The sequence below is a fragment of the Lepidochelys kempii genome, chromosome 1 (genome assembly GCF_965140285.1).
Source record: "Lepidochelys kempii isolate rLepKem1 chromosome 1, rLepKem1.hap1, whole genome shotgun sequence".
NCBI lineage: Eukaryota > Metazoa > Chordata > Testudines > Cheloniidae > Lepidochelys > Lepidochelys kempii.
In genome coordinates this window covers 218,426,118-218,527,583 of record NC_136380.1, presented here as the reverse complement: position 1 = coordinate 218,527,583, position 101,466 = coordinate 218,426,118, and the positions used below count along the sequence as shown (strand labels likewise).

Here is a 101,466-nt window from a genome sequence, read left to right as displayed (position 1 = left end):
CAGAGTGGGGGAGGAACCTTGACAGCATCTGTGCAAGAAATTCTCCTTTTTCTGCACTCAGGGCCTTCCTCTCCCAGCTCGGCCCAAATCCCAGCTGTATCTCACCCCCATAGAGATTTTGCTTTCTTTATATTCAGGGTCTTCCTTCCTTCTCTTGCCATCCCTTGCTGGTGTGAGAATGATCACGGAGCTAAAATCACCCCTCCAGTGTCCCTTTGAGCCCCTGACCTTTACAACATTTACCAAACAACATAATTACAGGCTCCCAGGGTCCACTAGGCTCTCTCACTCCGGTAGCCAGTACAACAGATTCACCGGCAAAAAGGGATTGTTAAACACAAAATGAGGGAGGCAGAGAAAGATGCTCTTGAGGTTTCGGCCTTCTGAGGTCTTGTCATGGCATCAGGGAGCCATCTCTCTACCCTCCGCCCCACGCAGGGCACCACGCAATGTGGGGGAGCCGATCTGATGTGTCCGAGGCCAGTGGGGGAGAGCCGTGCTTGATTACTGATGATAATAATAATAATAATAATAATTAATAATAATGAAGAAAAGAAAAAAAGAAGGTAAAACAGGACGCAAGGAAGGATTATCTTCGGCAGCATCTTGCGGTGGCTTCTCTAGCGCAGAGAGAGAATATATATCTATATACAGGCAAGGCAGGGAGGCCAGGGCAGCTGGACCTGCGACCTTTCACCCCATGCCCCCCTTCCCTCCCAGGTCCCTCACAAGGGACAGGCTCTCGAGTCTGTAACGCGCTAGGTGATCAAGTCCCAGTCAAAATCGTCGGGGATTTCCTCATTGGCGCCTGGAGGAGGGACTGGAGGTCGGGGGACCAGATGGTGAGCTGAGTGGAGGGGGAAGAGGGAGAAAAAGGGAAAGAGATGGTTAGCGGAGAAGTCAAGCTCTGTCCTAGTGGGTTCTTGGGAACAATAAAAGGGGAAGGACTCAGCTGGCGTGAACTTCCCCAGAGCAGTGACCTGCCAGGACACATTCCCCCCCCCCGGCAGCACATGTTTCCACCCCAAGACAGTGTCCTATCAGTGTCCAGATTGGGAGCAGGGGCTCAGGTGATCTAAGGGTAACTGCAGCAATGGGAGATTCCCCATGAGCTGCCCTCAACAGTGTTCAGTCAGCATCTAACTAAGGCCTAAGGAGTCTGGCAGCATGAGCTCCCTCACAGCAGTGCCCAGTGAGCACCCAGCTGTGGGAAAGTGGTGTGACGGGGCAACGAGATGGGGCGGGGGCGGTGAGAGGAGTCGGGCAACTGAGCTTGCTCTCACCAGTGCCGTGGCAGTGTCCTGCTGCGGGACCTCCTGCAGTCTAGGCTCCCTCAGCCCTACTCCAGCTCTCTAACAGCAGTCCTGGACTCCCTCCACCCAGCTCTGCCAATGCCCCTCAATCCTGCCCTGCAGACCCTCTGGTTCTTTACCACTGGCCCCCTCAGATATAAGGAAATAAAATGTTCATATCAGAAAATACCAAGGTTGGAAGGGACCTCAGGAGGTCATCTAGTCCAACCCCTGCTCAAAGTAGGTCCAATCCCCAATTTTTGCCCCAGATTCCTAAATGGCCCCTCAAGGATTGAACTCACAACCCTGGGTTCAGGAGGCTAATGCTCAAACCACTGAGCTATCCCTCCTCCTGAAATTATGCTTAAGGCATCAAGATCAAGTGCCCAATGTGGGGCTCGAACCCACAGCCCTGAAATTAAGAGTCTCATGCTCTACCAGCTGAACTAGTCAGGCTGTCTGCCTCATTCGATTTTCTCTGCTTGTTTCAGAACAGGAAACAACATCACTAAAAAGAGATGCAAATTCATTTCCTTCCACTTCTGCTGGGGAAAGGGTACAGAGCTTTGCAAAGCTCATCATATTTTTCTTTACTCTTTTATGTAATTTATTTATGGTGATGGGGAGGGAGCTGTTAGGAAACAACATGTTTATATCCACAAAGGGGAAAATGAGGGTGCAGTGTGTTGATATGGAGAGACCTCCTCATTTTTCCCAAGATATGCGCTAAGACATGCACTTCACTTCCCCTTGGCTGCAAATCAAGGATGTGGTCTGGCTTGAGTGAAAGTCACTGGAAGGTAGTAAAGGTATTTTTCATGTGCTGGTCATTCTCATTAGAACCTCATATGCCATCAAGTTACAGACAGGCAGACAAACAAACAGAAATGGCACTGAAGTGAGTGTAAGGTTTTGCACAGACAAACAGAAATACTGTCGAATTGAATGTAAGGCCCCACTGTGCTTGGCCAAGTAGTCTGTAACTTCTCACTGCATGATATTACTGAGGTAAAAAGCAGATTAACAGTAACAAGATTTGACACCTACATGAATCAGAAAGCTGTACTATCTTCAGTGATGCTACTTACAGTAAAAATGGCTAAGGCTATCAGTCCTATGATTCTATGATTCCTCATGCTTCAGAGTGAAATCTTATCATCAGTTGGTGGTTGGGAAGAAATTTCCTTGCGTTGAGGTGCATTATGGGGTTTTGTGTCTTCTTTTTGAGTTTTGTGTCTTCTGTGACACATGGTATTCCAAATTAGATGGTCCAGGTTAATGGGAGTTGGGATATAAGATTAGATGGATCCAATACGCAGGAGACAGTATACACAACCAGGTGGATCAATGTTCTGATCTGCTACACCAGACAAAATAGACCAGTAATGTGATGTGGTCGAGCAGGCTATGGGATACTGAACTAGATGGAGCAATGATCTGTATTATCATGGCAAGAGGCAAGAGACAAAATCTACTGCTTTGATCTCACGCGGTGAGTCCAATTTCCTTATGAAAACTTCTTGTAAGCACCATATTTGTCCACATGCCACTATTGCTTTATCTCAGCAGCATTAGGCCAGATGTTTTGCAGCTCAAGTCATCTGATTACAGAAGTGACTCATTCTTGTCCTTCCGCTTGGGTGCGAAAAATCTTCAAATAATGGATTTAAAGTCAGTTCCTAAACTGACCATATAAGTTTTTCTCTGATGACTCCAGAGCCAGTGCTTAAGACAAGACCTATGATCAAGGTGGTTCTTGCTCCCCAGTCCACTGAGGAATCTGCTGTACCAGGGTATGTACAGAAGGCAGACAGCATTCTATCTCTGTGTTCTGCAATTTCTCTCGGTTGCTCTTTCCCTCCATCTGTTGCTCTTAAAGTGTCTCTCTCTCTCTCCCTATCTTTGTAGTCATTTGTTACTGCCTCCATGCCTTCTTAAAGCATCTCTCTCTCCCTGTGCCTCTCTCTTTTAGGGATCTAGAAAACCTTGGGTGGGAGAGTGTGACAGGACCCTCTAGACGGATTCATCCAGCTCCCTGTCTTGGAGCAGGATTGATTTCAGTGTATATAAAGCATCTTCTTTTGACTATCCACTGTGTAGATTCTAAGAGGCAGCTTGGTCCAGTGGCCAGGGCAGCGTTCTGTCTTGGCTCTGTGTGTGTATCAGCGAAGGAGGTTGCTCCATAGCAGCATTCCCCTCCCCCGCAGGAAGGATAAGGGACCTGCTAGTACAATAAGCAGGACAAGGGTGATCTTTAGCTGGAATAATAATGGCCTGTGATTTGGAGTTGAAGGAGCAGGCTTTTAGCCTCAGCCCTCCAAGGGGTGTGTGGTTTATACAGTAACTTTGCCTTCTGCCTGCACAACTGGGATTTATTACAACTTGACAAGGAATAGTGAGACCTGGGTTCTATTCCCTCTGTGTCACTGACTCCATGAGGGACCCTGGGGATGTCATTTAAAGTGCATTTCTGCTCTGAAAAGCGGCATTGTGAGTCCCACATTGACCGTCTCTCTCAAGGATTTATGTATGTATCAAATGCACTGTGGTGACAAGGAAAACAATGGCCTTTTTTTCTAACTCCCAGCCCAACAAACCTGGGGCTTGTCTTCACGTACAGCGCTACAGGGACACAGCAGCACCGGTGCAGCTGCCCCACTGGAGTGCTCCTTGAGGAGGCTCCTATGCCAATGGGAGAGCTTCTCCCACCTGCATAGTTAATCCATCTCCCCATGAGACAGCAGGTGTGTTGGTGGGAGAAGCTCTCCTATCAATGTAGCGCAGTCTCCACTCGGGGGACTAGGTCGATGTAACTCTGTCGCTCAGGCCTGTGGATTTTTCACAGCCCATTGCGATGCAGTTATACAGATACAGATATAGGTCTGTAGTGTAGACCTTGCCTTCTTCTGGGATCTTGCAATGCACACCTCAAATCTATTCAAAATGCTACTCTTCCTGAGTAGTCTCTCTGACCACGTCACCCCCACACCCACCAGCCCTTTGTTTCCCTCCACTGGCTCTCTCTTCTTCACTGTATCAAATACAAACTACTAGTCTTACTTTGAAGGCAGCTTAGCCCTCCCTTACCAAGCCTTTATTGGCCATTTTCCGCAAGCACCTTCATGCTTTCAGCTATGCTGCCCCTTATCTTGGGAGCAGCTCCCCCATCACAATTCATAGTGTCCCTTCTTAAAACTCACCCCTGCTGTGATGCCTACAGATCTCTTGACAATGGGTAGGCAGTTGATGTGGTAAGACTTCTGCTTATTATGTTAACCATTATTGTTTCTCTTGTCCTCCCCTCCTTTGTGTTTCATCCATCTTTTGTTTCAGCGTATGTTACAGACTGTAAACCTTTGGGGCAGGGCCTGTTTGATTTTTATTGTGTGTGTTCAGTACCTGATTGGAGCCTAGTTGCTAGTGTAACAGAAATGCATATGATGATGATAATAACAACAACAGAATCACACTGGGTTCTCTCCTTCTCTTGCTTCACCAGCAATAATAAAGATGTTGCATGCTGAATTAGACCCTTGGTAACCCCTGTGCAACTTCACTCTCTTCCGATCATGCCCTCAGTGATACTTCTGCAACCTGATGCTTTGGGTTTGGCATCGGTCTAACTGCCTGGAACTTGTAAACAATTCTGTTAATGCACAGGAAGAAATAGAATCAAGCTCCCTTTCACTGAGCTATCTTGACTCTGCTCGGGGAACATGAGTAAAAAGCTGTCAAAACTGTTTTAGTCATTCAAGTGAGTAAATCTCGCTCTGAACACATCCAAGGGTTGAGGGAGAGGTGTTGTTTTTACATTGCCGCTTTTCAGAGTAAAACTGTACTTTAATCTCTCTGTGCCTCTTTCTTCATCTAGAGAGAATCATAGAATCACAGGACTGGAAGGGACCTCGAGAGGTCATCTAGTCCAATCCCCTGCACTCATGGCAGGACTAAGTACTATCGAATGACACTTTTTCACTCATGTAGAGGTCTTTGAGATCTATGGACAAGAAGTACCAAGTACTGTTATTACTCCATATTCCAATTTCTCTCCTTCTCTCAATATCCCTCTTTATTTACCTGTCTTTTTCTATCCATCAATTTCTTACTCTTCATCCTGTGTCTCTCCTTCCTTGGAATAGTGGGGGTTGGGAGATGCTCAGGATTAAGCTGCTAGGAAAGCAGGGGAGAAGGAAGGTTTACACAAGACTTTTGCTGGAAATCTCCCCTTCTGTATGGAATCGCTGACTCCACTGTTCTAGTTGTAACATCATGGAAACAGTTGCAAACCAGAGGCTCATGGGAATACAAAAATTGCTTTCAAGGCATAAACCTCACCACCTGAGAGAGGGAACCACTTCTATTTTAAAGGAAAGAGGAACTAAGACTAAGTTTTTGCAGTAAAGGAGAGAATTATTTATATTTTATAGAGAGTTAAAAGGAGATGAGGAGGGACAGCTGGAATTAGGGTGACCAGGAATGTAAATAAAGGATAATCTCTGCTAAGGATAGTGCTGGCATTAAAGGCTATTTTGGACATAGGAGAATCTGAGTACACCAACATTTACACTGTGGCACTATGACCCCTTCTCGTGGCTAGACCACATAGAGATGTATGATTTGGCTACAGCCTTTGCACTAATACAGCCAGGTCTTCCTGCTCAGGCAGTAGGGGGGACTTGTGCTGTCATATTTATAGCTTCTAGGTTCAACCTCTACTCCTGACAAGCCACACAAAGATGTTTTGATACATACAGAAAGCATAATCTTGGGGTTGGGCACATACAGCTGGCAATGGGGTGTGTTAATGGTATAGCAAATGATCTTCTATTTTTTTGCCACCAGTATCTAAAGACTATGTCTCTGCTCCTGAGGAGTAACAGCACCTACAAGCCAGATGATGGTGCCACGCTACAGTACGCACCAGAAATAATTTGTTCCTTAATTATCTTCATTGTCACCTTTATCCTGGGTCTCCTGGGCAATGGCTTGGTGATCTGGGTGGCTGGCCTGAAAATGAAGCGGACCGTGAACACTGTGTGGTTCCTGCACCTTGCCATGGCTGACTTCCTGTGCTGCATGTCTCTGCCATTCTCCATCATTCACCTGATCCTCCATGAGTACTGGCCATATGGCCACTTCCTCTGCAAGGTTATCCCATCAGCCATCATCCTCAACATGTTTGCCAGTGTCTTTCTCCTCACTGTCATCAGCATTGACCGGTGCTTGATGGTAATGAAACCAGTTTGGTGTCAGAACCACCGTACTGTGAGGCTTGCATCAGTGATGTGTGGTTGTATCTGGCTCCTGGCCTTTCTTATGTGCTGTCCTGCCTTCCTCTACCGTGAGACCTTCACAGATGAATTCGGCAAAACTGTGTGTCATTATCAATTTGGAGATGGTAGGGATTATGGAGATTATATGGATTACGGGAACGGGAATGATTCAGCGTTGAGCTCTGGCATATCCCTAGATGAAAATCCTGTTGGTTTCTCCAGTGCTGATATTTCTAGCAGCCTTTACAATGATACTGACTTACTGGGGAACTTGAATGATTACTTCTCCTACAGCAGTCGGCCAGCCACCCTACTGACCATCAGTATTACCAGGATTGTTTTTGGCTTCCTCCTTCCCTTTAGCATAATTGCAGCTTGCTACATCCTTATTGCCGTCAAGATGCATGGAGCCCGATTTACCAAACCCCGTGGTAAGACCCTGCGAGTGATCCTGGTTGTGGTAGTAGCATTCTTTGTCTGCTGGGCTCCATTTCACACAGTTGAGGCACTGTCTCTCCTAGCTATGCCAGGCACCAGATTTAGGGAGACAGTGGCACTGTGGGACCACCTCTCTACAGCACTAGCCTATGCCAACAGCTGCATCAACCCTTTGCTCTACGTATTTGTGGGGCGGGACTTCAGGCGGAAGGCACGCCGATCAGTGCAGGGCATCTTGGAGGTCGCCTTCAACGAGGAAGTTACACGCTCCACTTCCTACTCACGGGACAGGACCAAGACTTCAGCAGACAGGGATATCAGCAGCAACACCCTCTAAAATGGGGATTCCAGACAGCACTGCCAGGGCAGGAGGAAGACATTTGCCCCTTCCATGGCTGTGACTTTTTGCTTGAGGACAGCAGAGCCAGAACAATGAGTTTGACAATAATCTGTATGGGATGCCCCTGGGGACTGGGGCAGTTCAGAACAGGCCTACCTCCCCTTTAATAGCCTCCTAAAGAGAGGGGAGATTGGCCTATTCTGAACTGAATCTTCTGATGGGACACACAAGGGAAGCAGAGAGCCCCCTATCTGAGAGAGAGAAGTGCACTTGTGAGAAGATGTGTGGTGGAATTATGCAGTTACTCCTTGACATTACTAAATAAGAATGTGGTTGCAGAATATCTATGTACCACATTTATTAAGCATGTATCACATCATCTGTGTCTGCTAAATTACAGGGAGAAGATACTTTGACATTTCTCCTTGGAATTTGTCATCATACCTTTCCCTACCCTTAACTCTTCTTCAGCTGGGACACTGAACTTTTTCACAGCAGTGCCCAGCAGGAGTGCACTCTGGGAGTGCTAGTTTTCCTCACAACAGTGCATTGTAGCAGACATCCCCTACCTGCTCACCAGCAATGGAAGCTGCCTTTCATGGCAATATTCTTAGGGTCTTTCAGTTTCAGTTAGTCATGGCCTTTCTCCTGTCCTCCTACTATTCCTCCTACTATTCCTGTCTCCAAAGGGCCACTTCTCTTATTTTCCATGCCAGCTCAAGGAGAGTTTCTACATCTCAGCTAATACATCACTGCACAAAATCAGTAACTGGGGCATAAGGGGCAATTTTCAGAAAAACGAACCTCATGCTGTGGACATGGGTTCATTAGAAATAGGACCCTCCTTTATGGCTTTAGAAGGTCCCCTTGATATTACAGCCTGTGATACAGTGATAAGGTAGGTCCCACTAGTCATGGAGATGTCCCTACTACATCTAAAGCTGCTGGATACCCAAGCAATCAGAGCAGAGGTTGCCATCCAGCATGTAACCCTGAGCAGGCTGGAGCTGGGTCACCCCTTCTGTAAAATTTCAGAAGGGAGATGGCTCTGAAAGTGCTGTGTCTGAATTCAAACTGTATGCTTCCATTAGACACAAGAAAGGACTGAGAGATATGGAAGGAAGTGGCCACACAAATACACACAGTGCTAGAAATAGTCATGCACACAAAGAGCCATAGATTCACAGATTCATAGATATTTAGGTCAGAAGGGACCATTATGATCATCTAGTCTGACCTCCTGCACAACGCAGGCCACAGAATTTCACCCACCACTCCTACAAAAAAAACTTCACACCTATATCTGTGCTATTGAAGTCCTCAAATCATAGTTTAAAGACTTCAAGGAGCAGAGAATCCTCCAGCAAGTGACCTGTGCCCCATGCTACAGAGGAAGGCAAAAAACCTCCAGGGCCTTCCAATCTGCCCTGGAGGAAAATTCCTTCCCGACCCCAAATATGGCGATCAGCTAAACCCAAGAGCCAGTTGTTTTCTTCAGTGCAAAATCTTAGAGAGAGACCAAAGCCACAGTTCTGATCAGATATAAACTTCTCCAGTGCTCAGACGTGCAAAGTAAAAGATGCATATGGAAAAGATTTAAAGCAAGGGAGCACTGTCTATACACGTGGACACTATCATGACTCCCAAGTCTCTGAGTGAAGATAAATGCTGCACCAAACAGTGGTGACATCATGATAGGGGTCTACTATACACCACAAAGCAGGAAGTGGGATGGATGAGGCATTTTTAGAACCATTAACAGAAATATCCAAAACATGAGACTTGGTAACAATGGGTGATTTTAACTACCCAGATATTTGTTGGGAAAGTGACCCAGCAAACCACAAAATTCCCTAAGTCTTGGAATGTATTGGGACATCTTTTTGTTTCAGAAGGTGGAACAAGTAACAAGTGGGGCAGCTATTTTAGCCTTGATTCTGACTAACAGGGAGGAAATTGTTGCAATCTGAAGGTAGAAGGCAAACTGGGTGAAAGTGATCATGATATTCGAGATTTCCTGATTCGAAGGAAAGGAAGGAGTGAAGCAATGGACTTCCAAAAAGCAGCCTTTAACTAACTCAGAGAACTGGTAGGCAGGGTCCCCTGGGAAGAAAATCTAAGGGAAAAGGAATGCAGCAGAGTTGGCAATTTCTTAGAGAGACAATATTAAAGGTACAACTGCAAATGATCCTGATGGAAGGAAATACAGGAAGAATAGTAAGAGGCCAATATAGCTCCATCAGGAGCTCTTTAATGACCTGAGAACCAAAAAAGTGGAAACATGGATAAATTGCTACGGATGAATGCAAAAGAATAGCACAAGCATGTAGGAGCCAAATCAAAAAAGCTAAGGCACAAAATTAATTACACCCAGCAAGAGACATAAAAGGCAATAAGAACAGGTACTACAAATGTATTAGGAGCAAGGGAAAGGTGAAGGAAAGTGTAAATCCACTACTTAGTGGAGAAGGAGAGCTAATAACTGAGACATCAAAAAGGCAGAGGTGTTCACTGCCTATTTTACTTCAGTCTTCACTAATGAGGTTAATTGTAAGCCAATATTTAGGAAGGGGCAAGGAACTCAAGCTAGAATAGGGAAAGAACACATTAAAGATTATTTAGGTAAGTTGGCTGTCTTCAAGTCAGAAGGGCCTCACAAAATTCAAGTTAGGATATTTAAGAAACTAGTTGAAGCAATCTTTGAACTGCTAGCAATTATCTTTGAGAACTCATGGAGGGCAGGTGAGGTCCCAGAGAGCTGGAGAAGGGCAAACATAGTACTTATATTTAAAAAGGGGAACAACAAGGACTCAGGGGATTATACACCAGTTAACCTAACTTCAATATCTGGAAAGACACTGGAACAGATTATTAAACAATAAATTTGTGAGCACCTAATGGATAGTAGGGTGGTAAGTAACAGCCAACATGGATTTGCCAAGAACAAATGATGCCAAACTAACCTAATTTCCTTCGTTGACATTGTTACTAGCCTAACGAATGGGGGGCAAGGGAGGGATAGCAGTAGACGTGATATATCTTGATTTTAGTAAGGTTTTGACACAGCCCCACATGACATTCTCATAAGCAAACTAGGGAAATATGGTCTAGATTAAGTTACAATACAATGGATGCACAAGTGGTTGAAAGACTGTACTCACTCAAGGAGTTATCAATGGTTTGCTGTCAAAATGGTGTAGGGAATGGAAAATATCTCATGGGTAAACACTGGGGGTCAGTCCTGGGTCCGGTGCTATTCAATATTTTCATTAATGGCTGGGATAAGTGTGCTTATGAATTTTGCAGATGATATCAAGCTGGGAGGGTTGCAAAGACTTTGGAGAACAGGATTAGAATCCAAAATGACCTTAACAAATTGTAGAATTGGTCTGAATTCAACAAAATGAAATTCAATCAGGCAAATGCTTCATTTAAGTAAGAAAAAAAAAAGTACTTCATTTAAGAAAGAAAACCCCAATGCACGCCTATAAAAATGAGAATAACTGCCTACATGGTAGTACTGTTGAAAAGGATCTGGGGTTATAGTGGATCACAAATTGAATACGAGCCAACAATGTGAAGGCTAATATTCTAGCATGTATGAACATGAGTGTCGTATTTAAGACACAGGAGGTAACTGTCCCATTCTACTCCGCCCTAGTAAGGTCTCAAGTGGAGTACTGTGTTCAGTTTTGGCCACCACAGTTTAACTACTTACTGTGGTACGTAACCTATTGCTTAAATCAGCCTCTGTACCAGTTGACTGGAGGAAACCTAATGTGATGCCAATTTTTAAAAAGGGTTTAAGAAGTGATCCTGGACATTACAGGCCAGTAAGCCTAACTTTAGTACCAGGCAATTAAAGAACAGAATTAGCAAACACACAGATGAACATATGTTGGGGAAGAACCAACATGGCATTTGGAAAGAGAAATCATGCCTCACCAATCTACTGGAATTCTTGAAGGCATCAACAAGCACATGGACCTGGGTGATCCAGTGGCTACAGTTTACTTGGACTTTCAGAAAGCCTTTGATAAAGTCCCACACCAAAGTCTCTTAAGCAAAGTAAGTTGTCATGGGATAAGAGGGAAGGCCCTCTCATGGATCAGTAACTGGTTAAAAGACAGGAAACAGTGTAGGGAATAAATGATCAGCTTTCACAGTGGAGACAGGTAAATACTGGGGTCCCCCCAGCATCTCTGGTGGGACCAGTGCTGTTCAACATATTCTTAAATGATCTGGAAAAAAGGAATAAACAGTGAGATGGCAAGGTTTTCAGGCAATACAAAAATCACTCAAGATAGTTCATTCCAAAGCTGAATGCAAAGGGTTACAAACTGGGTGACTGGGCAACAAAATGGCAGATGAAATTCAATGTTAATAAATGCAAAGTTATGCAGTGCAGTGACAGGCAGATAATTAAAAATACAAACATTTCCCATTACATTTTGGGTAGATCCATGCTGCCTTTCTGCTGTGCATCATGCAATGGACAGAATGAACAGGCTGAGACTGACTGATCTACATGAAGTGTAAAGATTCAACAGTGCAGCTCTTTCACTGTCTTCCCTACAGAGGGTCTTGATTTCATATCTGACTTTGGTGCAGGCATCTACAATAGCTCCTCCTCTCTCTCCAGGCTATGCAGGTAGGAGCCAAACCCTAACAATAAAGTTGATAAATCTTGTGTTTCGCCCGACCAGCCGCCACTGAAAAATAATTCAACACCAGCACCAAAAGGGTTAAACCATAAACATTCACTTTTTCTTTTTATTAAGAAAGCATGCACAAAAATAAACTCGTGAGGCCACACCCCTTCTCCTCTCTCCTTGACACAAAGCATCATGGGCCACACCAAAGTGCAAGGGGGTGCAAGGGACTCCTCTCACTTGCAGGCTGATCTCCTTTGACTGCATCCCTTCACTCCTGACAGGCTATGTCACCAGCTTGCAGTGCAGTTCCAGTGCGAAGCCCTTTGACTCCACGAGTCCAATCCGATGCCATCTTGCCCACAAATGATGCACGATATTTCAGGGGTGGGGGCAAGGCTAATTTGCACACTGACCGGCATATATTTACATATGCAAATGATGCACAACTGAATATGCAAACAAGGCAAATGAATATGCAAGTGAGGAGCACTTGACTATGCAAAGGAGCCATCTTGGTTTGTTTTCAGGGTTCTCTGAAAGGCCAAACGGCCTTCTGAATGACTTCCATGGGCCCGGCTCTTGGGAACATCCCCTGCAAAGCACTGAGTGGCACCCGGAGGGAGGTCATCTCTGCTGCTCTGTGCCACAGAAACCCAACCGAACACGGCTTCCTGGTCATATCATTCCCATCCTGGGCAGCAGAGGGAACCGCTGGCTAACTCCATGCTGAAGCCGACTCTGGGATTCCCCACTCCTCTTGGGAATGCTCAATGATGACCACGCCCACTTAAAAAAAAACAACAAAAAACAGTACCCCCCCACCCGCCCCTCAAATCCAACGAGACTGTCCATCTTCCCGACAAAGATCCAATTGGTTTATCTCAACAGCAAATTATAAAGCGATGCAAAATTATTTCCCCCACCCTTGGCATGTTGAGTCCCCATGATGGTTTGCTTCCAACTTGGTTCCCCTCACCGATAAACAGGGGCTAGGGAGTTACAAAATAGAAAGAGGAAACAAGAGGTTTGACAGAACAGAGCCACGCTAGAAACAGGGGGACAGCCAGGGGACACAACTGGGGGGACGGCAGCTAAACACTCATTCCTGCTTCAACACGGCTTCCCCATCCTGCTTTGCAAGTGCTCACACAGAGACTGGATTTTGGGATGTGCTAACTCTTCACCCGCTCTCTCTCCAGCTGACCTATGAGTGGCCTGACCCATCCTCCCCATTCCTCCCTTTGGCTGTGCAGTTTAAATATCTGCCCCACACCTCCTGTCCTGTCATTTGTGCTTCTGAAACATAACAACTGTGAAGCCTCACACCTCTTCAACCGGGGGGGGGAACACGGACGGACGACACACTCCAATCTCTAACCCACAAGTCCCCAAATCTTCCTCAACACAGAGCAGTGGCTTCTTCTTTTTATCCTTGGTTCACTCCTGAAATGGAAATCACCCACTGTGTATATATAACTATGCAGACAAGACTCCCTTTGCTTGCATCCTTACACCACAGGCAAGGACAGCCTCCAAAGAAATTAAGGGGGGGAATAACTAACAGAACAAGAACTGAGGGGTAGGGGGAGTGATTCCTAATTTGTATGTGTCTTCTTTGGATATGCAAATAAAAGCTTCACTATATTTTTATGGAAGGTGATGGGGCTGCGGGAGGGGAAAGGTGACGTTAAAAGCCTTTGGGGAATTCTATTTGATGTGCTGTTCCCGATCCCCCCAGTGCTGGTGCAAAATACACCTGCTAAGCTTCCCCTACTTGACAGGTGGGCTTCACATTCCCAGGGACTGCAAAAGTCAGCATAGAAAACAGGTCAGGGTTCCCGCTGATCTCCTTACAAATGGCAATGGTCTCTGAATCCCAAATGCATCTGTGCTAGAAATTCTCCTTTTTCTGCACTCAGGGCCTTCCTCTCCCAGCTCGGCCCAAATCCCAGCTGTATCTCACCCCCATAGAGATTTTGCTTTCTTTATATTCAGGGTCTTCCTTCCTTCTCTTGCCATCCCTTGCTGGTGTGAGAATGATCACGGAGCTAAAATCACCCCTCCAGTGTCCCTTTGAGCCCCTGACCTTTACAACATTTACCAAACAACATAATTACAGGCTCCCAGGGTCCACTAGGCTCTCTCACTCCGGTAGCCAGTACAACAGATTCACCGGCAAAAAGGGATTGTTAAACACAAAATGAGGGAGGCAGAGAAAGATGCTCTTGAGGTTTCGGCCTTCTGAGGTCTTGTCATGGCATCAGGGAGCCATCTCTCCACCCTCCGCCCCACGCAGGGCACCACGCAATGTGGGGGAGCCGATCTGATGTGTCCGAGGCCAGTGGGGGAGAGCCGTGCTCGATTACTGATAATAATAATAATAATAATGAAGAAAAGAAAAAAAAGAAGGTAAAACAGGACGCAAGGAAGGATTATCTTCGGCAGCATCTTGCGGTGGCTTCTCTGGCGCAGAGAGAGAATATATATCTATATACAGGCAAGGCAGGGAGGCCAGGGCAGCTGGACCTGCGACCTTTCACCCCATGCCCCCCTTCCCTCCCAGGTCCCTCACAAGGGACAGGCTCTCGAGTCTGTAACGCGCTAGGTGATCAAGTCCCAGTCAAAATCGTCGGGGATTTCCTCATTGGCGCCTGGAGGAGGGACTGGAGGTCGGGGGACCAGATGGTGAGCTGAGTGGAGGGGGAAGAGGGAGAAAAAGGGAAAGAGATGGTTAGCGGAGAAGTCAAGCTCTGTCCTAGTGGGTTCTTGGGAACAATAAAAGGGGAAGGACTCAGCTGGCGTGAACTTCCCCAGAGCAGTGACCTGCCAGGACACATTCCCTCCCCCCGGCAGCACACGTTTCCACCCCAAGACAGTGTCCTATCAGTGTCCAGATTGGGAGCAGGGGCTCAGGTGATCTAAGGGTAACTGCAGCAATGGGAGATTCCCCATGAGCTGCCCTCAACAGTGTTCAGTCAGCATCTAACTAAAGCCTAAGGAGTCTGGCAGCATGAGCTCCCTCACAGCAGTGCCCAGTGAGCACCCAGCTGTGGGAAAGTGGTGTGACGGGGCAACGAGATGGGGTGGGGGCGGTGAGAGGAGTCGGGCAACTGAGCTTGCTCTCACCAGTGCCGTGGCAGTGTCCTGCTGCGGGACCTCCTGCAGTCTAGGCTCCCTCAGCCCTACTCCAGCTCTCTGACAGAGAGGGGAAAGGCCCTGCTAGAATGTGCTGCTGGACGGCTGAGACAGCTGGGGTGAGAGTTGTATTACATGTCATCATTTCACCACTTACCTGGGCGATTATACCCTGGATTGTCCTGGGTGGAAATCTGGTACATAGGAGATGGCCCGGAGAAGAGATGGGGAGGCTGTGGCTGACCATAAGAGTTCACTGCCAAAGGAAAGGGAAAAGAACCATCAGTGATCCCCTCAGCCAGCTCGCCTGGCACTGACTGGGCGTCGCAGCTCAGCCACAGAACAGACTGACTGACACGCTCCAGGGAGAATCAGGAAGTGTTCAGTGGACAGGCCCTGACAACGTGTTACAGCTCAGCCATGGTACCAAAACCATATTGTTATTCTACTGGGTTAAAGTGGGGAATTTTGGCCCATCACCCCCTTCCTAGACATGTCCCAAGTCGGGTCAAAATCAAGCTGCTGCAAGGCCATGATCTCTCCTCACTGCCCTTGTCCGCTCCTCATAGAGCATCATCCGACTCTCTCTCCTACCACAGGATCTTCAGTGCAGGGGAGACCATCTTCTTCTCTCTAGCTCCTACCATCTGGAACAGCCACTCTGGCACCTCTCCACAGACCATCGACAAAACACCTCTCACCTCCTCTTTTTGCCTGTGTGCTTTCTAATTGCTTTCTGTCTGGGTTATTGGCTGCTCAACCACACATACCAGATAATGCCTTCACACCACTATGCACTGTGTTATGAGCACATACATCCCCATCTCTCCTGTACTAAACTCTCTAGAGCCAGGTAGGACCAGTGCTTCATTTGTGCCAAGGCTGGTCAGGCCTGAGCCCCGGCATGTCTGGGCTTGCCACGTTAGTTATAAAAGTAAAAAAATTGCTTGAGTTCCGGCACCTCTTTCATTACAAATTAAGCACTGGGTGGGACACAGTCCGTATGAAAGACACTGACGAAGTCTAAGTGGTTTAGAGCAACATAGCATGGGGCTGTTCAGTGCCATGGTGCTTGGCATGGTGACAAGGTGTCCAGCACCTCTACACAACTGGGAATCCGTCTCACCCATTTGCATGGCATCTTGGGTCCCCCTCCTACCCACCCTGCTGTGTACCTTGGTTCATGGACTGTTCCTGCTTGCCACTATTCAGGGCGCAAGAATCAGAGATTCGGGGGGGCTGCTGAGGGCCCCCCAGGTGAGGGAGCTGACCAGTCTGGGTGAGAAAGTGATTGAGGGAGTCGCAGAGGTTGGCAATGTGGTGCTGATCCAGGGTCCAGTTCTTCCGCTCAGCCTGGCGCAGGCTCTCCATCAGCTCTGCAAGGGCAATGGGGGGGATGAAATCCAGTTACTGCATGCATCGTGCGCCCTCCCCTTGCCTAATCCCTAACCCTCTGGGTACTCCCCTGGGAATCCTCCTTTCCTCATACTCAAGGGCTCACCATTTCCTTTCTCACCGCTGTATCCCCTCAGAGAGTCCCTTTCTTCACACTCAGGGCTTCCCCACCCCATGCGCACCTCTAATCTCTGCTGTGCACTCTCTGGAGAGCTGCTTTTTTCTATTCGCAGCATGATGTCTCTGACACATGAGTGGGACAAGCAGCAGCAGGGACTGGGAAGCCATTCATCTATCTTCTAGCTGCCCCCATCACTGCTGTATCTGAGGGCCACAAAAATCTTGAGTGGATTTCTCCTCCCCACAATCCATGAGGCAGGGCAATGCTATTATCTCCATTGTACAGATGGGAACTGAGGCCCAGAGAGGCTGAGTGACTTCCCCCAGGTCACACAGGAAGTGTGTGGCAGAGCAGGGAATGGAACCTGGGTCTCCCACTGGGCCAAGCAAGAGGTGGGATCTCCTACTGACCTGAGAATTGGGAGTGTTCAATGCTAGACCAGTTCAGCCGGTTCACCATCTTGAAGCTTTCCTTCAGGGAGTCAATGTTGGAGCACCACTCAGGGGGGAATGCTGGAAAGCCAGGCAGACAAGTCAGTTACAAGGAAGTAACACCCCTCTTCTCCCACCGGTCCCGGGTTAACAATGGTGCCAGGGGCGTCAGGCCCACCCACAAAAAGTGGCCTTGGCCCAGCCCACTCCACTTGCGCTGCACCCTCAGCTGCTGGCTCCTCTCCACCTCTGGCCCCTCTTCCCCCCACCCTTCACCGCTAGCTCCTCTCTGCCAGCCAGCCCAGGGCTTCTCTCCACCCCTTGCCCTGCCCACCGGCTCCTCTTCATCCCAGCTCCTCCCCCCACCCACTGCTCACTTCTCTCGGCTGACCAACCGGCTGAGTGCCCCTCTCGGGCCCCGGTGGCTGCCTGCCAGTGACAGGGGCAGAGAGGAGCCCTCAGCCTCCACCACTGCAGGCACCAGTGCCAGGAAGGCAGGGCCGGGTGGGGCCCCGGGGGACAGGACCACTCTGTGCTCCCGAGCTTCAGCTGTCCTGCTCCCTAGCACTCTGTTGGGAGGGGGGAATCCCTGCTCTGCGCTGGCTCAGCAGGGCCAGTGAGTGCACCCAGGGGGCAGGGCGTGGGGGAGCGGGTCTGTGGGAGGGTGCTGGGCTATGAGGAGGTGGGGGCACTGGGCAGTGCGGGAGGCTTGTGTGTTTTGGAGTGCTAGGCAGTGGGGGGTCTGTTGGGGGGGCATTGGGCAGTGGGGGAGGTCTGTGTGTGTTGGGGTGCTGGGCAGTGTGCGGAGGCCTGTGGGGGGCACTGTGTAGTTGTGATGGTGGGGCAGAACACTGGGCAGTGGTGGGTGGCGGAGATCTGTGTGTGTTGGGGTGCTAGCAAGTGGGGGTTCTGTGTGGGGTGCTGGGCAGTTGTGGTGGGGCTGTGGGCTAGGGGGCGCTGGCAGGGGTGGTGGTGTGCAGGGCGCTGTGCATTTGTGGTGGGGGGTGGCGTTGGGCATAAGGACTCTGGGGGGTGCTGGGCATAGGGAGTCAAATGGGTGTTGGGTGGGTGGGCCTTGTGGCACGGCATGGGCCCGCCCCTGAGGGGAAGGGGCAGGCCAGTGTGCATCTGGCGACTGCTGGTTTGTAAACAGTGCCTTGCACCGGGATGGGCAGAGCAAGACCGCCCCTGCCATGCCATGACCCATTTCCCCTTGCCAGCCCTTTGCTCCGGGACCAACCTCCCCTTGCCATGATCCACTGCCTCCAAAGGGGTCCACACATATGTTTGGCACCGCGCCCACAAAAGGTTAATCCGGCCCTGTCTTCCACCCATGTAACACAAAATAAACAGAACCTGGCCCTGTCCATTACTTGCCAAAGACCCTAAATTTGCACTGGACAGAAATTCAGCTTCCCTGGTCATTCAGTGCTCAACCCCCCCCTTATTTCTGCACCCCATGCCTTGTGGGGCTGGGTCCCCCTCTGCTGGAGGTGAAAGGGGAATGCAGTTTCCAAGTTCACTCAGACCTGAGTTTCAGCCTCTCCCCACCCTTTGTATCTCATCTTCTGAAGTGCCTGGGTGCTGCTGTGAGGGAGCTCACCACAGGAGCCCTGGGCACCCTACCGGACCCCAACACTGTCCCAGCCCCCTGTGCCCCCAGCAGCTCCCTTCCTCCCCTGCAGCTCACCAAAGCCAGCGTTGTTGATTGAAGCCTGTGACGGCTGCTGCTGGTGCTGGTGCTGCTGTTGCTGTGGGTGGGTGTGCGCGTGATGTTGCTGGTGCTGGTGGTAACCTCCATGCTGCATCGGGGGTGGGTGCATGGACATCACAGGTGGGGGGCCATAGCCATCGCCACCCTGCTGCTTGCCCCCCTGGGGTGGACAGCCCTCTGGGCTCGGGGTGTGGAGGGGGGGAGCAGCCCCCACTGACGAGGGGCCCTGCGGCTGCTGGTACATGTAGTAGTTGTGATTGGAGGGCTGCATGTCGCCAAGGAGAGAAGAGAAACCTGCAAGGGGGGAGTAACAAAAGTTAAGAGACGTGGGTAAGGCGGCTGTCAAGCTCCAACACCTGCCTGTGTGCGACTTCGTCCCACTGACCCTAATAACGCACTCAGTCCTTCGCATGCCCTCTAGAGGCTCAAACAGATAGCACATGACCCGAGCCTTTCCAAGTCTAAGTAATGGCCACGTTTCTATTTAGAATCATAGAATATCAGGGTTGGAAGGGACCTCAGGAGGTCATCTAGTCCCACCCCCTGCTCAAAGCAGGACCAATCCCCAATTTTTGCCCCAAATGGCCCCCTCAAGGATTGAACTCACAACCCTGGGTTTAGCAGGCCAGTGCTCAAACCACTGAGCTCTCCCTCCCCAAGTTTTTCCAAAACTGAACTCATTCTCCTGAAATGTCACATACGTGGGGTTCTGCTGGAGGAGACTGTGTTGCACAAAGCTGAAGTTAGACAAGACATTTAGATGTTTTGTTAGATGTTAGTTTCCTTTTGCGGGTGTGGTATGGTTTTTGTTGTTGTTGTTGTTGCATTTGTAGCTCAAAAGCACTTGGTCTAGAAACTTTGCCGCTTCTCTAATGTAAATAACTAGAGGGTTGCACATTCTGTTGTTTTGGTTGGCTCAGTGCATTGCACACGTCAGAGGCTCCTTGCCTTCCTCCATGCCCTCCATAAACTCCCTGTGTGCCACTATCCCATCCCCTCTTTTTTTAGGACTCTGCAACCCTTCCACACCATTCCCCAAGCCAGGGGCCTCTGTGTACCCCCATGTCTCCTCTCCAAAATATCACTTTCCGCATCCCCTCCCCCCATGCTAGCAGCTCTGTATTTCTCCCGTGGCCCTCGGTTCTCCCACACACTAGAGTACCCCATTCCCCCCCCCACACACACACACCATGCCAAGAATTCTGTGTGAACCCTCATTCCTCCCCCACCCCCTTCTCATTTCTTTTATTTCTGTCTGGGACATGTCATTCAAGGTGTCAACATTTTAAAACTGTATTGGGAAGAAGGGCAAAGCTGAGATGGGGATATTGTTTTGCAGGAAGGTATTAATAACTGCCATCAACTTGTCCTTTGATCTCTAGACAATTACAGAGGTGGCTGAAACTGCTGGATTTGCTAATCAGATACCAGGGGCTCTATGTGCCAGCCATTTTCTCCTTTTCGTTTTCCAGTCATCACCAAAATCTACAGGGTTCTGCCCATTAATGCCTAGAACATTCCCTGAAATCTTGCAATTGATCAGATGCAGCATTCAAATATATTGTGCTACTGACAAACATCCTAACACAGAAATGCCTGCCATCAAGCTGAATGTGAGATCTTGATTTAGCTGGCCAACAAGCCAAACAACCCCAACCCCATCTCAATTTCTCAGGCTTCTTCAGGACACTGTAAAAGTAGCAATTAAAGGGCACATGCACACTTGGTTTTGCCTTCAGAGGTCACCTTTAAGTCACTGTTACGAATGAATAACCTCAATTTTTTTGGTCTGGGTTTTCTAATACTACTCTGGCAGCTTTCATCCTCAAGTGCTCTACAGAGTCTATATAAGGGTCACTCTCACACTGCTGAAATGCAGCTGCCTCTGGGGGGAAGGCAACAACTGTTTAACAGCCACACAACACAGAAGAAGAGACAAAAACTGCCTTCAGCTGAAGCTGTGAAAGGAGTTTAGGACAGCACAAATATTTACCAAGCAGTACTTTGGCATGGAGAATGGAGAGAACACTCCTAGTCAAGATTTTCAGAACTGGCTGCCAAAAGTTAGGCTATGCCCATAGCTTGCCACCTAAATAAGGGGCCTAATTTTCAGAAGAGCTGAGCACTCCGAAACTTCCACTGATTTCAAAAACCCTAACTTGACTGAAAGGGGAGCTTAGTCTCCCTGGCTGGTTCAATCCTTTGGCTCTCAGCTAAGATTGCCAAGGAGGGATTAGCTAGTTTTGGCGATGATGGGAACAGAACGGAGACCAGCCAGACAAGCCACCTGTACCACAATTGTTTTCAGGCAGTAGCAACATGAGCTGAACTTGAGCAATCTAAATGAAAGGCCAAGTATACCCCTGCCAAACCCCCGGAGCTATCCATTCCCTGCAATGGGGCTCCTGACTCAATCATCAGAAGTAGGCTTTGGTTGTACATCTTAACCAAGAGCTGCACCTCTATGGGCACAGCACCCCTGTCGCTGAGGTCAGTACAGACTCAGAGGGGAAAGCACGCCAGCTGAGTCACCAGCACAACTTCTTGCAGCACCATGAGTTTCCCTTTGGTGTCCAACTCTGGACAAAACCTGATGCTGCTTAGCTTATGAGAGCTGCTGGTCTCCCAACAGTTATGGGGTTGGACTTTTTGTACAGCACTGAGCACAATGGGGCCCTCCTCTATGACTAGGGCTTGTCGGCATTATGGTAATACAAACAATAAATCATTATTACTGTTGTCACAGAAGAGCTGTGACTGCACGGAGTCCTTCTGCTTGTAGGTTTGTTTGATTCTGCTAGAGTAGCAGGGTTTGTCTGCAGTGTGGAAAGACTGACTGAAAGTTGAGTGATTATTGATATATGGTAGGTCCTGGTTTCATAATATTGCCCTACCCATACCAGACTGATCTTTTCAAGGATGTCTCTCTTTAAATATAGGGACAGCAAGCTGAAATTGTTCAAGGTTTTCTGCATCCCCTATTCTTGTCGCAAGTGTGACACTGCCCTCTGGTGGCTGTTCCCTGAATCACAGAATCCAGAGGAATTCAAGATGAAAATGGATTAGTAGGTTATATCTTGTCCACTCCACCCTATCCCTTCCTCTACAGTTATTCTCTAGTGCTTTGTCCAGTCCTAATTTTAAGCGACACAAGTGATGGGAACTTGCACCCCTTCCTTTGAAGAGACCCTTCCACAGCCTAATATCATCCCACTACCTTTAGTTTATGCCAAATAATTGTCGGTCTCCTGCGATTTACAACTTGACAATACCTGCACCTTTAGATGGCAATTCATGACCTCAGACCGCCACATATTTATCTTTTCAAGCCTTTCTTCACAAGCTGATCCTTCCAGCCCTTTAGGAATTTTTCTTGCTCCTTCTGACTCAAGATCAGCTATTTTTAAAAATCATTGTTAGTTCTACAGAAAGAGAGAGAAGGGCTGACTCACTGAGAGAGCAGAATTTCTGGACTGCACATTGTGTGTGTGCTGGAAGGAGCTAGAGCATTTGAAAGCAGGGGAACCCTCTTTTCACATGCTGCTAGAAAGAGGATGTGACTGAGAGATGCCGGTAGGGGCATTACTAGGGGCTATCACAGGGGCACAGATACAATGCGCCATACATCTAAGCCAGGTACTCACCGTGCTGGGAAGAGGACGATTTCTCCAGCATGGATTTATAGAGGTTTCGGAAAGACCAGCTCAGGTCCTGGAAGTTGATCTCAGAGTAGGAGAACTTGAAGTCGTGGTTAGTACTGTAGAGCGGGGGTGGCACATCTGCCCCTTCACGTCCCTGCCCTCCTGCCACAGTGGCTGCCACATCCACGGGCCCTGTGCCCTGCTAAAGACCAGACAATGATATGGAAAAAAATATCTAAATAGATCGTTGGCTTTGTAACTTCAGGAATTTGAGGGGGAAGGTAGGGGCTTGCTCCCAGAAAAAGAACACCCAGCAAATCCCATATCACCTGTCTGTCTCCCCCTCAAAATCCTTGCAACTCTCCTACCAGAATGGGGGACTCCATCCTCCTCTCCCTCCCAGGGACATACTAGCTCCAGCTCATCCTCCAGCCACTTCACACCCTAATGGCTTTATCCCTGCCCAGTCTGCTCCTTTCCCCTGTTCCACTTCCTCCCTACTTCCCTCCTGGTCACTGATCTCCCCTCTTCAGCCCACTGTTTCCATTCTTCCCTATGGCCCTCTCCATCACTGATTTACTCTTCCATCTATGTCACCCTATCCCCCTTTCTCCCTTACCCTGTCTCTCACTTTGCCCATCTCCACCCCCTCCTCTGCCGCTCACCTGACTGTAGCTGGCAATGGGTGTGGTGCTCTGCAGCGATAGCTGAGGGGTAGCCTCAGGGGGCAGAGAGGCTTCTGTGCTGACTGGGAGAGCCCCCCGTGGGCTCTTATTCGCCTCTTGTTCTGGGGAGTCCTGTGATAACTGTGAGCAGGGGGACAAAAGAAGAGGCAAGGAAATCAGAAACAGACAGAGAAGGGAAGCAGCAGATGAGAAGCCAGCTCCCCATTGTACAAGCTTCTGCCCTAGGAAAGCAAGGTACTGGCTGTAGTGGAAGAACATTCAAGAGGACAAAGCCACTCTTCAGACAGGACTAGATGGCGCTCTTGGGTGACAGCAACAGAAGCCACATGGTGGGGACAAGAGGAGAATTCAGACTCCATGTTCACCTCCCCACAGACACGTCCTGTTTCCTCAATGGGACCCCAAGCAGGAAAGACTCCCTGCTGGAGTTAAGAGGGGAGTTCAGCCCTCCCCAGTCCCATCTGCTCCCGGAAAGAACCACACTCACATCATCGTCTGGAGGGTGCCGCCTCTTGCGGGAGATATCTGGGCAGGAATCTATTGTCCAATAAGAACCCTGGAAAGAAAATCCAGTGGTGAGAGGAACTCCCTGCTGCAGGATGTTACTGAGACCCACAGAGCAGAACATCAACTAATATATCAATGTCCATGCTACAGTGCATGAGCTAATGCCAGCTGGGCATCAGGAAGATGTTTTCCTCCTGTAGTATAGGACTGCACAGTGAAGTACATTGCTATTGTGGGAATTTCACGCCTTCCTCTGAAGCTCCAGGTGCCAGCTACCCTGAGAGACAGGTCAAGAGAAAACATAAACGAAGGGTCTGATCCAGCATGGCAGGAGATGGCCTAGCCTAGTGCATCCTTTATGCCTGCACACCCCATCAATGTCCTCTGCCTTTCATGGGATTTCTTTGTTAGTAATAAGAGTATAGACCAATTAAGCTATAATGATCAGAGTGGGCAAGATGACCTAAAAGCATGTTTGCTAGGAAATTTCTGAAGACCCAGTTCCAAACGGTGGTTTGGTGCTTGGCCGGCTGACTCTTGCTCGTGGTCTAACTAATAACATATGTGGGGTTGGGACTTCCCCCCGGTCAGATTGGGAGTCACCTTGGGGATTTTTCACCTTCCTCTGCAGCATGTGGGTACAGGTCACTTGCCAGGATTATCTGGGTATATCTCACTTACTCGTTTCAATGCCACTGCAGGGCCATGGGGCTCTTGTGCACCTCAGTCCCTTCTATTCTCTGCCTGTGGTGCAAACTGGTTTGGTCTCATTTTGATTGTTGGATTTAGCATGCAGGTGTTAGCGGCCTGTGACACACAAGTGGTCAGACTAGTTGGTCTGGAGGCCCCTTCTGGCCTTAAACTCTAGGACTGTTATTAACCTCCGATTGTGATTTAAATTGATCTTTACAACGGCAGGACACGATGGCCTTAGAAGTGAAGGCCAACCTCCATACTAGCATGCAGCCAGTTAGGGTTTACTGAAACAGGGCATTATCACTAACTGAGCCTCATGAGTTGTGATCCCCAAAATAATGATTACCTAGATACCCAGTCCCTTAACGGTGATCTGCAAAGAAAAAAAGAATCCGGGCTTGGGCCCTTTTCTGAAGCATTATGACATAGAAAAAAAGACTTATGAGGTTCCTGTCAATATATTTACATTAGTAATATCAGAATTTATTTTTTTCTTGGTAGTCTCCCTTGGGAACTCAGAGATGCAGCTTGGGCGTTTCGTCTTCAGCCCTTACTGAAGGTGCAGAGATGCTGAATTTTTAGCAAAGCGAGCTTTTCTTACAACTGTTTTGGGGTATTTGAGTTCAGTGGATGATAACAATATTTTTAAAACCCGAAGTTATAAAACAGCTTTAAACAAATATCAGTTCTGCTCTCAGGTGCTTGGATTTCATTTCCCTGGTATCCTTGATGTAATAATCCTTCCAGTTCTCTAGTCACCCATGATGTCTTTCAAGCAGAACAGGTAATACAAGATCTGCATTTCAAAGATTGGGGAAGAAAAAAAAAAAAAAAAGGGCAGAGAAAAAAATATTTCAATCTAAGTAAAGATCACAAGGCAGGGGGGAAAAGGTGGGCTGACAGCCATTTTCATTTCTTTGCAGGTCCTTTTAGTGTATGTTTCTGGAGTCTTCAAACACAGCAGTACATCTCATTGGTTTAACATATATACTACATATTTAAAAGTTTTAACCACCTGGGCAGAAAGGGCAACACTGACTTATTCCCTGTGGTGTAAGTGACTCACCCGGGAACATGTCAATTTCTTACCTTCCCAGGATCATCCCTCGGTCGAGGCACCTTTCGAAAACATTTATTCAGAGACAGGTTGTGGCGAATGGAGTTCTGCAGAGGGACGGAGAGAAGTAAATAAATGCTATGTAGGAAGGATAAGGACTGCAGAGGAAACTGAAGACTTCTGTGTATGCCCAGGATGGGGTGAGAGATCACTCAAGGCCAAAGCTGTCTATGTACATGCAGGATGTGCCAGGACAGAGACTAAGAAAAGGAGAGGGATGGATAGTTCTGGAGACCAAGGCCTTCTGTGTATGCCCACAGAAGGTACAGTGAGGATGGTATTTGGGCCAGGAAGGGATTGGCAGAGAGTACATTTGTGGGCCCTTCTTAATAGGGAGGGGGACCTCCACATGTATAAATCAATCAATTCTAGGGAAATTAAGGGTCATTTGGCTCTGCACTTCCTCCAGCTGGTAACTAGAGCTTTGCCTTTACACCTGGCTCTTTTCTTTGCTTAGTGGGAACGTTTTGTACTGAGAAAAGAAAGTGCGCTCTCTTAAGGTGGTGCAGACTTTGCACTAGCCACAGTGTTCCTCACCTTCCATCCGATGCCAGCATTCTTGTAGTAGGGGAAGTTGTCGCAGATCCAACGGTAGATCTCGCTAAGTGTCATCTTCTTGGCAGGTGATGAGTTGATGGCATAGGTAATCAGAGTGGCATAGCTGTAGCGCGGTTTCCCATCCTGGTGCACTGCAGCCTCATCCTTACTCAGGGTGGCATTGGGGTCAGTGGGAGAGCCTGGGGGGCACTTCCGGGCAGCCCCTGGGGGCCCCGCCTGCGAGGAACCCCCTAGTTTCTCAATAGTAGCTCGCAGGGTGAGCTGGGGGAGCCAGTCTATGGAAGTGAGGCTGCTTTCCAGGTCAGAGGCCATGATGCCAGAAGCCGGAGTGTCTGCTGGGGAGAGAGGAACAAACAGGACTGATGAAATACAAGCAAATTGTGCCTTGATAGTGGAGGGAAAGATGCACTCCCCCACATCAGCGTACCTTTCTGAAGAGCTTCTTGCTCACTGGTCACAGCCAGGGAAGGTTGTGTCACTACAGACCTGGGACTGTATCCCTGGGAGGACAACCCTGCTTGCTGATAAGCTTACACAGTTTGTCCTGGAGTAGTAACCTAGTCCTGCTCTGTGTATCCTAGTCAGACTCAGGTAAGGGAACGAGGAGAGGAGAGGGATCTATCCTGGGGAGTGGGGCCATTCCACCTGCTGTAGCACACCATGACACCATCCCCTTCATCATCTGCCAGCTGTAGCCTAATAAAGTCACCTCCTCATCTCAGGAGTGGGATCATAGCTAGGGAGGAATGTCCCTCATGTTGTATCCAAGTCACACCTAAATAAGATCACCTGTATGGGTCAGGACTGGCAATATATTCATTGGGGGTGGGGGGAGGAATTTCTTCTCCATGGCCTGAGGTAATCTCTCCCTACATCATATCACATTGTATCCAACCCAGTTTGTAAGCTTCTTGGGGCAGGGATCATAAAAAATCGCCGCCCCCCCACCTATAGTGGTATATACACATAATTATATCAACCACATCAAAGACGGACTGAGACTGGACTGAAAACAGAATCATTATAATTAAGACTTTGCTTTTCTTTAGCCCTTTTTTCCTAAGGATCTCAAAGAATTTTACTGAATTAAGTCTCATGAAATGCAGGTAAGTATTATATCCCCAAGTTGAGAAATCTGAGGCACATAGAGGAGAAGTGACATGACCAATGTTACACAGTGTCAGGGATGACCTAGATAAATTTAGTTCTGCCATGAGTTCAGGGGATTGGACTAGATGACCTCTCGAGGTCCCTTCCAGTCCTACGTACAGTGAGTCTGTAGTATGGTAGAGAACTGAACTAGGGTCTCTTGACTCTGATCTTTGCCTTAGTCACAAGACCATATTTCTCCTCATAAAAATAAAGCACCTCTGCCCAGTGTGAGCAGTAATTATACCCAAACGTTCAATTCAAGTGGACACATTTTAAAAATAAAACAATATATTTGGTAACCTGTGTGAAATGGGCAGGTACATCACCATCCAGGTTCTAGGGGTCAGGTCATCATTAAAAACCAACATCACAACTGGCACTAATTGGCTGCACCAAGGACTGAATTCCCCTCTCATCCCTGCCAGTGATGGTCCCTTTGAATTTGGGCTGAGATAGTTAGTTTGCATGACTGCAACCTGCACTGTACCTGTTCTGGAGATGAAGAGGGGAATTAAGTCTTTAGGGGCTGCAAGTTCTGCACCTTTCACCAGTATGAAACTCACTTTTAAAAAGATCGCTGTACATAGATGCATGTCAGCTCACATAAAGGTAACAGTCGAACACAAACACCACATTCTGGTAACAAATTAATCTCACACACACACACAGAGATAACAGACTAACATGAACACGCCCTACTCAGGAAAAAAACATCAGGTGGCGCCTCCTACTAAGTGCATCACCCACATTGACTGGATCAGCTGAGGCAGGGAGACACCCATCTGAGTGAGTGTCACCAGTAGATATCCTTTCTAAATATAGATCCAGACGTGCATGCATCCAGCACCTTTGTACACAGACACAATTCCCAGCTTCTTTCACACAACACCCTGCACTCACACACCACAGTGTTCTCCCAACACAAAAGCACACCCAGCCTTCACTCCCAACACACACACAACCCAGGGCTTTCAAATACATACACACACTCACACACAGGGTGAGAAAACCTGGATTTGTGCTGGAAATGGCCCAACCTGATGATCACTGTAGATAAGCTATTACCAGCAGGACAGTGGGGTGGGAGGGGGTATTGTTTCATATTCTCTGTGTGTATATAAAGTCTGCTGCAGTTTCCACGGTATGCATCCGATGAAGTGAGCTGTAGCTCACGAAAGCTCATGCTCAAATAAATTGGTTAGTCTCTAAGGTGCCACAAGTCCTCCTTTTCCATTTTCACACACACACACTCACTCACTACATAGAATATTCAGGGCTCAAACACCCATGCACCCAAACAATCAGACACTATCCAGTGCTCAAACACAACAACCAACACTGTCTCAAACATCCAGCACTCAGACAACATCTCTCTAATCACACAGCCAACATACACACACAAAAGTGAAACTATGCCATCACCACATCTGTAGCTAGTGGAAACATTATTCTGCTTCTGGAGCGGAGAGAATGAGGAAAGAAAAGGCCCAACTGCAACTTACTTATCTCCCCACCACCAGCCATTCCACCAGATACAATAGTGATGAGCTAGAGCAGGGGTGGGCAAACTTTTTGGCCTGATGGCCACATCTGGGTGGGGAAATTGCATGCAGGGCCATGAATGTAGGGCTGGGGCAGGGGTGCGGGAGGGAGTGTGGGAGGGGGTGTGGTGTGCAGGAAGGGCTCAGGGCAAGGGGTTGGGGTGCAGGAGGGGACTCAGGGCAGGGAGCTGGGGTGCGGGGTGCAGGAGGAGTTCGGGGTACAAGCTCCGGCCCAGCACCACTTACCTTGAGCGGCTGCAGGGTGGCAGCAGTGCGCAGCAGGACTAAGGCAGGCTCCCTGCCTGCCCTGGCCCTGCGCCACTCCCGGAAGTGGCCAGCATGTCTGGTAGTGGCTCTTGGAGGTGGCGTGGGGCAGGCAGCTCTGCCATGCACTGCCCTCGCCTGCAGGTACCACCCCTGAAACTCCCACTGGCCGCGGTTCCCCGTTCCTGGCCAATGGGAGCTGCAGGGGGCGGTGCCTGCAGGCAAGGGCAGCGCTTGGAGCCCTCTGCCCCCCCAGGGGCCGCAGGGACGTGGCGCTGGCTGATTCCGGGAGCGGTGCGGGGCTAAGGCAGGCAGGGAGCCTGCCTTAGCCCCGCTATGCCACGGGGCTGGCAATCCCCTGGGCCGGACTGAAAGCCCTGAAGGGCCGGATCCGGCCCGCGGGCTGTAGTTTGCCCTCCCCTGAGCTAGAGTAATACAGCAATCTTGACAGGTACGGTTGCATCAGGCCTTCCATTGCAAGCCCATTTTCAGTTGCACATAACTTATTGAAAATATCTCCTTTCAGGCTGAAGGCTGAAACTGGTCTCATCCCAAAGAATTTTTTTTTTTTTTTTAAAGCTTAAGCAGAATCCATCCACCCTTTTTTGGAATTATACAAGGGTGAAATAACTATAAATTTTCCCAGTGTAAAAAACCATGCAAACAAACAAAAAATGTTCTTAGTGTCTATATAACTTAAAAACAGCAGAATTTCAATACCATGCAACTTTCCACATAGTGTGGCCTCATTAAGGACTCATCTCAAGGCCAACTTGGGAGAAAAGAAATACAAAATAAATAGCAACTAAATATTCCATTTTGTAAGTGTGCATTACAAAACTTCTATCATTTAATATGTACAGGACTATAGAATAACAAAACTAATATGGAGCTGTGATTTCATGCTGCTATTTCATTATGGAAATGAATATTTGTGTAAGATTTTAACTATGCAACCCTGGAATTATGAAGTAAAATAAAACAGAGCTAAAAAATTCTCTCTCTTTTTCAATGTTATGCTACTTTAAGATTCAAATTTGAAACATCCGAAATTCAGCAAATGCAAAAGTTACAGTTTTCACAGGACTTTTATCAAGCTTAATTTAGGAGTCACTAATGCATCTCCATAATTAATGCAAGTTTTGAATTTATACATACACATGGATCACCCACTGCTTAAACACAGCTGTTTCTGGGGTGAAACACAGCAACTGTTTTAAGAGTACCCAGCCACACTAAATAACAGGTTAGGATGGGACGTGAAGAAGAATCCTGTAGCCAATAGAAATTGGACGGAAAGTTTTGGGGAAAGAGTATAATTTCCAAAGGCGAAGTTTGGCCACAATTTTGGATTTATTGTTCTGTCTCTTATTAGAGGTGCTATGGGATATTTAATGACCATGAGCAGAAAGGCTGGTCAGGCTCTCAGTTATATGATTTCTCTTAATAGATTCATAGATATTTAGGTCAGAAGGGACCATTCTGATCATCTAGTCTGACCTCCTGCACAACGCAGGCCACAGAATTTCACCCACCACTCCTACAAAAAAACCTCACACCTATATCTGTGCTACTGAAGTCGTCAAATCGTAGTTTAAAGACTTCAAGGAGCAGAGAATCCTCCAACAAGTGACCGGTGCCCCATGCTACAGAGGAAGGTGAAAAACCTCCAGGGCCTCTTCCAATCTGCCCTGGAGGAAAATTCCTTCCCGATCCCAAATATGGCGTAACTCCAGCAGCATGGTAACTCTAGAACAGGGGTGGGCAAACTTTTTGGCCTGAGGGCCACAACGGGGTATGGAAATTGTATGGCAGGTCATGAATGCTCACGAAATTGGGGGTAGGGGTGCGGAAGGGGGTGAGGACTCCGGCTGGGGTATGGGGGAGGGGTGTGAGGGCTCGGGCTGGGGGTGCAGGCTCTGAGGTGGGGCCGGGGATGAGCGGTTTGGGGTACAAGAGGGGGCTCTGCACTAGGATCTAGGGGTTGGGAGGGCGAGAGGGAGATCAGGGCTGTGGCAGGGATTGGGTCGCGGGGGGAGGCTCAGGGGTGCAGGCTCCAGGCGGTGCTTACCGCAAGCAGTTCCCAGAAGCATGTCCTCCCTCCAGCTTTGAGGCATAGCCAGGTGGCTCTGCGCACCGCCCCGTCCACAGGCGCCGCCCCCGCAGCTCCCATTGGCGGCTGTTCCCAGCCAATGGGAGCTGCAGGGGCAACGCCTGTGGACGGGGCAGAGTGCAGAGCCACCTGGCCGCGCCTCTGTGTACTATGTAGGAGCCGGAGGGGAGTCATGCCGGCTGCTTCCTGGGAGCCGTGTGGAGTGGGGCAAGCCCCCAACCCTGCTCCCTGGCTGGAGCGCTGGAGCAGGGCAAACCCCGACCCCACTCCCCAGCAGGAGATGAGGGACAGATTAAATGGTCTGATGGGCCGGATGTGGCCTGTGGGCCAGAGTTTTCCTGCCCCTGCTCTAGAATCAATCTGTACTATTAAGTCACCGCTGACTTGTAGGGAAGAGTGCACTCACTCTACTTTGGCAGCACACTGGGTTTTCCTTAGATGTCTCCTATCCAAAGAGTGAACCAGCTGGATACTGCAGACCATGTAACATCTGACATCACAGGGTAAACCAGAACACCACCACCACTCATGGTTCTTTCTACTTTCACTACCCAGTCAGGCCTTTGTACTGTCTGGCAAATGTTCCCTCTACTACCTCTCTTATTCTCTCTCTCTCTCTCTCTCTCGACTACAGACAAACCTGCTACCACAGAATGAACAGGATGAACCCAAATCAATGTGTTTTTGTAGGCCTTACTAAATTATCTAGCCAGCTAGAATTCACTGTACACATCCATTTTACGGTCAGCCAAATACCTATACTCACACTATTTACATTTATGCCTATAGGTGACGTGAAGATGTACAATCATAATATCAGACAGGACTGAAAACAGGATAGAGTCTTTCACTGCTCGGGCACTAGTTCCAACATAACCCCAGCTCAGGAAGAGTCAGAGAGATGGGGACTAGAGCCTTTCACTTCGAGAGCACTCATCCAAATCTGTACTTAAGCAAACAGTGGTTTGCGTGGTTCAGACAGAGAGAAAATGACTAAGAAAAATCCGATAATCAGTTGGCATTGAAGAACCACAAATTCACCCAAGACAAATCAGCAGCTTGTTCAGTAAGCAGTAATAAACATCCTGGGTGCGGTGACTGACCAGCATGTTCGACCTGAGGCTGAAAATGGAAGCTGGCCTCCCCCATCTCAGGTTCCCTGTACTGTACATGCCACTGACTAGCTGGCAGAAGACATTATTATTTTGCCTGTCCTGCTAATTTGCAAAGTTCTTCCACTCAGTCAGTCATGCCCCTCCCTGCACCACTGCTAACTTCACACGGCAGGGCTGAAAAACTTATTAGAGGTGGTGTATGTAGCTTTAAGAACTGTGCAAATGTGCGGTTACTGCCCCTTTACAGTCCGGAATACTCTTTGAGGCAGGGCTCAAAAGACTTGTCAGTTTAGAATCAGGTGCAGCTGGAGTGAAGTCCTCCTTTTCTTTTTGCGAATACAGACTAACACGGCTGCTACTAACACTCTGAAACCTATGAATGAAATGAGGCTGGCTGTAGCTTTTAAAGGACCCCAAAACTGTACTAATTACATACTTTAGTTTTCATTTTGATCCCCCGAAAATCAGTGGCCAAAATACTCAATCCTAGGAGCCTAAAGTTAGGCTGCTAAATCTATATTTTAGGCACCTAAATGGAAGTGACCTGATTTTTACAGGTACTGAGCACTGCAGCTCATACTGAAATCAATGGGAGCTAAGGTTGCACAGCACCTCTGAAAATCAGGCCACTTCTACTTAGGTGCCTAAAATATAGATATAGAAGCATAACTTTAGGCTCCTTGGTTTGAAAAGTTTTGGCTCAGGCAGTAAAAAGGTATAGTCGGCTTTTGGGAGAAAATCACTGTTGACAATGCCAGGGTCACCTTATCTTTGAAAAAGCAAGATGATCAGAGTGACAGCGGTGAAGGAGGAAGTCTAGACAAAGAAAGGAAGAAAAAGAAAAGATAAAACTGGCCATGTATGGAAATACGGATAGTTTCTACTCCGATGAAAGAAACGAGGATTTTGAAGTTTATGTGCAAAGGTTGTGCAATACTTTTTATACCAACAACACTGAAGGGAATAACGTGGGGGGGGGAAGTCAATTTTTTAAAGTTTGTCTGTGAGAGAGAAACATTTGCCGTTTCGAGAGATTTTTGTTTTCCCTCAAGAACCAGGAGGAGATACGAATGAGGGAGACTAGAATGAAGTGCTTAAAAACGTTATCTATCCCAAACAAACTTCCTCACTAAGAGAGACACATTTCACTTAAGAAACCAGATAGGAAAAAGCATATCTGATTTCCTGGCTAGTCTCAAATCACCATCTATAACCTGCCATATTGGTAACTATCTGTGAAACTTGGGAAATTGCTTTGTTTCTGGAACTAGAAATCCAAAATGAAGAGAGAGGCTGCTGGGTATTGTTCACAAATGAAACTTAACTTGGAAGGAGTGGTGGTCACGCTACTGGTATCTGAGTCAGCCAAAAGAAAGCACTGCAGTTTGAGAGTGCACTTCTGTCTACATGCCACATGGAAAAAGGAAAGCCCAGCCCACAGGGCAAGGAGTTGTCAGGAATCACTGTACCCAGGAGTCGGTGGTTCCATTATTTAGGACTAACCCAGCAAGCAGAGTAATATTTTTTCCAACAAGCTGAAATGCTGGAGATGTGGTTACAGAGGACATGTAGCTTGTGCTGGCCATAAACTATAGCGGAGAAAGGAATTCAACAAAAGGAAGTTATTGTCACCTACAAGCATGAAGTACACCAACTAGCAAATACAGAGGAGCCTGTTACAAACTCTGAGCCTGTCCATAACAAGATGGCTACTTGGAGCTGTTTGTAGTGCAAGATTGAAGGGATTCAAATGTTTTATTCTGTGTTCATGTAGATGGATAAAAGTAATGCAGTAGTTTTGATTTTTTGAATGGGAAATTTGCTAATGTTACACTAAGAGAAACTAACACAGCACTTTAAAGCTATAATCAAGGGACAATCAAAGTTTTAGGATGTCTGCAAATAAATGTAAACTACTGGGGTACTTGTTTGCTGTTACTATTGTTGTTATATTAGGGTACAGACCTTCTCTAATTGGCACAAACTGGCTCAAGAACATAAAGTATACCACAAGTTAGGTCTCGTGGCGAAAGAAAAAGAAAAATCTATTTTTGGTACAGTCACGGGTTTAGTGAAAGGCATAACAGAATGTATTTTTAAAAGGCCAAACCAACATTTCTTAAGGCTCATCTGGTGCCTTATATTTTGTGAGAACCCGCAGAAAGGCAATTAGAAGAATTGCAGGAGCAGGGAATAATTTCATCTGCTGAATTTAGTGAATGGGCTGCACTGCCTGTGTGTGTTCCTGAAACTGATGAAGTGTGAGGATTTGTGGGGACTATAAAGTCATCATAAGCCCCAGGTTGCAAGCAGATCAGAATCCAATTCCAAAACCACAGGATTTATGTGCTAAACTGTCAAGAAGGGTAAAGTTTACAAAGCTTGACTTGCCTCAAACATATCAAGAGGTCATGTTAGAGCCAGATTCTAAAATATCCTTACTATGGAGACATATAAAAGACTGTATAGGCACAAAAGGCTACCATTCAGTGTACACAGTGACCTGCCAGATTTAAAAAAAAAAGAAGAAGAATAGATCAAGTTCACCAAGGTTTTTAATTTTCTTGTCAGCTATTTAGACATATGGTAGAAATGTAGAGGAACACTTGAGAAACGCTGAAGGGATTCTGAAAACTTTGCAAAAAATGTGCTCTTAAAGTTAAGAAAAATAACCAAGTTGCTTATTTACGGCCCAGCACAGGTGCAGGGGAAGACAACACAACCCTTACAAGAAACAACAAATGCTACTGAGAACATGGCTCTACCTAAAAATGCTTAACAGCTGAGGTCATTTTTAACTTTGTTAAAACTACTATAAAAGATTTATCCCAAATATATATACAATAAGCCTAATGTTTTCACTGTTACAGAAAAAAATGTAAAATGGTTTGGAGCAAAAGACAAAATAAGGCTTTTGGAGATGCACATTGAGGAATTCTACCGTGCTGGTACATTTTAATCCAGAGCTTTCCTCACTATTACTAAGTGATTCTTCACCAGTAGAGGTAGAAGCTGTAATTTCACACAATTGCAAAGATGAGCAAGAGAAATCTACCACATTTGCTTCAAGAACATTAACAGAACAATTACTTTTATACTGAGGAAGAGGCATTTGGTATTATTTTTGGAGTAACTCAATTTTATGAGTACTTATTTGGAATGAAATTTACTTTGGAAACCAATTACAAACCTCTGATAGGAAAAGTAATTCCAAAAGAAGGTATTCCGGGCTTAGAAGCATCCAGGATGCAGAGATGTGTTTTAATCTTAGTTGCATATCAGTATAATATCAAGTGCAAATCTTCAGTACAGCACATGCTAACACTGATACACTATCCATATTGCCTCTGAAATTAGAGACAGAATCAGAAGTGGATCACTGTTCAGAATCATCCACACAGAAGATCTCCCCATTAGTGCAAAAAAAAGATAGCCACAGAAATGAAAAGACCTATTGGGTTAAAATAACGTAATATACTCTTTCTGCAGGACAGGTCATATAGGAGAAATTTAGTTCTAATTCTTGTAACAAACATAGATTTGTCAGTGAAAAATGACTGATCACTAAGGGGTACAACAACAGTAATACAAGGCTTACACAGTAGGAGCCTGGCTGCGTTACGTGAACTTCTCCCCGGCATAGTGAAAATGAAAATCTGACTAGAAGTTGATTTTGGTGGCCAGGCTTTGAACAAAACACTGAAAGCGATTAGTCAGTGTGAACTCTGAAGTAGTCACCAACACAAGTCACAAACCGTTCCACACCGTCCACAGAAGTTGGTTACTCCGGCTACATGAGAGCGTTTATAGTGGTGCCGCTGTGTCGCTGCAGCTGCTCCACTGTAAGTGCTCTAGGGCAGCCGCTCCAAGCTGACAGGAGAGAGCTGTCCCGGCAACTTAATTCCTCCCACATGAATGGCAGCACCTATGTCAGGGGCAAAAGCTCTCCCCCTGACAGCACTATCCACACTGGTGCTTAGGTTGGTGTAACTTATGTCACTCAGGGGGATGGCCTGAGCGACAAATTAGACCGACCTAAGTGGTAGCGTAGACATAGCCTAAGACTTGGCAAAGCTTCCATGTTCATTTTGCACATAATAAGCAAATGGACTTCTAGGTGGACAGAAGGACATATGACAAACACTTCTACTGCTAAGATTACTTAGACATTGTGGCATGTGTTCACTGCATGTGGTTGCCCAAGGAGTTTGGAAGCAGATGCGCTGGAGCTGAAGTTGGAGACTGAATGTAGGAATGAAGGGATGCTAGATGTAGCTTGTAAATAAGGACTCTCTGTCTTTTTATTTTTGTTTTTATTATGATCCAGGTAAAATCACTCTAATTAATTAAAAGAAGCATATTTGACAAATTGGATTTTGGGAGGCATAACACCCAACACCCATTAGCCAGACTTCCTAGCCAAAAGTGTATATAAAACCTACGAGGAGGATGGCCAACAGCAAGGCCAAGAAGCAATGTTCTAGTGGAAAGCCTACACCTCTTAACAACACTCTATGGCTGGGAAGCTAGAATCTCTAATGGGAATTCTGCATCCTGCAGTTTTGGACTCCTAAGGGGATACATTTTTCATACCATCTTCTGAATAGTAGCTGTCTGATAAGATCTTAAATCCCCCTTCCAGTCCCCTCTAGATGCTGGAAGGAGCCTTTTCTCTCTTCCCCACCCCACAGAGCCTCCTGAACACTGTGACAGGGTCCCTCATCTTCCTGGTTGCTTTGGGGGGTGGGGTGGCAGGGTGTCTCTACTTCTCCAGTCTCTTCTTTTTTATCCTCCTCCTCTATAAGGGAAACAGGGAGGGAGGATGAGGGTAATAAACTGATAATCTGAACTTTATGAATAATTTTTAAATATATAAATACATAAATATATGATCCTCACTGGGCCCTGCGTGGCCATTACAGGTTGGCAGTTTCCTGTAGGTATCATTGTAGAAATGAGCTGAGGAGGGATTTGAAGGAGGATAAGGTAACGGCTTTGTGGACTGGCTAGACTAGGGAAGGCATTCCACAAGTATGGTGTGGAAGTAAGTATATGGAATGTTTCTGGAAGAAGAGAACAAACAGGTGGTGATATTGGTCACGTAGTATGTAACCTATCATTTAAATCAGCTTCTATACCAGATGACTGGAGGATAGCTAATGTGACGCCAATTTTTAAAAAAAAGCTCCATAGGCGATCCTGGCAATGACAGGCTGGTAAGCCTAATTTCAGTACCTGGCAAATTGGTTGAAACTATAGTAAAGAACAGAATTATCAGACATGTAGATGAACAGGTTTTGTTGGGGAAACATCAACATGTTTTTTGTAAAGGGAAATCATGCCTCTACTAGAATTCTTTGAGGGGGGTCAACAAGCATGTGGACAAGGGGGATCCAGTGGATATAGTGTACTTAGATTTTCAGAAAGCCTTTCACAAGGTCACTCACCAAAGGCTCTTAAGCAAAGTAAGCCATCCTGGGATAAGAGGGAAGGTCCTCTCATGGATCAAGAACTGGTTAAAAGATATGAAACAAAGAGCAGGAATAAATGGTCAGTTTTCAGAATGGAGAGAGGTAAATAGTGGTGTTCCTCCAGGGGTCTGTACTGGGACCAATACTGTTCAACATATTCATAAATGATCTAGAAAAAGTGGTAAACAGTGAAGTGGCAAAATTTGCAGATGATATAAAGCTATTCAATATAGTTAAGTCCAAAGCATACTGCGAAGAGTTACAAAGGGATCGCACAAAACTGCGTGACTGGGCAACAAAATGGCAGATGAAATTCAATGTTGATAAATGCAAAGTAATGCACATTGGAAAACATAATCCCAATTATACATATAAAATGATACGGTCTAAATTAGCTGTTACCACTCAAGAAAGAGATCTCGGTGTCATTATGGATAGTTCTCTGAAAACATCCACTCAATGTGCAGCGGCAGTCAAAAAAGGTAACAGAATGTAGGGAATCTTTAGGAAAGGGACAGATAATAAGACAGAAAATATCATATTGCTTCTATATAAATCCATGGTACACCCACAGCTTGAATACTGCATGTAGTTCTGGTTGCCCTATCTCAAAAAAGATATACTGGATTTGGAAAAGGTACAGAAAAGGGCAGCAAAAATGATTAGGGATATGGAACATCGTCCATATGAGGAGAGATTAATAAAACTGTGACATTTCAGCTTGGAAAAGAGATGATTAAGGGGGGGATATGATAGAGGTCTATAAAATCATAACTGGTGTGGAGAAAGTAAATAAGGAAGTGTCATTTACTCCTTCTCATAACACAAGAACTAGGAGCCACCAAATGAAATTAATAGGTAGCAGGTTTAAAACAAACAAAAGGAAGTATTTCTTCACATAATGCACAGTCAATCTGTGGAAGTCCTTGCTAAAGAATGTTGTGAAGGCCAAGCCTATAACAGGGTTCAAAACAGAACTAGATAAGTTCGTGGAGGATAGGTCTGTCAATGGCTATTAGCTAAGATGGGCAGGGATGCAAAACCATGCTCTGAAGTGTCTCTAGCCTCTGTTTGCCAGAAGCTGGGAATGGGCAACAGGAGACGGATCACTCGATGATTGCCTGTTCTCTTCTTTCCCTCTGAAGTACCTGGCATTGGCCACTGTCAGAAGACAGGGCTAGATGAACCACTGATCTGACCCAATACGGCTGTTCTTATGTTGGCATCGACGCAATAGAAGACAAGAGCAGATAAGAAGGGAGACACAGAATTGCAAAGGGCACTAAGTGAGGACAAGCTTGAACGTGATGCGGTGGACAATGGGGAGCCAACAGATGGATATGAAGAGGAGGATGATATGGCAAGAGCAACAAGTCAGGAAGATGATTTTAACAGCTGTGTTCTGCAGGGCCTGATGTTGTTTCAAGGAGGCCAGTGAGGAAGTGGCTGCAACAGTCAAGATGGGAGATGAAGAGGGCCTGGACAGGAATTTTAGTTGTATGGATAGAGAGAAATGGATGATCTTAGGTTAAGGAGGAAGAAACAGCAGGATATGGACACAACCTACATTTGTGGGGCAAGAATGGGAGTGGTCAGAAAGGATACATAGATTGTGAGTCTGGGTGACAGAAGTGTGGCGGTGTTGTAAAAAAGGGACGGGGGAGGGGGGGAAGAGACAATGGGGATGGTTTCAGAAGGAAGTTCAAAGTTCCGTTTTGGCCATGTTGAGTTGGTACTGAGTCATCCAAGGGAAGATGTCCAAGAGACAAGTTAAGATGTACGACTGGATGGAGGAAGACTGGTGAGGAGTGGAGAGGTAGATTTGCAAGTCACCGACATAAAGATGGTAGTGAAGCCAACTGAATAGATGAGATCACTAAAAGAGTGTGTACAGAAGAGAGGAGGAGTGAGCCAAGGATGGAGCCCAGTGGTATCCTTATAGAAAAGGGAAGAGGTCAGCCTAGTGAAAAAGACACTGAACGAATGACCAGAGCAATTAGGAGGGGAACCAGGAGAGGACAGACACACAAAAGTCAAGAGAGGACAAGAGGAGGATGGAATACAGACCCTTAAGACTTGGCCAAGAAAAGGTGACTGGAAATGTTAAGGAGATAGGTTTCAGGAGACCCAGAATATCTTTGCTTAAATCAATTTAAAACATATTTAAACTACTTAAAACTAGTTTAGTTTTAGTTTACTTTAGTTTAAAACAACTTAAACAACTTAAAACTACACTGACAAGCTATGGGGCCTTTCAGCTTACAGATGACCTGCAAAGGAAAAAAACTGAGTCCATGCCCTCTATTTGCTCCTTCATGATGCATAAGGAAGGTCTGAAAGGCTTTTTGTTTAATTTCACAAGGTTTTTTCTCATATTCATTACCTTAGATAGATCTGGAATAATAATATCCCCCAGCTCTTAGAAAGCACGTTTCATCCTTACATTTCAAAGTGTTTCAAAGTGTTTTATAAAGGATCAATTCATTTCATTCCTCACATTTTACTGGTGGGGAAACTGAGACACAGAAAGGGGAAGTGATTTGCCCAAGGTCCCCACAGTGGCACAGCTTAGGAGAGAATCCAGATCTCCTGAGTCCCAGTCCAGTGCTCTGTACACTAGGCTTATCTTTTCTAAGGAGTGTTTTGGAGGTCAAGAGACCTAGAAGAGATTTTTAGGCAGATTATTTCATCTCTGTTTGGTTTTTAATGCTAGATCACCAGCTACAGCCAAGCCACAGGTGGAGGGGCAGTTAAACAGGAAGGGTGGGAGACTGGATGAGTCAGAGAGATTATGGAGCCTTTCCCCTCTAAAGCACTACTATCCCACGCTGGTAGGACTGGATAATTCAGCAGAATCAGAATGATTATTCATTATACATCTGCATTAATGGACGTGGTATTTGATATAACCCAAAATAAAACAAAGTCCCTGCCCCCATAAGCATATGATCTAACAAAGGCAAAGCCAAGACAGGGTCACAACACCAGTGTGGAAGACCACTGATGAGGGGCCCAGTGCAGTGCAGCTAGGAAAGATTCCTGGAAGAAATGGGTTTTAAGGAGGAGATGGAGGATGCTTGGCATATGAGGACAGGGAGAGTGTCCTAGGCATACAGAGCAGCAGGATAGAAGGCCCAAAGAAGAGTGGAAAAAAGAGATGCAGAGCTCAGTAAAGAGAGAACGGGGAGGAGTGCAGGAGAGTAGGAGGAAATCAGAGCAGAGATGTAGGTGGGGTGAAAATGTGCAGGGCCTTAAAGGTGCAGAAGCAGTACTTAAATTTGATGCAATAACAGATAGGAAGCCACTGAAGGGATTTGAGGAGAGTGCTGACATGGAGTGAGAATCAGCAGAGGAAAACAGATAACTAGCAGCAGCAATAGGATACTGAGTCTTTCACCTTTAGGGCACCAATCCCAATCAGGCTCCATGTTGTGATGGGGCAATGGAAAATAAGCCTTTCACATTTCAATAAAGCCCCAAGAATTCCTTAAGAAGATGGTCCTGAACTCTGCTACAAGGTCTCTGGATTGAGCCCTTCTGGATATTCTGCACCAGCTTCATTTACATTTTAAAACCTCCATTTTAAAATGAGTTAAGTATGAAAATGAATAGTGTTTTCAGTACAGTCTCCCCTGTGTTATTCATTTGTACATTAAATGCAATTTATTTTAAACTGTCTCCACATTTTCACTTTTTTAATATGCCACAGATTTTTGTACTTACAGTGCATAACTGTATCATAGACATTTTCATAGTGCAAGCTGAAGATTTTGAGAGCCGGACAGGGAACAGTTGGGGCTATTGGTACGTAGGGAGGTGTGGGAGGCAGTTTGGGAATGGGACGAGCACATTAGCTGGATGTTTCTCTTAAATAATCAGCAGTGAAATAGTTAGTGATTATTGACATTTAAATGGTTATCTTTAGATTTCTGGGTTAACATCCAATAGAGACGAATGGGCAGTTCACACTTCTTAGAGCCTGAATCAGTAGCTTTTGCAGATTCAAACACTTGATTCATGTTTTCAAGGTTATCTTCAAAACCATCAGGCCTAGAAATATAATTTATTTTAAAATGAAAGCTGAGATTCTGAAGCACTATTCTGCAGCTGTAGAACTCACAGGGCTCTGCCAGTAAGGTAATGAATACAATCTGGCCCTAGGTTAGGGGGATTTGATGATTGCTGGGGAGAATTGGGGAAATGAATTACTTGTCTTAGTCCAGTTCTTCATGGACAGATGCCCACATCACAAATGGCATTAATAGATCTCCCCGCTGACATTCTCAGCGGAGGCCAAAGGCCTGAACAGGTCACGGAGACTGAACTCCCCAATACAGGTACACAAGGCCAGGGCTGAGGTCCGTTGGTGGGGGTGGTGTACCGAAGATGCCTGCATTGCTGTGGCCCCTGGGGTTAAAAAGAGAACCAAGCTGTTGCCTCTAGCATTCAAGGTCAGTAACATTTCTTAAAGCAAAAAAATGGAGTTTACAAGTGTCCAACCTCCCTCAATTCAATAATTTCCACAAGAATTAGGGGTCGCAACCAGATTCCAAATGGGGTATTAACATTCAGCTTCCTTAAACTGCCCCTGCTATTTCAGTTCAATATGGTATTGCCTGACCCCTTATCCTGATCCCAGGTACTGTCCATAAAACCATGGATTTTAACACAAAATCCAAGGAACTAACAAGACATGTGATGAGACGAATGTTATATGCTATCATTCATTTAGGTAACCTTTGTCCTGCCATACCCCTTTAATCTCCCCCATTTAATGTGAAATCTTATTTAGGGCCTGACCTCGAAAAGTACTGTGTACCCTCAACTCTCATTGACTTCCTTGGAAATTGAGGACACTCAGCACCTCAAAGGATTATACTGCTTATACTGTAAAGACGAGACTTTCAAGCCCGAGTGCCTGAAGTTAGGCTTCTAAGTCTATATTCAGGCAATTAAATAAGTAGGCCTCATTTTCAAACTGCTGAGCACCTAGCAGCTCTCACTGATGTCAACTATGGGCTGATGGACACTTACGACAATCAGGTCACTTATTTAGATGGATTTAGAAGCCTAACTGGCACCCAGGTTTGAAAGTCTTGGTTAAATTCCGAAGGACATAGACCTGTTACTTGTCTGTAGAACACCTTGCATATTTATGGAGATATATAATATTCTTCCCTTTCCCTCCCACCTTACACCTTTATGTAACATCCTTGGGGCTGCATCATTCCACCCCAGAGGCAGCAGCATTTCAGCTTTGGGTTAACAATCATAGAACTGTAGAATCATAGGACTGGGAGGGACCTCGAGAGGTTATGTAGTCCAGTGTCCTTCACTCATAGGCCGGACTAAGTATTAAGACCATCCCTGGCCCAATTCACGTAAATAAGTAGCAACAACAACAAAACCCAGCAAGCCATACACCCCTCAAATTACTCCCTCCCCCTGGATTTACCAGCATGTCCTGGCTTCTGCATATCTGTCTTTCAGACTGCAAGCTTTTCAGGGCAGAGATTGTCTTAATTTGTGTGTCTAGAACAGCACTGAGTACTCTGTCAGCAATTAATGAATAAATCACAAACAATTACGCACAGGCCCCACACAGAATTCCGCCTTGCAAAATTATCATATTTACCAGTTCAGCCACAAAATCTAAAAACTCATCCTTTATCACGATGACAGACAAGAATTAAAATACAAATCTTTTATACGCCCTTCAAAATATTACTTGCTGTGAACAAGAAGAATTTTCCAAGGCTGGCATACACATTCAGTAAAGTACTGTGGCATCCGACTGAACCAAAGGCACTAGAAAAATGTCAAGTCATTATTGTAAGCGCTGGGGCAGAAGAAGGTAAATTAACCCCAAGAGCAGGAAGAGTCAGTAAATCCCTTTGAGTGTACGAAGGCCAAAATGCCTCACTTATTGCCTTCCTTGCACGAGACAACGTATTCTACTCAAAGCAGATGGACTGCAAAACTAGAGAGCAAAAAGTGGGAGGGCATCTTATAGTGCCCCCAGAATACAAACATTATGGTTTCAGTCCCCCTTTGTAAAATCCACTGCGCCACGCTAAGAATCACAGAGAGGTCAAAATGCAATGGCAAAGGTGGGGAGTCATCTGGGGGTGACCTCACACTCCTTTCTGTGAGCTTACTGTCCAGTTACACCAAGGAATCCCTCTCGATCCTCATTCTTGGATTTCCCTGTTAATATGTATTTTCCTCCTGGAGTCTGAGTTGGTATCTGTCAGAGCAAGGGATCCTTTGGCCTTGGATTTCCTTGCAACTGTCTCAGGAGAATAAACTTGTGCCAGTATCTTGAACAGGGAAAGGGATACCTCAGGCTGGAATTTATATGGGATTGTCTTTGGGGTGCTGGATCTGCTAAAGGAATCTGCATTAGTCTCTTTTGAGGTGATGTCTCTTTTGGACTTGATTTCCCAGTGAATGACCCAGGGCAACTGTGTTTTCTTGGGAAGGAGAGGGAGCACTGTGCTAGTGTCAGAGGGCTCCCTTGGGGTGGGATTTAACGACCCCATTTTCACAAGACAGCAGGGCCTGTACCCCACGACACAAGCATCAGGATTCACATTCCCAGATCCTAAATAGAGCAGGAGTCACATGTGAAGGATAGTAGCAATGGAATGGATCCTCTTAGTTTTGAAAGTGGGTTCCACCAATACTACCCCTGAAATTTTCATCCCCAGGCCCCGGGGTACAATGGGATTCACACCAAAGGGCACCAATGCCAGGACTCATCCCACAGCGCCCCTGCGTACAGTGGGATCTACATCCGAGAGTGCCAATACTGATATTCAAACAACTCCCAGTCCCAAGCACAGTGGGTTTCTGCAACCCCTAGGATACTAGCAGCAAGATTCACACACATAGCCTCATGAGCATTGCATGATACACACCCCTAGGGAACCAATGCTAGGATTCACCCTCCCTCTCCCCAGTCTTTTAAATCAACACGATCCTCCGTATTGCCCACTGGATGACAGAAATGTATTCCATATCAGTGATGATGAAGGCTGAGTCCACAATAAAGTCAATACACTAATGACTGATGGGGAATGCCAGAGGGACTTGGATACAATTCCCTGAGGCAAGGGTCTCCAAAAAGCAATGCACTGGAAAGAAAATCAGGCCGGTTCTTTATAATGAATAAAAGGAGACAATTAATTCCAGAAATAAAGATGGAGAAAGGCACACTGAGAAAGAAGGGTGGGGAGAATTCAGAAATGGGAAGACAGAGAGAAGATGGAGAGAGCTATAGACAGAAGAGAAAAGACATGGGAAGCGAGAAGGATAGAGAGGAATAGACAGAAGGAGAACTGAGGGGAAAAGAGAGGTGATGTAATGTGGTCACTCACTCTGTCTGGAAGATTTTCTGTAGGGAGGGGGGAGTTATCTCCGGCACTGGTTTTTGGGGTGCTGCCCTTCACACTCCTCCCCTGGACTCCATCCTCAGAGCATTGCTGCCAGCTATTCCAAGATCTTCTTCAGATTTTGAGAGGGAGGGGGTTGTGGATGAAATCAGGACCCTGAGAGGTAGAATGATCTGCTTGGGGTTGTCTGCCCCCTAAATTGCTGGTGGTATCCTAGGATACGGATCTTCTCCTTTCTCTCTTCTTTAATAGCTACCTATTTAAGGGGTGTCACTCCTGGAAGATACTGTTTTCTTCTCCCCACTGGCTCTCTGGTTATATGGGAGATCAATTCCCCCTTCCCTCCCTAACTGGGGGTCCCTTTTCTCCTCCCTGTAGGTTCACGTCCCCTTTTGGGGCAGGCAAATCTCCCCCTTCTCTGAGGGAGTTCCTCTTGCTAACTCTGTGGATATTTCAGGGAAGTCTCTTTTCTCTTTCCTGGTGGCTGGCTGGTAGGTGTTTCTCCCCCCCTTTACGTGGGATATTTAGGACAGTCTCTTTATGGAAGTCCGGGGATATTTCCTCTTCCAGGGGGGAGTGCCCCTTGCCAGCTTGGTATCTAGAACTCTGTTACCTACAGTGGGCACTGCCAGTCAGTGAGGGGTGTCTCTCCCTGGGGCCTTGCTTTCTTGTTGGGTACTGAGTGGGTGTTAATTAATTACTGGGTAACTATTTGGGGTTTTGCTTCTTTCTGGCTAAGTATTTGAGGGCCGGCTCTGTCCCCGATGGACCTAAGGGGTCTCTCTCCTGGAGGTTCCCCACTGACCGTCTGGCTGGGCTTGGGAGAAATGGGGGAGGGGGCGTCTCCTTGTCTATTTTAGATCTGGAGGGATGGGGGAGGGTGTCTCTGCGCCCTCTGACGAGGTCCTGGGGAGCCGAGGGTGGCTCCACCCCGGATGGGTAGGGGGCTGCAGGGGGTCTCGGCCCGGTCAGTGGGCTGTGTCCGCCGCTTGGCAGATATTTGGGGCTGGGGATCGGGGTCTCTGCCCCGTGGCTGGGGATCAGGGAGCTGCCTATGAGGCCCTCTCCCCAGGCTGGGTTGTGGGGTCTCTCCCGCGGCGGCGGACGGGGCTGTCACCGCGGGCTGGCTAGGGGCGGTCCCTGGCTTCCTCCTCCCCAGGCCCCGGCTCCTCTCGCCCGGGCCCGGCTGCCACTGGAGGCCGCGGCGGCTCCTGGGCCTGAGCGGGGCCGGGCGGCCGCCTCCGCCACCTCCCGCCGGGCCTCGGGCCCGTCCCTGGGGGTCTCCCCGGGCTCCTTGCGGGGGGCCCCGTCCGGGCGGCGCTGAGTCTTCCCGGGCCCCGCCGCTCCCACGGCTGCTGCGGCTGCTGCTCCGGCTGCTCCGGGCTGCGGCTCCACTGCAGGCCCCGGCTCCTCCCCGGCCTCCGCTCCGCCTCCCCCGGCTCCCCCCCCGGCCGCGGCCGCCCCCGCCTCCGCGGGTTAAGGAGGCTCCTAGAGAGAGGGTTACCCAGCCTAGCCCGGGAATAACCACCCCCCAACACGCCGAGAGAATAACCCCCTTAACCCCCCCCCCGGAATAGCCCCCTCACCCGCATGGGGAATAACCCCCTTAACCCTCCCCCCAAGGAGTAATTTCCTAAACCCACCTGGAAAATAACTCCCGCAATCTGTTTGGGGTATAACGCCCCGATCCGTAATCCCAACCCACGTAATATTCTCCCTACACGATCATCTTCTCAATCACACTAACACACACAATCAGGAAATAACCAGCCTTGGAAAGATTAGATTTTTATCAGTAAATGTTAGTAAATGTCAATTTCACGGTACACACACATATACAAACCAATGAAAAAATATTTCCATCCATAATAATAAAAATGTTCAGCTAGGCAAAGTAAAATAAATGCTACTTGTCAATTTATTAAGAGTTTGATTTAATGAAATGTGTATATGTTGACATGTGATGTTGACAATTAGTTGTAAATGGTTATAAAGCTTTAACTCCTTGAATCTCAGCATCTACTTTCATTAAATACTATTATCCCCCCCTCCATTTCCCACAGCTGTACATTTTTGAATAAAAATCTAAAAAATGCTTTAAAGTAAATACTGATATTATCCATCAAAATTATTTTAAAAAATTCAGCTAAGCCTAGTAATAACTTCCCCAAGATCGTTTACACACCCCAATCCATTACACACCCCAATTCCATATATAACAACTTTCCTCCAATCCCACATGTAATAATGTCCCTCCAACCCAGATGATAATTTTATCTCAGTGAGATAATTCAGATATGCGTGATAACCTCACCCAACCCATGTAATGTCCCAGTTCATAATGATCTCTTACCATTCCTGAGCCTTTGTGCCTGTTGATCCTCTGGTAATATCCCCTCAATGTGAGATAATCTTTTAACACTACCATGTGATTATCTCCCCAAAACCATTCATCAAACCTGGTAAGAATCCCCACAAACTATTTGATAACCTGCTCCCAACCTTCCACCTAGTGGCCCAGTTTGACAATCTCCCATGGCCTTATGGGGGCCTCAACTCATATGATAATCAACCCTCAATCCAGGTGATAAATTTCCTAACCCTCTAAATCTTGTGGTAATCCCCTCCATCAAATCCCAGCCAGTGTAATAATCTTCCTTCCTTCCCAGACCTTATTGTGCAAGGTACTGAACAAACACAGAACAAAGAGATGATCTCTGCCCCCAAAGAGTTTACAATCTAAGTGTAAAACAAGAGACAACAGATGGAGACAGAAAAAGAATAGAGTAGTCCTTGTGTGATATATTTTTATATTAAATTCAATTTATGATGCCTCTACATTTTCAAGTCGTCACAGATTTTTATGTAGAAAACACTTGACTCAATGCTGAATATAACCGGGAAAGCTGGAGATTTTGACAGATGGATGGTCAGCACTTGTGGTTTCTGGTATCCAGAGAGGTATGGGAGGTGGCTTTGTTTTTGGCAATCAGGACCCCACAGCTTTTGATAGTGGGATGGTGGTTAATTTCTACATCCTGGCCAATGAAGGCCTGTTTTCTTATTCACCATTAACAGTAGTGGTAAACAGGAACCTTTGTAATCTAATGTGACCTGAAGATACTCTAATATTTTTATCTCCCCCTAACTATAGTTTTTCAAAACCACGTTTCTCTGGGCTTTACTTTACTATTCCTGAAAAAATGTACAAATGAAAATTCCCTAAATACCATGTTCCCCAGTCTCATTCTTCCTTGTTAAAATCTCATACTACCATGTGGAAATACATACTGTATATCCCTATGTAATATATTGGCTAGTGCCATCTATTCTTCGGGTGATAATCTTGACCAAGATTTTCAGAAATAGGAGCCTAAAATTGGGCAATTTAAATCCGTGTTTAGGTACTTGCCTGATTTGCAAAAATGCTGAGCTCCCAATAGGTCTCACTGAGGTCAATACCTAAACATGCATTTACAAATCTAATTTTAGGCCCCTATGTCTCCAAGTGCCATCTCTTACCTGTATAGTTTCTTGTGTCTCAACACATAAAGTTTCATGTGACAAAATCCTATTTCCCCATATGCTAAATTATTTTTCTTTGATGCAATACATCCTCCCATGTGGTAATCTTATACCCTGCACTGTGATAGCCACATATCCTGAGTAATAATTTCACAAACACAATATATGCCTTTCTGGCATAATATATCCTACATGTTAATTTCATAATTTTGTATTTTATAATCTAATATACCCCTTTAAGATAACAAAAATAATGTCATACCCCCTTAGAATAATTCATGACCCCCGTGATTACCTCTTATTTTCCTGTGGGACAATTTCATTTTCCAGTGATAATCCCCACCTGAAATAATCTATGTCCTCCACTGAATATAATAAAAGATCACCATTTAATAACATAAATGATAATGAAAGAATATCTCCTCCAAATGATAATCTTTTCTGCAGCTCCCCAGGCTCCACTCCAAATGCCTTGTTCCATATAATAATTGACCACCTCACCACAGTGTGATAAATTTACATTTTCCTGCTGTATATAACACACAGCTCTCATATGTGGTCCCATGCCATATACCTGTGTGACTCTCATATCTCCAGGATATAAAATATCTAGCCTCTTTAACCATCCACAGTTGCATAGACATAGTTTCACCCAAGGGGAGAAAAGGGGGCTGCAGAACAGGGCCAAGGGACATTGGCCAGGTGCTATGGGGTGCCCAGGGCTGGAATAGCAGGGGAGCTGCAGGGCAGGACTGAGGGGCATTGGCAGAGCTGTGTGGGGAGCCCAGGACTGGAATAGCAGGGGGCTGCAGGGCAGGATGAAGGGTCCTGGGGCTGGTTTTGTTTAACATCTACATTAATGATCTGGATCATGGGATGGATTGCACCCTCAGCAAATTCACAGATGACACTAAGTTGAGGAGAGAGGTAGATATGCTGGAAGGTAGGGATAGGATCCAGAGTGACCTAAACAAATTGGAGGTTTGGGCCAAAAGAAATTGCATGAGGTTCAACAAGGACAAGTGCAAAGTCCTGCACTTAGGACGGAAGAATCCCATGCACTGCTACAGGCTGGGGACTGACTGGCTAAGCAGCAGTTCTGCAGAAAAGGACCTGGAGATTACAGTGGATGAGAAGCTGCATATGAGTAAGAAGTATGCCCTTGTTGCCAAGAAGGCTAACGGCATATTGGGCTGCATTCAGAGGAGTATTGCCAGCAGATCAAGGGAAGTGATTATTCCCCTCTATTCGGCACTGGTGAGGACACATCTGAAGTACTGCATCGTTTTGGGCCCCCCATTACATAAAGCATGTGGACAAATTGGAGAGAGTCCAGAATAGGGCAACGAAAATTATCAGGGGGCTGGGGCACATGACTTACGAGGAGAGGCTGAGGAAACTGGGCTTGTTTAGTCTGCAGACGAGAAGAGTGAGGGGGGATTTGATAGCTGCTTTCAACTACCTGAAGGGGGGTTCCAAAGAGGATGGAGCTCGGCTGTTCTCAGTGGTGGCAGATGACAGAACAAGTAGCTGTGGTCTCAAGTTGCAGTGGGGGAGGTCTAGATTGGATATTAGGGAACACTATTTTACTAGGAGGGTGGTGAAGCACTGGAATGCGTTACCTAGGGAGGTGGTGGAATCTCCTTCCTTAGAGCTTTTTAAGGCAAAGGCTTGACAAAGCCCTGGCTGGGATGATTTAGTTGGGGTTGGTCCGGCTTTGAGCAGGGGGGTGGCTAGGTGACCTCCTGAGGTTCCTTCCAACCCTGAGATTCTATGATTCGGTGACATTGGCAGAGCTGCCTGGGGAGCCCGGCACTGGAATAGCCGGCGGGGGCGGGGGTTGCAGGGCAAGGCTGAGGGGCATTGACCAGGCTGTCTGGGGAGCTCGGAGCAGAGTAGGGGGGAGCGAGCAGCACGGCGGGGCTGTGTGGGGAGCCGCGGCGGCGGCGGGGGGGGGGGGCGGGAGGGAGCAGCTGCGGGGACTGCAGGGATGTGCCAGGACTTTCCGGCCAATTGCGCGGATCCACCTTAAGGCGCTGACTAAGCCCCACACGCAGCGCCCGGGCGGCTCCTCCCAGGCCCGTGTCGAACCCAGCCTGGGAACGTGTGGTTGAGGCGCCGCGCCGCAGGGGGAGCCACCCGGGAAGCGCCGCGGGGCCGCGCGTTATCCGGGCTCCAGGCGGCTGCTCCCCCTCCCCCGGTGGGGGCCCGAGCCCTCCATTCCTAGGGGGGAGGGGGGGAAGCGCTGGACAAACGCTGCAGCCCGGCCCCGGCCCCGCCCCCTGCGCGGGCGCCCAGCCGGACTACGGGAGCACCGCGCTCCGGGCTAGGGGCCCGCCCGCCCGCGCGCGCGCGCGCACTCTCCGCCCCACCCCCCCCATCAGCGGTTCCAAGGGGGATTCACACACCCCCTCTCCCAGGCCCGTTCCCGCTACCTCCCTCATTCCTCAATGCTAATTGGAGGGGGTGATAATGTAACTTCCGTCGCTGATTGGCTGCTGATCCCATCCATCAGATTGCGATGGCGAGCAATTCGCCCCTTCGATTGGTCAACGATGGGGAGGAGGCGGTTCAGAGCGAGAGCAAGAAGGAGCTCTCCCATTGGTTGCCAACGATCTGTCAATCCAGTGGCGTGTGGAGCGTGTCCGTGCGGTTTGGTGGCGGCTCAGGGGGCAGGGCCCGGGGATGAAGAAGGGGGTGGGGAGCGGCCGTTGCTTGTAAAGCGGGGGGCACGTCCTGTCCAGCGTGACGACTTCCGGCGGAAGGCGAACGGGCGGGGGCGACACAGACAGGGTGCTTGTCGCGTGGTCTCCCTGGCAGCCGCTTCTGCGCCCCGCTGGCCTGCGGGGGGGGCGGGTCCTCGGGCCGGACCTCCGGTGTTCGCGTCATCCCCGCTCTCGGCAGCGGCCCGTCCCCTGGCCCCGCCCAGGGCCGGCTCCGCTGGGGCCAGGGGCCACGTGGGCGCGCAGAAGCCCCTTGCCGCCCCTCCCCCCTCCTTAGGCGAGGTCGGCGCGGCGGCCAGGGCTGGCTTGTTCCGCCGCGGCTGTGTGCGGCGCGGGGGCTGAGCCCGAGCCCGGCCCCCCGGGCTGCCCTGCACCGCACCTCCCGTGTTGGTGCGTCCCTGGGCGGCCGTGTCCGTGCAGCCCTTGCTGCGCCGTCCCGGTGTTTCCTGCTGGGGCGTTGTCGCCATGTTGGTCGCAGGAGATGAGAGGGAAAGGGTGTGATTGCTTTGTGAAAAGGCCTCCCCCACAAAGCGACCTCTGTAGCTGACCCGTCAGGCCTCCTCTTCAAGGGAAAACCGCGCAGCGCTTTCAAAAGGCCTCCCTGGAAGCTTACATTCATAACTTGGCTAGACACGAAAAACACTGGACTGAAGGGAGACACTGGATTTATGGCTAATTACCACAGTCCATAACCTATAAACAATCCCAGCTGGCTTCCTCTCCCTCCCTCCTTATCACTGGAGGGGTGTTGACAGGCCACTTCACCTTGAACGATCCCTTGAAATACGTTTTAACTACTTATGCTACGCTATCTATTCCTTCTTGTATTTAGCTGCGACAGTCTGAGGGCAAGTCTGCACTAAATGTTGGCTTACAGCTGCCGCAGTAATTACGTCGCTTGTACGTGTCTACTCTCTGTTCCTCGTGTCTGTGGTGCGTGTCCTGATGAGGCACGCTTGTACCAATTGGAGTGTCGGTGTGGGATGGTTTCTGAAAGCCAATAACTGTTTATGTAAGCCAGGGGTTCTCAACCTTTGTAAGCCCCCCCCCCCCCCCAAATGTGCTATAGAAACCTCCACGGCCCATAACTGGTTTTCTGCATGTAAAAGCCAGGGCCAGCATTAGGGGGTAGCAAGCAGGGCAACTGCCTGGGGCCCCATGCCACAGGGGCCCTCGTGAAGCTACATTGCTTCAGCCCTGGGGGATGGGGCTCAAGGCCCTGGGTTTTAGCCCCATGCGGTGGGGTTCTTGGCTTTCAGTGTAAGTCTAACACTGACCATGCTTGGAGGACCCCCTGAAACCTGGCCGTGCCCTCCCAGGGGGCCCTGGAACCCTGGCTGAGAACCACTGATGTGAGCAACACAGTGTCTACACTGGCACTCTATTGACCTAACTACATTGACATTGATTCTACACCACTCATGGAGGTGGAGTTATTAAACTGGTAGGTTGGGGCAGTTTACATCAACAGGAGTGAAATTTTAGTGTAGACACTTATGTAGGTAGTTTGACATAAGCTGCCTTGTGTCAACCTAGCTGTAGGGTAGACCAGGCCTGAGTAAGTTTCCCGGATCTGAAGCAGAGCTCTGTGTAAGCTCAAAAGCTTGTCTCTCTCACCAACAGAAGTTAGTGCACTAAAAGATATTATCTCACCCACCTTGTCCCAGTGTTTGACATTCATGTTATCGATCTATCTATTGTGCTTTCTCTCATTGTATGTCTCTCTGATTCTTGATCTGTTTGGGTCTCTCTTTGTCTTTTTTTTGGCATAACCTCTGAATTCAGTAAAGCATTTGACATGGTACCACATGGGAAATTATTAGTCAAATTAGACAAGGTGGAGGTTAGGACAAGGTTTGTAAGGTGAGTAGGGATCTGGGTAAAGGGGCGAAGGCAATGGGTTGTGCACAGAGATGAATTATTGGAATGGAGGGAGGTTACTACTGGAGTTCCTCAAGGAGTGGTCTTGGGACCGATCTTATGTAATATTTGTGCTAATAAAATTTGCTGATGCTACAAAGCTGGGAGGCAGCATCATTAATGAAGAGGAGCATCAGAATGTTGTACCATAAGATCTGGATCACCTTGAAGGCTGGAGTGACAGAAATGGGATGAAATTCAATAGAGTAGTACAGAGTGCAGGGTCATGCACTTGGGTTTAATAGTTTCTGCCACAAGCTGGGGGCTCATCAGTTGGAAGCAACAGAGGAGGAGAGAGACCTGGGAGTGTGGGTCAATCACAGGATGACTATGAGCCATCAGTGTGGTGTGGCTGAGAAAAAGGCAAATGCACTCCTCCATTGCATCAAGTCAGTCATTTCCTTTAGCAATAGAGATGTATTAATGTGATTGGTCAAAGCACTGGTAAGACCTCATTTGGAATTCTGTGTACCATTCTGGTCACCCCTGTTCAAGAAAGATGAATTTAAACTGGAACAGGTGCAAAGATGAGCTGCTAGGATGATCAAAGGAATGAAGGACTTATGAGAGGAGATTGGTAGAGCTTGGCTGTTTTAGCAAAAAGAAGGCTGGCAGGGAGGAGGGAGTAAACACCAGGGAGGGCAAAGAATTGTTTAAATTATAGGACAATGCTAGCACAAGAACAAATGGGTGTACTCTGGCCATGAAAAAATTCAGGCTGGAAACAAGAAGGTTTCTAACTATCAGAAGAGTGAAGTTCTGGAACAGCCTGCCAATAGGAGTTCTGGGGGCAAACAATTAGTTTTAAGAGACAGCTGGAAAAATTTATGAGTGGGATTGTATGATGGAGGATAGGTCTCGGCAGCCTTGGAGGTCCATTTCGGTTTATGTGTTATGCTACTAAAATCTCATGCTTCATGGCTTCAGCTACTTGCTTGCAGGGGTCAGGGAGGGATTTCTTCCCTGCACCACCCTCCTAATGTATTCTTAGGGTTTTTGTGGTGTGTGGGGTTTTTTCTCCCTCCTTCCTCTGAAGCATCAGAGATAGCCACAGCTGGAGATGGGACACTGGACAGGGTGGGCAGGTGCTCTGAGGTGGCACATCTCTCCCTCTCTCAAGTATGTGGCTAGCTGGGTCTTGTTCACATGCTCAGGGTTTAACTGATCGCCATATGGGGTTGGGAAGGAATTTCCCCTCAGGTCAGATTGGCAGTGACCGGGGCAGGGGAGGGAGGTGTTCACCTTGGTCTACTGCTTGGGGTGAGAGTCACTTGTTGGGAACATCTGGGTATATCTCACCACCAAAGTCACTTTGTGGATCCAGGCCTTAATCTGGATCAGTCTTGGAGACTGTTTTCCAGGAGGAACAATGTTAGGGTATGTCTACACTACGAAATTGGGTTGAATTTATAGAAGTCGGTTTTGTAGAAAGCGGTTTTATACAGTTGATTGTGTCCTCACACAAGTGCTCTAAGTGCATGTAGTCGGCGGAGTGTGTCCACAGTACTGAGGCAACTGTCGACTTCCAGAGCATTGCATTGTGGGTGGCTATCCCACAGTTCCCGCAGTCTCCGCCGCCCATCTGAATTCTGGGTAGAAATCCCAGTGCCTGATGGGGCTAAAACATTGTCGCGGGTGGTTCTGGGTATATATCGTCAGGCCCCCGTTCCCACCCTCCCTTCATGAAAGCAAGGGCAGACAATCGTTTTGCACCTTTTTTCTTGAGTTACCTGTGCAGACACCATACCATGGCAAGCATGGAGCCTGCTCAGCTAACTGTCACCGTATGTCTCCTGGGTGCTGGCAGACGTGGTACTGCATTGCTACATAGCAGCAGTTAATTGCCTTTTGGCAGCAGACAGTGCAGTATGACTGGTAGCCATCATCGACGTAGTCCTGGGTGCTCTTTTAATCGAGCGCCTGGGCAAACATGGGAGTGACTCAGCCAGGTCATTTCCCTTTTAAGTTTTGTCTCGTGCGATTCAGTCCTACCGGCAGTGCATTGTCTTTTAACCTCCAGCCAGCAGAAAATGATGGCTAGTCGTCATACTGCACCGTTTTTTGCCGAGCACCCAGGAGATGACAACGGCTAGCAGTCGTACTGCACAGTCTGCTGCCAGCAAGATGTATAAAGATGAAGTGGCTCAAAACAAGAAATAGACCAGATTTGTTTTGTATTCATTTTCTCCTCCCTCCCTCCTTCCCTCTGGGAAATCAACAGGCTGCCAAACCCAGTTTTGAGTTCTATCCTTGAGGTTTTGAGTTCTATCCTTGAGGGGGCCATTCAGTTTCTCGCAAAGCCACCCCCTTTGTTGATTTTAATTCCCTGTAAGCCAACCCTGTAAGCCATGTCATCAGTCACCCCTCCCTCCATCAGGGCAACGGCAGACAGTCGTTCCGCGCCTTTTTTCTGTGCAGACGCCATACCACAGCAGCATGGAACCCGCTCAGATCACTTTGGCAATTAGGAGCACATTAAACACCACGCGCATTATCCAGCAGTATATGTAGCACCGGAACCTGGCAAAGCGATACCGGGTGAGTAGGTGACGTCAGCGCGGTAACATGAGTGATGAGAACATGGACACAGACTTCTCTCAAAGCAGGGGCCCTGGCAATGTGGGCATCATGGTGCTAATGGGGCAGGTTCATGCGGTGGATCGCCGATTCTGGGCTCAGGAAACAAGCACACCCTGGTGGGTCCATATAGTGTTGTGGGTCTGGGACGATTCCCAGTGGTTGCGAAACTTTCACATGCATAAGGGCACTTTCATGGAACTTTGTGACTTGCTTTCCCCTGCCCTGAGGCGCAAGAATACCAAGATGAGAGCAGCCCTTACAGTTGAGAAGCGAGTGGCAATAGCCCTGTGGAAGCTTGCAACGCCAGACAGCTACCGGTCAGTTGGGAATCAATTTGGAGTGAGCAAATCTACTGTGGGGGTTGCTGTGATGCAAGTAGCCCACGCAATCAAAGATCTGCTGATATCAAGGGTAGTGACCCTGGGAAATGTGCAGGTCATAGTGGATGGCTTTGCTGCAATGGGATTCCCTAACTGTGGTGGGGCCATAGACAGAACCCATATCCCTATCTTGGCACCAGAGCACCAAGCTGGCGAGTACATAAACCGCAAGGGGTACTTTTCAATAGTGCTGCAAGCTCTGGTGGATCACAAGGGACGTTTCACCAACATCAATGTGGGATGGCTAGGAAAAGTACATGACGCTCTCATCTTCAGGAATTCTGGTCTGTTTCAAAAGCTGCAAGAAGGGACTTTATTCCCAGACCAGAAAATAACCGTTGGGGATGTTGAAATGCCTATATGTATCCTTGGGGACCCAGCCTACCCCTTAATGCCATGGCTCATGAAGCCATACACAGACAGCATGGACAGACGCGCTGATGCAGTTTACTGACTTGGTTATACCTCAGCGAAACTAATATTCCCACTGTTATTACTGCTTGCTGTGCGCTCCATAATATCTGTGAGAGTAAGGGGGAGATGTTTATGGCAGGGTGGGAGGTTGAGGCAAATCACCTGGCTGCTGGTTTCGCACAGCCAGACGCCAGGGCAGTTAGAAGAGCACAGGAGTGCACGGTGCGCATCTGAGAAGCTTTGAAAACCAGTTTCATGATTGGACAGGCTACAGTGTGAAAGTTCTGTTTGTTTCTCCATGATGAAACCCCCCGCCCCTTGGTTCACTCTACTTCCCTGTAAGCTAACCACCTTCCCCTCCTCCCTTCGATCACCGCTTGCAGAGGCAATAAAGTCATTGTTGTTTCACATTCATGCATTCTTTATTAATTCATCACACAAATGGGGGGATAACTACCAAGGTAGCCCGGGAGGGGTGGTGGAGGAGAGAAGCACCAGGAGGGGTGGTGGAGGATGGAAGGACAAGGCCACACAGCACTTTAAAAATTTAAAACTTATTGAATGCCAGCCTTCTGTTGCTTGGGCAATCCTCTGGGGTGGAGTGGCCGGGTGGCCGGAGGCCTCCCCACCGCATTCTTGGGCATCTGGGTGAGGAGGCTATGGAACTTGGGGAGGAGGGTGGTTGGTTACACAGGGGCTGTAGTAGCGGTCTGTGCTCCTGCTGCCTTTTCTGCAGCTGAACCATACGCTGGAGCATACTGGTTTGATCCTCCAGCAGCCTCAGCATTGAATCCTGCCTCCTCTCATCACGCTGCCGCCACACTTGAGCTTCAGCCCTGTCTTCAGCCTGCCACTTACTCTCTTCAGCCCACCACCTCTCCTCCCGGTCATTTTGTGCTTTCCTGCACTCTGCCATTATTTGCCTCCACGCATTCGTCTTTGCTCTGTCAGTGTGGGAGGACAGCATGAGCTCAGAGAACATTTCATCACGAGTGCATTTTTTTTTCTTTCTAATCTTCACTAGCCTCTGGGAAGGAGAAGATCCTGTGATCATTGAAACACATGCAGCTGGTGGAGGAAAAAAAAGGGACAGCGGTATTTAAAAAGACACATTTTATAAAACAGTGGCTACACGCTTTCAGGGTAAACCTTCCTGTTAACATTACATACATAGCACATGTGTTTTCGTTACAAGATCGCATTTTGCCTTCCCCCACCGCGTGGCTACCCCCTCAACCCTCCCCGTGGCTAACAGCGGGGAACATTTCTGTTCAGCCACAGGCAAACAGCCCAGCAGGAACGGGCACCTCTGAATGTCCCCTTAAGAAAAGCACCCTCTTTCAACCAGGTGACCATGAATGGTATCACTCTCCTGAAGATAACACAGAGAGATAAAGAATGGATGTTGTTTGAATGCCAGAAAACATACACTGCAATACTTTGTTCTACAATGATTCCCAAGTACGTGCTACTGGCCTGGTGTGGTAAAGTGCCCTACGATGGTGGGTGGAATAAGGCTGCCCTCCCCAGAAACCTTTTGCAAAGGCTTTGGGAGTACATCCAGGAGAGCCACGAATGCCAGGGCAAATTAATAATTAAACATGCTTGCTTTTAAACCATGTATAGTATTTTAAAAGGTACACTCACCAGAGGTCCCTTCTCCGCCTGGCGGGTCCAGGAGGCAGCCTTGGGTGGGTCCGGGGGGGACTGCCTCCAGGTCCAGGGTGAGAAACAGTTCCTGGCTGTCGGGAAAACCGGTTTCTCCACTTGCTTGCTGTGAGCTATCTACAACTTCATCATCATCATCTTCCTCATCCCCAAAACCTGCTTCTGTGTTGCCTCCATCTCCATTGAAGGAGTCAAACAATACAGCTGGAGTAGTGGTGGCTGAACCCCCTAATATGGCATGCAGCTCATCATAGAAGCGGCATGTTTGGGCCTCTGACCTAGAGTGGCCATTTTCCCCTCTGGTTTTCTGGTAGGCTTGCTTCAGCCCCTTAAGTTTCACGCGGCATTGCTTCGGGTCCCTGTTATGGCCTCTGTCCTTCATGCCCTGGGAGATTTTGACAAATGTTTTGGCATTTCGAAAACTTGAACGGAGTTCTGATAGCACGGATTCCTCTCCCCATACAGCGATCAGATCCCGTACCTCCCGTTCAGTCCATGCTGGAGCGCTTTTGCGATTCTGGGACTCCATCATGGTCACCCCTGCTGATGCTGATGAGTTCGGCATGGTCACCTGCAGCTTGCCACACTGGCCAAACAGGAAATGAGATTCAAAAGTTTGCGGTTCTTTTCCTGTCTACCTGGCCAGTGCATCTGAGTTGAGAGTGCTGTCCAGAGCGGTCACAATGGAGCACTCTGGGATAGCTCCCGGAGGCCAATACCATCTAATTGCGTCCAGAGTACCCCAAATTCGACCCGGCAAGGCCGATTTAAGCGCTAATCCACTTGTCAGGGGTGGATTAAGGAAATTGATTTTAAGAGCCCTTTAAGTCAAAAAAAAGGGCTTCATCGTGTGGATGGGTGCAGGTTTACATCGATTTAATGCTGCTAAATTCGACCTAAACTCCTAGTGTAGACCAGGGCTTAGACTACCCTCTAGCTTTATTAGGTATGGCCTGTGTGAAGGTTTGGTTTTGTATTGCTCCCTATAGGTGCTTACTAAGTTTGGGCTTCTGGAGTCTGGTGGTAGCACTGTTGAAGACTCCCCACTGAGAGTGCTCTGCTCCTGGCTGATCACAGTTACTGCAGTGGGGTGCAAAGAGAGGGTCTTTGAGAGAATACGGATCTTGCTCATTAATAGTTTTAACAAGAAGAGACCTGGATCTTACATGGATTTAGAAGAGAAATTCTACAAACTAATAATTAATTATTTGAGACTTTCTATCAAGCACAAATCCCCATCTCCAACCCGTTCAGGACTGCACATCAAAATAAAAACCAAGTGCAATATCAGTAACAGATCATGAAATGCCACTGTCCAATAATAAAAACACCTCAAGATAAAGAAAGGGATCCAAAACAAGGGGAGGTTAAGGATCATAGGGGAAAGGAATTAATATAATGCCATCAGTGGTTCTCCTAAAAAAACACCTTTGTATGGAAAAAAATCCTTTCAAGTGAGTATTGCCACTAAAAATGGCATCATGAGGCTCCATGCTGGTGTCTCAGCAATCACCACATTAGATCTGTTCAGTTTACTAGTAAAACAGTGTTTTCTCTAACTGCTGGTCCTGCAAACACAAGATAGGATCTGACAGTTGGGCTGGGTTCTTCTAGTTCATGCATCACAAACAATAAACATTTTGCATTCAGAACTCAGTTAAAAGTTTTTCTGTTGATGCATGAGTGAGAATAGTATCCCAGTCATTATCCCTTAGCTGTTTGGACTCTGCAGGGTAGACAGGAGTAAAATAGCAGTTAAAATCTTGTTTTATTCACTAAAGTTAGCAGATATGACTGAAATCACACAGGGTGAAATCTGTCTCTTCATAGAGGGGTATCACAAGGCCTATGCCTACTTAAGTTCCACTCATACCCACTGCACAGGGATACATTTCACCCATAATGAGCAGACTTTCTGAGTAAGAAGTCATTTTAATACAGTCACTCTTCAAGGTAGAGCTGCCCTTTAAGGTGTTTGTAAACCTTAAGAAGATGAGGAGAAATGAAAGGGCAGAGTGAGGAATGATGGTAGAGTGTGGGTAGGGCACTAAAGCTTGATACTTGTGTGACGCAAGTTTAAGTCCCTGCTGTGCCACAGGCTTCCTGTGAGACAGTCCATACACTTTACAGGGTTCTAAACTAACTGTCACCTGGGCCTCATTGTAGATAGTTCAGTAAAACTTCTGCTCAATGTGCACATACAGTCAGAAAAATGTATGATGTTCGGATACATAAGGAATGGCATGGAGGTTGGTACAGAGAATTTTATAATGCCTTTATATATCAGTGGTGTGCCCTGATCTGGATACTCTGTGCAGTATTAGTCACACCATCTCCAAAAGGATATTGCAGAACTAAAGGGTGTTCAGAGAAGCGCAGTGAGAATGATCTAGGACCTGGAAAATCTCTCATATGAAGAGAGAGGATTAGTATTGTTACTTTAGAAAGGAAACAGATATGAGGGGATGTGATAAAAATATATAAAATAATGAATGGCTTAGAGAAGGTAGATCAGGAACTTCTGTTCTCCTTGTCTCATAGTCCAAGAACAAGGAGACATTCGGTTAAATTAAAAGGTGGGAAATTTCAAACTGATAAAAGGAAATACTTTTTCACACAATGTGTGATTAAACTGTGGAACTCATTGCCAGAGTAAATAATTGAAGCCAAAAACTTAACAGGACTCCAAAAGGGACTGGACATTTATATGGATATCAAGAATATCCAGAGTTATAATTAATGGTGACAAATCTTGAAGGGATATTAAACCTCGTGCTTCAGCGTTTCAGTCAGTCTCTAACTATTAGGGACCAGGATGAGATATATGCGGGGAGGGCAGATTAGCTCCCACCTGCTTACTACAGCATACTGACACCTTCCTCTGAAGCATCTGGTACTAGTCACTGTCAGAGGCAGAATGCTGGACTAGATGGAATTTACATCTGATCCACTATGGCAATTCCTGTGTTCCTATATGTCCTTGGGCAAGTCACTTAAGGCCAGATATTTTAAAAGGTTTAGGTGTCGCTCGGCTGAGTGGAGCAATGCCTACCCCTTGGTGGCCCACAATCCAATTGGAATTTTCAGCCCTGTGTGAGGTGGCTTTGCCTAGGCTCCCTGTAGAATGCATGGGGATAGTGAAATGCCTATAGAAAGACATTCTCAGAAGCCGGATAGCTATGTTTGGAGCCGCCTAACCCAGCCAAGAATGAAATGCTAAAGAGAGGGAAGATGGGGAGGCTTAGGTGCTAAGCAGCTGACCTGGTGTGCCTGGCTGATCTACAGCTGTGAGTGCTTTCCTGGAGTCAGGCACCTAAACTAGGTCAGCTGCTTAGGTAGCCCATGCCCTCGTAGCCAGTCATCTCTGTCTCTCTGTCTCCAGCTCATGACTGATACCTCTCTCACACTTGCCTTACATTTCCCTGTGCACCCAGCTGTCTTCCATCCACCCTCCCTCTGTGGGGTCTGATGGATTTTAGGCAATCTCAGAGTACACCTACAGGACTGGGCCCTTCTGGCAAGCTAGGCATTCCCTCACCCTGTTTCAAAATCCTGCTTTGGGCCTTTGGCTTGAGCTAGGGCTCTGAGCAGCTCATTAGCTTTGGGGCAGCAGCGGCACTTAGGTCAGTGGTTCTCAACCTATTTACCATTGTGGGCCGCATATGCAGCTCTCTATGCATGGGCGGTGGGTCACATAGGCTGCGGGAGGCTGTGCCTCCCCAAACGGCCAGGTATGGCCCTACCCCCCTTCTTGCAGCAGCTCCAGGCCTGCTCCAGTCCCCCAGTGCTCCGGCAGGGGCGGGGGGTGGGGGGCTGGGGCCGCCCGCCTTCCCAGCGCTCCGGGGCTGAGGGGACTGCAGCCGCACACTACCCAACCTCCCGCCCACGTGCCGGGGCTGGGGCGGCTGGGGCTACCCGCTCTCCCACGTGCCACAGGTGGGGAAGCCGGGGCCACATGCCGGCCCCTCTCCTGGCGCTCTGCGGGTGGGGGGGCTAGCCTGGGGCAGGACTGGGCTGGTGGCTGCGGTGAGGGGGAAGGAAGGGGGGTTCTGGGCTCTGGCAGGAGGGTGGAAGGGGCGGGACCTCATGCAGAAGAGGCGGGGCTGGTGGCTAGCCTTCCCCAGCTGGTGGTTCATGCGCTGCCCATGTCTCTATGTGTTATGCGGGCCGCATCCACGCAATATATGAACTACTTGTATGGCCCTAGAGGATGTTGCATGAGCCGCAGTTGTGTGCCGATTGGGCCGCAAGCAGGCTCTGGGTTGAGAGCCACTGACTTAGGCTATTTTAAAACTGTTGACTGGTAGAACCTTAAGAACCTATGGAAATGAGACAGTGCCTGAGTGACAGTTTTGAAAATGTCATGGCACCTACATGGTGGATTTAGTCGACTATCTACCTCTTTAGAAGCCTAATTCCCTTTAAAAATCTGACCCTTAAGGGCTGATCCGAAGACTGATGGAAAGACTCCATTGACTTCAGTAGGCTTTGGATCAGGTCTATAGTTTATCTATTCCACAGGTCCCCATCTGTGAAATGCGGATAATAGCACTTTCCTACCTCACAGGGGTGTTATGAAGATAAACACCTTAATGATTGTGAGGCACTCCGATACCACTGGGATGGGAGCCATGTAAGTATTTCAGATAGATAGGGAGCCTCAGATTGTAGGACCCAGAAGTTTGCTGAGATACAGTTATGTATGATGTGTCAGTACAGGCTCAAAGAGGCAGATCTCAGCTATAGCCCAGTCCAACGAAGTTAAAGTTTATTCCTCCTTTCAAAAGTTACTATATAAAAGAGGTACCTTCTTACACAGCAGATATTTTCCCAGGATGTGCTCTGACTAATCTGCTGATTTGACTGATTAAAATACATTTTTACTGTTTTTATGCACATTCGCCCTGCTGAGTCAAAATAGCTCAGCGAGCGGAAGCTGAATTCTATTCCTTCCTTTGCAACATCAACAGAATTGTGTGCTACGTTTCAATCATTTATACCTGTGCAAACCCACTGAAGATTGTGCAGTAGTACAGGTATCACTCAGAGCAGATTTTGGCCTGCAGAACCTTTGTTATTGGCAATGATGCACAAGAAGGAAAGGTTTCAGAGTAACAGCCGTGTTAGTCTGTATTCACAAAAACTGTGTTCCACAGTATGCATCCGATGAAGTGAGCTGTAGCTCATGAACGCTTATGCTCAAATAAATTGGTTAGTCTCTAAGGTGCCACAAGTACTCCTTTTCTTTTCAAGAAGGAAAGGTTGATTCTCAGATCTGAGGCTGAGGTGGTTGGTCTGGCAGTAGAAAAATCTTTTTTCTTTTTTTTGCTTGAGCAGATCTGATTTGTATGCCCCTTCTATGCTTCGGCCACCTTTCCAGAGGACACGCTTCCATGCTGATGAGGCTCGTTAAAAAAAAAATGCGTCAATTAAATTTGTGACTGTACTCCTTGGGGAGAGAATTGTATGTCTCCTGCTCTGTTTTACCCACATTCTGCCATATCTTTCATGTTATAGCAGTCTCGGCGGATGACGCAGCACCTGTTCGTTTTAAGAACACTTTCACAGCAGATTTGACAAAACGCAAAGAAGGTACCAATGTGAGGTTTCTAAAAATATCTACAGCACTCGACCCAAGCTTTAAGAATCTGAAGTGCCGTCCAAAATATGAGAGGGACGAGGTGTGGAGCATGCTTTTAGATGTCTTAAAAGAGCAACACTCCAATGCAGAAACTACAGAACCCAAACCACAAAAAAGAAAATGAACCTTCTGCTGGTGGCATCTGACTCAGATGATGAAAATGAACATGCTTCAGTCTGCACTGCTTTGGATCGTTATCAAGCAGAACCCATCATCATCATGGAAGCATGTCCTCTGGAATGGTGGTTGAAGCATGAAGAGACATCTGAATTTTTAGCGCATCTGGCTCGTAAATATCTTGCAACACCGGCTACAACAGTGCCATGCGAATGTCTGTTCTCACTTTCAGGTGACATTGTAAACAAGAAATAGACAGCATTATCTCCTGCAAATTGTAACCAACCTTGTTTGTCTGAGTGGTTGGCTGACCAAGAAGTAGGACTGAGTAGACTTGCAGGCTCTAAAGTTTTACATTGTTTTATTTTTGAATGCAGGTTTTTTTGTACATAATTCTACATTTGTAAGTTCAACTTTCATGATAAAGAGATTGCATTACAGTACTTGTGTGAGGTGACTTGAAAAATATTGTTTTTTGTTTTTACAGTGCAAATATTTGTAATAAAAGTAAATATAAAATGAGCACTATACACTTTGTATTCTGTGTTGTAACTGAAAATAATATATTTGAAAATGTAGTAAACATCCAAAAATATTTAAAATAAATGGTATTCTATTGTTGTTTAACAGCGCGATTAATCACACGATTAATTGCGATTAATTTTTTTAATCGCTTGACAGTCCTAATAATTTGAAAATTAATAAGTCACAAAGCCAAGATGGGATACATCCAAGAGTTCTGAAGGAGCCCAAATATGAAGTTGCTGAGCAGCTGCCAGCAAAAATATGCCATCTCTCATAAAAAAAAACCTAGCCATTGTTCCAGAGGATTGGAGGATAGCAAATGTTGTTACGGTATTTGAAAAAGGGTCTAGCAGTGATCTGGCAAATGATCTATCAGTAAGGCTTATACATGTACCTGGAAAATTGGTTGAAAAGATCACTTAAAACAATAACAAAACACCGTGAAGATGATGATGTGGTAGGGTTTAACCTGTACAGATGCTGCAAAATAAAATTTGCAAAAAGAAAAGGAGTACTTGTGGCACCTTAGAGACTAACAAATTTATTTGAGCATAAGCTTTCATGAGCTACAGCTCTCTTCATCGGAAGCTTATGTTCAAATAAATTTGTTAGTCTCTAAGGTGCCACAAATCCTCCTTTTCTTTTTGCGAATACAGACTAACACGGCTTCTACTCTGAAACCAAAATAAAATTGTGTTTCATAGATCTCTTACAGTTCTTTGAATGTGTCTGTAAAGAAGTGGATAAAGGAGAACCAGTTCACGATTTATTTAGACTTTCAAAAAACATTTAACAAGGTCTTGCACAAGAGGCTAACAAAGAAACTAAGTTGTCATGGGGTAAGAGGGAAAGTATTGACATGAATCAAAAACTGGCTATGAGACAGAAAGCAAAGAAGGAATAAAAAGTCAGTTTTCATTATGGCAAAGATTAAGGTGGGGGTATCAAGGTTCTGTACTATGTCTCCTGTTATTTAATGTATTTATTAATTACATGGAAAGGTGTGGGGGTTGAGTAGTGAAGTAGCAAAATTTGCAGATGACCTAAATTTACGTAGGTCAGTCAGGAGCAGAGAAGACTGTGAGGAACTTCAGAGAGACCTAACATGCTAGGTGAAAGGGAAACATGATGACTGAGGGCAGGATGGAAGCCATGGTATGAGCTGGCGTGGCTAATCTGTTCTCTGAACATGGGCTCTAGTGCGACACTGCGGCCAAAACAGCGAATGAGATCCTGAGATGCATAAACAGGGGACTCTCGAGTAGGAGTAGAGAGGTTATTTTACCTCTGCATTTGGCACTGGTATGATTGCTGCTGAAATACTGTGTCCAGTTCCAGTGTCAAGAAGGATGTTGATAAATTGGAGAGGGTTCAGAGAAAATCCATTAAAATGATTAAAGGATTAGAAAACATGATAGCCTCAAGGAACTCAATCTATTTAGCTTAATAAAGAGAAGTTTAAGGGGTGACTTGATTATAGTCTATAAATATCTATATGGGGAACAAATATTTAACAATGGGTTCTCGAAACTAACAGACAAAGGCGTAACATGACCCAATGTCTGGAAGTTGAAGCTAGATAGGGCTGCCAACTTTCTAATCGCACAAAACTGAACACCCTTGCCCTGCCCCGAGGCCTTGCCGCTCCTCCAAGCCCTTGCCCCCACTCACTCCATTCCCCCCTCCCTCTGGCGCTCGCTCTACACCACCCTTACTCACTCACTCATTTCATCGGACTGGGGCAAGGTGTTGGGGTGCAGGAGAGGGTGTGGACTCTGGGAGAGAGTTTGGGTGCAGGAAGGGGCTCAGGGCTGGGGCAAGGGTTGGGGTGCAGGAGGAGTGAGGAATGCAGGCCCCAGCCGGCTCTTATCTCGGGGACCTCCCTGGAAGTGGCGACATCCCTGGGCTTCTAGGTGGAGGCATGGCCAGGTGGCTCCGCACACTGCCTCCTCCCATGGGCGCTGCCCCTGTAGCTCCCATTGGTCACGGTTCCTGGCCAATGGGAGCTGCTGAGCTGGCGCTTGGGGTGGGGGCAGCACGCGGAGCCCCCTGGCCATGCCTTCACTAGGAGGTGGAGCGGAGGGACATGTCGTTACTTCCGGGGAGCCATGCGGGGCCAGGTAGGGAGCCTGCCAGCTCCGCCAACTGGACTTTTAACGGCCTGGTCAGCAGTTCTGACCAGAGCTGCCAGGATCCCTTTTCAACGGGGCGTTCCGGTTGAAATCAGACACCTGGCAACCCTAACGGTAGACAAATTCAGACTGGAAATAAGGCATGAAGTTTTAATAGTGAGGGTAATTAACGACTGGAACAATTTACCGAGGATTGTGGTGGATTCTCCATTACTGACAATTTTAAAATCAAAATTGGAATTTTTTCTAAAAGATCTGCTCTAGAAAATTATTCTGGGGAAGTCCTATGGCCTGTGTTATACAGGAGGTCAGATGAGACGATCACAGTAGTCCCTTCTGGCCTTGGAATCGATGAATATACGACTCTAACATTCCTAACAAATTTGACACAAAATAAGAATAATGTGGCAACTTTATTCTTGGTGCAAATAAAGATGAGGGTCTGAGCAAGAACCTTATACACAGAATAAGTTTCCTGGAACGAACAGAAGAGAATGGAGCTTTTCTAAAGGAATGGATGGGAAAGTATAGGGAGAAAAATCTTTGTATTTATCCCAGCTATACCTCAACTAACCACCAGATGGCAGTAAATATCTATGTGACCATATTCACTGGTAAGGCATATACTGTATTACTTTGTTCTATATTTCAACCACTTTGCGGGCTGAAAGAGTCTGAAAGAGTCTTAGTGACGCTAACCAGATGGGCATGCAGACACAGGAAATCAGAAATAGCAAGGGATTGTTTCAGGGCAGTATTGAAGTGTATCATCACAGCTTTGTGAGGCCACCCTGGACTGAAGTAGCAGGGGGGCAGCAGGCCAGGACTGAGGTGCATCTGCAAAGCTGTGTAGCAGGCCCCAAGACTGGATATCAGAGGAAGCTGCAGGGCAGGTGGTGATCCCAATGGCTTCCCTAGATTTGATCATCAGATTTAAACTAATTGGCTCCTGTGTTGTCAATTGTTATTTTGACCTCCAGCCAGTCAGATGACTTCAGCTGTTGCCATAGCGACCAGCTTGCCCTTCCCTCTCACCAGTCACATCTCGCCCCTGGGAAGCAATCAGCTGTCAGTCAAGCTTTCTGTGGGCTTGGTGTCAATCCAGCCTCTCCTGCTGCTGCAACAGTCCCTGTTTTAGGTGCTTAATTCAGGCACTTTTGAAAATCCTACTAGGCACCAATCTGCCTCTTTAGATACCTCATCCCTTTGTAAATCTGGCCCATAGGGATTATCTAGACAGGAAAGTCAGACTTTCATTGAACACCTTTATAGCTACACCAAAACACTCCCTGTGGACACTCTTTTTCCAGAATAAAAGTGGCTTTTTCCAATTTAGCTGATGTTGCTTTGGAAGGCACTCAAAAACTTGGGGAGAGGGATAGCTCAGTGGTTTGAGCATTGGCCTGCTAAATCCAGGGTTGTGAGTTCAATCCTTGAGGGGGCCATTTAGGGATCTGGGGCTAAAATTGGGGATTGGTCCTGCTTTGAGCAGGGGGTTGAACTAGATGACCTCCTGAGGTCCCTTCACCCTGATATTCTATGATTCCATACTGGAACAAGAGTGCCACATGGGGGTTATACTATTGTGGTTTAACTATAAGTGGAAATACCTCCCATGTAGACAAACCCTTAGTCTCTGTGTTCCTCAGTTCCCCCATCTGTAAAATGGGATAATAGTACTTCATTACAACACAGGGGAGTTATAGGGAGAAATACATTAAAGATTGTGAGGTGCTCAAATGCTACAGTAAGGGCAGGGGGGCATATACGTACCTTCAGCATTAGACAGAGGTTTACTTCAGTAGAAGGAAGAGAAGCAACAGCATAAGGGAAAGGAAAGAAAATGGAGGGAGTAAATGAATAAAAAAGCCAAACTGAAACTGGTGAAAGAGAGAATGGAGAGATATTAAATCTGTAGTAACATGACAAGGAGGCTAGAGTGAATCAGAAAGAGAGACAACAGCTTACAATGGGGTGACAGATTGTAGGGGAAAATGCAGAAGAAAAACTAACGTAGAAAAAGGAAAATAGATCAGAAAAATCCAGAGCCAGACCTTTTTCCGTGATTTTCTGGAACATAGTTCGTTGATTATGTTAATAGAGGCTCCCATGTGAAAAGAATGTTTTACTCACAATGGTTTGGACCTCACAATATGAGTTCATTTTTCATGTCCCAGCAGAGGTTTGTTGATTGGAGAGGATCCTCCTTCTCACCAGCAGAGATTTGACTTTGATTGACTTAACATTAAAGAAAGACATAGAAAAGCCTCAAAAGGTGAAGAGAAGGGCTGTTTCTTTGGTGGTGTTTTTTTGTTTTTGTTTTTAATTTAGTTGGTCTAGAAAGCCTCTGAAAACTCAAAGAGTCCCAAACAGCGGCACATCTAGCAAGAAGCATCACTGCTCCTCTGGTTTAAAGTATCCTTACAGGTCCTGAGCACAAGCAGCAACAAGCCACAAAACTATCTTTTCAATCCAGGGACAGTGGATTCAGTAGTCTGCATGGCAGGAAAAGGGTTTTTGCTAAGGGGAGATCAGCCAGAAGGCTGAATTCCAGTGGGCAAGTTAACAGCTTCTCCTGAAGAACCTTCAATCTATACAGGTTTCAGAGGAGCAGCCGTGTGAGTCTGTATCTGCAAAAAGAACAGGAGGACTTGTGGCACCTTAGAGACTAACCAATTTATTTGAGCATAAGCTTTCCTGAGCTACAGCTCACTTCATCGGATACATGCAGTGCATTCAATCTATACAGTCCATCTTGTGCACCGAATGAGGCTGGAATGGAATGGAAAAAATAGTATGTCCATGTAACTACAGATTGTACCATAAAGCATAAGCACAAGGGAGAAGAGTTAAAGTTGTCCTGATCCCTGTCCCCAAGAGCTGCCTCCTTGCCCACTCCCTCACCCAGATATCTCCCTCACTGGGTGCAGGCTGATCCCTGCTCCTCAGAGCTGCCTCCTCTGTCTCCCCCCCTCCACTGTGCATTACCCCACTGTGTAGAGAAGACCTTAGTGCATAGCAGGCTCGTGTGAGGTAGATTTACACCCTGGCTTTAGATGCAAGAAGTTTTGATATAGACAAAGCCTTAGTCTAGTGCCTTATGTACCGGACCATGCAGTCATTAAAAGGCAGCCAGCCAGTCAGGCAGCGGCACAGACGGCTGCAGCGGCACAGGAGCCAGCAAACAGAGCTGTAAACAGGGGAGTGTGAAAGGGGCGTTTGTCTTGTGGTGCTCGTTGGGGTTTGTTTTTGCTGTGGGGGGTGGTGTTTTGGTGTGGTTTGTGTTTCCCAGATTAACAGGATTTAGGTGGGAAGGCTATGACCGATACAGAGGCAGCAGTGGGAGTGACCCATGTCGTGGAAGACACAATGAAGATGACTGGATGTGGAAGCTGCGGTATTTACGTGATCCTGGAGGGGGCACCTGGTAAGAGTTTTGTCTGCATGAAATGCCGCCTGATAGAGCTGATGGAGGAAAAGATCCGAGGTTTGGCGATGCAGGTGGAAAGTCTGGTTGAGTTTAGGAAGGGGTTTGAGCAGATTATGGGGCCAAGACATGAGGTATCTGAAGGGAAAAACTCAGACTTGCAGATGGAAGCAGGGCTGGGGAATTTTGAGGGGAGACTGCTGGGTGAGGAAAGTGGCCAGTGGAAGCATGTGACTAAGAGAACCAGGCAGAGGAAAAGACAGGCTAGTGAAGGAGAAATGGAGCTCAAGAATAGGTTTGCAGAGTTGGAAAATGAAGAAGGGGCTCAGCAGGTAATCACTGAAGATGGAAGGACAAGGAAGAAGAGAAGAGCGGCTAGTCCTATAGGAAAAGGGGAAGAGTTAATGGAGACTACACCAAATATGAGCCCCAGGAGGATATAGGATGGGTTTAAGATGATTACAAGGGAGAATAGGAATGGAAAGAACTTGCAGCCAAAGGAAACAGGGATAGACTGGAGAATAGCACCGTCACCAGGAAAAGGCAGGTCTATGTGATTGGGGACTCTTTACTGAGAAGAATAGACAGGCCTGTAACCAGAGCTGATCCAGAGAATAAAAGGGTGTGCTGTCTTCCAGGTGCTAAGATACGGGATGTAGACCTGAGGTTGAAAAGGATCCTAAAGGGAGCGGGAAAGAATCCCCTAATTATCCTTCATGTGGGAACAAATGATACAGCTAGATTCTCGCTGGAAAGTATTAAGGGAGACTATGCTAGGCTGAGGAAGACACTTAAGGAAATTGAGGCTCAGGTGATCTTCAGTGGGATTCTGCCTGTTCCTAGAGAAGAGCAACAAAGGTGTGACAAGATTATGATGGTCAATAGATGGCGCAGGCAATGGTGCTATAAGGAGGGCTTTGGGATGTATGGCCACTGGGAGGCATTCATGGACAGAGGACAGTTCTCTCAGGATGGACTTCATCTGAGTAGGGAAGGAAATAGACTTCTAGGATGGAGGCTGGCACAACTGATTAAGAGAACTTTAAACTAGGAATTTGGGGGAGATGGTTGGGAGATGTCCAGGTCATCTCCACGCCAGATTTTAGCATTGAGAGGGAAGAAAACGAAGTAAGAAAGGATACAGTCATGGGTAGAGAATGTATATAAGGAGGAAGGGCAGTGTAGATACCAGTCTAATAGGTTATACTGGCTGTAGAATGACCGTGCCTAATAGGGTACAGAATTTGAGCTAGGCCAAACAGCAAAAATTAAGAATTTTGTACACCAATGCGAGGAGCCTAGGTAACAAAATGGAGGAACTAGAGCTACTGGAGCAGAAAGTGAAAGCAGATATTATAGGGATAACAGACACATGGTGGAATAGCAGTCATGACTGGAGTATGGGTATTGAAGGGTATGTGCTGTTTAGGAAAGACCGAAATAAAGGCAAAGGTGGTGGAGTAGCATTGTATATCAATGATGAGGTAGACTGTAAAGAAATAAGAAGCGATGGAATGGATAAGACAGAGTCCGTCTGGGCAAAAATTACATTGGGGAAGAAAACTATTAGAGCCTCCCCTGGGATAGTGCTTGGGGTGTGCTATAGACCGCCAGGATCTAATCTGGATATGGATAGATGTTGTTTTTAATGTTGTTAATAAAGTAAATACTAATGGAAACTGCGTGATCATGGGAGACTTTAACTTCCCAGATATAGACTGGAGGACAAGTGCTAGTAATAATAATAGGGCTCAGATTTTCCTAGATGCGATAGCTGATGGATTCCTTCATCAAGTAGTTGCTGCACCGACTAGAGGGGATGCCATTTTAGATTTGGTTTTGGTGAGTAGTGAGGACCTCATAGAAGAAATGGTTGTAGGGGATAATCTTGGTTCAAGTGAGCATGAGCTAATTCAGTTCAAACTGAACGGAAGGATTAACAAAAATAAATCTGCGACTAGAGTTTTTGATTTCAAAAGGGCTGACTTTCAAAAATTAAGGAAATTAGTTAGGGAAGTGGATTGGACTGAAGAATTTATGGATCTAAAGGTAGAAGAGGCCTGGGATTATTTTAAATCAAAGCTGCAGAAGCTATCGGAAGCCTGCATCCCAAGAAAGGGGAAAAAATTCATAGGCAGGAGTTGTAGACCAAGCTGGATGAGCAAGCATCTCAAAGAGGTGATTAAGAAAAAGCAGAAAGCATACAGGGAGTGGAAGAAGGGGGGGATCAGCAAGGAAAGCTACCTTATTGAGGTCAGAACATGTAGGGATAAAGTGAGACAGGCTAAAAGTCAAGGAGAGTTGGACCTTGCCAAGGGAATTAAAACCAATAGTAAAAGGTTCTATAGCCATATAAATACGAAGAAAACAAAGAAAGAAGTGGGACCGTATGATTGGAGCATTGCTAACATAGTTCCTATTTTTAAGAAAGGGAAAAAAAGTGATCCGGGTAAGTATAGGCCTGTTAGTTTGACATCTGTAGTATGCAAGATCTTGGAAAAAATTTTGAAGGAGAAGGTAGTTAAGGACATTGAAGTCAATGGTAAATAGGACAAAATACAACATGGTTTTACAAAAGGTAGATCGTGCCAAACCAACCTGATCTTCTTTGAGAAAGTAACAGATTTTTTAGACAAAGGAAACGCAGTGGATCTAATTTACCTAGATTTCAGTAAGGTGTTTTATACTGTGCCACATGGGGAATTATTAGTTAAATTGGGTAAGATGGGGATCAGTAGGAAAATTGATAGGGTGGATAAGGAATTGGTTAAAGGGGAGACTACAATGGGTCCTACTGAAAGGTGAACTGTCAGGCTGGAGGGAGGTTACCAGTGGAGTTCCTCAAGGATCGGTTTTGGGACCAATCTTATTTAATCTTTTTATTACTGACCTTGGCACAAAAAGTGGGAGTGTGCTAATAAAGTTTGCGGATGATACAAAGCTGGGAGGTATTGCCAATTTAGAAAAGGACAGGGATATCTTACAGGAGGATCTGTATGACCTTGTAAACTGGAGTAATAAATAGGATGTGTCCACATTGGTACTGAGGATGAAATAGGATGAAATTTAATAGTGAGAAGTGTAAGGTCATGCATTTGGGGATTAATAACAAGAATTTTAGTTATAAGCTGGGGATGCATCAATTAGAAGTAACGGAGGAGGAGAAGGACCTTGGAGTATTGGTTGATCATAGGATGACTATGAGCCGCCATTGTGATATGGCCGTGAAAAAAGCTAATGTGGTCTTGGGATGCATCAGGAGAGGTATTTCCAGTAGGGATAAGGAGGTTTTAGTACCGTTATATAAGGCACTGGTGAGACCTCACCTGGAATACTGTGTTCAGTTCTGGTCTCCCGTGTTTAAGAAGGATGAATTCAAACTGGAACAGGTACAGAGAAGGGCTACTAGGATGATCCGAGGAATGGAAAACTTGTCTTATGAAAGGAGACTCAAGGAGCTTGGCTTGTTTAGCCTAACTAAAAGAAGGCTGAAAGGAGATATGATTGCTCTCTATAAGTATATCAGAGGGATAAATACTGGAGAGGGAGAGGAATTATTTAAGCTCAGTACCAATGTGGACACAACAACAAATGGATATAAACTGGCCACCAGGAAGTTTAGACTTGAAATTAGATGAAGGTTTCTAGCCATCAGAGGAGTGAAGTTTTGGAATAGCCTTCCATGGGAAGCAGTGGGGGCAAAAGATCTATCTGGCTTTAAGATTAAACTGGATAAGTTTATGGAGGAGATGGTATGATGGGATAACATGGTTTTGGTAATTAAATATTCATGGTAAATAGGCCCAATGGCCTGTGATGGGATATTAGATGGGGTGTGATCTGAGTTACCCAGGAAAGAATTTTCTGTAGTATCTGGCTAGTGAATCTTGCCCATATGCTCAGGGTTCAGCTGATTACCATATTTGGGGTCGGGAAGGAATTTTCCTTCAGGGCAGATTGGAAGAGGCCCCGGAGGTTATTCGCCTTCCTCTGTAGCATGGGGCACAGGTCACTTGCTGGAGGATTCTCTGCTCCTTGAAGTCTTTAAACCACGATTTGAGGACTTCAATAGCTCAGACATAGGTGAGAGGTTTTTCGCAGGAGTGGTGGGTGAAATTCTGTGGCCTGCGTTGTGCAGGAAGTCAGACTAGATGAACATAATGGTCCCTTCTGACCTAAATATCTATGAATCTATGAATCTATAAATATGAGTCATGCCCATCTGGTGCTTATTGGCAAGGTCTGTGCGAAATGAGTTGGTGAGTCTCAGTCTGGTCTCCAGAGGGACAGACACACCCACATCATAAAATAACAGTTGGGTTTCATCATCACTCTCCTTCCAGTTAGCACTACTGAATCACTTGTCTGAGCTACAAAGACTAAGAGGCAAAGGACTGAATGAGCTATGGAGACTGAGCTCCCCGTTAACTGCTCCAGGGGAGGATTGAAGCTAGGATTTCCAGGTGTCCGATGTTACGACCAGAACGCCAGGTTGAAAAGGGACCCTGGAGTCTCTGGTTGGCACTGCCGATTGGTCCGTTAAATGTCCAGTCAGCGGCACAGCGGGGACCCAGGGCTAAGGCCTGCCCTAGCTCCATGCGGCTCCCGGAAGCAGCCGCCAGGTCCTTGCAGCCCATAGGCGCCAGAGTGGCCAGGGAGGCTCTGCGCGCTGACCTGGCCCCGAGTGCTGACTCCGCAACTCTCATTGGCTGGGAACACGCAATCAATTGGAGCTGCGGGGGTGACGCCTGCAGGCACGAGGCTGTACATGGAGCTCCCTGGCTGCCCATGTGGCTAGGAGCTGCAGGGACCTGGCAGCTGCTTCCTGGGAGCCATGGTAAGCGCTGCCGGGACCCCAAACCTTCTGCCCCAGCCTGGAGTCCTCTCCTGCACCCCAAACCCCTCATCCGCGGCCTCACCCCAGAGCCCGCACCCCCAGCCGGAGCCCTCACTCCCCTCCTGCACCCCAACCCCCCTGCCCCAGCCTGGTGAAAGTGAGTGAGGGTGGGGAGAGTGAGCGATGGAGGGAGACGGGATGGAGCAAGCAGGGGCCAGGGCCTTGGAGAAGGGGTGGGGGAGGGGTGTTCGGTTTTGTGCAATTAGAGAAAGTTGGCAACCCTAATTGAAGCATGCTGGTGGGGGCAAGGGAGAGATTGCTTTGCTGCTGCCCATTCTGTACCAATCTAGTAGCTAAGAGGGGATTCAGTGTCTGGGGGCTGCTGATCTGTCACCTTTTGGCAGGAACAAATTCACTTTAAAGAAGAAAAAGGGAGAGAAAGAGATGAAGGAGGGAGACAGGAGGAAGGATAGAGAAAGAGACAGAAGAGAATAGGGGAACTCAAGAAAGAGAACAGTGGAGGAGACAGAGAGAGATGAAGGAGGGAGACTAGGAGACAGAGAAGGAGGAAGATAAGAGAGAGGGGGAGATGGAGCAGGCTGAAAAGTACAGAGACAAAGCTGGGAGAGAATGTCTTTTACTAGACCAGTGATTTTCAAACTGTGGGTCACGACCCAGTACTGGGTCACGGAATGGAAGGGACTGGGTTGCGGCAGCTTTGGCCAGTGCCACCGACCAGGCCATTAAAAGTCCCGTCAGCGGTGCTGCCCAGCTAAGGCAGGCTAGTTCCTACCTGTTCTGATACTGTGCTGCACCCCGAAAGTAGCCAGCAGCAGGTCCAGCTCCTAGGTGGGTGGCCCACAGGGCTCCGCATGCTGCCCCCACCCCGAGCACCGGCTCTGCACTCCCATTGGCCGGAAACCAGCCAATGGGAGCTGGGGGGGGAGGGACTGGTTCTTGCGGGCGAGAGGAGCTGGATCCGCTTCCAGGGCACAGCCGTGTCCGCGGTGCCAGGACAGGCAGGAAGCCTGCCTTAGCACTCCTGCTGCGCCACTGACTGGGAGCCACCCGAGGTAAGCCTGTGGTCCAATCCCCTGCTCCAGCCCTGAGCCCCCCCCCCCAAATCCAGAGCTCCTTCCTGCACCCCAAGCCCCTCATCCCCAGCCCAACCCCAGAGCCTGCACCACCAGCCCAGAGCCTTGACCACCTCCTAGACCTCAACCCCGTGCCCTAGCCCAGAGCTGCCTCCCACACCCTAAACCCCTCATCCCCAGCTCCATTGTGTCATGGGTATTAACAATTTTCTTCAACTGGGTCGCCAGAAAAAAAGTTTGAAAACCACTGTACTAGACCAACTTCTGTGGTGGAAGATACAAACTTTCGGCCACAGAGAGCTCTTCTTCAACAACTGGGAAAAGTACAGAGGTAGTCACATGAATGACATGATGCGGCTGAGAGAGTGAGCAAGAGCGATACAGCGATTGGAATTTACTCTCATCCAGGCATGCCTGGAATGTTCCCCTCCCACCCCCCACTACACTTTCAGGCCTGGCTCACCAACTTCCTTTCCCGGTAGGTTTTTACTCTATGTTTTCTAATGCTGTGAAGAAGTTCATCTGAACACACCACAGCTGCTTCCACATACCGCCCTGATTTCTAGCCAGAGAAGAAGAGGATTAAAATTGTGACTGTACAGGATCTCCAGATGAAGGTGTATCTGTGTGGGGAACCCAGGGCTGGAATAGCAGGGGGGCTGCAGTGCAGGACTGAGGCCATTGGTAGAGCTGTGTGGGGAGCCCAGCACTGAAATAGCAGGGGGGTTGCAGGCAGGATTGAGGGGCACTGGCAGAGCTGTTTGGGGAGCCCAGGACTGGAATAAGGGGTGCTGCTGCAGTGCAGGATTGAGGGGCATTTGGCAGAGCTGGGTGGGTCAAGAAGAGATCATCAGATTTTCTTTAGCTTATCAAAAAAAAAAGTGTACATTTGATTGTTCCTTCCTTATATGTAGTACATTGCACTTATCTTTACTGAATTTTATCTTGTTGATTTAAAACCAGTTCTCCAATTTATCAAGTTAATTTTGAATTCTAATCCTGTTCTTCAAAGTACTTGCATCGCTTCCCAGTTTAACGTCACTTGCAAAATTTATGAGCATATTCTTCACACCATCGCCCGAGTACTAGACCCCCGACAGACACCTACTGAACCCCAGTTGATATGTCCTCCAAGTTTGACAGTGAACCGTTGATAACTACTCTTGGAGAATGTTTTTTCAACCACTTGTGCACCCACCCTATAGTAAAAAGAAAAGGAGTACTTGTGGCACCTTAGAGACTAACCAATTTATTTGAGCATAAGCTTTCGTGAGCTACAGCTCACTTCATCGGATGCATTCAGTGGAAAATACAGTGAGGAGATTTATATACACACAGAACATGAAAAAATGGGTGTTTATCATGCACACTGTAAGGAGAGTGATCACTTAAGATGAGCTATTACCAGCAGGAGAGTGGAGGGGGGAAGAAGACCTTTTGTAGTGATAATCAAGGTGGGCCATTTCTAGCAGTTAACAAGAACGTCTGAGGAACAGTGGGGGGGGAGGGGAAATAAACAAGGAGAAATAGTTTTACTTTGTGTAGTGACTCAACCACTCCCAGTCTCTATTCAAGCCTAAGTTAATTGTATCCAATTTGTAAATTAATTCCAATTCAGCAGTCTCTTGTTGGAGTCTGTTATTGAAGTTTTTTTGTTGAAGAATAGCCACTTTTAGGTCAGAAATCGAGTGACCAGAGAGATTGAAGTGTTCTCCGACTAGTTTACGAATGTTAAAATTCTTGACATCTGATTTATGTCCATTTATTCTTTTACGTAGAGACTGTCCAGTTTGCTCAATGTACATGGCAGAGGGGCATTGCTGGCACATGATGGCATATATCACATTGGTAGATGTGCAGGTGAACGAGCCTCTGATAGTGTGGCTGATGTGATTAGGCCCTATGATGGTGTCCCCTGAATAGATATGTGGACACAGTTGGCAACAGGCTTTGTTGCAAGGATAGGTTCCTGGGTTAGTGGTTCTGTTGTGTGGTTGCTGGTGAGTATTTGCTTCAGGTTGGGGGGCTGTCTGTAGGCAAGGACTGGCCTGTCTCCCAAGATTTGTGAGAGCGATGGGTTTTCCTTCAGGATAGGTTGTAGATCCTTGATGATGCGTTGGAGAAGTTTTAATTGGGGGCTGAAGGTGATGACTAGTGGCGTTCTGTTATTTTCTTTGTTGGGCCTGTAGTCCCACCTTGATTATCACTACAAAAGGTCTTCTTCCCTCCCCCACCCCCCACTCTCCTGTTGGTAATAGTTCATCTTAGGTGATCATTCTCCTTACAGTGTGCATGATAAATACCTATTTTTTCATGTTCTGTGTGTATATAAATCTCCTCACTGTATTTTCCACTGAATGCATCCGATGAAGTGAGCTGTAGCTCACGAAAGCTTATGCTCAAATAAATTGGTTAGTCTCTAAGGTGCCACAAGTACTCCTTTTCTTTTTGCGAATACAGACTAAGACGGCTGCTACTCTGAAACCTGTCACCTTATAGTAATTTCATCTAGAACACATTTCCCTAGTTTGCTTATGAAAAAGGCATGTGGGATTGTGTTAAAACCTTACTAAATTCCAGATATATCATGTCTACAGCTTCCACTAGGCCAGTTATCGTGTCAAAGAAGGAAATTATGTTGGTTTGGCATGCTTTGTTCCTGACAAATGACAGCTTATTATCCTCTAGGTTTAAACAAATTTACTGTTTAATCATTTGTTTCAATATCTTTCCAGGTATCAAAGTTAGGCTGACTGGTCTGTAATTCCCTGGGTCTTCCTCCACACCTCCACACCCCCACACCTCCATTTAGAAGATAGGTACTATATTTACCCTCTGGGACCTCACCTGTCCTCCATGGGTTCTCAAAGACAATTGCTAATGGTTCAGAGATTCCTTTTGCTAGTTCCTTAAATACTTTATGATGAATTTCATCGGACCTTGCCAATTTAAATACATATATCTTATTTAAGTATTCTTTAACATGTTCTTCCCTGTTTTGGCCTGAGATCCTTCCCCTCTGTTAATATTCATTGTGTTAAACATCTGGTCACAATTAACCTTTTTAGTGAAGACTAAAAGCAAAAAAGGCATTAAGCACTTCAGCCTTCTCTGTTACACGTTAATTGCTCTCCTTCCCCATTAAGTAATGGATCTACACTTTCCTGCAGCTTTCTCTGTAGACATGCTCTGTCTTCATTGTTATTTACCATTCTACTAACTTTTGTGTCATCTACAAATTTTATCAGCAGCTATTTTATGTTTACTTCCAGGTCATTGATGAAAATGTTGAATAGTGATGGGCCTCGTCCTGATCCCTGTGGAACTCCACTAGAAACACCCCGCTTTGAGGATGATCCTCCATTGGCAACTACTTTTTGAGACAATTTTCGGGGTTCTGTCTGTACCAGTTCTGACCTGTGGATGATTTTATGAAATTGTTTTATGAAGTTACCTTGTCATGGAATGTTTAGATGGATGTGGATCCCCCGTGAATTAGCAGGACTGTGTCATGTCTCTGCCAGACCAGAGACAATGGTGAGTGATCAGCACTCAACAATGGTCTATTCAAAATAAAACACCTTAGGGCAATGAGTTTGGTTTAGCTGGGAGAAGACACTTCCTCCTTTTGTCTGAAGGTTTGAGAGTAATGGGAAGTGACCAGAAGCAGAACAAAAGAAGCAAGGGATCCCAGCAGGAGTCTATAAGGGATTCACAGGGAGAGACATGTTTTGTGCCAGATTAAGATGAGGGAGGCTCCTGCAGGGGTAGGGTAGACAAGGGGATGGAGGACCCTCCCTGCCTACCTGCCTGATGGAACACTGATGAACCCCCAAGAACTCCGAAGGGACAGGTAAGGTAATGAGGGACATTGTATTTAAGATGTTTTTATTGTTTTGTATGATCTGTACTCTCTTGTGCCTTACATGATTAAATATAAAAGAGCATAGAGATGTTAGACAGGGCAATGGGTGTGTGAGTGTTGATTGCTTCACAACATCTGTGTGTCCCTGAGAGAGTTAAATTGTAAACCAGAAGCTTCACACCTTTGGGTGGAGGTCTGGGAGAGGGTGTGATTAAGTACAGAGCAGTCTAAAGGGTCAGCACTGTGCCCAGAGGGCTAGGCGGTTGGACAGTGGGTTCCAACACTTGGAGGAAGGTGCCAGATAGAAGACAGAGCAATAGGCATGTCTAGGGACTGTGAGATTAGGGCAGTGGCTGGGCTCTGTTCAGATTCCAGGGACTTGAAAGATCCTGGGGAACCAGAGCTCAGAGGCTTGAATTCCCTCACAGCAATCCTAGTGGGTGGCCAACAAAGGGTGCTCACACTGCTTTCCATGATCCAGTCTCCCATTCTGTAGGTATGGCCTATATTCCTCGTTCCTGGATGTATAACTTTGCATTTTGATATATTAAACCACATTTGTCTGAGTGGGCCCAGTTTACCAAGCCAACCAGATCCATCTATATGACTGCTTTGTCCTCACCATTATTTACGGATTTGCCACTCTTTGTGTCATCACAAATTTTATCAGCAGCTATTTTATATTTACTTCCAGATCATTGATGAAAATGTTGAATAATGTTGGGTCTAATACTGATCCCAGTGGAAATATCCTCACCTGATGATGATTCTCCATTGACAGCTATTTTTGAGACCTGCCACCTAGGCAGTTATTTAATCCATTCAATGTGTCCTCTAATCATGTTGTATAATGCTAATTTTTCATCAGAATGTTTTGCAGTACTAAGTCAAATGTCTGACAACAGTCTATTACATCTGCAACATTATCTTTGTCAACCAAACTTGTAATCTCCCCAAAGAATGAAAGCAGATTTGTTTGACAAGACCTGTTTTCCATAAAACCATGTTGATTGGCATTAATTATATTCCCATCCTTTAATTCTTTATTAGTTGAATCCTATACCAGTTTTTCTATTATTTTGCCCAGGACTGAGGTCAGGTTAACCAGCCTATAATTACCTGGGTATTCCCACGTGACCTTTATTAATATTGGCACATTAGCACTCTTCCAGTCTTCTGGATGTCCCATGAATTCTAGGATTATTAAAAAGTAACTTTGGTGGGCCAAAGATCTTCTTATCTAGCTCTTTGCAAATAATCCAGGCCTGCTGGTTTAAAAATGTTTATCCCTAGACATTGCTTAACATCCTCTTTAGTTACTAATGGACTGAAGGTTCTTCATCATCCTCATATGATATGAGGATGTCATTCTCTTCTTTATAAATACAGAACAGAAATATTTATTGAAATATTTGTTGAAGCCTCTTCTGCACCACTATTAACAATTTTGCCATCTGTCTAGTAATGAGCCTATCCCAGAGGTTTTCAAACTGTGGTCCATGGACCACCAGTGGTCCACGAGCTCCATTCAGGTGGTTCGCGGATAGTTCCCTCTAAGGTGTGTGCCTGAGCGGCCGCACAGAAGACAATGAAGGGCCACCCACTAATTAGGTCCCTGGACCCTGGAGAAGACGCACATGTAAGGTGAGGTGGTGGCCTTGGAAGGAATAGGGAGTAGGTTGGAGGGGGCAGTGGGGTGAGAAGAGGGGGTGGGGGGAATTTGGGACATGCAGGGCTGTGGTGGCTAGAGAAAGAGGTGACTTTCCCCAGCTCCAGGGCTGTGTCTGCCGGGCAGAGATGGCCCTCCTTCTCGGCCTCAGTTCTGTGGCTGCTGTGGCAGGGAAGAGACCGCCCCTCCTTCCCAGTCCCAGCTCGGGGGCTGCTGTGGTGGGGGAGAGAGGGAAAGACCCCACTCCTTCCCAGCCCCAGCTCGGGGGCTGCCACGGTGGGGGAGAAAGGGGACATCCATCGCATTCGAAAGGTAAGACTACTGATATTAAAACATGAGCTGTGTGCTTTTATTTGTAGAACAAAAAAAGTAAATTATTATCAGTTTTTTTTATATAGCGCTTTTATCCAAAGTGCTTTACAATAGTTAGCTAATGGTACAAACATTTGGAAAGATCATTAAGTGGTCCACCGTGACCCTCAGCAATTTTCAAGTGGTCAACGGAAAAGAAAGTTTGAGAACCACTGGCCTATACCATTGTTAGGATTTCTTTTCTTCATTAATATACTTTAAAAACTCCTTATTGTCCTTTGGTCTGCAAGCCATGGATTTTTCCCTCATGGTTTTAGGTTCCCTTATCAATTTTTGACACTTCCTAACTTCTCATTCATATTAATTTATATCCATTTCATCTTTTTCCATATGTTATTTATTACATTTTATTTCTAATTACTGCCTTCATTTCACCACTGAACCAGGATGGTCTTTTATTCAAAGTTGTTCTGTTGGTTGACTGTGGAATCAAGGCTTTTTGGCCATATAATAAACTCTCCTTAAAGAAGTCCCAGTTTTCATTCAAATTTTTATGTCTAAATTTTTAATTCCAAGTGGTGTTGTTCTTAATTTCCTCAGTTTTAGGAAATTAGCCCTTGTGGAGCACCAAGCATAGGCGTGAACTTTTAATTTTCCCCGGGGGTGCTCCACCCCTGCTCCACCCCAAGACCACTCCCCCTCCCTTGAGGCCCCGCCCTTACTCTGCCTCTTCCCGCCCCTGCTCCACCCCCTCCCTGAGGCCCCCACCTGCCCACTGCTTGCCTCTCTCCACCCTCTCCCAAGCCCCTCCCTGAGCCACCAAACTGTGCCACTGATGCCGAACAGCTGTGGTTGGTGGGTGCTGAGCACCCTTTTTTCTTCTGTGGGTGCTCCAGCCCTGGAGCACCCATAGAGTCAGTGCCTATGGCACCAGGTACATATATAATTGATTGGCACTGTCCTCTGTTTGCCCATATTGAGGGTGATCAGGTCATCATCAGTGGTCCCTAGACAACTTCCAAAATCCAGTCCAGTGATTGATTCATCTTTATTTGTCATAATGAAGTCCAAAATAGTTACCATGCATTGAGTGCAAGGCCTTTTGTATTAGAAAATTATCATCTATAATTTTTTAAAACTCTAATGACATTTTTACTTCTAACGGTATGAGCTATCCAGCATATGTCTCTCAAACTGATGTCCCCTACAACAACACATTTTTTCTTTCCACACGTTACATGCAGGTGCTAACTCATCCTTTGCTCTGGTTTGATTGGGTGGCCTCTGATATACCCACTAGTACCCACACCGTGGCTTTCTTAGGTAGCACACTGATTCCTGTGCATTCAAGGTCCTCTGCTTCTGAGTTATCAATAATTGTAAAGCAGGCAAAGGTGTCTTTAATGTAGAGTGCCACCTCCCACATCTTTTACCCACTCTCTCTTTCCAATCATACAAGTCATCCCATCAGATTTCAGTAATGCCAATTATATCAAACTTCTTCTCATCAATGAGAATTTCCAATTCCTTTTACTAATTATCCACACTCCTAGCACTGAAAAATCTCTTCTCTTCACATTCTGTGGCACTTTGGTTCAGATAGTTTGTGACATACTGAGATTGTGTTTGTACTGCATTTGTCTTCTTAGCAACCCCCGCCCCCCTTGCATTTTTTGTTTAATGCCCTCCTGGCTGCTCCAGCTAGTCTCCAACCAAGAAGATTAGCCCCCATCTATGTGATGCAGGCTTCCCCATTTATACGGTGCCTCCTCTCTCTGGAACCATGGACCAATGTTTCACAGATCCAAAGCTGACAGTCTCACCATAGTCACACAGCCAGTAGTTCACCCCACTATATTCTGCCTTCTACCTAATCATGATAATTGGTCCAGCAGGATCTCTAAGCATACCATAGAATCATAGAATCATAGAATATCAGGGTTGGAAGGGACCCCAGAAGGTCATCTAGTCCAACCCCCTGTTCAAAGCAGGACCAATTCCCAGTTAAATCATCCCAGCCAGGGCTTTGTCAAGCCTGACCTTAAAAACCTTTAAGGAAGGAGATTCTACCACCTCCCTAGGTAACGCATTCCAGTGTTTCACCACCCTCATAGTGAAAAAGTTTTTCCTAATATCCAATCTAAACCTCCCCCACTGCAACTTGAGACCATTACTCCTCGTTCTGTCATCTGCTACCACTGAGAACAGTCTAGAGCCATCCTCTTTGGAACCCCCTTTCAGGTAGTTGAAAGCAGCTATCAAATCCCCCCTCATTCTTCTCTTCTGCAGGCTAAACAATCCCAGCTCCCTCAGCCTCTCCTCATAACTCATGTGTTCCAGTCCCCTAATCATTTTTGTTGCCCTTCGCTGGACTCTCTCCAATTTATCCACATCCTTCTTGAAGTGTGGGGCCCAAAACTGGACACAGTACTCCAGATGAGGCCTCACCAATGTCGAATAGAGGGGAATGATCACGTCCCTCGATCTGCTCGCTATGCCCCTACTTATACATCCCAAAATGCCATTGGCCTTCTTGGCAACAAGGGCACACTGCTGACTCATATCCAGCTTCTCGTCCACTGTCACCCCTAGGTCCTTTTCCGCAGAACTGCTGCCTAGCCATTCGGTCCCTAGTCTGTAGCTGTGCATTGGGTTCTTCCGTCCTAAGTGCAAGACCCTGCACTTATCCTTATTGAACCTCATCAGATTTCTTTTGGCCCAATCCTCCAATTTGTCTAGGTCTTTCTGTATCCTATCCCTCCCCTCCAGCGTATCTACCACTCCTCCCAGTTTAGTATCATCCGCAAATTTGCTGAGAGTGCAATCCACACCATCCTCCAGATCATTTATGAAGATATTGAACAAAACTGGCCCCAGGACCGACCCTTGGGGTACTCCACTTGATACCGGCTGCCAACTAGATATGGAGCCATTGATCACTACCTGTTGAGCCCGACAATCTAGCCAGCTTTCTACCCACCTTGTAGTGCATTCATCCAGCCCATACTTCCTTAACTTGCTGACAAGAATACTGTGGGAGACCGTGTCAAAAGCTTTGCTAAAGTCAAGAAACAATACATCCACTGCTTTCCCTTCATCCACAGAACCAGTAATCTCATCATAAAAGGCGATTAGATTAGTCAGGCATGACCTTCCCTTGGTGAATCCATGCTGGCTGTTCCTGATCACTTTCCTCTCATGCAAGTGCTTCAGGATTGATTCTTTGAGGACCTGCTCCATGATTTTTCCAGGGACTGAAGTGAGGCTGACTGGCCTGTAGTTCCCAGGATCCTCCTTCTTCCCTTTTTTAAAGATTGGCACTACATTAGCCTTTTTCCAGTCATCCGGGACTTCCCCGGTTCGCCACGAGTTTTCAAAGATAATGGCCAATGGCTCTGCAATCACAGCCGCCAATTCCTTCAGCACTCTCGGATGCAACTCGTCCGGCCCCATGGACTTGTGCATGTCCAGCTTTTCTAAATAGTCCCTAACCACCTCTATCTCCACCACTAGAACTTTCCTCTTCATCAGCTCCCTTCCAAGATCCTTGAAGTCTTCTATAATTGGTGTAGTTTCATGTGATGTCAAGTCATCAGTTCCAGTATGTATCATCACAGGTGAAGAGTTGCCAGACAACTTCGTAATCCTATCCAATCTTATGGTGACTGACTGTGACACCCTGGCACCCCAATATTCACCACTGTCATGTAATTAGGATATGTTTTTTACAAAGTAAGCCTTGTGAGGTATCATTCTAAAAGTCTTGATCCACTAGACCAGGGGTTTTCAAACTGGGGTCACAAGGTTATTATGTGGGAGGTTGCGAGCTGCCACCTCTACCCTCAAATCCCACTTCGCCTCCAGCATTTATAATAGTGTTAAATATAAAGAAATGTGTTTTTACTTTATAAGGGGGGTTGCGCTCATAGGCTTGCTGTGTGATAGGGGTCACCAGTACAAAAGTTTGAGATCCACTGTGCTCGACGGTAATATTTCGTTGGATTCTATGTGCTATCATGGTATGTGGAGTTATGAAGTTTGGCTGTGTATGTGTTACTGAAACATGCTGTGAGGTTGAAAACACCCACAAGCAGCCTTTCAGGTACAACAGTAAAAAGGCCAAACAATGTTAATGGCTTACTGAGGAAAGGCACACAGGCACAAGGATTACCCCAGGAACTGTGTGCAATAGAAACCTCTCAGAGAAGCACTACACAATGGGAACTGTTTGACCCAGGTCACAGCAAAAGAGCTTTCCAGCAAGTGGGAAGAAGATATAAAAGGGGGACAACCACACCATGATGGGACCTCACTCTCCCTACAACAACATACCTGGAAACACCTGAGGGGCAAGGACTGAATTGTGGGAAGTGATGGTCCCAGGCTAGAAGGATTTTTAGCCTGTGTATTAAAACTTGGGAAAGCCAAGGCAACTTGTGCCTTAAGAATCTGCCTATTTATTAGCCTGATTATCACTCAGGATGAGAATTTGCTAATTCATGTCCTACTTATCTAGTGTGTTAAGATCAGTTTGCAGTTTTGTTTATTTACTAAGGTAATCTGCTTTGATCTGTTTGCTATCACTTATAGTCACTTTAAACGTATCTTTTTGTAGTTAATAAACTTGATTTTGTTTTGTCTATAACCAGTGTGTGGAAATTAGAACTTGGGGCAGAAAGCTGTTGCATATCTTTCTCCACATTGAGGGAGGGGGCAAATTTTATGAGCTTATACTGTACAGTTCTCTGTGCAGCGCAAGATGGTATAATTTTGGGTTTACCCTCTAGAGTGGGGTGTGCACTTGAGTACTGGGCAATTCCTTAGCTGAGCCTTCCCAAACAGAGCTGATCTCAGCATCTGCATGTAAAGCTGCAGTGGGGTGTGTCCCTACCTGTATGTGTGCTGGTAAAGTGCAGTCTGAAGCCTGAGGGAGGGCTGGGCTGGCTTGCCTCAGCAGTACAGTGTATAGGGAGCCCAGGCTGGTGGGTGAGGCAGGCTCAGTGGTAACCCAGTTCCAAGTGGCACCCCGGGGGAATCCGTCACAGTGACATCTTGTATTTTTGCTAGAGGGAGACAGCATGCTGTCCTATTGTCCTTGTGTCCTTTGCTAAATTCTCTGTCTTCTCTTCTTAATATGCAGTTGCTGATGAGGATTGCTTGGTCTCTTAAGTTTGAATGAAATTAGGGCGATATTATAGAAGTCGATTTTTAGAAATCAGTTTTATACAGTCGATTGCGTATGTCCACACTAAGTACATTAAGTCAGTGTAGTGCGTCCTCACTACCATGGCTAGCATTGACTTACAGAGCGGTGCACTGTGGATAGCTATCCCACTGTTCCTGCAGTCTCCGTCGCCCATTGGAATTCTGGGTCAAGCTCCCAATGTCTGATGGGGCAAGAACATTGTTGCGGGTGGTTTTGGGTACACGTTGTCAGTTGCCCCTCTCTCCATGAAAGCAATGGCAGACAATCATTTCGCACCTTTTTTCCATGCGGATGCCATACTGCTTTCAGTAGACGGTGCAGTAGGATTGCTAACCGTTGTCATCCACTGCTTCTGCTGCAACTCTGCTCTGCTGCTATTGTCTCAATAGTGAATTTCACCATGTTGTGTCTTGGGCTCCCAGGTATGTGTGTTCTTCCTCGGGAAATGTGCGCGGTGCTAACCGTCATCCTCCACCACTTCCATTGCAACTCTGCTCTCCTGCTCTTCTGAATCCACCTTGTGGGTCCTCTCGTCATTCTCTATAAATATCTATTCTCGTGGCATCCATTGTCACCCACTGCTTCTGCTGCAACTCTGCTCTCCTGCAGACGCCATATCATGGCAAGCATGGAACCCACTCAGATCACCGCGGCAGTTATGAGCATTGTAAATGCTCATAATTGTAACTGCGGGGTGGGAGGTTGAGGCAAATCGCCTGGCCACTGATTATGCGCAGCCAGACACCAGGGTGATTAGAAGAGCACAGCAGGGTGCGCTGCGCATCAGAAAAGTTTTGAAAACCAGTTTCATGACTGTCCAGGCTATTGTGTGACAGTTCTGTTTGTTTCTCCTTGATGAAAACCCGCCCCCTTGGTTCACTCTACTTCCCTGTAAGCCAACTGCCCTCCCCGCTTTGATCACCGCTTGCAGAGGCAAAAAAGTCATTGTTGTTTCAAAATCATGCATTCTTTATTAATTCATCACACAAATAGGAGAATAACTGCCAAGGTAGCCCGGGAGAGGTGGGAGGGGAGGGAAGCACCAGGTGGGGTGGTGGATGAGGAGAGGAGGGAAAGACAAGGCCACACTGCACTTCAAAACTTATTGAATGCCAGCCTTCTGTTGCTTGGGCAGTCCTCTGGGGTGGAGTGGTTGGGTGCCCAGAGAGGGCCCCCCCCTGGGTTCTTGGGTATCTGGCTGAGGAGGCTATGGAACTTGGTGAGGAGGGTGGGCGGTTACACAGGGGCTGCAGTGGCGGTCTGTGCTCCTGCTGCCTTTCCTGCAGCTCAACCAGATGCCGGAGCATATCAGTTTGATCCCCCAGTATCCTCAGCATTGCATCCTGCCTCCTTTCATCACACTGCCACCACCTCTCCTCTTGCTCCTGCAACCTCTCATCTTGCTCGTCCCTCCTGTCCTCGCATTCATTTTCAGCTTTCCTGGACTCTGCCATTGTTTGCCTCCACGCATTCTGCTGAGCTCTTTCAGTGTGGGAGGACTGCATGACCTCAGAGAACATTTCATCGCGAGTGCTTTTTTTTCACCTTCTTATCTGCGCTAGCCTCTGGGATGGAGATGATAGGGGGAGCATTGAAACATTTGCAGCTGTGGGAGGAAAAAAAGGGAGAGTAGTATTTAAAAAGACACATTTTAGAGAACAATGGGTAGACTCTTTCACGGTGAACCAAGCTGTTAACATTACATAGCACATGTGCTTTCGGTACAAGGTTGTATTTTGCCTCTTATATTGAGGGCCTGCTGGTCTGGTGCGAGAGATCACACACGCAGGGCCAGGCAACAGAATTCAGCTTGCAGGCAGTCATGGTAAGCCACAGTCTTTCGGCTTCTTCAACCTTCATAACGTGGGAATGGTTTCAAACAGCAGCACCCTCCTTTCCCATACCAAGCACCCATTGGGTTGGCCATTTAAAAGGAGGGGCTGCGGTTTTCGGGTTAACGTGCAGCACAAACCCAACTAACCCCTCCCCTCCCCAATTCTCTGGGATGATAGTTTCACCCCTCCTTCCACCGCGTGACTAGTATCAGGGAAGATCCCTGCCAGCCAAACGCGAACAGCTCAGCGTGAACGGGCCCCTGCACGACGTGGCTAAAAGCAGGGATGATTTCTTTTCAGCCACAGGCAAACAGCCCAGCAGGAACAGCCACCTCTGAATGTCCCCTTAATAATGTCCCTGGAGGATTTCTGCTCCTTCCCCAGACACGTTAACAGACTTTTCCAGTAGCTGTTCTGGCCGCGAATGCATCCCAAGTCTTCAGGGCAAATTAATCATTAAACACACTTGCTTTTAAATCATGCGTTATATTTACAAAGGTACACTCACCAGAGGTGCCTTCTCTGGCTTCATGGTCCAGGAGCCTGCCTTGGGAGGGTTGGGAGGGTATTGGCTCCAGGGTGATGAACAGTTCCTGGCTGTCGGGGAGAACTGTTTCTCCACTTGCCTGTTGTGCGCTATCCCCCTCATCATCATCATCTTCCTCGTCCCCAAAATCCTCATCCCTGTTGCGTGAGACTCCCCCCTTACAGGTGTCCATGGTCAGGGGTGGGGTAGTGGTAGGGGCACCCCCTAGAATTGCATGCAGCTCATCATAGAAGCTGCATGCCTGGGGCTCTGACCCTGAGCGGCCGTTTGCCTCTTTGGTTTTTTGGAAGGATTGCCTGAGCTCCTTAATTTTCACGTGGCACTGCTGCGGGTCCCTGTTATAGCCTCTGTCCATCATGCCCTTGGAGATTTTTTCAAATATATTGGCATTTCGTCTTTTGGAATGGAGTTCTGATAGCACGGATTCATCTCCCCATACAGCGATCAGATCCCGTACCTCCCGTTCGGTCCATGCTGGAGCTCTTTTGCAATTCTGGGACTTCATGGTCACCTCTGCTGATGAGCTCGCCACGCTGGGCAAACAGGAAATGAAATTCAAAAGTTCCCAGTGCTTTTCCTGTGTACCTGGCTAGTGCATCTGAGTTGAAAGTGCTGTCCAGAGTGGTCACAATGGAGCACTCTGGGATAGCTTCCGGAGGCCAATACCATCGAATTGCATCCACACTACCCCAAATTCGACCCAGCAATGTCGATTTCAGCGCTAATCCCCTTGTCAGGGAGGAGTACAGAAATCAATTTTAGGAGCCCTTTAAGTCAACAAAAATGGCTTCATCGTTTGGATGGGTGCAGGGTTAAAGTTGATCTAATGCTGCTAAATTCAACCTAAACTTGTAGTGTAGACCAGGACTTAAGATGGCTGGAGAACCCTCTTCTTAGCTGCTTGCTTCATACAGCAAGGATGCCCATCAGATATGTCCCCTGTAGCTGTCTGTTCTAGTCCTCCAGAGATAGGGTCTTCCAGAGTTGACTTACTGAGCAGCTGATAACGTTTTGATGCCTCTACCTGGGTTGAATGCCTCCTGGCTCTCTTTCCCCTCTTGGTCACAAATCTCCAGCCCATTTCTCTGGTTGCTTCGCTCTCTGGTTCCTTTTTCACCGAACCTTCACCTTGTGGCATCTGTGACAGCAGTTTCCAAATCTGGTTGTCCATGAAGTCTTTGTTTGCTCATATACTGCGCAATGTTGAATCTTGTGCTTCCAGCCCACATATCTTCTCTTTCAATCTGTCCACCAGCTTGCACTTCATACACCTGAAATCACTTCTGTCTTCCAGCAGAAGAGAAAAAGTAGCACACTCAAGGCAGTCACAACAGTTGTTCTCTCATCATCCATATTCGTTATGTGCTATAGAGCCATACCTAAAACAGGAATCACACTCCCTCTCTAAACTCCCATTGAAACTTGAATGTTTATCACTTCTGTTCACCTGGCAACCAATCTATTTACTAAGACTTGCTTGTCTGCTCTATCCTCCCATTAAGAGGAAGGGATTAACCTGTCCAGGGGCTTACAGCCCAGTCACACAAGCCTCACAGAAAACGCCTCAACGCACAGGAGCTGCAGCTTCACTCTCTGAAACTCCCCTTTGCCGCTTCTTTTTACCCTAAATGGTTTGTGTGTTGCGGAAAGGATGGTGACATAGGCCACAACTTTTTGGGAAGAAAGAAGATTTGGGTGAGGAAGTGGTATATCCCAGCTCCTTCCAAACAGTCCTCAGCAGCATGGATATGTCACGTGGGGTTGTCATGGAGTCACTGGGCTGATGCTCTGGAACTGCTCCATATGAAACCAGCCAGGACTTTGAGGTAACATGCCTCCTGTCTCTGAGCATACCGTCGCCAGAGCAAGAAGTTTACACAGCTTCGGCCTTCCTGGGTCTGACCTCAGAGCATTCAGCATCCCTGTTCTCACTGTGTGCTTCCTTCAGTGTATCTGCCCATGCGGGGCTTCCTTCAGTGAATCCAAAGGGCCTTGCACCCCAATTCCGCAGTCAGCAGTGACTTTCAACCAGCATTGTAAAACGGAAGCTTTATTAGTCGACAGGTACACAGCGTAGAACAGAATTTGTTAACACAGAAATCAGTGACTTTGAGCCAAGTCCATCTTGGCGGAATCCCAGGCCAGATGCACTGGACTCCCCACTCCAGTTTCCCACAGCAGACTGCCCTGGACTCCGCTGCCTGGCCTCCAACACACCCGTTGCTTCTCCTCCGGTCTTTGTCCTGCTTCCCGGGCAAAGGGTTACCTGGTCGCATCCCCTCCTGGTTCTCGGGTTACGAAGGGCATCGGCCATCACCTACATGCAGGCAGCTGGGCAGCCTCACCTGCCCTGAAGGCCTCAGCAAAAGTCACACACTCAATTCCCACCAGCTAGGCATTGGTGTCATACACAGGGAAACTGAGGTATTCACAGTATTAGTTTAGGACAGTAAGAGTCAGATGCAACACAACAGGATGAAAAACCTCACTTCACCACAGGGTTGACCCGAGATGTATTTTGCCACATACAGCCAGTCAAAACTGGGTTCCTTATTCAAGCAAAATTTACACAACAGAGCGGGGAGGAGGGAGCATGACATGAGGAAGTATGTTGTGCAGTGGCGGATTTAGAGTTAGTGGGGCCCTGTACACAGCTTCATTTTCGCCCCCCCTTGGGACCCAGCCAAGAAAAAGAACATTCTCTCTTATCTCTCCCCCACCCCATTTTTCATTCTTTTTTCTTCCTTCTCCTCCTGTATTATAAGTAATGGAAAGTAAATGAAAATAAAGTGAGGTACTTTGATTGGGGCAGCGGGTTGGGGGGTGGGAAGAGGTGCGGGGGGCAGGCTCTGGGAGGAAGTTTGGGTGCGGGGTGTGGACTCTGGGCTGCAGCAGGGGGTTGGGGTGTGGGAGGAGGGGTGCAGGCTCTGGGAGGAAGTTTGGGTGTGGGCTCTGGGCTGGGGAAGGGGTCTGGGGTATGGAAGGGAGTGATGGGTGCAGGCTCTGGGAGGAAGTTTGGGTGCGGGGTGCAGGCTCTAGGCTGGGGCAGATGGTTGGGGGATGGGAGGGAGCAGGGGGGTGTCACTTACCTCGGGAGGTGCGGCTCCCAAAGAGACCGGCACACAAACGCCTCCAGCAGCGGCTCCTAGGTGGGGTGGGGGCAGGAGGTCTCTGTGTGGTGCTGCCCCTGCAGCTCCCATTGGACGCAGTTCCCGGCCAATGGGAACTGTGGAGTCGGTGCTCATAGTGGGAGCAGTGCATGGAGACACCCCACCCAAGGGCCACAGGGACATGCCGTCCACTTCCTGGAGCTAAGTGGCATGGAGGGAGGGAGGCAGAACGGGCAGGAGCCGCCATAGCCCTGCTGCTGGCACATCTCTATGCGCCCCTTGCGGGGAGGGGGGCAGCGGGTCTCTATGTGCTGCCTGGGGCAGGGGCAGTGCGTGGAGCTGCTGTGACCCCCCCCCGCCAGGGGTGCGCAGAGACATGCCAGCAGCAGGCCGCTTCCGGGAGTGGTGTGGAGCCACCGTCCACAGCATACAGGCAACCTATCTGCCTGAGCCCTGCTGCGCTGCCAGCCAGGACTCAGGGGCAGGTTGTCAGATATTTGTCCTGCATTTTGGGGGCCTCCCTGTCATTGGGGGTCCCGTGCCACCGCACGGTTTGTTTCATGGTAAATCTGCTCCTGATGTTGTGCAGAAATAAAGCTTCAAGTTGAGGAGTAACATGTCTCAGCTACTTAAGAACAGTCTGGTGGTTTCAGGGATGTGTCACATGAAGACACGTGCAGCCACTCGAAACCAGGTCCTTCTTCAGGGAGATTTTGGAAAAGGTAGGGTGGGGGCATGACACGTGGCAGTGTATTTCTCAGAAATAAACCTTCGAGTCAGGGAGTGCCATTTGCCAGCTTCTTCAGATCAGAAGATTTGACACAGGCATGTGTCACTTGGGGTGACCCAAGACACGTATTGCCACTTACAGCCAGGAGCGTAAACAGGAATAAAAATTTGGGCCCTTGTGGGAGGGGCACTTTCTGTGTCCCCCACAGCTGGAGGAGCTGGCTCTCCTGCTCACTACGCGGTCGGAGGAGCTGGCTCTTCCTTCCCCACCCCACATGGCAGGAGGAGCTGGCCCCCCCACCCTGCCATGGCTGGAGGAGCAGCAGCCAGAGGAGCGGGTCCTCCCCTCTCCCCAGGGCCAGAGAAGCTGTAATTTCCTGCCCTGGCCAGGGGCCAGAGGAACTTGCTCTCCCCACCCCAGCCCTGGAGGAGTTCTGTGACCCCACGGATTGGGGGGAGGGGCTGCTTCCTTCCGCCCTTGCACACACCCCTGCTTACAGCCAATTTAATCCAGTTCCTTATTCATTGGTCATGCACTAAAGAGACGTGGGCTGGGCGCATGACATGTCACAGTATACTGCTCTGGAATAAAACTTTGTCTCATAGAGTTCCATGGCCATGCTACTTCAGGACAGTCACAGTCACAGTCACAGAGATATGTTACTTGGGGAGACCTGAGACATATATTGCCACGTACTGCCAGTCAAACCCCAGTTCCTTTATTCAAGTGGCATTTACAAATCGGAAGCAGGGTGGGGATGTAACATGAGGCAGCATGTTGTTCAAGAATAAAGCTTTGCCTCACGCAATTCCATGTCCCAGCTACTTCAGTACAGTGTAATGGTTGCAGGGACTAGTCACTAGGGACAACCCAAGACATATTCTGTCACTTACAATCAGTTTAATCTGGTTTCTTTTTTGAATAATTAAATAATTGATTACTAATAAATAGTTATAAAATTATATCACATTTTATGGTGGAATATCTAAAAAAAATATTCTTACACTGATGAATGTTTATAAAATTTGATCTTTGAATCCAGAACTGGGAATAAAGGACCAACTTCAGCCTTGTCCAGGGAGCAGGAGAGATGGGCGTGGGCAGAGTTGGGTGGGGAGCCCAGCACTGGAATAGCAAGGGGGCTGCAAGGCAGGACTGAGGGGCATTGGCAGGGCTGGGTGGGGAGCCCAGCACTGAAATAGTAGGGGGGCTGCAGGGCAGGACTGAGGGGCATTGGCAGAGCTGGGGAGGAGAGCAGTCATGCAATAGCAGCTGGTACAGTGGCAGAATTGTGAACGTAAGGACTGGAATTCAAAGCACAGGTCAGGATTAATATATACAAGCAAAACTATGTAGGTAGGTGAAGTGGAAACACATACAAGGTTTTACTGGAAGTGACAAGAAAGGTTTGAGCACTGGAACCTCAGAAAAAAATGAATTCTAATGATAATTATACAGTACAGAGGAAGGAATTTCAGATACTCCAATAACTTTACATTTTAGAAATATACAACTTATATATATGTCATACTTTAAAACTACTCCACCATAACACAATAAGAATTTCCTTATAGCCAGACAATAGCCTAGAATCATAGAATATCAGGGTTAGAAGGGGCCTCAAGAGGTCATCTAGTCCAACCCCCTGCTCAAAGCAGGACCGATCCCCAATTAAATCATCCCAGCCAGGGCTTTGTCAAGCCTGACCTTAAAAACTTCTAAGGAAGGAGATACCACCACCTCCCACCTAAACACCACATGCATTATCCAGCAGTATATGCAGCACCAGAACCTGGCAGAGCGATATCGGGCGAGGAGGCGACGTCAGCATGGTCACGTGAGTGATCAGATGGACACAGATTTCTCTCAAAGCATGGGCCCTGCCAATGCATGCATCATGGTGCTAATGGGGCAGGCTCATGCTGTGGAACGCCGATTCTGGGCTCCACAAACAAGCACAGACTGGTGGGACCGCATAGTGTTGCAGGTCTGGGATGATTCCCAGTGGCTGCGAAACTTTCGCATGCGTAAGGGCACTTTCATGGAACTTTGTGACTTGCTTTCCCCTGCCCTGAAGCTCATGAATACCAAGATGAGAGCAGCCCTCACAGTTGAGAAGCGAGTGGCAATAACCCTGTGGAAGCTTGCAACGCCAGACAGCTACCGGTCAGTTGGGAATCAATTTGGAGTGGGCAAATCTACTGTGGGGGCTGCTGTGATGCAAGTAGCCCACGTAATCAAAGATCTGCTGATATCAAGGGTAGTGACCCTGGGAAATGTGCAGGTCATAGTGGATGGCTTTGCTGCAATGGGATTCCCTAACTGTGGTGGGGCCATAGACGGAACCCATATCCCTATCTTGGCACCGGAGCACCAAGCCGGCGAGTACATAAACCGCAAGGGGTACTTCTCAATAGTGCTGCAAGCTCTGGTGGATCACAAGGGATGTTTCACCAACATCAACGTGGGATGGCCGGGAAAGGTACATGACGCTCGCATCTTCAGGAACTCTGGTCTGTTTCAAAAGCTGCAGGAAGGGACTTTATTCCCAGACCAGAAAATAACTGTTGGGGATGTTGAAATGCCTATATGTATCCTTGGGGACCTAGCCTACCCCTTAAGGCCATGGCTCATGAAGCCGTGCACAGGCAGCCTGGACAGTAGTCAGGAGCTGTTCAACTACAGGCTGAGCAAGTGCAGAATGGTGGTAGAATGTGCATTTGGACGTTTAAAGGCACGCTGGCGCAGTTTACTGACTCGCTTAGACCTCAGCAAAACCAATATTCCCATTGTTATTACCGCTTGCTGTGCGTTCCACAATATCTGTGAAAGTAAGGGGGAGACGTTTATGGCGAGGTGGGAGGTTGAGGCAAATTGCCTGGCTGCTGGTTACACGCAGACAGACACCAGGGCGGTTAGAAGAGCACAGGAGGGCGCGGTACGCATCAGAGAAGCTTTGAAAACCAGTTTCATGACTGGCCAGGCTACGGTGTGAAAATTCTGTTTGTTTCTCCTTGATGAAACCCCCCGCCCCTTGGTTCACTCTACTTCCCTGTAAGCTAACCACCCTCCCCTCCTCCCTTCGATCACCGCTTGCAGAGGCAATAAAGTCATTGTTGCTTCACATTCATGCATTCTTTATTCATTCCTCACACAAATAGGGGGATGACTACCAAGGTATCCCAGGAGGGGTGGTGGAGGAGGGAAGGAAAATGCCACACAGCACTTTAAAAGTTTACAACTTTAAAATTTATTGAATGACAGCCTTCTGTTTTTTGGGCAATCCTCTGTGGAGGAGTGGCTGGTTGGCCGGAGGCCCCCCCACTGCGTTCTTGGGCGTCTGGGTGTGGAGGCTATGGAACTTGGGGAAGAGGGCGGTTCATTACACAGGGGCTGTAGTGGCAGCCTGTGCTCCAGCTGCCTTTGCTGCAGCTCAACCATACACTGGAGCATACTGGTTTGATCCTCCAGCAGCCTCAGCATTGAATCCTGCCTCCTCTCATCACGCTGCCGCCACATTTGAGCTTCAGCCCTGTCTTCAGCCGGCGACTTACTCTCTTCAGCCCACCACCTCTCCTCCCGGTCATTTTGTACTTTCCTGCACTCTGGCATTATTTGCCTCCACGCATTTGTCTGTGCTCTGTCAGTGTGGGAGGACAGCATGAGCTCAGAGAACATTTAATCACGAGTGCGTTTTTTTTTCTTTCTAATCTTCACTAGCCTCTGGGAAGGAGAAGATCCTGTGATCATTGAAACACATGCAGCTGGTGGCGAAAAAAAAAGGGACAGCAGCATTTAAAAAGACACATTTTATAAAACAGTGGCTACACTCTTTCAGGGTAAACCTTCCTGTTAACATTACATACATAGCACATGTGCTTTCGTTACAAGGTCACATTTTGCCTTCCCCCACCGCGTGGCTACCCCCTCAACCCTCCCCATGGCTAACAGCAGGGAACATTTCTGTTCAGCCACAGGCAAACAGCCCAGCAGGAACGGGCACCTCTGAATGTCCCCTTAAGAAAAGCACTCTCTTTCAACCAGGTGACCATGAATGATATCTCACTCTCCTAAGGATAACACAGAGAGATAAAGAACGGATGTTGTTTGAATGCCAGCAAACATACACTGCAATGCTTTGTTCTACAGTGATTCCCGACTACGTGCCACTGGCCTGGAGTGGTAAAGTGTCCTACCATGGAGGATGCAATAAGGCTGCCCTCCCCAGAAACCTTTTGCAAAGGCTTTGGGAGTACATCCAGGAGAACCGCGAATGCCAGGGCAAATTAATCCTTTCACATGCTTGCTTTTAAACCATGTATAGTATTTTAAAAGGTACACTCACCGGAGGTCCCTTCTCCACCTAACGGGTCCAGGAGACAGCCTTGGGTGGGTTCGGGGGGTACTGGCTCCAGGTCCAGGGTGAGAAACAGTTCCTGGCTGTTGGGAAAACCGGTTTCTCCGCTTGCTTGCTGTGAGCTATCTACAACTTCATCATCATCATCTTCCTCATCCCCAAAACCTGCTTCTGTGTTGCCTCCATCTCCATTGAAGGAGTCAAACAATACGGCTGGGGTAGTGGTGGCTGAACCCCCTAATATGGCATGCAGCTCATCATAGAAGCGACATGTTTGGGGCTCTGACCTAGAGCGGCCGTTTGCCCCTCTGGTTTTCTGTAGGCTTGCCTCAGCTCCTTAAGTTTCACGCGGCATTGCTTCGGGTCCCTGTTATGGCCTCTGTCCTTCATGCCCTGGGAGATTTTGACAAATGTTTTGGCATTTCGAAAACTGGAACGGAGTTCTGATAGCACGGATTCCTCTCCCCATACAGCGATCAGATCCCGTACCTCCCGTTCAGTCCATGCTGGAGCGCTTTTGCGATTCTGGGACTCCATCATGGTCACCCCTGCTGATGAGTTCTGCATGGTCACCTGCAGCTTGCCACGCTGGCCAAACAGGAAATGAGATTCAAAAGTTTGCAGTTCTTTTCCTGTCTACCTGGCCAGTGCATCTGAGTTGAGAGTGCTGTCCAGAGCGGTCACAATGGAGCACTCTGGGATAGCTCCCAGAGGCCAATACCATTGAATTGTGTCCAGAGTACCCCAAATTCGACCCGGCAAGGCCGATTTAAGCACTAATCCACTTGTCAGGGGTGGAGTAAGGAAATCGATTTTAAGAGCCCTTTAAGTTGAAAAAAAGGTCTTCATCGTGTGGACGGGTGCAGGTTTACATCGATTTAACGCTGCTAAATGCAACCTAAAGTCCTAGTGTAGACCAGGGCTGAGAACAGTCTAGAGCCATCCTCTTTGGAACCCCCTTTCAGGTAGCTGAAAGCAGCTATCAAATCCCCCCTCATTCTTTTCTTCCATAGACTAAACATCCCCAGTTCCCTCAGCCTCTCCTCATAACTCATGTGTTCCAGTCCTCTAATCATTTTTGTTGCCCTCTGCTGGACTCTTTCCAATTTTTCCACATCCTTCTTGTAGTGTGGGGCCCAAAACTGGACACAGTACTCCATATGAGGCCTCACCAGTGTCGAATAGAGGGGAACTATCACGTCCCTCGATCTGTTGGCAATGCCCTACTTATACATCCCAAACTGCCATTGGCCTTCTTGGCAATAAGGGCACACTGTTGACACGCTGTTGAGCATATAGCCTTGTTTATTACAATGCCAGCAATAAAGCTGTGGGAAATTTTACAATACTGTGTATGCTTGGGGAGCAAGCCAAAAACCTCCTTTGCCTGTTAAACAGAGGGTATGTCTACACTGCAACATAAACTCAGGGTTAGTGGGATTTAAGTCAGCTGACCCTGGGTTAGAGGACCCAGGCTTGAGTGTGGGCACTGATTGTTAACCCAGGCTTGAACTTGTGATTCTGGCATACACACTGCAGCATATAGAGCTGAGTCAAACCAACATATCCAACGCCCCAACACCCACATCAAATTAGGGTGCTCTAGCCCTTTGACTGTGGTGCACTGTAGGAAAACTTGACTGTCCACCCTGCACATTACGGGAAGTTTGAACAGCCTGCCAATACAGCCTGCCAAGGAGTCATTTGGGTCAGTGCACTCCCATGTACTGGAGCCAGCAACATGGATGAGGCACTTTTTGAAGACTTTCTCTTGCTCGCACTTTCAGTCCTGTGTCAGGCAATGGGCAGTATTTCTGTGACATGCTGGTGGACATTTCAGAGACATTTTCTGAGCTACCAAAGGCATCTGACAGACCTTTCGATGGAGCAGCAGGAGGAGGAGGAGGACCCTTGCATGGCAAATGAACTGGCTGATGCTTCTCAGTATGCTCAGTACAGCTTCGGATGCCCCTAATGTAGACTGGAACTCCTGGAGCAGGGCCACAAGCACAGATGGATAGGATCACATTGTCATGCAGACCTGGGATGACCAGCAGTGGGTCCTGAACTTCCGCAAGAAGAAAGCTATATTTCTGGAGCTTTGAGAGCAGGTTGTCCTGACCCTCCAGTATAAAGACACATGCATGAGGCCAGTCCAGAAGCAGGTTGCTGTCGCTGAAGCTGTCCCAGACCTCTTGCAAACCAGTTTGATGTTGGAAAGTCAACTGTGGGTAAAGTGGTTGCAGTGATTTCTGAGGCAATCAGGTGTGTGGTTTACCCCAAAGTGGCCGGGGTCATTGATGGGACTCGTGTGCCCATGGTTTGCCCTCCTCAAGAAGTACATAAACTGCACAGGATACTACTCCGTTGTTATGCAGGCCCTCATGGGCCACAGAGGGCAATTTATGAACATCAGCATGGGTTACACTGGGAAAGTTCATGATAAGGAGTTTACATTCATGGACAGCCTGGGACACTATTCCCACCAACTGATATTATCATAAATGGATTTACTGTCCCCACCATTATTCTAGGGAACCTGCATACCTCCTTTTGCTTTGGCTTATGAAACCATTCCCTGATCTCAGAGGCCCTGGCAAAAGAAGGTTTATTACACTCTCAGCAGGTGCAGAATGGTGGCTGAATGTGCTTTCGGCACACTGAAATCTCACTTGAGATGTTTACAGCCCCCTTTGGGTGCCAGACAGTGTCATCAGTGCTGTCTCCATTACTGTGGCTTGCTGTACTCTTCACAATATTTGTGAAGCCTGAGGTGAGCCTCTTCCCACTGAATGGACCTACGACAGGCAGGGGCTACTGAATTGGTACACTCAGCTAGAAAGTGAACCTTCCGCAGCTGGATGCACCTGAGCAACAGAAATCTGGGATGCTTTGTGCCCCCATGTTTTGGACTTACATGGTCTAATGGAAGAAGGCGATGAGTACCTTTATGAATGTGCTTGTGTCGGAGGGGAATAGGGCTCATTGATTGTGGGGAGGATATAGTGCTTGGGGAGGGGTGTGGGATTTTAATGCCTTGCGATGTACTTATGAATGACATGACCACCTATGAAATGGGAAAGAGGGGATTATTCACAGTACAGATTGATGTAAGGAAGTGATTGAACTATGAATTGCTATATCTTGAGGGACAGTCTTTGCATACTAATTCCTAATTGTCCCTGATCATGTTTTTTACCTTTATTATCTTGAAGACACATCATATTCATATGATATGAAGCTGTGATAGAAATAAACTTTCTTGATGAAATTAAAAACTTTATAAACATGTATTAGAAAACTACTACATTCACCCATTCCCAGGCAGGCCAGCTGTCCTTACCATGCCAAAACACGAGTAACAACAGACCCTTACGGAAACAAAGCAAAACGAAAAAACAAAGTGCATGAACAAGTGCAAACAGTGAAACCATGTACAAGACAGAAATTCCCTATCCTGTCATGTCCCCAGGCCAATGGTTCTCCTTTCCCTTCTTTTCCCATGAACTGGGCACATGACACTGTAGGAGGGAGATGGAGACATCCACAGGGGAGGAGGTCAATATGGAGAGCTGCATGAGGTAAGGTTGCCCTGCCAGCCACTCATTGGGCCTGATTGCATGCGCCACCCAGCCATAGAGTCTTCCAATCTACTTCTGAATTGCAGCATAGGGTAGTACGCAGGGTACTCGGGCCTGTGGGTGTGGGTAATGCAGCAGGAGCCACAGTCACTATTGACATAAGCCACTCAAACTGCACTTTCTGCTGAGCTCTGTCCTCCTCCCTTAGCCACCTTTCCTATT

General features: G+C 47.3%; 2 protein-coding genes and 1 non-coding gene across 8 annotated transcripts; 1 reads left to right on the top strand and 2 right to left on the bottom strand.

Moving 5' to 3' along the window:
* Positions 1–1,675: 1,675 nt before the first annotated feature.
* TRNAK-CUU (transfer RNA lysine (anticodon CUU)) lies at positions 1,676–1,748 on the bottom strand. The gene has a single exon. It is a non-coding gene; the product is annotated as a tRNA-Lys (tRNA).
* Positions 1,749–3,006: 1,258 nt separating this feature from the next.
* On the top strand, positions 3,007–7,581 carry C3AR1 (complement C3a receptor 1). The gene is made up of 2 exons (XM_073313802.2): positions 3,007–3,085; positions 6,135–7,581. Exon 2 carries the CDS (start codon positions 6,147–6,149, stop codon positions 7,338–7,340), a length of 1,194 nt encoding a protein of 397 aa, XP_073169903.1. The 5' UTR covers positions 3,007–3,085; positions 6,135–6,146; the 3' UTR covers positions 7,341–7,581.
* Positions 7,582–12,088: 4,507 nt separating this feature from the next.
* Positions 12,089–46,469, bottom strand: FOXJ2 (forkhead box J2). 6 transcript variants are annotated; one of them, XM_073313743.2, is made up of 12 exons: positions 45,035–46,469; positions 41,865–42,062; positions 25,979–26,334; positions 25,414–25,488; positions 23,609–23,677; positions 23,101–23,241; positions 22,439–22,637; positions 18,771–19,088; positions 17,060–17,161; positions 16,309–16,509; positions 15,291–15,389; positions 12,089–14,688 (listed from the first exon to the last, which is right to left on the bottom strand). In XM_073313743.2, exons 2-12 carry the CDS (start codon positions 41,884–41,886, stop codon positions 14,600–14,602), a joined length of 1,671 nt encoding a protein of 556 aa, XP_073169844.1. In that variant the 5' UTR covers positions 41,887–42,062; positions 45,035–46,469; the 3' UTR covers positions 12,089–14,599. The 6 variants fall into 6 exon arrangements, with proteins under 6 accessions (XP_073169844.1, XP_073169852.1, XP_073169871.1 ...); XM_073313751.2 differs by having other exon boundaries at positions 22,439–22,634; XM_073313770.2 differs by lacking the exon at positions 41,865–42,062 and having other exon boundaries at positions 25,979–26,331.
* Positions 46,470–101,466: the final 54,997 nt, after the last annotated feature.

Excerpts from the sequence above, each read along its gene's own strand:
- C3AR1 (XM_073313802.2), top strand. The coding sequence starts at position 6,147 with ATGTCTCTGCTCCTGAGGAGTAACAGCACCTACAAGCCAGATGATGGT.
- FOXJ2 (XM_073313743.2), bottom strand. The coding sequence starts at position 41,886 with ATGAAGAACTGGACTAAGACAA. Across the intron at positions 26,335-41,864 it reads GAAGAACTGGACTAAGACAA|CAGACACTCCGGCTTCTGGC; the intron begins GTAATTCATTTC and ends CTCTCTCCCCAG. Across the intron at positions 16,510-17,059 it reads TGAACACTCCCAATTCTCAG|AGCTGATGGAGAGCCTGCGC; the intron begins GTCAGTAGGAGA and ends TTGCCCTTGCAG.